The following is a 101,387-nucleotide window of genomic DNA, read 5'->3' as shown; positions in this document are numbered from 1 at the left end:
GGATTACACCAGAAGCTTGCAGTGGAGTAATGGTAAGGAAATCAAGCAACCTTAAGTATCGCGGCTGTATAGGAGCAAATTATTTTGTAGAAGATTCTTCGTGCGAAGATCATGGAATCAAATATGGGACACTTGGACTTTGATATGAATTTCTATTAAGTTTTCTCTGCAGTGCAAATTATAAATCTAAAGCTAATATTTTTCCCAATGTGTACAACAAATTCTTTATCTCTAGCATGGCCTCTTAAATAATGAAATCTTCTTAAAAATGAAAAACAAAACAAAAACATCTACTTAAAGTAGACCTTTCCCTGGTGTTTTTAAAATGGATTCCAAAAGTGGTATTCTCTTATCACACTGAGAAATCTAGTGCAGTGATAGGTGAATATCACAATTGGCATCCTTAACTTTTTATTTCTGCTCATGAAGGGTTAATCATGGTTGTCTATATAGTAATCACTTTGAAATGTGTTCAGATACAGCAGTTTCAGGTGTAATCATCAGAGCTGGTTAGTCAGGCATTCCAGATAGTGGTTCTTTTCAGAACCTTTTTTAAAGGGTTGGTTAACTACCTCAGTAGCAGAGGATTGAACTATACCCTATCTGTACTGTACATAGAAATTTTTTGTAGATAAAATCAAGGCTTGTTTAATTATGACATGAGGGTAAAATGTATACCAAATGTAACATTCTTAGTTGCCTTTAATTTCAGAGGCTTTGTAAAAGAATCCCTCCTGTTCATCATAACAGGCCTTGTTTTTGTCGTATTTTGTGGCTGAAAAAGCAGCCTTGCTTCTTCAGATATTGTAGTTATTTGGATGTATAATAGTTTAGCAAGATGTTACTTTTTGTAAGACATCAAATGTTAAAAAAGTGCATCAGCAACTTGTACTAAATACTGCAGTGTCCCTTTATAAAAGGTCAGACTAAAACTGACAACTGTACAGTGAAGCCTGACATTTGGATATTTTGAAGTTTTTCATAAATCATAGAAGATAGTATATGGCTGTAGTTTAGCTTTTTAGGTAAAGGTATGTTTTCTCATTAGTGCATTTCTTATTGCTGATTGCTGTAAAAACAAGCAGATCAGCTTTCCATTTTCTCTTTATGCAGATCATGATAACCTGTAGAGTAGAATACAATCATTTGTGCTATGTTTTAATTTTCTAAAGCACCTTGATGACAGTGAGTGTTAAGTGGTGAAACATCCTCTATTGAATCACCCTTCCAAAAAGTTCTGTCAAGTCTAAATATGCATAGGTAAGATAAATAAAACTATGATTTAATATGGGTTTGGCAGAAAGAGCTTCCCTTATACCCTTCCCAAAGGGATACTGCAGTTGTTACATACCCGTAGGCACCACAATAAGAACTGAGACACCGAATTAAGGTTTTATACACACCAGTTCCCCAGTAAATGAAAAAATTAACAAAAAATAGATGTCATATGTTAAATGCTCATTGCAAACAATCATTTTGCATTCCTGCAAATAAAATTGTTTTATACTGTAAGCTGGAGGCAAGTGTAACTTATTTTTGTAATAAAGTTTTTATTTTTTTTATGTGTCATTAATATAAATGTGTGTTAGTGCAGAAATCTTCTGGTTTAAAAACTCGTGCGCACACATTTCAGTATGTTTACTTGTATTTACATTTTTTAGAATAGTGGTTTCCAGTAGTCTGTCTCTCACATTAATTGAATTTTTGTTACCTTAATAAATCATTTTAGTATATTGTATGTCAATTACTGGGATAGCTGGGACATAAAGTGTAATTTAAAATTTGTCAAGTATTCATGGGAATATGTAAATGTGCCTTGCTAGATAAGAAGAAACTAAGTGGCTGGATGGTAAAAAGTCACTGCTTAATGAGACACCTGCTGCCACAGTTTCATATACTGCCCATGGTAAAGTTCTACTTTCCATATTTGAGTAAGAAACATGAGTGTTGCATCAGCTTCTGAAATCTTAAACTTGATAGGATGAGGCTCATGGAACGTAGGTTTGCTAAATGTAGCCTTAAATACAACTTTGATTATATTGTAATCCTTGGTGCTGGCAGTCCCAGTGCCAAGGAGGTTTAAATGCTCCCTTCAATGAGGCTGTTGTGCCAACTGGCATCTTTACTGTCATAGTCTTATGAAGAACACTGTCAAGGTGTTTATGCCAAATTTGATCTGATATCTAATGGAGGTGTAGGAAGAGGGAGAAACCTTCTGACTAAATCTTCCACATTTCTCCCATTGCTGGAAAACAAACTTCTTGTAGGCTTTCAAGCATCACTAATTTTGGCTTGGGGAAGAAGGGATATTAAAAACTTGGTGTTTTTCAGAATTGTGTACTCAGTCAATGCAAATGCAAAATGAAATTTGACAATATGCAAGATAAAATTGAGGTCAGATGGTCCTCAATTTCAGCTGTAAAAATTGTTGGGTTGTGGGGGTGCATGTTAAAATTGACTGGAAGTGGTCTGTATAGTTTGTAAAGCAATGGTGAGTAAGAAGTACCAGAATCTTGACAGTGTTCTTAAATAATGATGAATTCAAGCCATTATGACTTTTACAATTAAATATTATTTGCACTGTTCTGACATTGGTGCAGTTTTTTTAGCATTATAATGAAAAAGCGACAGTAAAATGCATGTGGAAACTTGTATTGTGAAAAACGATATTTTAAAAAGAAATGTTAACATTGAAAATTTTAAAACAATATGTGAAGGGAATAAGCTTTCACAATTAGAAACTAAAGGTGCTGAATCATGATTTTAGATTATCTTTGACTGGTCACTTTAGGTGTTGATGTTACAGACCACATCAAGCTTTAGTGAAGTTATTGGGACATGATGCTTATATGGATATCATACATTATATTGGCATGGTAACACAGATTTACTGTTACGTTGTAGCAGAAATTCTGGTGGTATTCAGTTCTGTGCCAGCTTATACTAATGAGTCTACATATGTTCCAGAACTGATGAAGATAGTTTATGCTAGTTATTACTACAACTTATTTCTTCTCTTTAAGATACAATTTCCCATGAACTTGTGTTGACATAATTATTCCCAGTTTTGCATAGAATGCCATTCAGCGTAAGTGAAGCTGATAGCGATATTTCTGGTGAGGACTGGAGAAAATAAATAAGCAGGGGTATGTACATTTGATAGACTTTTTTATAGAAAGTGACTTGAGCTGACAACTAGTTCAGTTGCTGAAAAGAGAAGAGAACAGAAGTGCCTTAAAGGCATTGTGAAATTCCCTTTTGTCTATAAACAAAGATAATTCCTTTGGAAAGCTTCAAAAAGCTTTTCTGTATATTTCACATTCCCTGTACATATGCTTCTCATATTCAGTTATGTTATATGAAGTAGATTGGAGAGGTAGTTGTAAACATTTCACATTACAGTACAAGCTAAACACACCCTGGCTTGAAAACAAAAATGTGAATCTTGTACAAATTGAATAGTAATATGTTCGTAATATGTTAAGTAACCTTTGATCGAGTAAAGAGATTGCATGGGCTGTTTGCAGAAATGTGAAGCTTCTCTAACTTTGCAATTCTGAAACTGACCCAACAGGGGTCTTCTACACTGGCTTTGTTCTGAGATTAGAGGATAAAAGCTGAAGGTGACTGGCTGGATGCTGCAGTCTTCCATCTTGCACAGAAAGTTGTGGCTGCTAAAACAGAGGTCTTTGCCAGTGAGTACAACTGCTGCCACTTAGTGTGCCAATAAAACTACTCATTTTTGTAGCCATTATATCACTGGATGAAAGCACCCTCCTAGCAAAACTTTAGGATAAAAGGAGGGTTCTGCTTTCTGAAAATAATACATGTTTGGAATTCTCTGAAAAGATGTAGTAAAGGAAGAACTGAACTAATAAGAATTGTTGGAACACAGCATTCCTTTTGGGATATTGCTCAACTTTAATGAAATGAAATAGCTTCATTATATATAAAGAGGCATGTTATCCTAATATTTAAATAAGAGAATTGCCTGAAGATGGTGGCACGATTCTCTGCTGTTCTGGATGCGTGGCTCAGGCAATGGATTACAGGTAAGCAAGTACACGAGGCTTGATTCAAAGCTGCTTATTCCTCCAGAACAGATGGGGTGGGCAGACTGCAGGGGGAGTTGGCAAAAATTGCCTCCTCTATTTATGGATGCCTCCCACTGGAGCAATACTTCTGGGAGGACCAATTGGATTCCTCCCTTTGTTTGGTGAAGCCTCCACTGGATTTGAGCCTCTTCTGCAAATGGAAGTATATGTGTGTACTGTTTCCTAGTTTCCCCTTACAGCCTTTCACAGTGCCTTGCACTATTCTTGAGAAGTCCCTCAATCCCAGAAACGATTTTTAAGGAAGAGGAAGCTCAGGCCAAAGAGTACAATGTTCTAGACGCAGAAGTCTGGATCTGATAATTTAAAAAGTATGTAAAATACACAAATCATAGAACATGATACATATTATAAGATTCATACAAAACTCAATCAGAACAATTTACATAAAGAAAATAAAAAACGTGCAAAAGAATCAACTTTATAAATTCCTCAAAAAAGTAATCTTAGACAAAGCAGTAGTATGCTGTTTTGGATAGCAATCTAAAGGGGGGAGGAATTACCGTATTTTTTGCACCATAACACTCACTTTTTCCCTCCTAGAAAGTAAGGGGAAATGTCTGTGCGTGTTATGGAGGGAATGCCTACGGGTGGCATGCCTACGGATTTTCCTCCTCTAAAAACTACGTGCGTGTTATGGTCGGGTGCGTGTTATAGAGCGAAAAATACGGTACTTTTCCCCAATTACTAATGGGGCAGGTCACCAACCCTAAATTGCATCCTGGTACAGTGGTGCCTCGCAAGACGAAAAGAATCCGTTCTGTGATTCTCTTCGTCTAGCGGTTTTTTCGTCTTGCGAAGCCCATTAGCGGATTAGCGCTATTAGCGGCTTATCTGCTAGATCGGATCAGCTGATTGGCGGCTTAGAAAAAGGGGGGGGAGGGGAAAAAAACCAGCAGGAACTCGCAAGACATTGTCGTCTTGCGAAGCAAGCCCATAGGAGATTCGTTTTGCGAAGCACCTCCAAAACGGAAAACTTTCGTCTAGCGAGTTTTCCGTCTTGCGAGGCATTCGTCTTGCGGGGCACCACTGTACTACATTCTTCAAATAACAATAGAACCACTCTAGTCTGCTGCTGCTTCCCCCTCAGCTGAGGGCGGCTGAGGGGGAAGCTGTGGGCAGATGCAAGTCCCATGCTGCCTTTTTGGGCAGCGTGGAGCCTACAGGTGCTAGAGCCACCACGTCACTCCCAGGAGAGATGTAGCTCGGGCACACTGCAGGTCAGGTCCCTCGGTAAGTGCTGCCCCCTGTGGTGTGGTGCCTATTTGCACCCCCCCATCTATGCCTCTGCCCTAGGATCTGCTGGTAGAGAATAGTCTGCAATTTCTTTATATTTCAGTTATCTTCAAAGATAATTGGAGACGTATAATTGGTTGGGAGATGGAGAAGTTTGGTGTCTCCAAACTTGTTAATAAAAATATTAATGTTTGTTATTTTCCATATTAAATAATAAACTGGGAAAGAAAGCAAGTGGATAAGAAGCTATTATAGCAGGAAGAAAAAAATGTAAAAGGAGGGATGAATATAACTTGCAGTTTGTGTTGCGATATGAGTTGAGTGAATGGAAAAAGTTATAGGTGAGTAAAAATAACATGTGGGTGAGAAGGGAGAAATATGAAAAGACTTCCAGAGCCTCTGGATCAGCAAACTGAGGGGAGGCTGTCACAATAGCCTGAAGTTAGGTCTGTACTTAACTTGCGGAAAGCTGAGCTGTGGAGCTTGTTGCCACAAGGAAAATGCCGTGGCAAAGAATTTCGATATTTACAAAGATGGATTTGATAACTTTGGAAAATTATGTCTGATTGCCATCTGATTATGTCAAGTGCTGCCAGCATTTTGTGATTAGCTCTGCTCACCACTATGCTGGGCCTTAGCAATTAGTCACTGCAAGTGGGGCCTGGGAGTATAACATTTGAGAACCTCTGTTCTAGAACATTTTCCACATCTACACCATTACTATTCTTGAAATGCTAGTTTTTTATAATTGCATTTTGTTGAAACAATTATTTTAAATTCAAATGGAGTCTTGGATTCTCACAGTCAGCTAAATAACATTTAAGGGCTACACTGTCTAATGCAAGGGTTCTAAATTTTGTAACAGCATAGTTTGGAGAACTGCAGCTATAACTGCCATATCACAAACTCAACACCAGCATTGCTGACGTTATTGGGATTATAGAGAAATTTTTATGTGCACAGAAACCATGTTTGTCATATTTAATGTCAAATGTAGATTAATTTGTTCAAGAATTTAACACTGATCTTGGGTAAAGTGCTTAAATGAAAACATCTGCATGAGATACCACAGGAATGAAGGAGACAAATAGGCAAGGTGAGCTTAGCTCTTGTACGTTTGACGGTGCTTTTTTACATCTGAATAAGTAGAAGATGGGTGTTTGCCTAATCTTTAATACCAGATCTTCAGAATGGGCTTGTAATGGTAGATAGACTAATGTATTGCTGTCTAGCAGGAACGACAAGTAAAAAGTGTTCCAGCTGTTGGAGTTGGTCTTCACTGAATAGCAACTATTTATGCTAGGCCTACTGCTCAAATGGTGTAAGCAGAGTGGTAATTTGGATATGCTGCTAAGCAGTAGTGCATACAGTTGCATTTTATATGTACCTCTGATTTCAGAAGGGATTGCTTTTGATTCATTCATAGATATCAACTAATTTGTAGTCAGTTATAGGACAGGACTTGTGTGATCATTAGAAATTAGAAAAATCTTGCCCCTTCCCTCCCACCGCTGGGGAAAATTGCCAATGAAGAAGAAACTACATAAAATCCCCATCAATTCTATGCCATCTAGCATTCGTAGTGCTGTTCCTTTTTTGGTCATACAACATAGTCGGGGGGGGGGGGCTTTTGTAAAAGTATTTGGATGGCTGTTTTAACTTATGCCAGTCGACCCTGTCCAATTGTCATTTCAAGCAACATGGACAAGGCTACTCTTAGCAAAAAGAAGGGGGTGGGCCAGGGAAAGGCGGCCGTATCATGCCAATTGCCGGGGAGGGGGAGTTGTCCCAAACCTGCTTTGCTCCAGATGGTAAGACCCCAGTTCCCATCAGTCGCAATAAGGGTGGCCGTGGTTAATAGTGATGGCAGTTGTAACCGGGAAGTGTGAGGGCGGCTCCTGGTTGGAGCAAGTTGCTCTAGCTGGTGCCATTATTAGAACCTGTTAATCCACCATTTTCTACAATGAGCTGGAGTACATGTGAATCCTTATCCTACTTAGGTTAGTCGGGGAGGCTAACAGCCTTTGCTGTAAAGGACAGGAACATGCATCTGACAACAGGCTAGGTCACAACAACCTTTTACGTTATATAGATGTCGGTACCTCCGTACCTGAAGGTACCGCAGCATCCTTGGTTGGTTTATTATTTGTGCTCAAAGGGTGCAGCAACTGGCTTTTCCTTTGTGGCTAAGGGTGAGCAGGTTCCGAGGGACGTACGTGTCGTAAAGACCACTGCTTGTTCGGACGCTGCGCCGGCTATTTAGTAGCATGCAAGACCTATGGAAATGTGGGCTGTATATCCTATTAAGAGTTGGCTTTCGTCGGGCCGCCATTTTGAGCGCTTTTACTTCTACAAATTGGAAGTCTGCAAGAATGGGCGGAAGTGCTTCAGCGGTTCCGCTTCTTCCCCCCGCCCTTTTCCGTTGCCGACGGAATAGGATGCCCAAGCGGGCGGAGGGAAGAGGCGCGCAGAGGGTTGCTGCGCTTTTCAGGGGAGCTCTTCCCAAGAGACCGAGGGGAACCAAAATGGGAAAAGCGCTTCGGGGAGCCGCTCGGCGCCAACTTCCTGCCTGGGACACGTGGCAGCATTGGTCCGCCTCTTTCGCGGCAGTGGGTGTGTGGGAAGTCACGTGAGAGAAAGCGGGGTGGGGCAATAGGTCACGTGAGAGAAACCGGAAGTCGGGAGCGCCGAGTCCCGGGTGTTTTCCTGACCGCGGGGTCCGCAGGTGCAGCCGGGGTCCCGTGCTCCGCCACGGCCCCCTCCACCATGAGGCGGGTGCGCGCGGCCGGGGAGAAGCTGTGCCGGCGCGTGCGCGGCGCGGAGGCGCTGCGCGAGACGTGCCGCCAGTACCCGCTCTTCTGCTGCCTCCTCCTGGGGCTCAGTGCGGCGACGCTCCTGCTCAGCCGGTAACGGGAATGGGGGGGGGGCGAAGCGGGGTCGGCGCTGGGGGTGCTCCCCGTCACGGAAGCGCACGAGCGGGGCAGAGCCCGCTCTCCTGCTCGCGGAAGCCGCTTCAGGTCGAAATGTATTTGCCACCAATCAAATAAAACACATCCCTTTGTAGGTGTAGCCGGAAGGACGGCTGTGGAAGGGGCGTGATAAACCCTTTTTAGTAAACTCGGGTTTTGTGTTTTAAGAGCAAAGGTAGGGCACAAAAGTCAATAAACGGAAAGGAGGGCTGTCTTCCCTCCTCCCCCCCCCCCGTTCCCCCCCCCCCCGCTGAAGTGAAATTACACGTGTGGGGATCGTTTCTACGAGCCACTACCCCCACCTGTTTTCACAAGAGCACTTTTCTTTGCTGCAGCCTCTCCTTTCTCCCTGTCAAGGAGAGGCCCAGTGTGAGTATCTGTCACCCTCCTGCAACACCATCAAAACGCTGCTTGTGAGCAAAGGACATTGTGTGTGAATTTGCACCAGTTGGGGGCTGAGTCTCACAATGCCTAGAATAATTTGAATCATAGAGCTGTAGAGTTGGAAGGGAGCACAAGGCTCATATGGTCTGACCCTCTGCGATGCAGAAATATTTTGCCCAACATAGGGCTCAACCCCACAAATGCCGAGTCTCATTCTTTACTGACTGAGCTATCCCAACTGTTAATCATGGTCTCTTTGCAGCAGTGACTGATATTTTGGAGGAGTACCCGTATCTCTTTTAACATTTATGACTTTAGATACTGCACAGTCACTTACTGCATTATGCTTATTGCCATTCAGGCGCCTAAGTCTTGGCACTTGTAGGTTAGGCACTGAAATAAGCAAACAGTTTCTTCACCATTTAGCACAAGTATGGAGAATTTGTAGTCTCCAGATGTTGCTCAGGAATGATGAGAGTTGTAGCCCGTTGGTCAAATTGGTTGGGATTGATGGAAATCTTAGTCCAACAACATCTGATATGATTGTCTTGAAAGCTGTGTAAATTTCTGTTATAGTATATGTAGTGTTGAATATGGTTTTCAAAGTTCGTAGTAGAAACATAACCCGATATACTTTTGTGTGCTTCTTTGTAGATTGTAATTTTTCTCTTTATTTTTGAGGTATCTTCACATTCTCATGACCTTCTGGTCATTTGTGGCGGGAGTTGTCACATTCTATTGTTCCTTAGGACCAGATTCCCTCTTACCCAATATTCTATTTACCATAAAACATAAAACCAAGGTAAAGTATAACTTCATTAGTATGCTTTTGATACCTCATATGGAAGAAACAACTGAATACTGCTTTCTTTTATCATTGTCAGAGCACTAGGTTTATGCAAATTTAACTGAAACATTAGTTAATGATCAAGAACTACTTTTAGTTGATGCTGCTGCAAGTTTACAGCATCTTTGTTTATTAAATACTGCATTTGGCACACTTCCTTCAATATCTCAAAAAGTACCTATGTTGAGACTTGGGTAATATACAAATTTAGATTAAATTAGTTAAAAGGCTGATGTTTAATGAAATTATTTGATAGCCATTTATTTTACTGAAAAATATAGAAATATTTGTAGATTGTATAGAACATATGCCTCATCAAAATGTATTTGCAAAAGGCATATATGCTTATTTTGAAGAGACGGAGGAACTGTGCATGTACAAATATTTCTAAATGATGCTGTGTACAGTTTCAAGGGGAAGGGGGTGTGCGCAGGTGGAACATGCTAAGCCCTTCTGCACCCCCCCCCAAAGCTGTGCTTACTTTTTCGGTGTCAAAACCCAGCTGGGGGTGAGGGGATAGATTTCATGGGTGTGGGGGGGAGGAAAGTACAAAATGAAGAAAAGGTTGGGATACTGTAGTGGGTGGCATGAAGTTCCACATGTGAGAGGATTCTTAGGCGCACTTTTCCTCCTCACCACCAGCCAAGGTTTGGCATCACTGATGCTTCTGCCATAAATGAAAAGAATGTCCTGGTATGAAGCTGCTGGTGAGAAGGGAAAAGAGCCTATAGAGCCGTCATCTCACTCCTTTCTCAACCCAGCTGAGGTTTGGCATTGCTGCCTTTCCCCCCTTTGCTTTAGACAGATTCATAGGTAGTGGAAGAAATCCATTGCTGCTGTCCACTTGTGGAATGGCATTTGATTTAGTGGAAGTGTCAGCTAATGTAACAGAAGGAGAGGCAATTTTTGTCATTTCCCCCTCCCTTTCCCTCTGCAGCCACCTATGTCCCTCTCAGATCAGTTCTGGAGGGTTGGAGGGTGGAAGGTATAGTGCTATGGTGGAAGGAGGAATTGGAAAAAACAACAACAGACCTTCTCTTCTATTTGGTAGATGCTTCAGCTGGATCAAGCATTGTTCCACAAGTGGGACAGCAGCAAGATAAGATTGTGGGAAGGAGCAGGAAGGTGAAAGCAGAATGAGTTTAGGAGAGTAGCCTAATTTCAAGACATTTGAGATGTGCTGTGGTGTGAATATTTGCTTGATGTTACAAGTCTTGTTTTTGGGGGGTGGGGGATGCAGATTGTTTCAGTATTTATTTCTGTGTTTTATTGTTCTATCAACATTTCGTCTTATGTGATTAGTTTCATTGCATAATCATTAAACATGGCCAATGCTGAATTATTTCCTTAGGATTATGAGTAATAGAACGCTTGTTTGTTTTCTTAGCAATTAGAACTGCAAGAACTATATCCTCAAGGTTACACCTGCACAGTATGTAGTAGCGTCAAATGTAATAGGCACAGGTAAGTGAAAAATAGCATTTTAATTATCTTTTTTGTACCTTGAGGAATGGACCACTGCTTAACAATCTTCTTTATTCTATAGGCCTACATTTCTGCTACAAAATTATCAGCCATGGCTGAACTTGAAAGTTCCTTCTAAAGTTGATGCATCTCTCTCAGAGGTAACTGTTTAGCATCACCAGGTGTAGAAATCTCATTTAAAAAAATCACTATCATCCTTGCTTTGAATACCAGAATTTTGCATTTGCCCTGTTTGTAAGAATTAGTAAATTATGGGTGGGTCCCACGTAACACCAAGTGAATGTTCAGCCAGCGCAAGGATTTTTGCAAAATCTGTTCCAGGAGGAGAGGAGGGGAAAGGTCCTGTTTTGCATAAATGAAAATCCTTCTGCTGACAGGATGGATTCATTCATTCATTCAATACCACCTGCAAAGATCTTGCCCCTAAAATGTGGGGCCCACCCTTGGTGGATCAGCTGGTGTCTAATATCCAGGGCTGCCAACACCCTTGCAAAGTACACTGCTGTCATGCCTTATCTAGTCTGGGCAAGGAGACTCCCATACCTTACTGGACACCCCTAAGATTCCAGAGAAGCAAAAGCTTAAAAAATAAAGAGCTAAATGCTCTCTGAGCCTCAGGCTAGCCAATTATTCAGTAGCAAGTAGTTAGGAACTGGATTCAGTACCAAGGCTTGTATCCAATCTGAAATAAGATAGCTCTATTAAAAAAGAACAAGAAGAAAATGGAATAAAAATAACTGCATGTAAGGGGGACCAAAGTACAGTTGATAGCTATATTTAGGAAATATAAATCAGACTAAAATAAAAAAGGTAATTCTGAATCCTATACATACCACAAAATAATGATTCAGAAACGAAAATCCTTAGCATAGCAAATATGATCTCCCAGATAAAAAAGTCAAGGAAGGCAAAAGGAGACTAAATGGAAAATAAATGGAGAAAAAAGGAGCAATGGCTAGCCTAACAGTAAAAATTATAACAACTGAGGCTGAGTCCCCCAAACCAATCAGAAGACTTAACACCTAGAACCTCCTAGCACTTTAGTGTACGTGCTTTTCATAGCTGAAACCAGTTCCTAATTACCAGGCCCCAGCTCTGACCTTGAAACCTAGGAGCAGCATAGATGCTTCAACTGTATAAGATCACTCCAATTACTTGAGAGTAGCTCCCAGCTTTTTACCTAGAGGCCTAAGCAAGTAAACCATTCTGTTCACACTGTCCTATGAATATTTATGAAAAAAGAGCACTTTTATCATTTTTCAAATTATAATTGATTGTAAAAATAAATAAATAAGGAGCACTGTGTAAGAGGGTGATTTTCTTTCTGTCACTGCATCAATGGGAAAGGGAATATTTTTGGCTTGTTCCCGCTCACATTGCTGGTAGTAAACAGACCAGTTGATTCTTGAAGAAATGCATGGCTGCAGTTCTGCCACCTCTCTACCAACATTTTTGGGCATACAAGAACCTGAACATTGAATCCCCAGACCTGCACCCCACATTGCTTTTTAAATGCTTTTGGGGCTGAAGATTCATGCAGTATACGCAGCTGCCTTTGTTGCTGAAATGCTTCTGCCAGTGGCATGCCATCCCTCTAAGTTGCCTCTTTTATCGGGAATATTTTAATGCATTATTTAATTTGTCACTGTGATTTTATTTGCAGGTGTTTGAGCTTGTGCTGGAAAACTTTGTTTATCCTTGGTACAGGTAAGATTCCTTCAATGAATCTTTATTCAGTAGTTTTTAAAATAGCCCTATATCCATCTACACATAGAAGTTACAAAGGATGGCATATAAGACAATTCATTTGGCAAATCCTGTTCTTGTGCTGCAAATTCTTAACCTGTGGATGGTAGAGGTTCCTTGGATCAATATTGTATTTTAAAGCTTTGCCTCATTAAGACAGCAGAGGGAGCTGAAATACCATCTTGTCTTAAAATAAGAGCGCTTTGAGGATTTGTTCACTGATAAGGCTTAAAGTATATGAAACACAAAGGGCTGGCCTTTTAGCCTCATTATGTATAATTATATATAATTATTTAAGCCACTAAATTTAGTTTTATTTATTTATACTTTATTGAAGTGATTTCAATTAAAAGAAATAAAGTGATACAGAAAAAGAAGAAGGAAAGGTGAGGGGGAATAAAAAAGAACAACAAATGGATTTCGTAATACTTAGAAATTAAAAGCTCACTTTGATTGTCTGGTGAGCATGAAAATTTGGGAGTATAGTTTGGGAATCTGTGAAATGTTGTTCAGTCTATCGTTTCCCGTAGATAGCGTCCGGAGCCATATTAACCTAATTATTTATTTCACTGCTTGATTGTTAAACAACAACACCACCACTCCAAGTGGTTTACAAAAAAAAAAAAAAAAAACACCTAGAAAAGATAGCAGGCATAATTTTAAAACATACAAAGGTTAAAATACTAAAATAGATTAAAATTACCTCAACTTTATAAGCATCCTATGAAATGACTAAACAGGAACAGAGATGAATGTATCTGCTTATCAATAATGATGCACAGTGCTTTCTTTTGAAATTTTGCAGGGAAATAACTGATGATGAATCATCTGTGGATGAATTAAGAGTAACACTGAGATTTTTTGCATCTGCAGTAATTCGTCGAATATACAAGGTAACAGCGCTATGGTGTTGAATCGAAAGTAAATCATTTTCGGTTGGGCTTTTTAGAAGATGGTAGTAAAGGATTACTTGGGAAACACTGGGTGCCCCCCCCCCCAGCCTCATATCTGTTTTATACCAGTCCAGTGCTTGCAGTATTTTTCAAATAATCTTGGGAATTGTATCTTAGGTTGAGTGGGGATTTATGTTCCCAGCCCCCCTCAGATGTACAGTACTTGAGAGTTTTCTGGAGGCAGTGACTTTTGAAATAGTTTGTGTACTTACAGTCCTTTATGCTGGGACACTTTGGCTGAATTAAGCTCTTGCATCTAATTTACAATTAAAACAAGAACCTTCAATACTTGTCTTGTTTTTTGACACTAAATTATGCAACTTGAATGTTGCTATATAAGCAAATGCACTTTGTTGTCATCTTTTTATTAATAATAAGGAAAATGATTTCCTCTTCTACTTCTCATCCAGGTGGATATTCCAACGGTTATTACAAGGAAAATGCTGAAGGCAGCTATGAAGCATATAGAAGTAATAGCCAAAGCCAGTCATAAAGGTAGCATTAACAGTGCCATGCATTTAAATGGTTGTTAGCCTGGCAAAACCCCATTGTTATCTTTATTAAATGGTTGTTATCTCTTCAGAGTGCTTTCCTGGATAAAAACCCATGACACTTTTTTTTTATACCCCATCTTTACATTGACTGAGACAAAAAAGTACCCTTGTGCAAAAATTAATAATCAGGTGTGCTAAATATCTTTTGTCTGAAGTGCTGTTTGTTTACAGAACAAAACCTGAATTGGCCAATGGATTGTTATGCTATTTTTGTTCAATTGGCTTACAACTGTTGTGTCTGTGTTATCATTGGCTGTTTTTTTGTTAATGGTGCCTGTTAGTAATGTAATTATTGCAATCTGTCATTTTCTACATTTCATTCCCTTCTGACCTCACTGTTTAAAATCATTTTTGCCACTACCCCCTCCAACATGTATATCTGTAAATCAGAATATTACTTCATGCTTTTGATAAAGTGGTCAGTAGTCCACGAAAGCTTTTCCCGTATTAAATATGTTAGTCTTTAAGGTGCCACAAAACTCTTTGGTTTTTATGTGCTGCCAGAGAATTATCATGGCTACCTTTCTGGAAATGGTAAGTGACTGAAATATTGGGAGACAATAGAGTATCTTGTGTCTGTAAATTCTGTAATGACATATGCACCTGGTGTGAATTTTACCCAAATTGATTGAATTCTTCTTTCATCAACAAACTAAAAAGCTTTACTGCAGTGTATCTTGGCATAAGTTAAATGTTCCATGCCCAAATCTGTATTTGTGGCATCAGAAGAAAGTGTGCATCATAGTACTGAAACTTCCAGAGCCAGATAACACAACTTTTTACATGAGATTAATATTTGTTTTGAGTAGATATTAGCCCTTCCCTTTTTGGTATATAGATTATCCAGCAACTGTCTCAAAAAAAAATAAAAATGAAAAACTGCTACGGTCAGGAATAAACTGAGTTGCTGGTAAAATGCTTGGGGAAACTTTGGCAGTTCCCCATGCTATTTCTGAATAATCCCCACCCCCATCGCAGCGGGATACAGGCATATGGAAATTGGAGCAAATTCTTTTGATGAGAAATCATGGGTGTTTCTTGCAGAAATATCTCCACCTTTAATGTGGATTGTTGTCCAACTGTGTCTTTTGTCTTGAGACTGCAAAGTTCTTTGTATTTATGGAATTTGTATGACATCACATAACATAAAGTTCTCTGAATCACTTAGAATAAGTAAACTAGGTAAAAATGTTGAGGTACAAAATGAAACAGAACTCTCTGACTCTCCCCAGTCAGATTTGAAAACAAGCCCAGATTACCCAAGTTTTTTAAAAGAGATGGGTTAACACAAGGTGCTTCACTTGGTGCTGAAAAGTTCACATACATGGCTCAGTTGGTTAGAGGGTGGTGCTGATAACACCAAGGTTGCAGGTTGGATCCCTGTATGGGACAGCTGCATATTCCTGCCTTGCAGGGGTTTGGACTAGTCACATGATGATCCTCAAGGCGCCTTCCAACTCTACAGTTCTTTGGCTCCATGTGATCCAAGTGATCCAAGATGCCAATCCTTTAAAGGTTAAAACTAGCACGTTCAATTGGGCCTGGAAAGGGCCTGGGAGCCACCGTAGCTTGAAGCCCTGTTAATGTCCACATTCCGTTTCCAGACTGTTTTTTAAAGGCAGCTGTACACAGAACACATTGCAATAGTCTGACTGAGCAGCTATATCAATATCTCTAGAACTACAGCCTGTCACTCTTCATAGCTGCTCTTCACAGCTGAACTGTGTTGTAAAGTAAAATATGAAGAATTGTTACGTAAAGCTATTCTATATACATTTTATATAAATCTTGCTGAATTTCCTTTTCCCCTGCAGTGAAAAATGTCGAATATTTACAGCAAGCTGCTTTAGAAGAATATGGACCAGAGCTCCATGTCGCTTTGAGAAGTAGAAGAGATGAACTTCATTATTTAAGGAAACTTACAGAACTTCTTTTCTCCTTTCTTCTACCTCCAAAGGCAACAGACTGCGGGTATGCTATGAATTTAGGATTCTGATTTATTTGCATTCCATACTTTTTCGTTGTGTGGTTACGCACAGTAGAGTTCAAAAACAAATCTTGTAATCTCAGAAAATCTTACTTTGCTTCCAGGACTCTTGTGCAACTACACACCTGGCTAGGGTCAACACTTGGCAGTGTTCATGAAAAACCAGTTGTGTGGGAGTAGGTTCAGTATAACCTGTGCTTGGTTGTGTTTCTTCTCAAAGGTTTCAGTCGCAATCTCCAATTAGTAGGTTTTCCTTCCACACAGATCTCGGTTGTACAGAACTGCTCCTCTTCCATCTGCCCACAAAGCTTAATGGCAACATCACCAAAGCGCCATATTCTTCAGTTATTTTGCACCCTTAGTAGTAGTGATCAGTACGCATTCCAAGTGCTTCAAATTGGCTCTGGTCTGCAAGACAGAAAGGCCAAATCAGTGCACTGCACTGTGAGCAGCAGTGTGAGGAATTCTTGCATATTTTACAAAATATGCAACCGCAAGTGATTTTTCCAACAGTTTAGAATGAGTGCTTTATGAAAGCTCCATTGCGATGAGAGAAAAAGCAGAAATGTATAAAAATTGGCTCTTTTATTCCTTTCAGATCATTCACCATACTTATAAGAGAAATCCTTTCAGGTTCTGTTTTCCTTCCCACCATGGACTTCTTAGCTGATCCGGTGAGTTTTGAGAAGTTCACTTAGCCCTGTTTTCATTTTTCAACGAAATGCTACAGTTAGGCTGCTATAAGAATGAATTGTTGTATTTGTTTTCTGTTTATTATTGCATTTGCCTCAGACCTTTTCTACAAGCTTAAGGTGCTGCTGTACATGGTCCTCCTGTTCCTCATTTTATCCCTCATCACAACCCTGAGAGGCAGGTCTGGCCGAGGGACTGGGACTTCCCCAAGGTCGCCCAGTGAGCTTCATGGCTGAGCTGGGATTTTGAAACCTTGTCTCCCAGGTCCTAGCCTGACACTCTGATCCTTGTTTGCAAGGTTTTATTCATTTTATGTTCTAAGTGGCTTTAGGGTTTTTTTATTAAAATTAAAGAAAATCAGGATATAAATTATTAAAATAAAGAAATGTTCTAGGGAAATCCTCTGCAACATTATCACTTGAGCTAGGCATTCACAGGGTTTCATTTGTAATAGCTACAGTTGTTGAATATATAAGATTTTTCATTGTTCCAGCAACCATTTGATTGTATTCCCACTAAATGCATTTTTAGATTTTTTTATTTTATTTTTTTGATGGCAGGTTTCAGTCTGCGAACGTGCTTATGCATTCATAAACAACTAGCTCATTACCATCTGAGCCAAAATCCTTTTACAGTTGCGGCTTGGCTTGTACATCATCTTGGCTCATTGTGAGCCGTCTCTGTTCCTTTCCCTTTTCTGGACACATACCTTCCAGCGGCAGTGAAGCGGGAAAGCAGGCTGCACAAACTGGAGGACTGCTCTCCAATCCTTGGTTAGGTCTTAAATCCTTTAACCGATACAAACTTCTCAGTGCATAATAATAAGTTCCCAGGGCCTGGCAATTCTAGCAAACTGTGGTTTTGTTGGCAGAGTCTGATAAGCTGATAGGTTGACAGAGATGAAGATTGAAACCACCAGTCACGTTGCTTTGGATGCGTTTCAGCTTGTGCAAACCAAGGATTTGGCTGAGGCTGCTTGGAACTCCGGGTGCCACCACCTGTGCATGAAATCATTGTCTTTCTGGCTACTACAGGTTGCTAGGACCAACCGTACTATCTGAAACATGTAGTGAGTCATCCTTCTCTGAGGGAAGGGATCGTGACTGCTGCCCTGCCCATGTCCTTTGTTTTAAAATATCAAATCTAAATCCAGTGGTCCTTGATAACTATCACCTGGTGCCCAGTGTTCCATTTTTAAGCAAGGTCTGGAGTGGGTGGTGCTATTGCAGTTCCAAGCAGCCTTGGGTGATATTGATTACGGAGCCATTCAAGTCTGGCTTTCAGCCTAGTTATGTGATGGAAGCAGCCTTGGCCACCTTGGTGGATGACTTACTCTGGGGAATGGATTGGGGATTGTAGCCTTGTCGGTTCTCCTGGGCCTCTCAGTGACCTTTGAGACCATTGACTATGGTGCATGTGACCCAACAACTAGTGGGAGCTGGTGAGCCAATCAGCTAGTCACAGAAGGATTGACTCATAGAAGTGTAGAGTTGGAAGGGACCCCGTGGGTCATCTAGTCTAACCCCCTGCAATGCAGGAATCTGAGCTGACGCATCCATGGCAGGTGGCCATCAAACCCCTGCATAAAAACTTCCAGTGAAAGTTGAGTCCACCACCTTCGACCATCAAGCAGCTTACTACCTGAAAGCTCTTCCTGATGTTTAGTCGGAATCTCCTTTCTTGTAACTTGAATTTGTTGGGTCGTGTCCTAGCCACTGGAGCAGGAGAAAACGAGCTCGCTTCCTCTTCCACTTGTATGTGTGTAAGAGAGTGGAATTTAAGTGAAGTACTGACAGCTGACGGTCAGATAGGGACTGTCTGAGAGATTTTCTGTGGGTTAGACAGGAGGCTGGGATTAGAGAGAGGGACTTTCAGGGGGGGGCAGAAGGGGTGTCTGACTTATCTGAGAGGACTCAGAGTTTATCTGTCAGTGGGGACAGATAGTGAATTGGCTCTCAGTTAAAGATAGGGATCGTCTGTGGACAGGCAAGGTTCTCTCTCTCTCTCTGTGTGGGATGTTAGAATTCTAGAAGGGGCTGGGAGTCTTTTACAGGTAGCGTAAGACAATAGCCACCCTAGAAAGAATTTATCTGTCCAGTGGCAGGTTTATAGTGTGAAGTTAAGGAAGCTCTTAAATATCTCTAAGCAATAACTTTATTGAGTATAAACAAATGAAGTTCTAGTTTTGGTTCTAAGAGTGTCTCATCCTTACTCAGTTCACCTGGGTGGGGGGTTGGACGGCCACAGTTTCGTGCTGCTGTAAAACCATTATTATTATACAGTGGCTCTGGTCTTTCTGGTAGGGCACACCCAATGGCTGGTGTTAGGGAACTTCTGTTCCACTCTTGGCCTTTGGCCTGGGAAACTGCTGGAGGAAGTGGAGGTTTGGGCTGCAGCGCCATTAACATGCAGATGCCACTTAGCCCTCATTTCCACCTCATAGTTCTGTGGAGGCAGTGGAACGTATGAGCTGGCAGTCTCACTCTGAGGTGGCTGCCTTATGTGGTCAATCATTAAATCAGAAACAGACCCTTAGTCAAAGGGAAAGAAATATAAATATGTTAGTCATAGTTTACATCTTGGGATCAAAGGGGTTGTTGTTGTTGTTTATTCAGCGCCATCTATGTGCTTGGTGCTTTCTGAAGAACAGGTATGGAAGTTCCCTAAAACAGATGCAGAGAAACTACATAGAAAGGCAGTGTCACGGAGCTTTCTTCACATGAACGCACACAAACACCCTCCGAGGGGGGAAAGCATGACCCACACAGCTCCAACTTTTCGGTAGTATTGCCACCACCCTTCCGAGAAGCCTCTTAATCCAGGAATTGGGAAACTACCTGCATATCTCCAGTCATCGCTGGAAGGCACTCATCCCATCCTCTCCTGATTGCCTGCCTGTCCAAACCTTGGAGCGTGTTTGGATCAGCTTAGCTCATAAGCTGTAATGATCTCAAGCAACCAGCCAACCTCCAGTATTACAAAACGATTATGTCTTTATTTAAAAGAAATAATGGAAAAGGAAGGTGGAGGAAGGAGAGCAGAGTGCAAGACAAATCAAAACGTAACATCTAGCTAGCTCGCTTGAGCAAGTTATTAGGTTTAACTGAAATACCTGGAATAAACATGGATCTGCAAGTGTTCTGATGAGGACCAAATCTAGTAAAAACAAGCCCTCGCCTATATCTTGGGTGGGCAAGGGGTTGGTGGGGGGAGCCCAACCAATGCAGAAGGGTTCATACGGCAGCAGGAGGCAGGACACCTTTAGAGATTGGTGCTTTGAAAAGAGTAGGAAGTATGAATTGGAAAGATCTCTAGGGCTCCCATCAACAGACTTGACTAAAGAGAAAAAACTAATGTATTGTGGCAGGTGTGCACATTCCTGAAACATGCCATTCCAGTCTTTGGTCTAAGGAAAATTGTGGATGGACAGACAGGTTTGTGCAGATCGCCGTGACGGGCTTTTGTGTGCTTGTGTGTGTAATGAGAACATGGTAGGAAGGGAAAGAAGATGTGGTTATTTCAGTTGCACATCTTTTGGATTGTGTGCAGTAAGGCTTCCTGGAAAAGAGGAGTTTTGAATACTGGCTTAAGGTGGTCAGATAGTGGCAGTTTAGGGCTTAAGTGGCAGCAAGGGAAGATGAGCAGAGTCTTTTCAGGGATTAGGAGACATTTGGATAGATGGCGGTGGTAGAGCTGGGTGAGCAAATGTCACAGGAAGGGGTGCGTCAGGAAAAGAGAACAGAGAGATAAGGGGTGGCAAGGTAATTGGGGTTATCGAAGGTGAGCACAAGAAAACTTTTACAGGATATCAATCTAGGACTGGGCTACTGCCAAATCTCTACAAGGAGGGTGGTGCTGCAGGAGCCTGATGTTTTTCTTAAAACTGTTTGTCTTCCAGTGAGTAGTAGTAGCCTCCACCAGCGGAAAAAAAACGTGTTTGAAACAGCAGTTTCAGGGAGCGGTTCGCCTCCTTCCTGTCCATTCTGTTCTTTAAATCCCTCCCGCAGGATTCAACAGACGCCAAGTTTCGTCAGGCTGTATCTCATCTTGTTTCAGCTTCAGATCTCTCTAGAGTTCTTAATGTTTTGATCTGAATTCAAGTTTCTTTGTCCAGAAGGATGAGCAGATGTGCTGCAGCTAGTATCTTACAAGCATGTGTCTGATACCTCTTCCCACTGGCAGTGCTTTGGTGCCTTGTAGAGTGCGACTAAAGACGGGGTGTTTTTTTGGAAATGGCAGGCAATATAGCCATTTTGGTTCCACATTAGGAGGGGTGCAGTGCTGCAAAGTCTTCATGCAGGTGTGGCCCTTTGGGCCCCAACTGTTGTGTGTAAAATATTTTTTCTTAATCTTCTCTTTAGGATACTGTGAACCACCTGCTACTTATCTTCATTGATGACAGTCCAGTGAGTACTGACAAAATGCGAATACAATTTTTCTGCTTCTGAAATCCCATGGTCTTGCTCAGTTGACTTGCTCTTCTTCTGCAGCCCGAAAAAGCAACAGAACCGGCTTCTGCTTTGGTTCCCTTCCTGCAAAAGTTTGCAGAGCCCAGAAGCAAGAAGCCCTCTGTAAGCATGAAACAAAAAGTTTAAATACTGTGCATGTTTACATTGTTGTTGTTTTCGTTATTGAAACCAAACAAGGAATTTGTTATTTATTTATTTTTACTTTTTATTCAGGTCTTACAATTAGAGCTGAAAGAAATTAAAAACCAGCAGGATCTTTTCTTTCTCTTTATGAACTTTTTGAAAAAAGAAGGAGCAGTGCATGTATTGCAGTTCTGCTTGGATGTAGGTACGATATCGCAATAAAGTCCTACTGCACCTTTTTAAATACAGTGGTGCCTCGCAAGACGAAATTAATCCGTTCCGCGAGTCTCTTCGTCTTGCGGTTTTTCCGTCTTGCGAAGCACGGCTATTAGCGGCTTAGCGGCTATTAGCGGTTTAGCAGCTTTAAGAAAAAGGAAACAAACTCGCAAGACGTTTCGTCTTGCAAAGCAAGCCCATAGGGAAATTCGTCTTGCGGAACGACTCAACAAACGGAAAACTCTTTCGTCTTGCGCGTTTTTCGTCTTGCGAGGCATTCGTCTTGCGAGGTACCACTGTAGCCATTATTGTGAGTGGTATGACTTAACTAGCTGAAAGTTCCTGGCGATGCTCAATAATTCTAATACACACACACAAAATACTGAGATTTATAAATGCCTAATGTAATTCACTCATTTCTGGGGCTCTGTACAGCCACCCCATCCCTAGGCTGACCCCAATAATATCCGACCAGAATCTTGCCCCGAATCAATTCAGGGTGGGGTTGTCATTTAATTGGGACATTTCAACTACATCTGCAGTTGGGAGGGGCATCTCCTGCAGAGAGCGGGGAGCTTCTGTTCTTCTGGGTGCTGTTTCACAATGGCAAAGCAAAGCAAACCCGTGCAGTCAGCAGGATTGTACCCTTGGCAGATGGCTCCTGCACTGCTGCATCACGTCCTGCCAGACCTGCTTTCCCTCCCCTCACTGCCACCCCACCCCCATGTAATTCCCACCCCAACGTGCCCCAGCTCACTGCAATTCAGACGACCCCATTTCTCACTGCCACCTTCTCCCACTCTGTGGCTGCCATCACCACAATTGCATTATGGGAAGTGGCTGACTGAGCTGGGCTCGTCTCACTTGCCACTGATCCCCAAACAACTCTTGCATCAGCACGACCGTGGTGATGATGAGTGATGGTGAGAGAACAGCCAGCATGGGGACAGTAGCTAGTTTTTTCTCTCCACACCCCCCCCCCTCGCCATGCCTCAGTCTCCTGCCTTGGGACGTTTGTGGTCTTGGCCATCCCCTTTTCATTCCTTCTGCGGTTTGCTTCCTCGGTGTGTTCCCTTCAGATAACATGCCAGCAAAGCAGACCCCTGCAGCTAGCAGGATTGCACCCTCTGCTCACTGGCTCAGATGGACTGTGATGCATACCCGCTCCCTGACAGCCGCAGGTCGCTCTAAGGTTTTGCTTTGAAGGGAGTATTTGCAGTATTCAGAAATAATGCCTTTTTTCCATTTTCTTCCACCAACAGAGGAACTTAATGACAAAATTTTGCAGCCAGAATTGTCAGATTCTGAAAAGATGTCCCTTCACGAAGAAGTACAGAAAATCTACAAAACCTACTGTTTGGATGGAAGCATTGACAAAATTAGATTTGATCCTTTCATTGTGGAAGAGATACAAAGTAGTAAGTGAGACTGGGTGGAAGAAGTGGTCCCTTTGGTAGTTGGCTCTGCACCTGCAATTACTTTCTTACCTTGCCAGTTTCCACAGGATAATAGAAATGTTGGGCCAGATTGTACAGTACCAGTGTAGTCAAAGCACATGCCTTGATCAAACTTGGTGGCCTTGACATTCCCACCCCCACATGTCTCTTCTTGACTACCAAAATAACTGCTTTTGTCAACCTCCCAATATCAAGAGGGCAGAATTTGATGATTTAGTCCCTCCTGAGAATATCTAATCCTCCTATTACTGTGCATTTTTATGCAGCTGATATTTTGCACACCAACATTCTCCGCATTTTCACCTGTAGTTGCTGAAGGTCCCTATGATGAAGTTGTGAAGCTGCAAAGGATGCGATGCCTTTTTGAAGCCTATGAACATGTTTTCTCCCTCTTAGAGAGCGTATTTACACCTAGGTTCTGTCACAGTGGTGAGGTAAGCCCGAAGATGAGAGAAAGCTCGTATTTATTTGGTCAGATGTATTTTAAAAGCAGAAAGGCAATACAGTGGCTTTAATACTTGCCCATTTGTTTTTAGTTAAGATGGTTTCCATTATTACAGAGTTTTGGTCTCTGAAATATGTTTAGCTCAAAGGTGTTAGTTATTCTCCATGGGCAGAATTCTAACGTGGAGTGATAATGCTCTATTTTTAAAAATAGACCTCTGAATATAGACCTTCCAGTTGCCTTAACTGTGTAGGTGGGAGAGGAGGAAGAGCAAAGGAAGAGAAAGGCTTGACCCAAGCCCTTTACCCTTGCAGAAAATTGCGTGGGGAGAGAGTGAGTGTACAGCCTGTACAAACCCCTTCTCCTGACTTGCAAAACTCTGTTGGAAAAAGACTAGCATCAATGCACTTCCTGCAGAGGGCAGCGCCGAGTTGTTAAGCCTTGCCTGCTGAGACAGGGACTTTTCTTGTTAAGGGGAGAGAAACTGTTCTTGTCAATGTGATTAACTGGGGAAACGCTCAATAGAACGCCATGGATATTGTTCCCCATTCATGATTCCCCCCCCCCCCGCCCCGCCCCAGATTATATTATCACCTTGAGACAAAATAAGGAATCTGCCTTGAAATGACACTTCTGCTGATTAAGAGCAGGTTACAGAAATCCTTTAGACCAGTAGTTCCCAGTTGGTGGTCCGTGGACCTCAGGGGTCTGCCTAACACATGGAGGGAGTCCATGGCACCATTCACATAACGAAAAACTAACATAGAGATATCAACATTTTCAAACTCAAGGGGTCCATGGCTTGGTTTATGAAAAACTGGGGGTCCGCAGTACTTAGCTAATTGGGAACCATTTTAGATCCTAGTAGTACAGTTAATTTCAAATTTAATAGTATCAAAATGTGTCTTTTTATTTTGAAGTATTTCTGACAAATGAATCATCTGCTTTATTATGGAAATAATATTTATGAAATGAAAAAGATGTGTAGTCCTTTTTAACTTTCTTTTCCTGGCTTAGTTTTTCAGACATCTCTTAAAAGTAGATGAATCTCCAACACGCAATTCTAAATCAAACAAGTAGGTGTATTATACTTGCATGTTTTGAAAGCTTTTTTTTTTTGAAGCAATAAGTTTGTCAGATGTATTTGGCTTTTATTAAACTTTGTTTCAATACAGACTCGAGAGAACAGAACATGTTATGTTAAATAATCATTGAAATGGGTTGTCGTACATTGACCACAATACCTTCCCTGTCTTTGACAAGCTCCAGTGAAGCACTACAGCTCCATGGTAGAGCATCATGGGTTTGCATGCAAAGGGTTCCCTAGTTCGATTCCTGGCACTCCCGGTAGGCCTGGGAGAGATCCCTTTCTGAAACCATGGAGAGCTGCTGCCAGGCATCCCCAAACTCAGCCCTCCAGCTGTTTTGGGACTACAACTCCCATCACCCCTGGCTAACAGGACCAGTGGTCAGGGATGATGGGAATTGTAGTCCCAAAACAGCTAAAGGGCCGAGTTTGGGGATGCCTGCTGTAGACAGTACCCAGCTAGTTGGACCCAGTTGTCAGACTCACATTTCCTATGTTTCTGTGCAACCGGACACTCTTGGCACCAGACCACTTTATGGGGTGGGGAAAGGAAAGATGATCTGTGGACACTATTGATTGCCCACTGTTTGAATATGGTCACAAATGGCAAAAAAATTAATAATCAAGCTTTTAAAATGAATGCCACACAGTGCCTATGGGTGTGGGCAGGGTATCAATGGCAAGTAAAAATAAATAAATGTAAGTCAGCAATTTAAGTAAACTCCATCTTCCTGGGTTTAGGTACATGATAGTATCCTGTCATCTTTGAGCAAGGAGAGGATTTGTATCCTGAGCATTGCAGGTGTCTGCTTGCTTCGGGAAAGATAAGAATTAATGAACAGATAAGTGCAACTTGATGGTAGCAAGCAGCACATCATTGCAGACCCTCCTTGCAGTTTGCAATGGTATGGTTAAAATGCTCGAGCCACTTTATTCTTGGAGGGGATCTCTATTTCTGCATGTGCACAGATACTGTCAACCCAGATTTATTGATGCACATGGCTGGGATCCAGAGTCATGGGTGTGCATTATGTCAGGCAGAGTTCTATGACTGTGAATGCACAGGTTTTCCAGTTGTTGTTTTGTGCTGAGAGTAGGGAAGCCCTATCTGCATACATGGGACTGGATTGTATGCAAAATGACCCTTACCTAATACAGTCCTCCTATGCTTAGTGGTAAGTAACGTTTGCTATACATTCTCCTAATTAGCTCCGTAGCTCCACATTTTGTTTGTAGATATTTCCTATCTAAAGAAGAATGGTGTGTGAAAAACAATTGCCTTTCTGGAGTATGTGCATGTTGTGTCTGTGTAATTCTCAGTATTCTAATATCTCTCATAAAATTCTTTATGATCTCATGTAATTGTTGGGCTTGGTTTCTGAGTTTAAAATAGTGCAAGTAGCTAGTTTTTAAAGTACGTAATGTGTTATTTTATTGAATCAATATTAAGCCCAATTTTCTTTTTTAAAAAGAAAACACAGTTGGCCAAATGGCCAACTAATTGTGTGTGTGCGTAAATTATATATTATACTCAAGGTTAAGAGCTTACAAGAAGGTGGAGAGAGCTTGCCTTCTATCCTTCTAGCCATGTTAGGATTTTAAGTGTGGAAAGAGGGCTTGCAGTTGTGACAGCTCTCAAGTCAAGCCAAGGGGAGTGGTAAGTCCACACCTTCTTCCAAGCCTAGTGTCATGTCTGGGGAATAACCAGTTCATTGGCAACCACAAATTTTATCTGGCTATAAAACAGTCAAAAACTGAAGACATCTGCTTGGTGCTTACATGCTGCCATTGGATTAGTGTCAGTTGGAGTGGAATGCAATGAAATGCAGCTAAAATAAGGGGCTAAAGAAAAGAAAACGGAAAAAAGAGAACTAGTATGGCTTTCATTAGTATGAAAATAATTCAGGAATGTCTTCCTTTCAGCCCTCAGTTATTCTTGCTACTTTTAAATAATTGCTGACATTTGTATTCTGGGAAGGATATTATTTCCTCTTAACTGCCCACCCCAAATCTATGCAAGTGATGCATTTCCTGGCATGCAGATAATAATAATAATAATAATAATAATAATAATAATAATAATAATAATAATAATTTTGTTTATATCCCGCCCTCCCTAGCTGAAGCCGGGCTCAGGGCGGCTAACAACAATAAAACAGTACAACAGTACAACAGATGCAATTACCATGGAAGTGTCGCCTGTTTCTGTTGTCCTTTCTGGGTAGCTGTAAAAGGCACAAAAGTCCTGCCCCCCCCCCCCCCGGGTGTGTGTGTGTGTGTGTGAAATGGGCCATCCTACTGCAGCATTGTTTCAGGGCTCGAAGGAAAAATCAGATATCTGCTGTGATCTCACCAGTTCAGCAGACCACTTTACATCTTCGGTGCGCAGCTTCGCCAAATGCATTAAATTTAAGTTCAGCTCCAAGCAAGCATAACTGTGGTGTCACAAACTTTATGAAACAGCGCCAGTACTTTTTATCATACTGTATATGTAAGCGAATGCAAGATCATGCTGTTGTGAAGAAAAGCAGATACGTCCATGTGCATTTGGAAATGACAGCCACTATAGTAGCTACTAACATTTTTAACTGCACTGTTTGAGTAGAATAGAAGTGTAATGGGATTCACCTTTTTCTTGGCTTGTGGAATGCAGTACTGTTAGTTGCCTAGTTGGAGAAGTAGTCTCTGTTTGGATTGTTTATAGTAAATTGAGCTGACATGCCATTGTTGCTTGTTTACACTGTATCTATTTGTGACTATATCATATTTCACTTGTAAACATTTTTAAAAAATAAATAAATACATGGAAACTATTTCCAGGCTCAAGTGATAGTGCTAGTAAGTGCACATTTCTGTCTTGTTTTGAAACAGCAAAAATGGCATTCGGTTTGGCTTTAAGGCATAGCTTTCCTTGGATATTTTCTAAGCTCTAGAAATCTGCCACTAAGCATTCCTAAATCACTAGCCACCTGCTGTACCCATCCTAGTTTAATGATGCTATTTTAATAACTGGGTCAAATAGTTGTGCTTATTCCTTTTTCTTTAAATGCACTTATTCCCCATTGAGGTTTTATATATGAACACAGATGCACACTGCAAACAGAATAGTAAGGGTTAACAAGCAGATATCTGAAGACCCTGTTCTGCTTAGCAGTGCTTTTGTTAGCGGAAAACACAGTCCAGTTATTCCATAGCTATTACCAAATAGTGCAGGACAACCCCCCCCCCCTGTTTTTTGATTTGCCATTACTACCACTTTTTGAATAAGACCCACATTTTGTGAGGGTTTTCCCCCACCCCCACTCGGATGCTTGGTGTGTTTCTAGAGTAGGAAATGAAGTTGGCTTTGTTTGGTGTAAGGGCATCAGTCCAGCGTGCTGTATATGTGAAGCATGGCTTTTTTTGTGTGAGGAATGCAGATTTGTTGGCTAATGTCTGTCTTTTCATTTGAATTTGCTGCCTTCTGGATGCTCTGTTATAAGTTGCTCTAGCTCTGAGCAAGATTATAAGCCATGCATCAAGCCACCTTCTTTAGGGCAAGCTGCTTTCGCCAGCCAGGAGGCTTCGTCTGCGTCTGTTTTCCCTCATTTTCAGTCACTCCTAACACTCCCATCTGGCTTTTTTCCATCTCTCCCTGCTGCTTTAAAGTAAGTTAGGGCCGTCTCATGTCACACATGCCTGTGCAAATGCTTGATTATTTATGTGCTCTTTTAACAATAGCTTAAGTGTACGTTATTCAGCATTTCCCCCCCATACCACTCACTGTGATTTTTGCAATATGAATAGCCAGTTTCCTTGATTGTTGTTACTACATCAGCTTCTGTTTTGTATTTGCCAGAAAGGGTGCTATAGTAAGAAAACAATTACCGTATTTTTCGCCCTATAGGACGCATTTCCCCCCCTCCAAAAATGAAGGGGAAATGTGTGTGTGTCCTATGGGTCGAATACAGGCTTTCGCTGAAGCCTGGAGAGCGAGAGGGGTTGGTGTGCACCGACCCCTCTCGCTCTCCAGGCTTCAGGAAGCTCCGTGCAACCCTCCGGAGCCCGGCGTGCAGCTTTGGCATCGCTCTGGGACCCGTTCTGGGGTTGGGGGAAGCTCGGCCTTCTCCCGCCCCAGCCCCGCGCCTGGGGGGGAAAAATAATTTCCCCCCCTTTATTCCCCCCCCCCCCCAAATCTAGGTGCGCCCTATGGGCCGGTGCATCCTATAGGGCGAAAAATACGGTAGTTCATTTTGGGGCTACAACTCCCATCATCCCTAGCTAACAGGACCAGTGGTCAGGGATGATGGGAATTGTAGTCCCAAAACAGCTGGAGGGCCACGTTTGGCCATGCCTGACTTGGAGGGATGCATTTCAGAAAGCTATGGGTTTTTGTAATCTGTGTATTTTGAGCTGTTTCTTTAACATTCCATCACACTTCTCTGGCCAGAAATAGAAGCCTTCTCCCAGACAGTATCGGGTGATGAAGAGGGAGCTGTGCAGACAGGAATAAGTTGGGTTATCAAGAGGTGGGATCATCAAGGCCAAGGAGCAGGTTTAGCAGCCCATCCCAGTGCTGTCCCCAAATGCTCCTGTTGCTTTCTCTAGTGTAAGAGACTGGTTGCCGAGCTTGGGCAGGAAGCAAAGCTGGCCTGCTGCACCTAACCCTGGATAGTCTGAGCCCTAGAGAAGTATTTTATGGGGCTAGAGTAGGGTGCAGTATGTTTACACTTTAACAATGTTACTGTGTCTGAATTCACACGCCCACACCCTGTCGAGGCCCTTGCAATATAAAAAGCATTCCTTCTGTGTATCCAGCATTTCACAGCTGATGATGTTTTGCTGCTGTTGCATTCGGATGTCAAGAGAAACCATGGTTTGATGTGACAGGGACAAGCCTAGCCTACCTCCAGATTCACATCCTCCCACTCTTCCTCCAGTGTAACTTCTTCTTCATCATATCAATTTATTATTTATACCCTGCCCATTTGGCTGGGTTTTCCCAGCCACTCTTAGGGAGTTCTCAGCTCCATTTCTGATCATTTGCAGTTTCTCAGATCAGTCAAACCCAATGAAGCGTGATTAAGCTTAACTTCAAATCATGGGTTATCAGTCTGACTTCTTTCACCAAACTACAGTTAAGATTAATCATAGTTTAGGATTTGGACAGCATGCTAAACTGTGGTTAGCTGAAATTGGCAGCGAAAGTTTCCTGTAATCCTCATGGCTCTGGAGGGGTATGCTTGTTCCCATAACGATAAACCATAGTTTATTGCAATTTCTGAATATAGTCATTGTGTGAAATTTACACTGTAAATCAGGGATGAGGAACCTGTGGCCCTCCAGATGTTGCTGGGCTCTAACTCCCATCAGTCCAGCCAGCATGGACCAGTCCTGCGTGCATGCATGAAGTGGTCAGGGATGATAGGAGAGGTAGTCAGGGGGCAGGCTTTAGTATTATGGTGCCCTGAACTAGGCCAGAATTTGGCGCCTCCTCCCCAGCCCTCATGCTATGCTGGGCTTTTGGAAGGAGGTGTGAGGACTCCTGCAGGGTCCTATCCCACCCCAAAGCAGGGCAAGTGCTAACTAGGCTTTAGAAAGGAGGAAAGAGGACCCTGTCAGGGCCCTCACACTTGCTTCCCATAACTGAACAAGTGCTAACTGAAAGGGATTTCAGCTTGGTGCCCATTGCGGGGGAACCAGTTGTGCTGCCCTAAAACCACCTCTGATATAGTTATTTTGAGGGCCAAAGGTTCCCCACCCCTGTTGTAAATGCTAAAGTGAAATAGATCATAGGCCCCAATCCAGAGGGCTTTGAATAGAGGACAGGGTATGCATGTGCCAGGACTGTGTCTCTCTTTTTACTCTACCAAGTGACCAGAAGTATCAGAACTGGCAACATGGAACATCTGTTTGTATGGGTCTGTTACTAGCAGAACCTTTTCCCTTTCATCTTCTTTGCTGGATTGGGGCAAAGAAATGTCCCCATGAATTGTTCGTGCAGTAGAGTCGCTTCAGTGTTCCCTTTGCGGTATTTCAGTTTTCTCTCCTTGGAATAGCTACGCAGTATGCATTTCCCTTTTTATTTCATGTAGGAGCATGCAGAGAAAAGGAGAATCGTCCGGAATCAGAAGTATTAGTAGCAAAATTAAAGGCGTGTTCAAGAGTACCACAATGGAAGGCGCAGTTCTGCCCAACTATGGCCTGGCTGAAGGAGAGGATGACTTTGTGAGTTGGTTCTTCTTTGTCCTAGCAGCTTTGACTGCACACTCGTCCTCTGTCCTGTTCCCCACATGCTGCCACCAATCCGTTTTATGGTTGCTCCCCGTCCCGACTTCAGTCCATTCTGTCTTGCTTCATTTTATGGTTACTGATTAGCAACACAAGTGCGTGAACACGATCACATGAGTTTCATCCTTGAAGAAGTTGATTGGCTCTCTTGAGAGCTTGTGCCACTTTGTTTATATTGTGTTCAAGGCAGATTCTTTCAGACATAGCTAAATAAGGAACTGTTGTGGCATTTTTCTCATTTTTCGCCACACCGGTCGGAGCCGATAGTAAATGGAGCCACAGGTTTCCCACCCCTTCTTGAAACTTTAGATATGGCCTTGGTTTTTATCAGTGCCTTTTTTCTGGGAGTAACGCATACCCCTAAACATTTCCTGAATCTTTGTACTTTTTTCCATTTACTGTATTTATTTCCCCCGATTTCAACTATAAAATGGTGATTTTCTTGAGTCAAAATGAGAGTAGCCCTAAACAGTTTTTTATAGAAAAAAAAAGCACTGGGTTTTTTTTCCATACAGTACAATTTAATACTTTGTTTTGTCAGTTTTGAATTGTAAGCTTTCCTGAGCTCTGTGATTATAGTCAAAAGGCAAGATACATTTGTTCACATTAGGAAACACATTTTAAGTTACCTTGAATAAAATAGGCTCAAAATGGTCTCTTGATGCATGAATCTTCCACTGTAGATTGAAGAAGGCATCGTGGTAATGGAAGATGATTCTCCCGTGGAGGCACTTAGCACGCCTAATACCCCTCGCAATCTTGCAGCTTGGAAAATTACCATCCCGTATGTGGACTTTTTTGAAGACCCCCCTCTTCAAAGGAAAGAGAGGATTCCCGTATTTTGCATTGATGTGGAAAGGAATGACAGAATGGCAGGTACTGGTACCTTTACAAGTGTATGCCTGTTTACTCTACCTGCCTTAATACTCTTGATTTGCCAGCTCTGGTGCACACTCATTTTATCTTAGTTGTTTTCAAGATCCTGTGAAGTCTTGAAAAATATTAAGAACCAGCAAATCCAAATGCATTGTCTGAAACCCTGATAAACTCTTATTGAACATTGCACCTGTTAGGATACTGGGGTATTTCCTTTTGTATTTATAGTTTGACTGCAGCAGGATATTATTGCTGCTGCTGCTGCTGCTAATAATAATAATAATAATAATAATAATAATAATAATACCACCTTCTGAGGACTTTTCCATATTGTCTTACACTTGTACATTTGCCTGTAGAACTTTTTTTTTAAACCCTTGGATGAACTAGAGGGAAAAGTAAAAAAAATATCTGTATGTATTTTCAGTTGGTCACAAACCTGAACACTGGTCGGTCTACAGAAAATACCTTGAATTTTATGTTCTTGAGTCAAAGCTAACAGAATTCCATGGTATGTTCATTTCCTACTCTCCTGTGGAGATTAAAATAGCATTTTACTTTGATAAAATTTACACTATCATTTTAGTGCAACTGAAAATAAATCTTCACTTTAACTATATTGTGTATATTGTGCTATGATCAGGTACATTCCCTGATGCACAGCTTCCTTCAAAGAGGATCATTGGACCAAAGAACTATGAATTCTTGATGTCAAAGAGAGAGGAGTTTCAGGAATATCTGCAGGTATGAAGAAGCTTCACTTATTTCTTTGGATAGCTTGGGTTGCTCCTCATCAATTTCCCATTCTCTCAGTGTGTGTACATTTGCCATCTGATATTCACACAACACATTTTGAATGACCATGATCTCAAATGGCATTTTAATTCAAATTGTATCTCATGATTTTTACTTTGCAACACTTAACAGTTAATTTCCATTCCTAGAGAGAAGCTAATTTGAGTGTAATTGCTTGTTTTTCTTTTTGTCTCCCTCAAAGAAACTTTCACAACATCCAGAACTAAGCAACAGCCAACTTTTGGCTGACTTCTTATCCCCTAATGGTGGAGAGACTCAGTTTCTTGATAAAATGTTGCCTGATGTCAATCTAGGTATGTAAACAACAACAACAACCCTATAGCTGAGGGCAAAATTGCAAATGTTGGATTCTAATCAATTAAAACATTCCTTCACCTCCTGCCACACACCCACAGCTGCTTTCTGCCACCCGTCTAAACCAGCTATGATTCATATGATTGGAGAGTAGAAAATTAGAAGTTCCCATGTGCGTATAGAAATCTTTCTCTTGGGTAGCTAATACTAAATAGTATACAATTGTACCTTGGATCCTGAACGCCTTGGTACTCGGACATTTTGGCTCCCAAATGCTGCAAAACCGGAAGTGAGTGTTCCGGTTTGCGAACATTCTTTGGAACCTGAATGTCCAACGGGGCTTCCGGTTGGCCGCAGGAATCTCCAATCAGAAGCCGTGCTTTGGATTCCGAACGTTTTGGAAGTCAAATAGACTTCCGGAACAGATTCTGTTCGACTTCCAAGGTACAACTGTGGTTTAAAACTCAGTTACGGTCCCACTGGCAGAACGTGGGTGATTTTTTTGCCAGCTTTCCCAGAAAAGCAAGATCTGGAGCAGCATGGGAGGCGATGTGGAGGCTGAAAGAGGAAGGAGGCATTGTACCAAAGTGCCGATTTTAACAGCGTGAGCCTCTGCTCTGTCAAAGTCCCTTCCACAGACTGAGGGACCCCTTCATTCTTGGAAAAGCAAGTCTGGAGCCAAACATTTGTCACGTAGATAATAACGTGCGTGTTCTCATCTCACCTTCAAAGAAGGGCTGCTTTCAGATGTCTTCTAAAAGTCTGGTAGTTGTTGTTCTCTTTGACATCTGCTGGGAGGGCGTTCCACAGGGCAGGCGCCACTTCTGAGAAGGCCCTCTGCCTGGTTTCCTGTAACTTGGCTTCTTGCAGTGAGGGAACCACCAGAAGGCCCTTGGCGCTGGACCTAAGTGTCCAGGCAGAACGATGGGGGTGGAGACGCTCCATCAGACTAAGTATCTATTTTATCTGTTTCATTCCATGCATAAAATACTTAAGTATACACAACAGCAACGATGGCTTTGAGTGATAGGAGGTGCAGTCAAGATTAAAAAGAGAATTGAGCTTTTAAAAAGAGCAGGGGACAAACTTTGCAGATTGCATCCAGCCAGCTAAATTCTACTTTGAGTAGACATTGAAATTAATATACTCATTAATTGCAGGGATTTTACTTTACGTATGATGTAGCTGGATATAACCCAATTCTAAAAAATAAGTGGAGGAACATAGTTAATGCTATGTTATTGCTAATGCGAAGCATTGCTTATTTTTCCCTTCTGTTTTTCATTTGCAGGTAAAATTATAAAATCTGTCCCAGGGAAGCTAATGAAAGAGGTGGGTATAACTTAATTAATTGTGTTTGTAATTACTATGTCTCCTCCCACCCAAAAACTAGTAGTAGATTTGTCCCAGAGAGCTTTTCTTTTGAAAATGTTCCATTACAACTATTGTTTGGTTAATTTCAGAAAGGCCAGCACTTGGAGCCATTCATTATAAATTTTATTAACTCCTGTGAATCTCCCAAGCCTAAGCCAAGTAAACCCGAGCTTACTATTCTCAGTCCTACTTCTGAAAACAACAAAAAGGTATGTGGTATGTCTGCTGGGGTGAGAAACAAAATCAGATATTGTAAAGACAACCTTTTATCAATACCTATTTATACCATAACTTTTGTCTGATTGAATAAGCTGTAAAGTCTGTAGACTGGGAGCCAAAGAGCTATACTTAGGCACACTCCAAATCTAGTAAGAGTATGATTCCCCCCTTAAACAGCAGATCCCCCTCATTCCATCTCACAAACCGCCTTTGAAACTTTCCCTCCTTTTCAAAAGACATGCCCTCGTACATAGCAGGGCAGTTGCTTCATTTTGAAAGGGAGAGGTCTGTACACCATTTCCATGTACAGGAACAGGCTACATGGTTCATTCAATCCTGTCTTTTCCTCCCTCCCTCTCCATTCAGATTCCTTCAAAGTCAGAATGTCACAGGTGCGAAGACTTCATTTTGGCATAGCTGAAGTGCAAGACTAGGGTTAATGGTTGACATGGCTAAAAACTGAGTAAAGCTGATGTTTCAAACTCTCAGATAATTTCATTCAAAATAATAGAACATCCTTTTTATGGTAATATTGGATAGCATTTCAGAACTTCTGACCGCTTCAGCTATTCTGTTGTTGCCAGAGAAAAGTGATGCGGCTTCCATTAAACCTGCAAATTACTGAAGAACGGGGTGTTTTTTGTGTGATGTTGCTGTTTGAAAACTTGATACTCTCCTGTTTCAGCTTTTTAATGACCTGTATAAGAATAACGCAAACCGCTCAGAGAACTTAGAGAGAAGACAAATTCAGAACTACTTTATGGAAATGATGACCGTCGAAGGAGTCTATGACTACTTAATGTACATTGGTGAGAAATCATGTCTTGGTTTTTCTTTTTCAGCAGAGGGCCTGTTAATACAAGAGGCTTATCTACAACATATTATGTGTGTGGGGAGTTTGTGCCAGGATCAGATAAATCTCATTTCAAAGATATGGGTGTGGAAAGTTTTGTTATTGGCACAATTCCGATGCTGACTCGATGTTTTTTCTCTCTCTCCTTCTGCAATGTGGGACTTTGATCACAACTATGCTGATGGAATTACAGCAGAAGCAAAGAGAGAACACTTTTTGCCACCCACAGAATTTTTGTTTCCAAAAATCACCACAATGTATATAAGGCCCTGGGATCTCTGAAGTTTGGGGAGAAATAAGATTGATGAGCATATTCAGTAACAGTGGACAGTTTTTTCAGCCCTGCTGAGTAGGAGGCGGTGGCTGGAAGAAGAATGGGATTTAACTTACCATGTGTAGATGGTTCATCACAAATAGGAGCCACTCACTAAAGATGGAACTCAGAGACCAGGCAAACCACCAGAATCCCCCTTCCCACAAAAAGTATTTGTCAGCAGCCAGGAAAGCTCCAGCAACTGCAGGTTTTTGCATTCCCATGTTGTCTTCTGCACTCTCCCATTACTTTCCTTATTAAATCAAGAGGGAGGTAAATGACAAGTATTTTGAAAAAGTTCTGTGCACACCAGTCATCACAGAAGGTGTGGCATAACACAATAATGGCTGCCAGGGTGGGGTGGGGCATGGTTATCTGGGTTGTGAAGATCACACAATATTGAGATCTCTCTCTCTCTCTCTCTCTCTCTCTCACTCACACACTCACACACACACACACACTATTGCTGTGAACATTTCTCATAATAAATGATAAGAAGGTTTTGCCTCGTATTACAGGTTCTAAAATTTTTAGAAACCTGACTGAAAAAAATAAAAGCTTGGAGTCTGAGGGTTGTGGTTCATCCTGGGAGCTCCAAAAAGGCTTTCATGGGCACTCTGGTCCACAGCATGCCTGCAGTAGGTGAAGGCAGTAGCCTTGCCCCCCTGTTAGCCTCCACTTCTGGATCTTAGAGTGGCTGGGGAAACCCAGCCAGATGGGCGGGGTATAAATAATAAATTATTATTATTATTATTATTATTATTATTATTATTATTATTATTATTATCTCAGAGTGTTCTGACTTGTAGTGTGGAAGTTAATGCTTAGCTACCATGGCTAACAGCAATACGTGTGTCTTGTTGGCATTTTACAAATATCTGCAAGATGAGCTTTTTAAATGTAGTTTGTTTACAGTATATACATAACCATTTCCCCCCAACCATTGTTTAGAACATGGAGGCTTAATCAGAGCCTCTGTAGCTGCTTTGAAATGTAAATGTGTTCCAAAAATAAAAAAGCATGCCCATAGACTAAATATATGTAATGATAATGACTTTGCAGGTAGGGTTGTTTTCCATATTCCTGATTGGCTTCACCATATCTTGATGGGAGGGCGAATTCTCTTCAAGCGCACCTTAGAGGAGTACACAGACTACTACCTGCAGCACAAGCTAGAGCAACTCTTTCAGGAGCATCGCCTGGTGTCACTTATAACACTTCTGAGAGGTTAGTGGAAAGTTATCCCTTTATAAAAAGACTTGCTCTGTTTTGTACTTGCAACTTATTTTGGTACTTGCACAGTTGCCTTTTTTGTTGTTGTGTGTCTTTGCGTAAAGTAAAAACTAGCGCATACTTCAGCAAGAGCTGTTAACTAAAGGGCTTTTTTTTTAAGGTTAGTACCTTTTGCATTTAACTAACTGACATTCACCAAGTAAGATAATTAAAGCAACAGTCAACCTGTGCTGATAGCACCACAGCAAAAAATGGGTTTCTTTTGTTTCAGATGCTGTATTTCGTGAGAATTCTGAACCTCGATCTCCTCAGGATAAGCACAAGAGGGCAAAACAGACCTTTGAAGAAATGATGAAATACATTCCAGGTTCAGTATTTTTGCAGCATGATCTGTCAAGAGAGAGGCGTGCTAAATGACCAAAAGTTGAATGGCACATGTTAATACAAATATCCAGGGGTGCACATTTTTGAATGGCATTCCAGCTTGAAAGACTTGGGAGATGGTTTGAGATGCATTACATTTCTAAAACCTATGTGGACCGTAGAAATTCTCATGTGACAAATTTGGTGTGGTGTGTGTGTGTGTGTGTGTGTGTGTGTGTGTGTGTGTGTTACTGTTTTATACTTTCTCTCTTCGTATAAACTCTTTAGCAATATTGGCAGTGGCATAAGCATTGTTGGATTCTTGCAATTTATCGGCTGAAGCCTCCTGCATTTCTGATACAGTGTCATATCTTTGATAATTCGTAGTTTAATGCTTCGAAAAGAGCATTGTAGGAGGATGGGATTCACAGAACGCAAAGGGCATATTTGCTGAAGGTGTGCTTGCTGCTTTCCAGTAAAAGATGTCCCTATGCAGTCTCATTAGACAATCAGGAGGATTCCTTCATATCTGCTGCTAAGTGTATCTTTTCCTATGGTGCTTTCCCCAGCCCCAAAGTTTCTTGCTTGAGGCTCCTCTGTCTGGGCCTTTCTTGGGCTCCAGGTGTGATGCAACCATCTTGCCACTTTATGTAGAATGCTAAGAGAACATCCATTCTTCATACTATGCTGAGAAGGTGTGTGCCACATTCATTGGGACACTTTCCCAGTAGCATGGGCGTCCACAACTCCACAGTGTCACGGGCACACAGAAACATATTTGCTGCTAGCTGCTTGCCATTTTATCTACCGTTTGCCCCTGCCTTGTAGTTTGAATCTAATGCCAAGGGTGCAAGGGACCCTAGATATACCTCTGAGTGCAAAGGATTTTCTCTCTTAACTGTGCATGATATAAAGAACTTGTATTTGAACAAATTGTGATGACTACAACAAGCTGACTTGTAAAGGACTTAACTCTTCTGTGTATGGAACGCTCCACCTAAATGTAGTTAAACTTCTCTGACTTGACCTAAGTCATACTGCATTGTGCATCCAGCAGAGGATTATCAATGCAGTTAACGTAACTTAAGACTGGATAGGCACAGCTGGTTAATCATTACATTTGAGCAGAACGTGATAATGCCTCTGTGCCCCCAAACGGGACACTTGTTGGTTCATGAACTTCAAGGCATGAAGTCACTCCCTTGTCAAACAATAGATGCGGTAGGAAATGTGCTGCTTGCCCCGACACAAACAATATGTCGGGGTGCTGATCTTGCCCAAATGTTTCAGGGAAACTGGGTGTCACCAGCTGATCTCTTTTGTAGAATAATCATTGTTGATAACTTAAAGCTCCGGGGATGATCTGGGCATTGAGTTCCTACTCCTCCTTGTTTGAGTTGCCATAACTGGTTTTGTTTTGGCATTTTGTCCAGATTTGATAGGCAAGTGCATTGGAGAGGAGGCCAAATACGAAGGCATCAGACTTCTGTTTGATGGACTGCAGCAGCCAGTGCTCAACAAACAGGTAGGTGCTCTTACTCACAGCCATTATTTATAATGTTTTGAAATGACCTCCTTTTCTCTTCTGCTGGAGAGAAACCAGGGCCAAGGGCTGGTCTAGTCCACTTTCCTGTTCTTACAGTGGTCAACTACAGAAAGCTTGCAAGCCAAACATGAGCCCAGAAGCACTCTCCCCATTTGTGTTCCCCAGCAGTTGCTATTCAAAGGTATGCTGCCTTGGGCAGTGGCAATGGAACATAGCCATCATGGCTAGTGATAGCATTATCCATTAATTTCTCTAATCCAAGTTGGGGGCCACTATTACCTGCTGTGAGAGCAACCTCCAATGTTTTAACCTGGTGCTGCATGAAGAAGCCTTTTCTTTTGTCTGTCCTGAATCGTCCGACATTCAGCTTCATTGGATTCCTCCATGTCCTAGTATTACAGTGGAGTGAAAAAGGCTTTTCTGTATTCACACCATGCACAGTTTAAACACCTCTATCATGTCCCCCCCCCCCTTACCTTTTTTTCTAAACTGCCAGGCTGCTGCACAACTTTAGTTCCATTACAGCTCAGTTTCTGTCCTGGTTTTGGGGACCAAGACAGCTCTAGTCACCCTAACAGATGATCTCTGTAGACAACTGGATCAAGGCTGGTTGGGACTGCTGATTCTTTTAGATTTGTCAGCAGCCTTCGACGTGGTTGATCACGATCTTCTGGACCACCACCTTGCCACCATGGGGATTCAGGGCACAGCCAGACAATGGCTGCGCTCCTTTAAGAAGGTGGCGCCAAGGAGGGAGATTTCACCGCACCACTCCTTCGTGTATGGAGTGCCACAGGGCGCAATCCTTTCCCCGATTCGTTTCAACATCTTTATGCGCCCCCTCACCCAGATTGTCCGGAGCTTTGGGCTGGGTTGTCACCAATATGCTGATAACACTCAGCTCTATCTGCTGATGGACGGCCACCCTGACTCGGCCCCGAACACACTGACCAGATGCTTGAAAGCTGTGGCTGGATGGCTTTGTGGGAGCCGACTGAAATTAAATCCTTCGAAGATAGAGGTCCTCTGGCTGGGTCGGGATGGCATGGGGTTGGGGGACCAACTCCCTTCTCTTGCGGGGGCTCAATTAGTGCCAGTGCCTTCCATTAAGAGTTTGGGTGTAATCCTTGATGCCTCCCTTTCCATGGAGGCGCAGGTTGCAGCAATAGCCAAGGCGACATTTTTCCATCTTCGCCGTATCAAGCAGTTGGTCCCTTACCTTTCCCGCCCCGACCTGGCCACAGTGATCCATGCAATGGTCACCTCCAGGCTTGACTACTGTAACCCGCTCTACGCGGGGCTGCCCTTGAAACTTTCCCAAAAACTCCAGCGGGTGCAGAATGCTGCAGCAAGGCTTCTCACAGGGTCTTTGCCATGGGAGCATATTCACCCAGTGCTCTACCAGCTGCACTGGCTTCCAGTGTATAGGGTCAGGTTTAAGGTGCTGATTTTGACCTTTAAAGCCCTATGCGGCCTAGGACCCTCGTACTTACAGGACCGCCTCTCCTGGTATGTCCCGCAGAGGACCCTAAGGTCCATGAATAATAATATTTTAAAGGTCCCGGGCCCTAAGGAAGCCAGACTATCCTCCACCACAAGCAGCGCTTTTTCAGTGACTGCTCCGACCTGGTGGAATGCTCTGTCCCACAAGACTAGGGCCCTGCAGGACTTGATCTCCTTCCGCAGGGCCTGTAAGACAGAGCTATTCCACCTGGCCTTCAATTTGAATTAGCCTGATCCTCTATTCCCTTTTCCCTTTCCTTTTCTATGAAGAAACCCTTTCTGGGACCCCACATTTAAATTCTTCCCTGGTCTCCTTGCTGGCCCTAGTAAGACCAACTTGGCCAGTTAGCCCTGGTGATCATTCGATGTCTACTGACTGGGTTTTTTTCCTTCCAAAAATGACCCCTGAATTTATGAATTTTATTGATGCTGCATTTTATTCTGTATTCTATGCTGTTTTAAAGTCGCATTTTAATCAATGTTTTATACTTGCTCTTAGCCGACCTGAGCCCAGTTTTTAAACCAGGAAGGGTGGGGTTTAAATTATTTATATATATATATATATATATATATATATATATATATCTGTGATACTGGTGCCAAAATAAATTCAAATAGATAGCAGTAAGGTAGCTCATGGGATGTCAGTAGGTAGCTCATGGGAGCATAGGCAGGGAGGGTGTGGGTTATACAGAGTTTGGTAAGATCACTTGGGATTTGTGATGCCAGTGCCACCCCAGCTGTGGCATGACAAAATTCTTCGCTGTGACACCTCGGTGCAAGGTTAATAAAATTTGCCACTTGAGATCTGGCAGAATGAAGACACTAGATTACTGCCAGCTTATCTTGTCATGACTAGGTATTCAAAGTGGCATGTGTCAACAAAGCTACAGTTAACAATAATAGAGCCTATTAAACTACCGTAGTTTGTTTTAAAATGGTCCCATCTCCTAGTATATAAGCCCTTAAAGGTTCATTTGCATCTGGGTGGGGTTGTACTTTTCTGTCAAGTGTACCGTGGGAGTCCTTTTAGGTTATTGTTCGGGATTTGTTACCATGTAGGTGGAGATTCTTCTAAGCGGGGGCTTACTAATCACCTACGGTCGCTGTAGTCTGTATTGCTAATTCCAGAATGTAATTTATCTCTACGCTTTATTTTAGTTAACGTATGTTCTACTGGATATTGGGATTCAGGAACTATTTCCAGAACTGAATGAGGTATGTTGTGACACAAAGTCATATTTATCAGTTTTAGTTGCCCTTCATGAAGGAATTGTGCTCATAATTTTAGTTGCTCTTTATGGTTCCCAGCTCTGCTATGCAGTCTGTGCACCATATGAATTTTAATAGTGATATGTATGCCATTCCTTTTCTTTAAAAAAAAAAGTGTTCACTGCCGTTGAATCCAGAGGTGAGTTATTCTCAGGGATTTCAACTAAGTTATGGCACTCTTTCCAGCCAACTCCCGTTCTCATCCATAAGCCCCAGCTGATATTAATGGAAATCGTGCAAGGGGCTCAGAGCTACTTCCACTCACTGCAGTGCAATTTTCACAGAATATGCTGGTACACTGTGCCCCTTTACTCATCAATGCATAACTGAAGATTGTGTTTGTTGCTACATCAGCCAGTTTGAAGCTATCATTTCAGAACTTTGCCCAGGGGACTTTAGATTTCACCATCCTGAATGGTTTTTGTGACGAACTGTGCTTATCTCAGTATTCCCCTGTAATACCAGAGCCCTTACACATTACACAACTTCTTAATGCATTGCTTTGAGCTTCTACTGTAATTATATTGCCATTCCATAGCTGGATAAATTTAAATCACAGGTATTTTCCTCTTTCTCTCTTCCCCAATACTGCTGTTAACAGGTTTAAAAGTATGCTTCCTCCGGATCACAGTGGATGAAAACAACAAAATACTGGATTAACTCCATTTTATAGATAGTTGCTAAGTGCTAATTTATTGAATAGGTCATGTGTTTAGTCTTGTACATTTCCTTGTAAATAGAATGAACTTTGACTTCAAAAAAAAATATATTCACTGAAGAAAGATTAAAGTTTATTACTGGCTGAATTTCAGTAATACCTCACTGTCTTTCTTCCCAATAAATAGTACTGGCAACCCCACCCCCCAAAAATATTTTTTTATGCAGGGTAAACGTTCCGAGGCACTGCACAGGTAACTGAAAACACCCACTTCCACCCCACCCATTTTTGTGATTTTTTTTTTTAAAAAATATATTTATTAAGGTTTTTCAATACAAAAAGGCATATTTAGTAAAACAACGTTGATTATTTAGCATCTTTTCATCATAACTTTGGACTTACCTGGCAGGGGAGACACCTTGATCATTTTTGTGACGTTTTTAGGTCACTTCTGGGTTTGGCACAATGTGCATATGCGCGGTTGCGCACCTATTGGACTCGTGTGAATGGTGAGTTGCCTGTATGAGGATACTAGCGTTTGCCATTTATTGAAGATCCTATGAAGGACCAAAGTGAAAGAAGGTCCACACTGACTTACACAGAAATCTTTAAAACAAAAACAAAAAATCCCACCCTGGGTGGAAACAGCTTTTACTCTCAATAGGCCAGATCTACATTTATGCCAACCATGACAACATAGCTAGAAGTTACAGCAGCATTGAACAAAGACTCTTGCGAGCTCTTTGGCTTGGGTAACATTTTGCAATATGCCCAGCACTCAGGGTGAAGAAAAACAACTTGCTTCTTTTTGTTTTTAATTTTCTAAAAAGTGATGGTATGAAGAACAAATATACATATCAGTTATATACATAAACATAACTCAGTTCAAACACAGTATACATACAAAATACATTAAACCTTATTGTTGAATTTTATGTTCTTTAATGGCCATGCCCATAATAATTTACATTCTGCCCTCTGGGAAGAGTGGAAGCAGCTGAGATTGTCTTTTAAGTATTAAGAAATTTATAGAATGCAGAAAAAGTCAAGTTCCCCTGCAGCAAGTGAAAAACTAAAAAATGAAGCACAGAAGTAAAACACATAATCCGGAAATCAAAGAAAGATGTCCTTGGAAAACAATTCCAGCAGAAAACCTCACACGACCTTCAAGCGCTGGAAATACCCTTCCCATTCTAGTTATGTAGTTGGAAACAACGTCGACATCAAGATCACCTATTTAAGAAAAGGAAAAAGAAACACTAAAGTTCATGCCAGTCAAATCATTGTAGCATCACACCCAGTTGGTCAACATTCTGTAACTACGGTGAGTAAATAGTTTGTGGAGCTGTGTTTTCTAGGCAAAGCCACTGTACCAGAAAAGAGATTTTGCATCTTTTTGCCACCTCCTATGATGACCTCCTCCTGGAAGAGTCCCCACAGCCTCTTGTTCCCTAGTATGCATTCCCTGTTGTTAAATATGCAGTGCTCTCTATATACGATTAAAGCAGTGACATGCTACAGTAGATGCCCGAATCCAAATTGTAACATGCTTAGGGTTTCTGCACAGGATATTAATTGGCTGCTCTTTTGAAATGAAACTCTTCAGATTTGGTATTCTGTTTTAAAGGCTCGATCTGGAAGGCCCTACCCTCTTTAAATGCTTTTCCTTGCATTGTCACCAATGTCCACGCAGTTGCTCCTACACCAGGCCAGATGATGTGTGAAGGCTTCTATCTATTGTCTTCCTTCTCCCTGCTGACTTAAACAAACCACACAAGCAACACTAGAACTCTAGGGAGGTCTGCATGTGTGATTGGCATGTAAAAAGACTGGCACAGGAGCAACTGTGGTGACAGCAGTAACCATGCTAGGAAAAGCCTGCGTAAAACTGATCTGACTTCAGAAAATTCTTTTGTATGTCCAACACATAAATTCAAGATCAGCTTGAAGGCAAGCAGTAACACACTGAACTTTTGCTTTTAATTATTAGGTGCAATTGTTTTGGAAGTGATTGTGATTGTACTTTTACACCTGTGAAAATTTCCTCATTTTTGTTTCAAACTTAAAAAAAAATATTCTCTTGCTTTTCCCATTCTCTACTTTTGGATGAACTCCAAAACCAACCTGAGTTAAATATTTCCTGTTGCAGCTAGAATAAATAAAGGTTTGCCTAATAGCAGCATTTTCCACACTCATGGGAGAGTGGTCTCCTACAGGGACATTAATTCCAATATACATTCTATGTGCCATATTACCAATCGCCAGGAATAACTTATACATACCGCTACTGTGGTTATTTGAGCTTCCCTTTAGCATATGGTATCCATCTCCTCCTCCAGCAAGGAAAGAAGGTAGAAGCACTTTGTATGTTTTTTCCAGCTGCAGTGGTTCATAGACTGGTACTCTACACTCTGTGCAAAGAACCTTTAGGCTGACCACTCTGCTTCCCGGACTTTCAGAAAGATCATACACCACCTGTATACCTATCAATGAAGCACAAGTTTGAACAGCATTTTTAGACATCAGCTCTTGCATTCTTTGGGTCTATAAAAACTTGCTTGAAAAAATAATGACGCTGGCTCTTCGGAAGTTCAGAACCAGAATAAACTGATGTGAGCACAACATTTAACCACAGGACAGGACCACACTGCAGTGGCAGACCAAGGGTAGAGCACATGTACTGCATGCAAAAGATCCTGGGTTCGGCCACTGCGAAACCTTTTGCTATTCCTTAATCTAAAACCTTGGGAGCCATTGGCAAATACTCAGTGCAGATAATACTGTGTTGGGTGAAGCAATGGTCTGTCTGGGTGTTATTCTACTTCCCATGACACACTGGATTCCAAAGCTGAATGAGTCTTTCCTCCAATGATTCCTCCAGTGATCCCATATCAAGCACACACTATAGCAAAGTAGTACCGGAGGATATTTTGCTTTAAATGCATTTAGTTTCTCCACAAATGAGTGTCTATGGTGTATAAAATTGAAAACTAATCAACAGATCCAGAAAACGGCATTGACATACATAACCACAAAGCATCATTTTTTGTTCACGTCCAATGGACTTTATTCTTCTATATAGGTTTTTTCAAGGTCTCATAAAGTAAAGCTGGTGGCTCACACAAAGGCAGCCAAACACGTATAAAAATATTCTTGTCCTAAATGGTGTGTGTGTATAGGGTTGTGTCCAATGTTAGTCATACTCAGAGTAGGCCCATTAAAATTCATGGACTTAGGTTAGTCATATTCGTTTCAATGCATCTCCTTCAAGTAAGACTAACATTGGATACAATTCATAAAGTCACAATAATTCCACTGAATTTGTTTATGTGGTCTGTGACCTAAAATCCCTACACATGAAGTAGATTTTAGTTATAAGAATTTTATTTTCATTTATTTCATTTATTAAATTTCTTCATTGCCCTTCATCCAAAGATCACAGGACAGTTTACCATCTAAAAACACAAAAATATAAATACGCCACAAACAGTTTAAAATGCCACAGGTAATTTAATTAGCCAGTATTAATTTTATATATATATATATATATATATATTAATTATATTTATTTATATTTATATTAAATGTAAATATAAATTTATATTTGTATTTATTGTGGGCCTTTGTGGTGAGTTCTCCCACCTTTTTTCCAGAAAAAAATAATCCATGGGGGCAGAAACTAATTGTCAGCCAGTGTAGTTGGGACAGAATAAGCCTTATGTGCTCAACTTGTCTTGCCCTGGTGAGCAACCTGGCCTCTGAACTCTGCACCTGCTGAAGTTTCAAAACCATCTTAAGAGGCAGCTGCATGTATAATGGGTTGTAATAATCTAACCTTGAGGTTACCAGAGCATAGGCTATCGCTGTCCTAATAGGGACACAACTGGGCCACCAGCCAAAGCCGATGCAAGGCACTCTGTGCCACCGAGCCCACCTGAGCCTCAAGCAAGAGCAATTGATCCATAACTACTGCCAAGCTACATACCTGCTGCTTCAGAGGGAGTGGAACCCTACCAAGAGCAAGCCACCTCCCATCCATCTGGTCTAGGGGACCGCCCACTAACAGTGCCCCAGACTGGATTGAGCTTCAGCTTATTGGATCTCATCCAGTCCATTATTGAGGCAAGAAGTCCTGCTTAGTTTATCTGAATAGTGTCATAAGTACAATGGGGTTTTGTTCTTGTCTTAATATGAGCAGTATAGTAATTGTGGCTCGTGCTTGTTTTTCTGCTGGTGAGAGGGCATCCATGCTAGAAGCATTTGTGTACTGCTTGCTTGATGAATTGCACCACCCTTGTAAGATAAACCTAACCCTGGGATGATCTCCTGCCTGGTTCCACCACACCTAACCTTGAGAATGGGGCAACGTTCCAGATACTTCATTGTTTTAAAAGCAGAAGCAGGTAATCCTCTTACAATACTCCTTTGTGAGTATGTGTGGGTTTAGGACCTTGAACAGGCAAAGTAACTTACCTGAGACCTGCAGGAGTTCCCCTGTCCCTTCCCCATGTCTGTAAACGCTATGTTCAAATGCTTCCTTCAGAGTAGAGCCTTTGATCTGCAGCAAATCGAAAGTTCCTCCAAAAGGCAATACGGACAGCAACTCTTCCAAAGTAATAGTTCCTAAATGGGACAGGACGTTTCATAAAACAATCGGTTTTGTGTTCTATTTCTCACTTTAGGAGACTATGATATTGTAGATATAAGCGGTAGACAAGAGAAGGGCTGAGTTCAAATCCCTGGTCAGCAGTGGAGCTCACTGACTGCCTTCCAACAAGTCACAATCTTGACTTGTTGCAGGGACTGTAACATGAGAACCTTGCTTATGCCACCCTAAATTCACAGGATAAAGAGTAAGAATATTATAATAAATAAATATGTTTCTGATAGTTCTACCCCCACATTTATCAGAGTCTCCAGGCAGCTTGTAGTATAAAATTTAAAACAAAAAGGAACCATTAAGCCATAAAAGCAGCAGAATCCCTTGTAACATGTGGAGAGTCCCCAGGGCAGGGCTACCATGTACAAGCTTATGGCATGGGGATTTTCCAAATGGGAAGGACCCATTTGGTACGGATCATGGTATTCTCCAAGTGTTTCACAAGCCTTCGTATGAAAACAATAATCATTAAATTGGTCCCCAGCGTTTCAGCATCCAGAAATGTATATTATATATCTGAATAGGTGTAAGATTGGTTTTAAAAGCATACGCTAGAATGGTATGTATGTATGTTCAAAGGGGAGGCGAAAGTAAAATCTTTGTCCAAGAAAAGCGTTGTGAGATATAGTAGATAAGCTCTAAAATAAGAATCCCTAAAACTAATTATCTTATTGAGAGAAATGTGGGGTATGAAGAGGAAATTTTAGCAGCATTCCCGTGGAGAAGAAAAAGCCCGAAACCTAGATTTACCATTCATGCTTTGTTCATCAATGGGCCCCCGTATTCCACCACCATTTATGATGCACATCGAAACATGATTCCATTGCTTATCATCTGGATGTCTCAGGTTATTGTAAACCTAAAACATTTACACACACACAAAATTCTATCAGTTTCAGTCTGCGCTTTATCTCAGCTTCAAGAACTTCAGGAAGCCAGCAAAGGAAAACATCTTATAAAGTGATGGGGGAAGGGGGAAACTGGGATATTATCTAGCAACAAATCATTTACTTACGCAAATAAAACAACTGTAATTAAAGACTAAAGAACATTCATAGTATACTAAAATTCATTTATATCAATGGACTTGGTATGGAATCAACATAGGATAGAATTTATTATTTATTTATTTGTTTCATTTCCACCTATCCCTTACTCTTTATCTAAGGAGTTCAGGCAATGTACAGGTTCTTCCCTCTCCCTCTCCCTCTCTCTCTTTTACCTGCCCAACAACCCAGTAAAGTAGGCAAGGCTGAGAGATAGTAGCTAGCCCAAAACACCAAGTGAACTTCATTATTGGGGGGGGGGGGTCTGAACCTGGAGCTTCCCGGTCCCAGCCCAACACAGGCTTGTGGAGATCTAATAAGAAAAAATTCAGGTTTTTTTTCACATGTGCTGTTATTCTGGGAAATGCAAGCATGGCATCCCCCCCCCCCCGTTGAAAAGTCTGCAGCACTCTTTTTCTGCTGTTGTATTTCTGTTTCACAATTGGGGATAATTTGGTGGGTACGTGCGTCTATAACAGCAAGTAATCTTTGGGGATTTCTCCCTGCTTACAAACTGAATACTAAAGCTGACGTCGTAGTTCTTATAAGGTGCACACAGGCAAATGTATTGTTACACACCACCTCCAATCTCCACAGAAGTGTGAGATTTCAAGGGGGTTCCACGATGAAGTATGTTGTGGGGAAAGGCTACATATACTGTCTTTAGCTCCCCAGAGGAAATTTAATAACTAAATCATAACAAACTCACATTTGAGCATGACCAGTGGTCAGAGATGATGGGAGCTGTAGTCCAATGGCATATGGAGACTGCAGGTTTCTTATTCCTGGCTGTCCACAGTTTATTGTATTGACTTTTTACACTTCAGTTTTTATAGTGCTTATTTTTTATGATGTGTTTTTACAGTTTACTGATTTTGTATACCTTTTTGGATATTTCTTCAATACAAAGCAGTATATAATGATTTTTAATAAATCAAGAGTGGTGGTTTTAAAAATAATAATTCTGAGGCTGAAGTCCTAAACATAACTTACGTACAGCATTAAAGAAAATGGGATTTACTTCTAAGGATCACTCTGTAAACCTCACAGAATCACTTTTAGTTTTCCAACTAGCCTCTGTAAGAATACAACTGGCAGCATTGGCAGAAATTAAATTGCAATCTGACACAGGAACGTTAAGTCATTAATGCACTGCATATCAACTGAATGATGCCCTAAACTAATCAGTGGTCAATGTTTAACTAAGTCTACTAATAATTAGCTGTAGAAGGGATATCATTCTCGTCCAAACAGATTAGTGCAATCAATTAAATATGACACCTCTCCTAGTCAATGATTGTTCATGAATCTAAGCAAAGTAGCCTGTACAAACAACTCAAGTAGTTTTCTATGGAGAGCCCTTTAGACACTTCCGTGACAGGACGGTAATGCCTGGTCAACCTAATTAATTGTGCAAACCTTATATTCAGTTATTTACAAGGCAACTATGGAAGCCCAGAATGAATCCCCTTTCCCTGGCTGCTTTAGAGGGTCGCAGGTGGCGCTGTGGGTTAAACCACAGAGCCTAGGACTTGCCGATCAGAAGGTCAGCGGTTTGAATCCCTGCGACAGGGTGAGCTCCCATTGCTCGGTCCCTGCTCCTGCCAACCTAGCAGTTCGAAAGCACCTCAGAGTGCAAGTAGATAAATAGGTACCGGTGGCAAGGTAAATGGCATTTCTGTGCGCTGCTCTGGTTCGCCAGAAGCGGCTTAGTCATGCTGGGCACATGACCCGGAAGCTGTACTCTGGCTCCCTCGGCCAATAAAGCAAGATGAGCGCCGCAACCCCAGAGTCGGTCACGACTGGACCTAATGGTCAGGGGTCCCTTTACCCTTTACCTATGGAAGCCCAAAATGAATCCCCTTTCCCTGGTTGCTTTAGAGGTTACTCAACCAATACAGTAAGGAAGTTTGCACACTTAAAAGGATATCCTGAAGGCCAGTCCACCTACTACTCCAAGATTTAGCTGTTCATGTGTGAGTGACTCACAACTGACAGTTCTCCCAGTCCCTTGCCACCACAATCTCTCTCATTCTTTGTAATTTGGTATATTCTGGAGTAAATAGCTCAGTCCAAGAGCTGCTGCATACAAATACCTCTTTACATGGTGACAGTCTCCATCTGTTGTGATTTAAAGCTCTAAAAAAACGTGATGTGATGCCAGTACTCACATATTGATGAATGTGCCATGGGTGTCAGCCCCAAGCAGCAAAATGAACTGCCAATACTTTATAATGGTGAGCAGTGTCACCCAAAAATACCTGTATAGATCCTAAGAAAAATTTCCCAGAGGCAAGTCTTGAAGGAAAAAGAAAGACATGCAGAAGTGAAAGTCCAACACCTCTATAAAAGCTTGGGACTTACAGCTTTCAAGCTGTTTCAGGCTTTTGTCACTAGTGAACAATTAGCTAATTCTACAGTTGTGCCAGCAGTTTCTGTTCGATAGTTTCAATGTCTGCAGGAAGGACTAACAAGACCAAAAGCATAATAATTTCATAGCCAGCTGAACCCCAAGTGAAGATAAGCAACCCTGGCCACAAAACTACATCTTTCATATAAAAGATAAAGGTAAAGAGCCCCTGGATGGTTAAGTCCAGTCAAAGGCGACTATGGGGTTGTAGTGCTCATCTCACTTCAGGCCAAGGGAGCCAGTGTTTGTCCACAGACAGCTTTCTGGGTCATGTGGCCAGCATAACTAAACCGCTTCTGGTGCAACGGAACACCGTGATGGAAACCAAAGTGCATGGAAACGCCATTTACCTTCCTGCCCCAGCGGTACCTATTTATCTTCTTGCACTGGCATGCTTTTGAACTGCTAGGTTGGCAGGAGCTGGGACAGAGCAACGGGAGCTCACCCCGTCACGGGGATTCGAACCACCAACCTTCTGATCAGCAAGTCCAAGAGGCTCAGACTTTATATGAAACACTTTAGACTTTAAATATCAAATAATGAACCACTTAAAGTAACCTGGATTATTATCTTACCACAGCATCGCAAATTAAATTTCCCATGTTGCACTCTTGAAAGCGACATGCTTGACTTGTACCATTTAGATAAACAATCGTTTTTCCTATTTCCCGGGAAGAATAATTTTGTAGTTGAAGATGCATCTTGTCAACTTCTGCTTTCACATCCTCAGCTAAAAAAGAAGTAGGGCATGGTTATTGAAGGTTATTACTGGCCAGGCGACTGATGAGGATGGCATATTTGTTTATCTACAGCACAACATTAGTTCAGGGGTTTTTTCAGACTTGCACTCCAGAATACTCCCAACAAAGTTCCAGCTTGCAATAGTTTGGATCCAAAGGAGTCACACAGCCACTAACTTGGTTTTCTTAAAAGCAGCCCTCCCCTATTCTGTGCCGTACAGTATGGCTAACTTCTTTTAGAACCAAGCGGACTTTCAGAAGCAGATGCGATATATCAGAACCAGGTAAAAAAAAAAGTCAAAAGTCAAATTCCCACTAGTTGTGTCCAAACCTTTGGATGTGCCTAGAGTAACTCTTACGTTTGGGGGAATATGCTTCTGGTTTTTTGTTTTTTAAAAAAACAGTGTGTGTGAAATTATATATTTTAAAACAAGATAGTTTATATATAAATATATATTTAATTTATAGTGGGCATAATGTGAGTTCATAGCCATCCCATCCCGCATAATTTATTTTAGAAAAGGAAAGAAGGCAAGATCCTGAGTTCTCATAACTGGAGCAACGGTTACTACATACTCCCTGCAGGAGGGAGATGATTTTTCACTCATTTTGCCCGCATGCCCTGGAAAAGCTGCTCTGGAGTATCGAGAGACCCTATGGAACAGTATTCAACATGGCACCAGGGGTGGGGAATACAGGAGGAAGGGAGAATCTGCAAAAATCATTCCAACTACAACAGGAGACTCCACCATATTTCAGCCCTTTCTACAAAAGGGAGGGAGCTGTTCCGTTTGTGGAAAGACAACTTTGGATCCAACCCAGAGTAAAAGGAGGAGGAGCAATAACACGACACATGACATCATGCATTTATCTAGTACTTAAATTAGGTAATCATCAATGTTATAAATAGGAGGCCTACAGGAAATAAAATTCTCCTTCCCATACATACCTTCAGGAATACTGCTGTTTAGTAAGATAGGGTTTCCAGACGCTCTAATTACATTTCCTTTGTCGTCAAACACAACGTTCAAATAGCCAAGGTATTTTCCAAAAGCATAAGCTTGAACAACAGGAACGTCACGCCCATCATCTGACTTCACCATAAATGGATATTTACCAGCTGGTATATCATTTGAAGGTGGGGTGCCTGTAAAAGTGGCCAGAGAATGAATGACCTTTTCTCCCTTCCTAGCTTTCAAAGGAAGTCCTGAATACTGATGAGGCAAGCACACCAACAAATAGAGGTATTTAGGGTGCAGAAAGAAACTGCTTGTGTGTGAAAGCAAGAAACATAACATGTTATACAGCATCTAGGCAAGTTGTCAGATCATTCCCTTCTCCCTTCTTTCCCATTTCAACAGTTCATTTGGAGCTTCACTCTGAGACATTCAACAATGTCTGTCTCCTCCTGGGAAGGACAAGAGTGGGTCATCAGGCAGTTCCCCTTTCCTCAGCTCCTACTCAATTCAGCAGCTGATCAAGGGAATCAGAGGCTTCCACTCTGCTCTCCAGCACTAATGGTGTTTTGAGAATTTTATATATATATATATCACTTCTATATACAATACACTTCTATTTGGGTGTAATCCCCAGCATTAGTGATTTAGGATCCAAATACACCTAACCTTAATAACACAATTAGCAATCAGGTTGTGCATTTTCAAAATTGCAGCTTTAGCTGTTTTGCAGTTGTTTTATTCTTAGCTAATGTTAGTCACCCTGAAAAGGTAGGGAAGGGAATACATAAATCTTCCTGCACCATGTCACACTTCACACCTTCAGGGGCAAAGAGAAATGAGGATCAGGAAAAGCCTTGATATGCACACATGCACTGGACATCCACATGATTCATCCCTTTGACTCTTGGCTTTGGAATATGAGAGCTCAGAGAAAAACATGTTATTCTTTCCTAACAGAAAAATAATAAATGGTGAGATAGAAGTCCCCAAATGGGAAGGTGAGTTTTTTTCTTTTCAATTACCTCATGTGCACTGTTTGACCGAGATGCTATGTCACTAAACACACACTTCAGCAGAAGTGGGTTTTTTAAAAAAGAAGTTTCATTTTATTTTGCTCCCACATTCCTTTTGCTAAAGGCAGTATGTTTCACTGCAGAACATTATCAGTGATTAAGGCAATAAATATATTTCTGACTGAAAGTGTTACTAGGACATGGATGGATGCACTGAAAACACTGCCACTAGATTTTATATTCTACACCCAGCATCTCGTTGCCATGAATGATTCTTTCTGAATGCAGGCACTGATCTCTCTACTTGTCTCAGAACTAGACTCCTGGACAGCTCCCAAATTCACTCATTAATAGTGCCAGAAAACGCAACATGTAGCTGCTGCTGGTTTCTCAACTTTCAACAGCAACAACAAAATCCATTTCAACAGCAACAACACAATTTGGAACATTTCAATAGGCTAAAGAGCGTCTCCACCCCCATCATTCTATCTGGACACTGAGGTCCAGTACCTAGGGCCTTCTGGCGGTTCCCTCACTGCGAGAAGCCAAGTTACAGGGAACCAGGCAGAGGGCCTTTTCGGTAGTGGCGCCTTCCCTGTGGAACGCCCTCCCACCAGATGTCAAAGAGAACAACTACTACCAGGCTTTTAGAAGACATCTGAAGGCAGCCCTGTTTCGGGAAGCTTTTAATGTTTGATGTATTATAGTATTTTAATATTCTTTTGGAAGCCGCCCAGAGTGGCTGGGGAAGCCCAGCCAGATGGGCAGGGTATAAATAATATATTATTATTATTATTATTATTATTATTATTATTATTATTATTATGAGCCTGTAGAGTCTAAATAGCTCCACCTCCAATTGTGACAAGAGATAAAACTTAATAATGTTCAGGCTTCCTTTTATCTCAGGTTTCATATGCTGTTCAATATTCAAAGTATATATCCTGAGGGATAGCTCAGTCAGCAGAGCTGTGGGTTCAGTCAGGGATGTGGGTTCAAGCCCCACGTTGGGCTAAAGATTCCTGCATTGCAGGGGGTTGGACTAGATGACCCTTGTGGTCCCTTCCAACTCTATGATTCTAATATTCAGAGGTTTGTCAGCAAAGTATAACAGTATCAGTCACAAGCACAATGCTGCATGTTCCAAATTGGGAAATTAATGTGAAGGCTAGGCTTGGTGCACTTATCAAAATGTTAGGTATGCTTTTTGGATGTGTCTACTCAGGTATGTTCTTTCTATGTCAAGTAATGTATTAGTGAACTCATCTTCTTCCTTTAAAAAAAGGCATCAATGCTTCTACCCAAGCTTCTAAGAATAAGCTCTCTACCTTTTCTTTATAAAGTGCCTTTATAATTCTACAGAAGTTATCAATCCCTACAATGCATTATGAACGATCTGTAAATGGTGTGTGAGAGAATGAATGTTTAGCTTAGTAAAGAGTGCTCAGACCAGGAAGGAGGCAACACGCAATGTTAATTTCATCAGAAAGTCTGGTATGTAAAACTAAAAAAAAGACACACTTCAGAGTTTGAGGTATCTCATTTCCTGTTGATAAACAACAGCACAGCACCCGGCTACACCCTTATAACTAAAGTAAGTGTGACTTCTGCCTGGAAAAAGACCCCCAAATCAGCACTGGTGTTACTAGACTAATGTCAGTCTGTGGTCAGAGTAACAAAAGTGTATGATACAGAGTGGCTTGAGGAACATAGAGCTGAGAAACCCTCATAGCTGGGGGAAAGTATATGAGATCCTGGGTGAAAGACATAACTTTTGCCAGCTATATGTGTGTGAAGTCTATCTACATCCACCTGGAGCAGCATGACTCATCTGATCACAACACCCTGCCTGACCTCAATGCTTCCTCTTCAGCATTCTGAACTCCTAGACTGCCAACCTAGCACTAAGAATACCCACCTCTGTAACTACACCTCTTGCAGTGCAGGGGTGGGGCGAGAGAGACAGAGAGACTGTACCTGCAAGCTATTTTGTTTTCTGAACTGTTTTCACTAAATGCGGTTTTACTAGTTTTTGAGGTTGGGCTCTGCACACACCAGTTTATATAGTGAAGAATGCAAAGGAGTGGGAATGTATGCACCCATAGTTATTGAATACGCATGTACACTAAAACATTAAAGTAGCAGGACAAAGGCATTAGCATTGCCCATGCTAAGGACAACAAGGAAATCAAAATGTTTTCAATTTGGCCCAGCTAAAGGCAAACAGAACATCCAGGGAATCAAAGACTATCCCTGCTAGAGATAGAAAGAGGACCAAGGAAGGAAATAGATTTCTATGCTCACGTTTAGGCAAAAGGGAAGCCACTGGGATGAGATTCTTGCACATTTCAGCAAAATAAAAATAAATCAAAAGATTGGGAAGAAATTCTAAATAGGAATCAGAGCAAACTATGTTCAAAAGAAAACCCAAAGCTTCACTCAGCTCCATCAACTTTGCCTTTTATAGTCAAATCCTCCCTATAAGATTGTGGAAGTTCAGGGGGGGGGGGAGTATTATAAAAAGCTGAAGACTCTCATTAGCGAATAAATTCCATAGCGTGGCTATTGTGGGGAAAACTATAGATTAAAAGTTTCACTCCCAATCAGATATACAACAATAATCTGTGAACGCTTGGCAAGAATTCAGCAGACCAGGTTCTGAAAGCCAGAAGCTTTACAGGTATATCTGAAAAAAGCAAAGTGTTTGTGCCATCTGTACATGACCAATGTTATAATTAGAATAGAGCGAATAGTGGGAAACGGAATGTTGTTTTTTTCTGAACACATCCTGGAAAAGTTTCCAATTTCTGAGCCAATTTTGAATATTGCTGAGGTGAGTTATCCCACCACTATTTCTGAAAGGTTTTAAAAACAAACCACCATTTCAGAGGAACATTTCACACACAGGAAAGTTTACCCTGATCTAGTATGAGGGAGGCTGGAGAAATCACTGAACAATCCTGGAGGAAGGTGTAAGACGGGAGAGAGAGAGAGAGTGAGACAAAGTTCATATTTATTCTGGACCAAGGGCAGGAAAGACACATAGACACAAGCAGAAACAGGAGAGGACAGAGACATGATTCATTTGTGTACAGCTATGCAAGCCACTGGAAAAAGGCCCAGCATCCTTAGTGCTTAGCAGCAAACCAAAAGCCAACCACTTCCTGAGGAGAAAATGAAACTCTGATGAATGAATAAAAGACTGAAAGCTATGACCAAGGTAAATTCAAGATGTTGAAAAAAGAAACTGAACAAGAAGTGTCACTGAACTTACAAGACGTGTTGCTGATATTCCATTGATCTTTTATGCTTCTCAAATAACAGCACAATTCTATTCATGTCTGCTTAGAAGACCTAGTCAGTTCATTCGGCATCTTACCCCCATTGTGTACATGATGCCTTCTAGATGCTGATAGACTACAAGCTCCATCATTCATGGCCATTGGACATGCTAACTGAGGCTACAGAGAGTTAGATCCCTATAGCAGGGGTCCTCAAACTACAGGCTGCAGGCCAGATCTGGCCAGCCAGGGTCCTGAACCCGCCCCACCCGGCAATTGCAGAACCCACAGCACTCCTTCCCATTGCCCGGATGGCCACAACCAACGCAAGCTTCCTTCCCTCTGTACCACTACTACTGCAAGCAGCTGGGTCCAATCCTTTCCGGCTTCTCCTCAGACCACTCTCTCCAGCCCCAGCCCACTCAGCTGCCCATCAGTCCCATCACATTCCCAGGTGTGCGTGTGCATGGGCACACCAGGGAGGGGGTGTGTGCGTGAGAGAGAGAGACTGCTGAGAAAGGACCACCAGTTCGGTGGCGCCTTTGTGGCAGCGACTGCAATCCCCCCCCCCCCACTGGCTTCTCCTTCTCCACACATGCACCTCCTCCTCCTCCTCCTCCTCCTCGGTTGTCAGGTAAAGCGGGTCCGAAGGGGGAGGGATTGGCCCATGGACCAGCCAGGCCTGGAATGGAGCCCAGAGGAGCTGCCGCCAAGGAAGGCTTGTGGAAATGCGGGCATAGCGCGAAGGCACAGCGGCCGTCACCAGCGCTGCAGCTGGGTCCGGGGCTCCAGGTCTCTCGCTGGAGGGCACTGAGGGAGGAGCAGCTGGATGCTGCTGCCACTGCCTCTGCCCAGAGCCTGGGCTGCGCCTCTTTCCTTTCCTCCCTCTTATTTGGTCACCCTCCTCCCTCCCTCCCTCCCTCCCTCCCTCCCTCCCTCTCTCTCTCTCTCTCTCTCTCATATCCCCCCCACTGAAATACTTATAAGTTTATGTTGATTAAAATTGTTCTACATTTTAAATATTGTATTGTTTTTCCTGTTTTTTGTTAAATATTCAGCACCCTGTTATAACTGCTGAGACATAGCTGCAATAATTAAAGTACTAACCAATCAGAATCCCCTCTTTTTGCCAAGGAAATGACATACCTGTATAAAGAAAGGTGTTTGTATGTCCCCCAACTACAACGTCCACACCTCTCACTTTTTGAGCAATGTTTTTGTCCACAGTAAAACCAGAGTGACCGAGTGCAATGATTTTGTTGACTCCTAAAGTTATAAGTTTGTCCACTTGTGGCTGTAATGCTGTAACTTCATCTTCAAATGTTAAATCCGGCCCTAAAAATCCAGAAAAAAAATGCATTAATGTTTTGTATTTTATTTTATTCTCACAAAATGATTTGCCAAAGCACATGAACAAATATATTATACATATATAACGTATATACTATACATAACATTCTCTCTTGGTTTAACAAGTTCCTTTCAAGTACAGTGGTACCTCGGGTTACATACGCTTCAGGTTACATACGCTTCAGGTTACACACTCCGCTAACCCAGAAACAGTGCTTCAAGTTAAGAACTTTGCTTCAGGATAAGAACAGAAATTGTGCTCCGGTGGCGCGGCAGCAGCAGGAGGCCCCATTAGCTAAAGTAGTGCTTCAGGTTAAGAACGGACCTCCAGAACGAATTAAGTACTTAACCTGAGGTACTACTGTAATGGAAGTTACACTGATACATTGCTAATTTGCTAGCTCCGTAGTTCTGTGGATCCCTCATATGACAGGAAATCATTTGGTTGCTTCAGCAGAAAGTGGATGGTATTCAAATAAAATCATTGTGCAAGCAGAATAACTTCCACTTGTGCAAGGGGACATCTCCCCAAGGTCCTGACAAGAGAAGATTGGAAACAGAAGTTAATGGACTACACAGAAATGGCGAAACTTACCAGGAGAATAAGAGATCAAGGAAACAATTCTTTTTAGACAGGAATGGAAATGGTTTTTTGAGTGTTTACAAACAAACTGTAAACAGATTAAGACATTGGCAGGATTACTGTAAATACCTGAGATATATATATATATATATATATATATATGCAGGTTTTGGTGTCCTCGGGTGTCTTCCCGTGTAAAAGTTGGGGTGTCTAGGCGACGTTTCGACGAGGTCTCACTCGTCATCTTCAGGCTGGTGCTTTCGGCTTCTTGTTACTGGAACAGAGCTCTGTTCCAGTAACAAGAAGCCGAAAGCACCAGCCTGAAGATGACGAGTGAGACCTCGTCGAAACGTCGCCTAGACACCCCAACTTTTACACGGGAAGACACCCGAGGACACCAAAACCTGCATTCCTGTACCCGTGAAAATCTACGAAAACAAAGCTCTGTTCCAGTAACAAGAAGCCGAAAGCACCAGCCTGAAGATGACGAGTGAGACCTCGTCGAAACGTCGCCTAGACACCCCAACTTTTACACGGGAAGACACCCGAGGACACCAAAACCTGCATTCCTGTACCCGTGAAAATCTACGAAAACATATATATATATATATATATATGCTTTCGTAGATTTTCACGGGTACAGGAATGCAGGTTTTGGTGTCTTCGGGTGTCTTCCCGTGTAAGAGTTGGGGTGTCTAGGCGACGTTTCGACGAGGTCTCACTCGTCATCTTCAGGCTGGTGCTTTCGGCTTCTTGTTCCAGTAACAAGAAGCCGAAAGCACCAGCCTGAAGATGACGAGTGAGACCTCGTCGAAACGTCGCCTAGACACCCCAACTCTTACACGGGAAGACACCCGAAGACACCAAAACCTGCATATATATATATATATATATATATATATATATATATATATATGGGAATAGATACATAAAAGAATATGTTGAGATAATTTGGAGTATGCAGGAAGATGAAAAGAAAGGTAAAGAACCACAGAAAGAGGGGGAAGGGAGCCGGAGTTTAAAATGTTAAAATTATGATTGGATAATTGTTGTCATATATATAAATGAAACTTATAATTTAAAACTTTTTTTTAAAAGGGGGGGACATCTCCTCGCCCCCAGCACACACTGTACACTCTCCCCAAACCAGCTCTGGAGGGTAGGGGTAATATCAATTAAAACATTATGCAGCAAGCTATCCCCACAAAAATAATGCTAATAAGGAGATTCAATCCACCCTAGCCTCCAGTGTTCCAGACACCTTCAGAAACAAGAAGACCATAATAAGGTGCCAATGCCAGAGTGGAATCAGGAAACCATGTTCCCATTATTTATTTTGGAACTATTAGCAGGCTCTTTATGTTTCCATTATTAGTCAGTACTAGAACAGCTACAGAACGTATTCATTCACCAAAGCATTTATGTAGCAGTTTGCTAACATACAGTCAATCAGCAGTTCCTTACTCCTGGATATGAAATAGCAGTGGATATTGGCTATTGGACATGAATGAAGAACACATGTCTAAACAAAAATGGCTGCCCTCATTTTGGCCCCGGGTTTGTATGACACTGAGCAATAGCTTAGGCTTTGTTCCATGTTCTCACAATAATAATGGAAATCATACATGAAAGGATTCCCAGAAAAGCAAAAGGCTGAGCTGCATGGAACACCATCTGGTAGCTAGTAAAGCCAACAGCCTTTTGCTCTGGGCTCTGGAGTAAAGAGTCGCATTTCCTTTTAGCTCAGAGCAAATGCAGCTTTCTTGGCCTGATGATTTTGCATTTGTACAGCCTATATATCTATATCCTTTTGAAATTCATGCAAATGTCTTAAGTTGCTTGGACAAGGTGATTTCACAATTCTTCCCCAAGGAGGAAAGGGAGAGGTTACACAAAGCACCAGAGGATAGATGTGTTTTTTTGAAATATATGTGAGCATCCAAGCTAATGACTCCTGGTATAAATTTTGGTCTAACTAATTAACCATTAAATAACCATTGGGCAGGTTTCAAATAACAAGTCCTGTTCTCTTTTGCAATGGGTCTTCCTTCCCCTCCCCTCTCCTCCCCACCCACCTACTATAACTGGCTGGGGTGTGTCTAGAGAACCCCTGGAACAGCATACATCTGGCAAGCCAAAATACCGTAGAATCCAGCATATTAGGCGACAGGGCATATAAGACGACCCCCAACTTTTGCTGTTCAATTTTAGAGTTGTAGGGTTTGAGCGTCGTCAGGAGCAGAGTGTGCACCCCTCCACTGCCTCTGCCGTCGCAGCAGCAGCAGCCCGAGGCGAGGTGTTTGGCAGGCGGGCAGGTGAGCGCCGCGCTCGGAAGGACTTTCCGCGGCCCCTTCTGTGGAGATGGAGGAGGAGTGACGGCAGAAGGGGCGCCTCTGCTCACTGGCTTCCTCTTCTCCTTCCCAAAGCATATACCCGGTGATTTTCCAGGGATAAAAAGTCGTCTTGTATGCCAGAACATACGGTACTTGTCTTGATGACTGCCTTAGCACAATGTTGAATTCCTCTCATAATCTTTGAGACCTGTCCAGATGCCTGTGACTGAATGACATATTAAGCTGATAATTAAACAAAGATCTAAATAGATGAAAACCGTGTATGTGTGTATATATTGGGGGGGGGGGAGAGGTTCTATCATCTGATTCCACTATAGTCACACATATCTGGTGCTCACTTTTTATCTTACTTTGAGACCATTTAATATAATTGCTACAGGAAGAAGAAATAAAATAGGATGGGAGTCACATGATTCAAAATAAATATATTTATTTGCATAATTTTTACATAAGCATTAAAAGAAAGAATACCTGGATTTGAAAGGACAGGTGTCTCCTTCGAGGTATAGCCAACAATTCCCACTTTTTCCGAACCAACTTCCAGAATTTTGTAAGGAAGGAAATATCCTGTGATGTTGCTTGCTAGTTTCTTGTTTGCTTTAATGTTTGCACTTACAACAGGAAACTTAACATTTTTCAGCAGTGGATCCAATAATCCATTCACACCATTGTCAAATTCATGGTTCCCGATTGTCTGCACAACATAAAAGAAAAGAAAAATAGAATCTCCTATTGACAAGAAGTTCCCGCAATCATGAAAAGCAAAGTACAGCATAAGGACATATTTTAAAATCTACACTGTGATCCATCCAGTTCTAACACGTGAACAGTATGCTATATCCAAATAGTATCTTTTCAAACTCTCTTACATCTATTTCAGTTCAGCTACTAATATTTGGAGGTGCATCAACACAGTTCTTCAGTCTCTGAAACGCTAAGATTTAAAAACCTGTGGCCCTCTAAATATTGTTGTACTTCCACTCCCAAAACCCCCAGCTGGTGTGACCAGTGGTCAAGCCTGATGGAAGTTGGAGTCCAGCAATATCTGGAGGTGAATAAGTCCCTCAGCCCCATTTTCAAACAAGAACAGTGTCAGCATCCTCTCCAATTGTCACAATGGACTAGATTTGGAATTTTGAGCCAATGAGTAATTGTATTTAAGAATTAAAAATATTTGGAATTTCAGTGGCCCTCAATAATTTCCTTAGAATGCTTAAATTTCTTTATCTTTTTGCAAGGTTGAAATCAAGGCTCTCCCATAACCATCTTTAACCAGACTGCTCACCAAAGGAACATATTTGAGTGTAGCAGTTGCCTGACTTCAGTTTCAACTATAGGGTGAGTCTTTTAAAAGACGCCCATGGAACATGTGTACTCTGTATCCACGGGGCCTCTTTTAAAGGACTCATCCTGTATAACTGTAAAAAACACTTCAAGATGACAGTGCTTGCTGAAGGAAAAGAAAGGGACTTTTATCCTGCTGTCTTTATCCTTCTACCCTCTTCTTGGTTTAATTTTGAAGGCCAGTAAGCAACTGAATGATCTTGCACCCATTTTTTTCCTGAGCCAAAGATCAATCTGACCAATCAACACTGCACAGCATGACAAAATATGTACTTACTCACCATGCCTTCAGCAGAAAAGATTTGGAAATGTATGCATTACACTGCAAATATATCCCTGTAATTTATTGCTCTCTTTTTTAAGCCATGGTGTAACAAGCTACTCTGAAGAGCCAATATTTCCAAGCAGCTTCCTTCTACACTTTCCAGGGCAAATCGTTTCTCCGATTTCCACCCTTTTAGGCAATGACAGGGATTCTTGAAATATGAAACACACCGTTCAGGCAATGCCTGGTCTTGCATCCCTGCCCCTTCTGTGCTTAGGGCAGGATACAATGTTATAAACATGATACTGTATTCTACATGTAGTTTTATTAAGTTGGACTGACATGGTAGGCAGATAAGCATATTTACACACCTAACCGCAATATGGCTCAATAATACTTTCAGAGATGTTTGTGTCTGTTTACAGTAGGCACATTCATCTATTGTGGTCTGTATGGAAGGCACCAGATAACGCATTGTACTATGTTGCAGTGTGCTGAAGTCATGTTTACCTTCTTTTGTCCACAACAAGTGCAGTGCAGACCAAACAGAGCTGCCCACACTGTGATTTGGATGTGGAAACAAACAACTTGAAGCTACTTAAAATGCCAAGAACAAGACCTAGAATGGATTTAAAATATATGATACTTCACATGCTTAAAATAGAATGAAAGCTTGAGCAAAACAACTCAGCACTGATTACAAGCCTGATTTGACGTATTTGTCCAGACGTATTTGATCACCCGTTATGTGTTCCCAATAAAAGCAGATAAAATCTGTATATTATAAAAGTAGCATCTAAGCAAATAGTGAAATTTTCAGCAATGAAGTATTTAGAATCTGGCTTGTGCACATTCCAGAATTTTCTGTATGCTTTGAGACTGAAACAAACATCTGCTTTTACTTTGCACATATAATTGAGAGCAGGACTCTTTCAATCTTGTACATTTCATTTCTTTTTACAGATTATTTCAAAATAGTTCCCACTATGCTTAAACAGATTTCACCAAAGAAAATTTGGGGATCCAAAACCACACCCCGTGTATCTTTATGCAATAGGTTTTTTGTAATTTATCCAGAAACCAAAAACAGCAGTGCCAAGCAAAGATGGGACTGGCTTTAACTTGGCCCCCAAAATCTTAACCCTGTGCTGCTTAGGAGAGGGAATGAGGTATGGCATAATAATCTCAAATCCGATGGCTCTGCTGTGGCATGCCAGCCAACGCTTGGATAAAAGGAGGACAAGATGTTCCCCTGCCCAGACACTGCAAGTTATATATCTACGTCTCCTGTTGTTCTCTCATCTCACAAAAACAGATTAAAAGACCTTCTCTTCCAAGAGATTTTCATATTGATCGGAATGAAAGGATGTACTGCAATTCACACCACAGAATGAGAAGAAGAGATGAGTCCAGTATCCATCCCAGCCTTCTCTCTCACATTTTCTTTCTTTTCTTTCTTATATTCCCATTCACTTAAGTTTAGTGCCAAGTGCTTAACTCCTTGTTGCCACACTGCCTGCAGAGGTTTGATGAGTGGAACAGATGTGAGTAGGCTGTTGTCACAAAGCAAAATAGCCACCTTTCTAGATTCAGTGACACATTTAAGAGTGTGTGTTTTTCTAGAGGCCAGAATAACGGCAAATGCTTTTCCTATGCACAACCGGCAGAAGTATTTTCTGGAAGTATATATCCCGAGGATACAAGGGGCAACAATCATTTAATATAATCACATTAAGATAGGATACCATGACAATTACACTGGACAAAGCTTGCAAGTTATGGAAGAAGCAGGCAGTACAGTTGTTAACAGCACTGGATTTTGGGATAGTATTAGGTGTTGGTTCACTATCTATTTCTTCATCATCCCAACAGTCTTCCCATGTGGGATTATGTTTTCTACGTCCATCTTTGGTCTTGCACTGCTTTGTCTTATTAATAGCTGCTGCTAGGAATAATTCAATGTGAGTAATGTGATGCACACTGGGGCAAAAGAATTCTAATTTCACATATATGCTCATGGGACCTGTACTGGTGGTAACTGATCTGGAACTAGACCTTATATACCTTGACAGAGGTATATGAAATTATGCACGGTATGGGGAAAGTGAAGTGGGAGAGGGGTTCTCTCTCTCTCTCTCTCTCTCTCTCTCTCTCTCTCTCTCTCATACTGCTAGAGCTTATAGCCATCAATTGAAACTGAATTGCTGGAAGAATCAGGGCAGTCAAAACAAAGCTCTTCTTCTGTCAATGCATAGTGCCTTCTGTGGGACTATCAGATTTTACTCTCATGAGATGTAGTGATGGCCTTCAGCTTGGATAGCTGTGAAAGCGGATTAGACAAATTCATGGAGGACAAGGCTATCTGTGGCTGCTAACCGTGATAGCCATGTTCTACAACCACATTTGGAGGCAGTATGCCTCTGAATACCAGTTGCTGCTTCAACAAAGAATTAAAACAGCATATCTAAATCACATTGGTATCTTCTAATCTAAGACAACTAAGCAGCAGTCTAAAAAACATTTTAAAAACAACAACACAACACTGGAAATATAAAAGCATTTAATTTTGTGGCTAAAAGTTATTAAATTTGTAATCAGGTGAATTCATAAAGAGAAAGGACACTTCACTCCTGGAGTACCCTGATCAAAATAATCCTATATCTGGCTGCTACCAACTTAAGTTCACAGGTCAGGCCTCAAATAATGGTTTTAATATTAGAGCAGGGCATATAGCAGTATAGTAGATGGTATTCCAAATGCCATGGTTCCAGACTTACAGCTTTAAAGGTTAAAAATATGCAGCACTTGGAATCAGCGGTGCAGCTAGGTATTTTAGACTCTGAACTTAATGTCCAAAGTCTAAAACGGCATTTCAGGGGCTCCTGCTGTTTAGATGGGGATGTGTATTACTTCACTTACTTCAGTGTGTGGTAAGCCAGCCCTGCTGCATTTGAAGGCCCTCCTGCTCATTCTTCTGAGTAGGGGACACTTGATGTCTGCCCCAAAGTCCTGATCTGATGGCACTATCACTTTTATTTCTGCTCAGCAGCAGTCTGGAAGCCAGTGGAGTTTGCTAAGCAGTGCCGAGATAGGTTCATTTTTGGATATACAAATTAACAGCTTCACATATGTATTCTGGGCTTGTTATTAACACATCCAAGTCTTCAGAGGCAGTTCCATGTATCGGACAGCAGTAGCTGGATCTGATCAAAGGTGCAACTACTCCAGCACTTTCTTTCCAACCGCAGGCCTGCAGCTCCTCTGCACCCAGAGATTAGACTAAATGATGGGAGTGCTCCATTTTTTTCTTACATGGAGGTAAGAGAATAGGCACCAGGTTGTGCTTCTCTGGAGCATCTCCTCCAAAATCCCAACCTCTTCTAGAGGAGCTTCTCAGTGCTGAGTCTCACATCTTCTGGTTGTGGCTGGCTGCTGGCCTTCTCCACTACTTAAGAAGAAAGGATTCCTCCCGTCAAGGTGTCCAGCTGATCTCTTATGGTCCACAGCTTAATTTTATTATCATTTACATGGTGCAGGTAGTGTTTACAGGATTTGAAGCGCTCAGTGTTTGGAAAAGCTGCCTCAAAGTAAAGCTGACCAAATAGAATCAAGGCGGAAAGTGGAAAAGGGAGATCACTGTTGTTGTTGGTTAGTATCCAACCCCTGGAACCTTGAAAAAATGGTTCAGACTCTTGCTTTTTGCTACCCTACATAGAAGAGCGTCATTACCTCAGCCCTGAACCTGTGGCCTGCCAATCAACCACCTGAGGGGAGCCCGAGTCCCTTCAGCTATGAAGGGAAAGAAAGAAAACCGGCCTTTTCTCATGCCTGCTCAGAACTTTCTTATGGCCTCCCTTCATACTGGAGCACGTCCAGTTGGGAGGACTCAATGGCGCCACAGAAAGTTTTTTTTGGAGGGGGGGGGGAGCGTGCCAGACCCTCGCGCCCCACCTGACGGGTTTGCCCCCCTCTCCCGCCCCCCCCCCCGCTTACCATTGCGTCATAGCCGAGGAGGTTCATGAAGCGCACCACCTCCTGCCCTTTGAAGAAGCTGAACCACACGGTCCCCTGGTACTGGTCGCCGGCGTCGAGGAGCAGCACGTTGCGCTGCGCGGCGCGGAGCCGGCGGATCTCGGTGGCGCGCCGCGCGACGCCTCCGTAGCAGTCCTGCCCGACGCATTTGCCCGAGTCGCGGCTGGTCTGCTCCACGCGGGCGTGGACGTCGTTGGTGTGCAGGATGGTGAGCTCGAAGGCGCCGGCCGAGCAGGCGCAAAGCGCGCCCAGCAGCAGCGCGCCCAGGCTCCGCGCGCAACTCTGCCCCGCACGCCGCCGCCGCTGCCTGAGGCTCTCCATGAGGGAAGGCAGCGCGCGCTCCTTGCCCCTCGGCGCACTGACTGGCACTGGGGAGCGCAGCTGCCGACAGAGGCGCTTGAGGCGCAGCCCGGCGGGGCGGGGAGGAGCTGGAGGGCCGCCTCCCGCGCGCCGGCGTCCCTACTCCCCCTCCAATCAGGACTAACCCCCCGCCGCGAGTTCCGCGGGTGCTGCCTGCCTGGGAAGGTCTGGCGGGCTCCTTTGGAGACTCCCTTCCCGCCTTCGCCTTCTCGGCTTAGTCAACTTTTCCTGAGAGGAGTCTTGGCATCCTTGGGCACTTTTCTGGGCAGATCTGGGGAGGCTTCCTCATATTGTCATTTATGTATGTGAACTCCGGGCACCATCCACTTTTTCCCGCAGAAATAAACACTCCTTAAACCAGGACTACTACTACTACTACTAAATGCAACATTACACAATACATAATTACATATGGTAATGTTTCGCTTGACATGATGTCTCCAGTCCTTGATCTGAACCCAGCTGCCAACTGACTAACCTGTTCATATTTCCATATCAACCAAAATGTTACAAAACTGAGTGTGCACCTTCCACTTTGGGCACATTCCGTTGGGCTTAGTTCCCCTAAAATACCGGTAAATTAGGGTTTTGTTTTGTTTCTTGTGGGGCAATGGAGCTACCTTTAATTTTCCGATTTATAACTCGGAGCTGCAGTCTAAAAGGCAACAGGCTCCCATGCGCAGTCACTTGCATTGGGGGACCCTTCCTTCGCATAACTCTGTGAGGCAGTGGCGTAGTGTGGGTTCTCAGCACCCGGGGCAAGGAAAGTAATTTGCGCCCAACCCGTGGATTTGCGCCCCCTAACCCCCAGATGTTGCGCCCGGTGCGGCCGGCCCCCCCTGCACCCCCCCGCTACGCCACTGCTGTGAGGTAGCTTAAACAGAGACACTAACTTAGAATCATAGAATTAGAAGGGACCCAAGGGTCATCTAGTCCAACCCCCTGCAATGCAGGAATCTCAGCTAAAGCATCCATGACAGGTGGCCATCCAACCTCTGCTTAGAAACCTCCAAGGAAGGACAGTCCTTCCTTGCTTCAGGCCAGCCAATGGCCAATTCACATTGACGCTGCATGGCAAATGTTGCAGTGCCAGATATCATACAGAGTGAAGGGGAGCCAACTGCTTCCAGGCAGCGAGGGGCACTCAGTAGCTCACTGCTCCCACAGTCCATTGCCAGAGAGCCTTGGGTCAAGTGTGGCTTACTTGACTGACAAAGGGCTTGTGCATTCATGGCAGATTTCCTTCCCACTGCCACAAACCAGAAAGGACACACATATGAAACACAGTATTATTCTTTCATGTTCATTGTCCTTCCATGTAACACTGGTGAAAGTAAAGTGCTGACTTGTGATTGTAGGGAACCTGCCAATGACACCTCAAACTGCACTATTCTATCTATGTACACAATAGATATAATATCAATCAATCAATCAATCAATCAATCAGTTTATTACAGTCATAGACCAGCAGTCAGCAAATAGAAAATTAAGTGAAACATTTAGTATAGGTTAGGTATAGGAGGAATCAGCCCTGATTTTTAAGGAAATCAGCCCTGAGTGCTCACTGGAAGGACAGATCGTGAAGCTGAGGCTCCAATACTTTGGCCACCTCACGAGAAGAGAAGACTACCTGGAAAAGACCCTGATGTTGGGAAAGATGGAGGGCACAAGGAGAAGGGGACAGAGGACGAGATGGTTGGATAATGTTCACGAAGCTACTAGCATGAGTTTGACCAAACTGTGGGAGGTAGTGGAAGACAGAAGTGCCTTGCGTGCTCTGGTCCATGGGGTCACGAAGAGTCGGACACGACCAAACAACAAGAAGTATAGGAGGACAGTTAAACTTTTTCTTTTTAGTCAGACTTCTGAACCTTCTCAACTGCTTGGGCTTCTGTGCTACAGTACAGTGGTACCTCGGGTTACATGCACTTCAGGTTACAGACTCCGCTAACCCAGAAATAGTACTGTGGCGTTCGTACGGAGCCCCGGGTCGTCTCATGGACTATTGACCCGTACACCACTAATCCGCTGCCACCAACCAGGTCCTCCCTGGTAAAATCACTTCAGTCTCAGTCAGCTTTTCAATTAATAAAGAAGAGTGTATTTTATTTCAGACACAAACAAAACTTTTACAGCATTCCAAACGTTGTTGCTCTTTACTTTCTTAGTCTTATTTTCCTCTCTCTATCTCTTCTACCTCCCCACACTCAAGAACCCACTGCCCTAGCTGTCTCTCTATTCCCAACTGCTTCTCCAACTGCCTTTCCCAACCAGCCTACCCACTAAAACCAACCAACTGCCCACCAACAACTCCCAATGAACTCCTCCCAGAACTCCTCCCAGAACTAGTTTTATAGACCCACTGACTCCAACCCCCTGGGTCCTGTCTGTGCAACCTATTTAACTATTTCCCCTCCAGCACTCTCTCATATATGTTAACGTCACAAGTACCTCGGGTTAAGAACTTTGCTTCAGGATGAGAACAGAAATCGTGCTCCAGCGGTGCAGTGGCAGCAGGAGGCCCCATTAGCTAAAGTGGTGCTTCAGGTTAAGAACAGTTTCAGGTTAACAACGGACCTCCGGAATGAATTAAGTACTTAACCCGAGGTACCACTGTACTTGCTTTTGTTTTCCATTGCTTGCTTTTTTATTGGAGAGGACATTTAAAGCTCTGTTTACATTATTCCACACCTCTCTTCTTAGGAATAAGAGCAGGAAATATATTATTTCAAGTGAATAAATACAGCCAAAGTTTGTGTCACCACTCCTTCAAATTCTCCAGTTACAATGAATTGACGAAGTAATCACAGTTGTTTCCTAGAACAATATGGAGAAAATGGATTTCAGAGAAGCCTGAAAAATCTATCCTTTAGTTAAGGTGGTATGGTGGATGTTCTTCCAGTGGTTTAGGGATAGTACTAATTTTAATGATAATAGCTTTGGTCCCATCTTCTTTCTCAAAGTTGAATGCAAGCTTATCATGCAGACAGTCTCCAAAATTTATCTAACACAAGGTTACTTTTTAAGGGGCAACCATTGTTCTCAAACCTAGGATCTTCACGTCACAATCCTTATATAGCTTAGGATCAAAAGGATCACAGACAATATTGCTGCTTCTCTTCCTTTCCTTGATACCACAGCTTGTCCTTTTTGTTGCCTCTACAATTCTTCACCACTCTTTTAATGCCCCCCCCCCCAATGCAATCAGAAGGGTTGGGTCTGGGGACAGAGAAGTAAGCTTAAATTGATAAGGAATGCCATTGAACTTATCTTTGAAGTTGATGTACTCTGCTAAAGTGCTCATTACTTGAATAGGATGTGCAACAGAAACCTCTGCATTTTTACTCAGAAGTTCATCCCATGCTGTCCATTGGAGATTTCTTCCTACTGTGTTTCAGTTTTCGCTACTGTAACCCTAAACACATGTAGTAGGTGGTAGGTACCTTGTACTGAAACAAAGTAAAATAAAATAAAATACAACACCTACTTGGTCAGGGGTAGAAAGAATGGGGATCTGGACCTCAAGACTTGGGGATTCTCCATATAAATTGCAATGTTTCAAATGATGTGACCACTATTTATCCTCACTAGAGAGAGGGGAGCAGCTGTGAATTGCATCACAGAGGTGTGAAATCTGTTGCAAGGGGAACTGTTGCAACTAATTCTATTCTCTGGAAAAATCAGTTATTGTTGGACTTTATCAGCAATACCCCACCCCAGAATGGTCTCCACACGCATCATTATTCTGCATTCCAAGCCAAGAGATTATGAAACACAATGGAGAAGAACGGCATCTTAAAAACAAAGTTGATTGGGGAGTGACTTGCATAGCATGCCAATTGTAAACATATGGAAGTACAGAAATGAGCAACAAAAAGAAGTTTCACCCGCACAAACATCGACAACAACACAAAATTAGCCAGAGCATTTCGTGTATTTGTCAAGCAGGCTCGAGACTACAAAACATTATACTATAATTAATTTGGTATTCTCACAAGGTGCTATGGGACTCTCTGTAATTCATTATTTGGCCTCCCTAACTTTTTACATGTTGTCTCAATTATAACATTAGCATCTGCCCATTAAACCAGAATGTCCTGTCTTCAGAGGGGGCTTGGGAGCATTCATGCCACATTTAAATAGCTCACTGTACAGGAATTCAAAAGAGCTGCTGCTGATATTTTAAACACAGATTTGCCAAAGAGGTTGCTGGTGGTGGTGGTGGTGGGGGGGGCTGTGTATGGAAGAGAAGAGAATAGCAGCAACCACAGAACCCCGGGGATTATGCCAGGGTTGCCTTCAAGCTGCATGTGGCAATAGGAAGAGGGAGGAAATGGTGCTTTCGTAGCTATGCCTCACACACCCAGTGATTACTTGCTAAAATGAAAGGCATTTTGGATTCCTGAAATTGCCTCTGCCCAAAGTTACAAACTCTGACTTGGAAAACTTGTTCTTAAATGCAAAGGCTGGCGGTAGTAACTACACTGTGAGAAGGAAAGGACTCGGCATGTTCACGGTAGTTACAACCAGTACATTTTGAGCTTCGTGGTGAGACTGAGTCTGTGGGATTTCTGCCTGCCTGAGATAAAGGAACAAAAATCATTCATTTATATGCCGCTTTCCCACAAAAAAAAAAAAAAAAAATCCCACTACAAAAACAATTTCATAATAACGTTGCAAACCAATAACACAGTGACAATTTCAACATAGCAAAACAATAGCAAATATAACAACATACAGAAACCTGCATTTCATTACTATAAATATAACAAGATTCCTTAAACAACATGCAGCATCAAATATATTTAAAATAGCAAGGGAGTTTCACAGTTTTACCATAGTTCTAGAGATACCCTCTCCCATGATGTTGCTCGCAGTTTATCTCCTAGAGCAGCTTTTTGCAAGACTCCCAGGAAATACCCCTCCCATGACGTTGCTCTTGCTAAGAAACTAGATAGCAACCCTAAAGAAAGAGTTGCATTTTAACAGGAAAACATGGGGTGATTTTTCAGTTCATTTTTGCTGGGTTTTTTCCCCCTTTGCATAACGCATAAAAAACTATTACTCATTTTTTAAGCGCTTGAGTTTGCTGTGTGTTTTGTGTGCGCTGAGCATGCATACAGTTATCCCCCTATTTTTTAAAGTGCAGAATCCAAATCCCATCCCTTAAAATGCACCCCTTGTGTGGTCACCATACCTTCCTTGTGGTCAATCTTGAAAATATTGCTACCAGGAGGGGAAAAAAATGTGGCTCTTCCCTAAGCTATAGTGTATCTCTTTGGTGGTATCGTTATTGTGTGGAATGCTGTAATTTTAGTCGGTATACAGTGTGAGTCTGTAACAGACAGCTACTAAAATAAAATTGCATCCTTCATACATATTATGACAGGCAGGTATAACCTCACCATTAATCACGTTTGTTCGTTGGTTCTGTTATGATGTAAGGGTGGCGATAGCTCTTCTGTGTATAATTAAGTATAATTAACTTAGACTAAGCTGTTACTTAGGAACGTAAGAAGAGCCTGCTGGACCAGACCAAGGGCCTATCGACTCCAGAATCCAGTTCTTACAGTGGCTACACAGATGCCTGCTGAAAGTGTTCAAGTAGGACCAGAGCGCAAGAGCACGCTCATCTCCTCCCGTTTCCAGCAGCTAGTATTCAGATGCATTGTTTCCTCCAACTATTCAGTCCTCTTTTGAAGGCTGGTTGGTGGCCATCACTCCCTCCTCTGGAAGCAAGGGTCATAGTTTAGCTCTGCACTGTGTGAATGAAGTTCTTTCTTTTATCTGTCCCAAATCTTTTATCAATTCAGCTTCAGTGGAGGTCCATAAATTATGAATTATTGGGGGGGGGGGTGTCTCTATCCACTTTCACCATGCCATGCATAATTTTGTAAACTTCTGTCTTGGCACATCTTTCTTACCTTTTCTCTAAACTGAAAAGTCCCAAATGCTGCAATATTTCCTCTTGGCAAGTTGCTACATCCCTTTGATAATGATGGTTGCCCTTTTCCAGCTCTACAACTACCTGATTGAAGTGAGGTGAGGCAACCGGTCTACTCCATTGATTTGTCAATGATCCCTAACATGGAGTTTGCATTTTTGACAACTGAGCTATCCATGACAGCCACAAGGTCTTCTTCCTGGCCAATCACTGCCAGTACAGATCCCATAACGTGTATACATGAAAATTAAGATTTGTATCATTACATTACTTTAATATTTCTAATACTTCCAACATCTTTAAATTACTAGTTATGCTTACATTAAGTTCTAGTCATTCATATAATTCCCTTCATACTTTTTTGTTATTAATATCTTGTTTGTGTATTCATTGTATCCTGTAATGCAATGCTATACATTAGCTCTCTTGTGCTTTTGGATCCCTCCCCCAAAATAATAATAATAATAATCACAAATATTGTGTGAAGTGGCTTTTAAAGGAGAGAGCTAAACCTTGACTGCTCTTAATTTCCTAACCAGAGGGTTCCCTGCAAAGGAATGAAAGAGATAGATAATTTATTACGGTCAAAGACCAGCTCACATAACATAACACAATAAAAACAGCATTCATAAAGATAAAATATGCAACCGGAGCAGATTGCAGCAACAGCTCATGAGTTAAAATTGAGATATATCCATACACCCATACAACTGAGATTTGGGCTACCATAGAAAATTGACCCTGATGCGCCCCAAAGGGCAACTTCAGCATTTCCCTAGTAAGCTATTTTATTCTAGAGGATGATCTGTGCCTACAAATCTGGGCGCAGAATCTGGCTACCAGCCAGGTTGTCTTATAATATTTGCCTAAGAGGATGCAGAGGAGTGTATATCATCATGCTGAGAATTCACAGGTTGCACATGAATTTTGCAGCTACAGCACATCAGCTTTTGCAAACAAAGCACTTTACAATAAAGAACTTCCAATTTCTTATTATATGGGCCATCTGACTTTTTTGTGTACAGAAGAACAACATTGGGTTTTATGTTCATATTCACATGTGTGTCTTGGAGGCAGGTTTTAAAGGATTAAAGGAGCTTCAGAGAAGGGAAACAGAATTACCGTATTTTTTGCACCATAACACTCACTTTTTTCCTCCTAGAAAGTAAGGGGAAATGTCTGTGCGTGTTATGGAGCGAATGCCTGCGGCTGGCAGGGGGGGGGGATCTGCTGCAGTCGTGAGCAGAGAATCCATGGTTCCCCTTCCTTCCCTCCTCCGTGGTTACAAAGCATGGATCCGCATGGATCCTCAGGATTTTTGCATTGGGCTACTCCAAACTCACTGTCAGATCACATGTCTGTGGCCACAGCATGAACCACAAAAATCATATATCCACTATTTCGTTTAGAATATTTTTTTCCTTGTTTTCCTCCTCTAAAAACTACGTGCGTGTTATGGTCTGGTGCGTGTTATAGAGCAAAAAATATGGTAATTACCACCTCCACAGAAGTCTAATAGGCCCACGCACCCCAACCCTTTCTCTCAATGATAGCGAAAGGTATTTTATCTACAGAAGCAATCTGCTCCTACTGTTCCTCCTGGACTTGTTTCATCAACTCCTCCATCAGCGTAATTTCTCCTGATAAACAAATGCCATAAATTGCTTGATTAAAGGTCATTGGGATACCAGATCAAGAGTTAGTCAAAGATAAGGACAACTGTGACTTTAAAGAAGAATGGGAACTTTTTACAAATTATTTAAAAAGACAACAAAATGAACTGGACTCCTTGGCAGGTTTTGAATAAACATACACAAATTTATTGAGGGTTAATATAGTAGATAGATAATAAAAGGATATATACAATTTTACAGTATGCAGAGAATAACGTGAGTTGAGAAATCAGAGAGAGGAGCTGAGGGAAGTCTTGGGGGGGAGGGAGGGAAGGTTCTTGGGGGAGGGGGGAAAGGGGGGAAATAATGAAGATTTGTTTTGATAATGTGTATGTTGAAATTGTTAATAAAAATTAATTAAAAAAGAGAGTTAGTCAAAAACTGAATTTTTAAAAAAGAACCCTCAAGAGCAGGCAACATTCAAGAAAGACAGTAAGTAGCAATCGGGGGGGGGGGGGGAGATTTTCTCAGAAATGGTTTGTGGACGATTCAGGACTTAAAATGGCAACCTTTGAGCTGCCATGCCTTTTATATTTTCTGGCATATGCAAAGCATACAATACAACTGAGCGACAAACTGCGCAGCAAAAAAGAAAAGAAAGATTTGACTTGTGTAGGCAGAGAAGCCAAAGCACCCAATATAAAGACTGGGTACTGTGGGATTATACTAAAGCCAGAATATGTCTGGAGCGAACCTTTAATGAACCAAGGAGACGGCAGAACTGTATCTGCATCAAAGATAAGAATAGGGGAACCTTTCTCCCTAAGGGTTGCATTCCCTTGGGGAAAAGTTATCAGAGGGACACATATGGGTGGTGGGCGTAGCCAAGGGGGGCAGCTGCCACCCCCAAATCAATAAAAATACATAGCAAACTGATGTTCTGTCCCCCCAGTAAAAGGCCTGCCCCCTAACAAAAATCCTGGCTACATCCATGGCACCTTGCCCAGACACATTCTTTTACACACACACACACACTCTGCCATGCTGCACATTGACTCACCACCCCCAGTCCTATTCAGTTCCCTCCCTGATTGCAAAGAGAGGGAAATCTCTTCCTCAGTTATTTTAGGCTGAAAGACAGAGTGCGCACTATTCCTGCTTTGCTTCCAGAGAGTGAGAGGCTGAATAAATCCCTGCCCGTAAGAAGCTGATCAGGCTAACGAAACAGGCACAGAGTGCTCTGCTTTGCCATCCGCACTGGTGCCAGAGAAAGTGTTTCCACCGTCTCCGGAGTCAACGCAACGTGGATGTTGATCTGGCAGGTGAAGCAGGACACTGCGTCATCAGACTCCTCCTCCATAGGTTCACTCCTCATTGCAAAACATATTAGAGGGGCAATGAGTTAAGTGGAGGGGAAAAGGCAGGACATGAGAGAGGGCCAGGTCCCAGATGTGGCCTGCAGGCTGGGGATTCCATATTCCTGACCCAAGGGGAAGCAGGAGGAAAGCTTCAACTCTTCTCAGGCACCTGGTTGGCCACTGTAAGAACAGGATCCTGGACTAGATGAGCCATGGACCTGATCCAGCAAGACGCTACTTATGTGCACAACCATCTAAGTAAAATGAAAGGTTACCCATAACACAAAGTTATATGATTGTATATTGTGTTATGCCTGTTGTCTTTGTCCATGGAGTTTTCTTGGCAGGGATACTAGAGAGAAGATCAAACGCACCCATTCTTAAGGAAATCAGCCCTGAGTGCTCACTGGAAGGACAGATCCTGAAGCTGAGGCTCCAATACTTTGGCCACCTCATGAGAAGAGAAGACTCCCTGGAAAAGACCCTGATGTTGGGAAAGATGGAGGGCACAAGGAGAAGGAGACGACAGAGGACGAGATGGTGGGACAGTGTTCTTGAAGCTACCAGCATGAGTTTGACCAAACTGCGGGAGGCGGTGGAAGACAGGAGTGCCTGGCGTGCTCTAGTCCAGGGGGTCACGAAGAGTTGGACATGACTAAACAACTAAACAACTACAACAATGTTGTGTTATGCCTGGGCTCCTCTGCGAGGAAAGGCAGAACAGAATGATTATTACTATTCTTAGCATTATTAATATAGACATGTCGTAAGTCCTGCTGAGCTCTGTGTGGCTTTCTTCCAGGTAAGTGTGAACAGGATTAAAACCAAAGATTAGTAAAGGACTTGCAAATTCTTAATAGGCAGTCGCTTGCAGGCCAGCAACTCGCTAAAAGAAAAGGGTTACCAAGCACACATTAATACTGTACATTATTGGCAGGTTTCTGTTTGTATGGTTTAATGCTGCACTCTGCAGGAACAGAGCTGTAATTACAGTTTTAATTTATGACACTCGTTCTCAGCAGGCTTATTTTACATGCTTGTAGACCACTTAATACGAAAAGTCTCCACATGGTTTACAAAAATATTAAATACTAATGTGTTAAAAAGGAAACTGGAAAATGACAATACTAAACTGCAACACAACAACACAATACAAAATGATAAAATCCCCCTGAAGAAATATAATATGAAAAAAATAAAATTTCCCCCAAGAAAAACAAAAATAAACAACACACGTTCAGCCTGGACACTGAGGTTCAGCTCTGAGGGCCTTCTGGTGGTTCATTCATTGAGAGAAGTAAGGTGACAGGGAACCAGGCAGAGGGCCTTCTTGGTAGTGGCGCCCACCCTGTGGAACGCCCTCCCATCAGATACCAAGGAGAGAAGGAACTGTACAACTTTTAGAAGACATCTGAAGGTAGCCCTGTATTTAGTTTTGAATGTTTGATGTTTTAATGTGTTTGATGTTTTAATTTGTTGGAAGCTGCCCAGGGTGACTGGGGCAACCCAGTCAGATGGGCAGCATATAAATAATATATTATTATTATTATTTGCTATTACTACTATTACTACACACACACACACACCAAAACAAACAAACACTGAAAGTACATTCAGAGCACCCATCTTCTTGCCAAGACACAACCTTTGGTAACTTAAAAAAATAACAACAATGAAAAATAAGAAGAAAAAATATTGGAAAAGGCAGGACCGGAAACTACTGACCAACTGATATAGTGCAAAAATGGGTGAAAAATAGGCATCTATTGAATGCAAAGGGCACAAATTACTCACGCAGCAGGTGCATGCCTATGTAGGATTTATTGCTTTGTTACCCCTGGGTGAGCTCAGCCCCTGTGTTGCTAGTGATACAGAATCCTATGAGCTGCTCTCTCAGCTCTTCCAACTACCAGGCAATCCAGCAGAGGAACGTTCTCTTTATCCCTACAGCCACCAGTGTTTTCAGATGCTGAAGCTGAAACAGAATTAGTTATCCTACAAAGAAAAGATCGCAGTTTCCTGCAGAATCATATGCTATGTAACAACACCAAAAACAACAACCCTTTAACACTACCATCTGCATGTAAAGCATTTGGCTTCTAGTCTGACTGCACATGTGTAGAATCTCCTTTTTACATCCTGAACTCAATTTGCATTACAGCTGAGCATTACAAGCTGGACAAATTCACGTTCCAAATGAGGTAATTATGAACTTCAGTGACATCAACAGCCTGGATGTCAAAATTGGCTAAGCAAGTATACTTCTGAGGATACCTGCCAATGAGATTTGCCAGCCCAGATTTTGAAATTTGCCAGGCGGCAGCAGTGGACAACTTTTTTCCTGCCAAGGACTGCACTCCCTCAGGGCTAATCTATCATTGGCTGTATATCAGTAGTGGGTGGAGCCAGAGTAAAAGGTCGGAGGGCCTTCCCCTTTCTCTCTCTTTCTGCTATCACTTCCCCACCCCCGTTCATGCCGCCCAAAAGAAGTTAGACCAAGGGCCATGTAAAATGTAGATTTGAGGGCCACAGGTTGCCCACGTTGTCTGCCATTCTTGCAATTTGTCTATTTCTGGAGAGGAAAGAAAAGCTGCCATGCCATGCCTAGGAGTTTCCCACATGGATGTGGGCATTTTTCCTTGGTGGTACTCTGGTTTAGGAATGCCCTCACCCACTCTGGAAAATCAGTCAGCACCCACACAGCTGGCATTCAAATGACCAGTAAAAATCTGGTAGTTTATTTAGCAGTGCTGTTATTTGATATTCTGGATATGTTGTTTTTGTTCTAATTTTTTGGAATATCCATTTTAAACTGAGACATACTTGTTCTGTTTATTTTATTGTGACCTGCCTAGAGATCATAAGACAGTGGTCTACGATTTAAACATCATCATCATCACCACTAACCCAACCTTCACCCACAGGTCTCCGAGCAAGCTACAACATTAAAGCACAACATCAAAACAATTTAAAACAGCTTAGAATCATAAAAATAAAGGGGGGTCCTTTACACCTTGAGTGTCAAAAGCCAGGGTGAAGAGGGGTATCTTCAGCATCCTCCGAAATCTGTATAATGAATGTGCTGGACACACCTTGGTGGGGAGTTCGTTCCACGGCTTAGGGGCCAACACAGAAAATGCTCTTTCCAGGCCACTAGCCCCTAAGCATCTGAGGGCAGAGGAACTGCCAAGAGAGTCCCCTCTGCCAATTGCAGCAGCAGAGAAGATATGTAAGGAAGGATATAGCCTTTCAGATATTTGTGGGCTGCTTTGTTTAGGGCTTTAAACACTAATATGATTACCTTGAATTCGGCCCAGAAACAAACCGGCAACCAATGCATCTGTTTTAAAACAGGAGTTACATGAGATCTAAATGGAACCCCAGTCAGATGTGCCAATACAGAACTAGCTGCAAAAAACCGCATAGATGTCAAGCACCTGAGTGTCCATAAGATGGTGCTATTTTTCCTCTTACTGAACAAATGTTAGTTTCTTGGACTGGACTCAGCCGTCATATAGTCCCTCCATTATTTCTCATTGCCGCCAGTGAAAGTCCCAGTCAAAGTTTATTAATTTTCCTTTGTTTGGGTTGTGGCTTCCAATGATGACGGGGAGAAAACCTGAAAAGTCAGTGGAAGTTAATTAATCTTCATTCAGTTATAATAAAACGAATAAGCTGTGAGGACATAGGAGGTTTCGCAGTTTTCACATGACCAATAAGGCCCCTGTTTGAGAAAGCTGGTGAGCTTTTGACTCTGCAATCGGTTCAGACAAGTGTTGCGGAACCTTATGATTTGCAGGCTGCTTAGATGGGCATGCACATAGCTTAACAATAAAATAACAAGGAGCAAAATTTCTGGACTTTATAACTTTTCCTTGGTTGCAAGCAAATGCCATTATTGCGTGAATACAAACAATAATTCACAAAGTGGGTTACTGAACCCAGCACACACACACACACAAGCACATGGTGTGGTTGTTGTCTGTCTGTGTGGTTGTCCACCAGTCTGTCTGGTAAGAACAGGCTCTCTTTTAGGGAGCTCACATACAGAAGGGGTGAGTACATCACTAGAAACAATACACCCTCATTCAGGCCTTTCAGGGCACATCTACATTATACCTCTAAAACACTTTCATACTACTTTAACAGTCATGGTTTCTCCCAGAGAATTCTGGGAACTTTAGTTGGTTAAGGGTGCTGATAATTGTTAGGAGACCCCTTCATAAAACTGCAATTCTCAGCACCCTTAACAAACTACAATTCCCAGAATTCTTTGGGGGAAGCCATGACTATTAGGCCACATGTACACATTACGCAGGTGGCACTGTGGGACGCGGGTGGCACTGTGGGTTAAACCACAGAGCCTAGGACTTGCCGATCAGAAGGTCAGCGGTTCGAATCCCTGCGACGGGGTGAGCTCCCATTGCTCAGTCCCTGCTCCTGCCAACCTAGCAGTTCGAAAGCACGTCAAAGTGCAAGTAGATAAATAGGTACCACTCTGGCAGAAAGGTAAACGGCATTTCCGTGTGCTGCTCTGGTTCACCAGAAGTGGCTTAGTCATGCTGGCCACATGACCCGGAAGCTGTACTCTGGCTTCCTCGGCCAATAAAGCGAGATGAGCATCGCAACCCCAGAGTTGGTCACGACTGGACCTAATGGTCAGGGGTTCCTTTACCCTTTACCTTTACACATTACCATTTACTCTGACTCCAGTGTACTCCCACCCACTTGTGTTTGAAGGTATGTATGGATGACATTAGCCATATGTAGCCAGAAGTTTCTAAGGAAACACTGTTTGATGTGCTTTCCTTCAAAACAGCTTCCACCCCATCTGAGAACATAAGCCACGATTAAGCTGAGGTGTACATTCGAAACAGCCATCGCCAGTGCTATTTTTCTAGAAATAGAAAATTCTATTCACCATGAACACCTCCCTTGTTCTCTTATAATGGCAATGGCAGCCACCCAGGCTGAGAGGTGACAGAACAGAGTTCTAGTGCACAGATGATCGTTTCATTGAGTAGGAGTTTGGGAAGGTTGTAGGAGAAGGGCAACAAATCAGGTACTGCAAATTGCATGAAGACATCCCTGTTCCCTCTCTCATGTACAGCAACATACAAATGCAGCCTCAACTGCAGCAGGGCTGGGCTGACCTGGCTGTATTTTAAGCAGCTAATGTATACATGGTCCTAAAGTTGTGTAAGTGTGCTTTAAATGTATGGTGTGGCTACAAGACTTTAAAAATATCTGACGACAACATTATATAATACATCTGTTGCATTTTTATTCTGCGGTTCCTCTAAAGAAATTATATTCCTGCAACACACCTGTGAGCTAGGCGTAGGCTAAGAAATAATGTAACACCCCAAACGCTTTGAAGGGAGGATGGAATACAAAGTAAAAAAGAAATCTCAGACAGCCTTAGATCACCTAATGGTGGCCGAGCAGTCACTGGAATCTGTGTCTCCTCAGCCCTAGTTTGACAACCTAAGCAGAGCTGGGAAACTTGTGGCTCTTCAGATGTTGATTACAGCATGGTACAGTGGTACCTCAGGTTAAGTACTTAATTTGTTCCGGAGGTCCGTTCTTAACCTGAAACTGTTCTTAACCTGAAGCACCACTTTAGCTAATGGGGCCTACCGCTGCCACTGCGACACCGGAGCACAATTTCTGTTCTCATCCTGAAGCAAAGTTCTTAACCTGAAGCACTTTTTCTGGCTTAGTGGAGTGTGTAACCTGAAGTGTATGTAACCCGAGGTACCACTGTACTGATAACACAGGTTTGATGCCCCTCTGGGCCAGCTGCATATTCCTGCACTGGAGGGAGTTGGATGAGATGACCCACCTTCCAATTCTACAATTCTATGGTTCTATGAATTCCCATCAACCTCAGCAGGGATGTCATAATCCAACAATACCTGGAGAGCCACAGGTTCCCATCCCTGCTCTAAGCACCACAACAAATGCTCTCTTCGACATATTAAGTCATTTATATCCTCTGTTCAGTGTGGTTAACATATCAGCATACAATCAGAAATCCAGAGAAGTATGGCAGTGGTGCAATTATCCTCAGAACACTGACTTACCAGTAGTAAGCTGAGCTACCATTCAAAATTCATTCTCCTCAGGTAGAATAGATTGAGGAACTAGGCAAAATGCATATTTATGGCCGTTTCACGCCCCCCCCCCCAGTTTATGCTGCTGTAGTATTTACAGATAAAACAATACTGTTTACATGATATTATCAGTTGTGTTTTGTTTCAGTAGAGAGAGATTCTAACCTTTCGAGGCAGCTACACTCTAACCTGTTAAAGTAATAAGGCAAATACAAGTGTAAATGGAAAGACATGTAATTGTCAAGGATTTAAAATCCAAACGCTTCCTTTTGAGTGGAGTTCTCTTCATTATTCATGGTGGTACTCTTACCAGCAGGGGGCACTCCTGATCCTACAGAAGAATGATGAGTTTCCTGATGCAACCTGGCCTGCTTAATCTGGAAACATACGACACATGATTTATATCTGGCTGGCATCTGTATTATGAGTCAGCAGATGATAAAGTCAGATATTTATGACACCTCCATTTACCACCTTTGACAGAACAGTGCTAAATATCATATAACTTGATCTAAAAGTCACTTGCAGTAAATTAGTTTGAGGCACTTACTTCTCAGTGCAATAGTTAGGCTGCGAGCTTAGCTTGCTAAAAGGAAACATTGGCAATAAAACCAGTGTTTCTTCTGCAGTGTCTTCAGAGTCACGAGGCTTCTTCACATGACTTGTTGAGCCCATGGCAGCCATTCGAAAGCTACTTAGTGGATGTCACGTTGAGCAACAGTGGCTTTAAGCAATCACTATGACTGCAACTTTCTGAGAGGTTGCAAGAGTGTGAAAAGGGCTCAGCTCAGTGTACCAGAAGAGGCAATGGATAGTTAAGTCAAGTAGCAAAAACAAGGGCTAAAAAAAAGGCACACATTGGGCTAAATTTGAAATACACGATCTACTTGACAAAGCCAACAAACACACCAAATTTCAAACCAATGTGATAAAAGGACCACAGGTAAAGCTGAAAATTGCCCCCTAGACTCCCAGGTTTTAAGAAAGTGTATCACACATGTCTTTTCAATTCTAGTGAAAACTATTGAGACGCTTCCCCCAGGCTTCTTGGGGAGCACATACTTCCATCGGTTTGGTGAAGTTCTGATCCGTGGTTTAAAACCCGTGCAGGTTTTCCTGACCCACTAAAGTCTATAGAAAACAAGTTCCGGCAAAATCGTGTCATGCAGGACTGAATGCAAAAAAAGCAAAGCTAAAACGTTACTAAAAGATCACAATGTTTTCTAAAGGAGCCACCTAGTGAATGCTATGTGCACTGCCTCTTCCTTTAGTTCTGAAGTACACATGGGCTCATTTAGAAACCTGAGAAACTGTAGTGGAAGGCCTCATACCATACCTGTGCATGCAAACACCCCACTGCAGCGCCAACCCCACATGGCCATGTAGTTCAGTGATTAGATGAGGGGTTACCAACCTTTTCAGAAACATGAGAAACTGTCCTAGGAAGCAAAACACCTCACAGTCCTACATGTGCCCACCTCCCTGCAATCCCATATATATCCCTGAGCACCAACGCACTGTCCAACTTTGATTCTTCCCCCAAAAGCACACTCCCTCCACACCTACACTGAACACAAGAGGACAGAGGTGATTCTGTTCCAGCCTTTGATCTCATAACCACCCTGTGAGGTAGGACACGTGGCGCAAGAGCCACGGCAGCAATGCAATCCCACAAGATGTGTTTAATCAGCCAAATAACCAAATAGAGACCACACTCCATAACAGTGCATGTAAATCACACTGCAAACCTACTATTCCATTCATGATGCAAGCCCCTTGCATCCACAGTGAAGCACCCACACGTACCCTGCCCCACACTAAGAGCTCTTCAACACACTCCACCCCATACTTAACACCACCACCCCTCTCACACGCTATCCCATTAGAGCATTTTTTCAATTTTCGGAGAAAGCAGTTTATAGACCCTCCAAGCGCCCCTCTTTTGCAGGGACATCCCTGATTTAGAGAAGTTGTCTCGGTTTTGATCCTGGAATCCCACTTTTCCATATTTTCATTGGAGAAATGTTGGAGGGTATTGAGTTATCCAACCCCCGAAGGCACTCCCGAGTAGGGAAGGTTTTTTTTGTGTGTTTTTTTTTTTTAAAAAATGTTTATTATGTTTTTATATATGTTGGAAGCCACCTAGGGTGGCTGGGGCAGCCCAGTAAGATGTGTGGGGTCTAAATAGTAAAATTATCATTATGGAATGGGACATTCCTATTTTCATGAGAGAAATATTGGACAGTATGCAGTTTATATTTGGAGCACTTCCTCCAGCATTTTGCATACGACTTTCTCAGAAAAACACATAGTCACTCCATTTTAAGTGAAGCATTCCCCTCCTCTTTCCTTAAAATGTGACTGGAATTTAAATACTTTGAATCCAAATTGCTTCTTCCAGAACCTTTGTGAGAGCCAGTGTGGTGTAGTGGTTGAGAGCGGTAGTCTTGTAATCTGGGGAACCGGGTTCTCGTCTCCGCTCCTCCACATGCAGCTGCTGGGTGACCTTGGGCCAGTCACACTTCTTTGAAGTCTCTCAGCCCCACTCACCTCACAGAGTGTTTGTTGTGGGGGAGGAAGGGAAAGGAGAATGTTAGCTGCTTTGAGACTCCTTAAACGGAGTGATAGGCGGGATATCAAATCCAAACTCTTCTTCTTCCCCAAGCCAAGCCAAGCCGATTGTTGGGGCTTCAGCTATGCAGGGCTCTTTTCAAGCACCAACTATCAACAGATCATGGAAGCTTGGAAGCACCAGAAATCAGCTGAGTTGGGGATTCAAAACACTTTGCCAAGGACCCCCCCCTCCATGTATGTGTTGAAACCATTTGCAAAGAGGAATAAAGGTTTTAGGACACTTCTAGACTGTCACTATTTTGGTGTGGGGGGTGATTCAGCCACACAGCAGCACATTAAGTTTGCTCATATACGGTTGACTGGGGTGTTTTGCACAAGAAACCCGCTCCCCCAAACGTTCAGACGTCTTGTGATTAAATGTGCTGGAAACAACTGCTTTGAAAGCAACGTTTAGTTTTGAAGCCTGTCATTTAACCTCTCCACAAACAAATCAGGATGAATGCTCACAGAGCTACCATTTCCAGAGATCCCCATGAAGAACGACGGACTGTTAAACCACTCTGACAACTGTAGCTCTGGCAAGGGGGATAAGTGTCTCTTAGCAGCTCTCAGCACCCATAACAAACTACAGTTCCCAGAATGCTTTGGGGGGGAAGCCATGATTGTTTAAAGTGGTATCACAGTGGTTTAAATGCTGGGTGTGAATGTGACTTAAGCTGCTTTAGTGGCCACCAATTAAATAGAATTATATTAGAAACTGCAGATCAATTTCTTGCGAAATACCTGGGGTTCATTTCAGAATTTGTAATCAATGGGGTATTTATGATTGAGGTATAAACTATAAACCATTATGTACATATAAACTTGCCACTGCCACCATGGAAAGAGCACGATAGTTGATTAGATATATCCTACTATACCGAATACCTCTAGAAAGGATAAAGGTATCCCCCCACCCTTCTCACCAGCCTGCTAGATTTCAGCTCTCACCTCATAACTATAAATAATAGCTCTGGGGTTAGTTTTATTTCAGACAGAGACAGAGAAAGACAGGAATTAGGAAAAACAAAGTATTTCTTCTCCCCACCCCCCTTGTGTCACTGGCAAACTACAGCTCTGTTGTGGTCAGTGGTAGGATGTGCAAAGTAGTGTTTTGAGATTCCATAAGGGCCTGTTTTGTATTTCAAGCAGACTAGTATCATGTGTGGTTCAACTGGCTACGGTAGAGTAATGACTGCTACAAGGTGGGTGGAACAAGGGGGAAGAAATGGTGTGTGTGTGTGTGTGTGTGTGTGTGTGTGTGTCTCCATAATTAAGAATAAGACAGAAACTATGAACAGACCCCACCCTGTTGGTTTAAAAAATGTATGCACACATAAAGAGGACATCTGTAGGGGCAAAAGGTCAGCTGGGTTTGTCTTTCTCCAGACTTTCTGAAGCAGTCATTGAGTACATTTTTCAACCACAGTCTGAACTTTAGCCGCTTTAGGAGACTTTTAAATGGCAACTTTTGTGGGAGGAATTCAATACTGCTGTGGCTTTTTCTCCATGTATTTGCAGGAAAATCTGAACAATAAAAAAGTTCCTATTGTAAAAGAAGACGTTGCCTTGGGGCATTGTTCGTTTTAACCTACCATTTTTTCCTCCTTTCCTCCTTGATATATTTTAGAAGGGTGGAGGAATAGTGCCCTTTGCGGATTTCAAAGGTCTTTTTGTCTTGTTTAATTTATGGAACTTGATAAGGGGTTTGATGAAATCACTGGGGTATCACTCATCTATCTCAGTTGCCCAAGGTCTGGTCTTCTAAGAAGTGTAATGAAAACTTCCCAAAGCACATGATTTTTATTCTAAATTTTTATTTATATTCTACAGGACTTTTCTCCTACATGATATTGACAAGCTGGAACATGTGCAGAGGAGAGCAACCAAGATGATCAAGGGTCTGGAAACCAAGCTTCATGAGGAATGGTTGAGGGAGCTGGGTATGGTTTGCCTGAGTATGGAGACTGAGAGGAGATATGATAGCTATCTCAAGGGCTGTCGCATGGAAGATGGAGCATTTAATTTTTATTTTTTTAGTATAACTAATATGAGGTTAATTTTGATGCATGTCATTGTTAGATTTTCGACTGAATGATTTTTTTGTAAGTTATTCAACATTCCTGGATGAAAGTGTGAGTATAAAGAATGGGGGGGGGGGGAATAAAAATTAAATAAAATAGATAAAAATATTGGTGGAAAAACATGGAAGATGGAGCATGCTTGTGTTCTCCTGCGCTGATGATAAAATGCATTCAACCTAAACATCAGGAATAGCAAATGTTCTAGGAGGCTAGAATACAGGCTATGCAATACAATGCTTCAAGATTATGTTGGTTTGCAAATATTAACAGTGCTTCACCTTCAAAAGAGTTAAATGGCTTTCCTAAGCAGAGAAACTTTAAAAAAATATAATGGGAGGAAAGCAAGACTTTGAATAAAAATGAATCTCCAGGAATCTCTTCAGCTTACTCCAAGCTACACTAAAATCAAATCTAGCCATATCATAGTTTTTTTGTTATATTGTTCCATTCATAATGTTTTTTCATATGGGATTTCAGCCTTAACTTTTAAAATAATTCTAGTTCAGGCTGAAAAACGGAATCTCCAGAATGAAAAGCCAACAAATTGAACTCCCCTGGGTTGAAAATTTCTCTCTTAATTATTTTTGTTTTAATCTAAGGTTGTTAACTGATGACAACTTCTCTTTGTTCATTTCTCTTCCCCCCCCCCCCCCCGAGAAAGTAGAAGGGTTTTTGTGAGTGGAAAAATATAGCAAATATTTCCCGCCCAGCTGTTGTCAAGATGAATTTCAGATGAGAAGAAATGTCTATTCTGCTTTTACACAGTAAGTGATTCCTAACAAGTTTATATTAATGACAAGAAAATGGTTTTCAAGTACTTTGGAATAGGATGGTTATAATTATGTGTCTATGAAATAATGGGTTCCAAATTTTTGGGTAACTTTTTTTGTATGCTGTTGTTTGAATAAATAATATACTTGGTAGAAGGGACATCAGCATATCCTGTTCCTCAAGGTCTTATCCCCTCACCTGACCAGCCTGTGTAGCAACCATGTGGTGATTTGGCCACAGGATGGTGTTTCTGAGGAAGATTTTCCTCAGGTCAAATCTTAGGTGGCTCAGATACATTCCATAGATTTTTATATCAGCTATTTATGATTTGGCATGCATTTTTTCCCCTTTCTTGATGACTTTTGTTCTGTTAGGGTGGTCACTCACACATTACCAAAAAAGAAGATGTGTGTCACCAAAAAGAGAAGACCAGTTTATATAAAAGATGTGTATGACAATCTGTATGTATATGAAGGGTCGACTTAACTGTTGGTGCTAGGGGTGCACGGCATGGTGCCGGGCTTTCAGGGGCGCCAGGCCAAGAGTCCGGGGCCGAGTGTTGGAGTCCGGGGAAGAGCTGCCGACAGCCGAGTGGAGCTGAGCCCGTCAGAGTGCTGCAGGTGGCTCTTCCCTGGACTCCAACACTGACCCCCCGAACTCATGCCGAGCCACTGCTCTGCTCTGCCCCACTTGGCTGTTGGCTCTTGCCTGTCGGCACTCCTATTCATCAGGTTTTGTTGCTGCCGTTGGTGTGTGGCAGATCCTGACAGAGATGTTTCCTCTGCTGCCGCTTGCATTCCCCGTCGTTATGTGCTGGCACCCCACATTGGGCAGTGCTAAGAGCATGCGCCAACAGCGCAAAAGCCAGCAAAGGAACCCGCAGCTCGGCACACGCAACAGGATGTGTCGCACAGCCCCCACAATGTTACACGACGCTCCAGGTGCAGCATGCGCAGCCGACACAGTTAGCTGCCATGCAGCTGGGGGGGCAGCGGGTGGACAGTGTGGCCACTGTGCTGCTTGACATTTTGCCCCCCCCCCAGCATGGAACCTGCAAACACCTTTGTATGCCCCTGTGCGTGGGGCACTGGCACCCCCGTTGGTTGGAACTGTGAGTCCCTGCATCCTGTAACCGTTCTAAAGGTAAACAACCATTTCCTTTAAAAAAGGTCAACAATTTTGGGGGTTCTCTCCCTAAAAATAAGTCAACAACTTTGGGGTTCCCCCTAAAAAAGGTTGACAACTCTAGGCAATCTGGGGTGCTAGGTGGATCTTTGCACCCCAGCACTGCATTTGCTTAAGATGGCCCTGTGTATATGTATAAACTTAAAAGTAGTTTAATTTAAATAGAAATATAATGTATCTTATAATCTTATAGGGTGAAGTGTAAGGAAGAAAACAACGCAACAACAACAATGGCCAAGAGGCCTATGCACTAGCTCAGTCTGCTATCCAGATGCTACCTATTGATGGACAATTACAATGCCCCTGCTCTCCCTTCATATTTGTAAGTAATTTCCTCCCGAAAGAGACCAGGGCAGTTCTTTGTCTTCAGATAGAAGACTCCTTCAAATACAAGGCTGTCCTATGTGAAGTAGGGTATGTGTCCATACTATCTATCCATGCATCCATCCACCCATGTTGACATATCCCTATTCTGCTTTAGATTAATACATTTCCCTTTTCACAGACTGATCTCTAGAGAAATATCACATGTAAATTTCTTTTGACTATTGACTAGGCCTCAGGAGTCCAAGTCAAAATATTGGTTTTGACCTATAAAGCCTAATATAGGTCCATGCTGTATAATAGCCCTAAAATTCAGTGCTGTGGAGGGAACACCTTTCTCCAGGTAGGCATGGGCTTCCCATCTAATAAATGCAAGTAGTGTGATATAAAATACTTGGGTTCTGGAGATACTGTGCAGCAGGGCCTGATATATTCAGCAATATAATAAACTTGAAGCAAATAAAGACCAGAAAAACTTATAGAAGACCCATCCTCACCAAAAAGAAAAGAAATAAAAACCCTGAAAGCTACTTAGGAACAAGGGTGTGTCATTGCCAAATACAAAAACCTGACATTGTGAGAGGCTAGCAATGAACTAGAAAGATGTGGCTTGCTTTCCCCTGTAATATTGTTCTCCCAAAATGTTTGGATTTTGATCTTTCTACTGGGTTACGGCGTCTTTCCCCTGTTAACCACATTTGCCCTGGTTTGCTGGGCGCAGTAAGTGAGATTAGCTTAGTTCCCATGCATCTAAACCACAACAAACTCCCTAAAAATAGCAAGAGTAGGGTTTGGAGGGGGAATTTTTTTTGTTCTATGAACCCCACCGTTTGTTCAAATGCTTACTTCTTCTTCCCCATGCCTTGCACTCCTGCTTATCCACAACAACAAATAACTATCTAGTTTGCACCCTCTGTTTGGGTTCTCATTCTCCTTGCCATCCCTTGCTATTTCCTCCTGCAATCCTTGCCAGATCTACAGTATGATCCCTATTGTCATCCACACATGGTCCTTGTTAGCACTTCATTGCTCCACTTCACAAGGCCCACTATCTGGCAGGTTAGTTTAATGCTGTCAGTGAAAAGTGTCTCTTGTTTTATGCAACTATGGAGTCCGCTTACAGGGAAGATGCCATACAGAATAGCAAAGTCTCTGACAGAAAGTCTGTTGGAGCAGCACCTTCTTGGCAATGTGTTTACCACATTTTTCTATACCTGCTTTCAATTTATTGCAAGCCATCATTTTTTACAATGTTATTCAATGTACCTTTCCCAGTATACTGCCAGTGATTAGATCTTCACTATTTATGCCTTTCCAGATGACTTTTTCCCATCCTACAAATGCACAGTTGTGATGTGGTTGTTTTGTGGGATCCAGATAGACTTTCCCCATAGAGGGATGGCAGACAAATCAAGTCCAGTCCACATTTAAAGGGGAACCTACCTAATCCGCACTTTCCAAAACAATATGCAAACCAAAACATAGACATCCTTTTGAAATTTGCACCTCTCTGAATTTTGCAATGCAGTTCTCCAGCCAAGTAATACGTTAAAAAAAAAAAAGCCTACTACTAGGGCAAAAGCATACACATAAATGCACATACTGGTGAAAATAACATACAAAACTGCATATTGGGGGAATTACTTTGCAGAACCATGTATTTTAGGAGAAATCTGACCTAAAATGTTGGTGAATTTCCATTTTAGAAAACTTTTTGCAAACTGATGTGGAGAACCAGATTTAAGATGGGGGAAATAAGAAATTGAGAGCAACCAAAATTGACACATTTGCCCGTCCTTATCTCAATATAATGCTGCTTCTCTTATAGGCACCTTGCATTTTCCTGGTACTTGTTACAATAATGCCCATTACAATGATGGATGGAACATAGAATGCCAGTGCACTTGCATTTGGAGTGCCTGCAATGTTCCTCTTCCCCACTCACCAATGCCTGTGGCATTTACAAAATCAAAAATATCACAATCATTTTTTAAAAGTTTCTTTTTTTAATAAAAAAGAACACTTTTTAGAAGCTGAGTTTTCTCCTTGTGTAGCTCTTTACATTTTTATTTTAAAATGATAACACAGAAAACATTCCCCCTCCCACCACAGAAAAGCTGTATACTTTCATGAACTATCCTTACTTCTTTTCCTTTCTTCACAACCCATCAACACACACAGAGAGAGACACTGTCATGAAGTGGCAATGCGACGGGGATAAGGAAGAGGATCCTGGTGTAGCTGGAACGGGGGCACACTGGGGCAAGCTGGGTTTGGGGAAGGAGAGGTTGGCATAAGAAGTACTTACTGGATGACGGAGAACCACGAGGGGATGGGAGTCAGTGCACAGGAACTAGAGAAGCAGGACCCATCACCAGAGCCAGAGGGGTCCATATCTCCACAAACATGATGGGCTCTGAGGTGTAGAGAGCAGTGGGAGGGGTGCTCTAGGAAGCTGAGGCAGGCAAGGGCCCACAGCTCTGCTCCCAAGCTGGCCAGGTGGGGCTTGCTAGCTGTGGGAGGAAGTGTGTGATTCCTCAGCTGGAGTAGGCTTGGAACAGGTGAGGGTCACCTGCCTCGTCAAGCCCAGATGCTGCAATCAGCAGGCAAAGTTTAAAGCAAAAGCAGAGCTGAGGTGCTATGCTGGCTCAGCTTCTTATGTTGGTTGGACCACAGTTTGGATGTTCCAGGGAGCTCTTCAGGACAGTGATTGTGTGAGACTGACCTCCAGGCGCCCTGGCCCTGGATCACCTGCAGAGGTGGGAACGCCTGGACTGGATTTGCTGGCCTGCTGGACTGTGTGCTAGCATCTACTGTGGGATAGTACACTCCAGTGGGGCTTGCCACCAGTTAAGAACTTTGGAGTCTCGTTGATTTCAATGGGAGAACTGAGCATGAAAGTTAAGTACACTATGTGTTTTTTTTGTCCATCACACATGCCCTCCCTATTTTTAAAAAGTGGAAACGCTTCACATTCTACCACACTGCAAAGTGCTTTGCTGCCTTCTATGCACGTTCGTACCTCACTTGTGACTCCCTAGACTGCAACTGTTTTCTCCTTTTGCTTTAACTTCCATACATGAAACCGTCTCCTTCCTGAAACATGCTATATTGCACACATTCAAAGCACAGGTGTTTAAACTTATACATGAAACCTGAGCAGAATTGCACTGTCACACCATTCCCACTTTTAAGTTCTCTTTCATCAAAGCAAAAAGCCAGTTCTTTAGAGTGTCTAGATCAAGGGTTCAGTATTCACTGAATCGTGTGTGAATAAAGAGATGAAAAACAGCCTTTATGGCAGCAGGTGGCTCAGGAAGCCAAAAATGGTGTACACTATCATCTTCAGAAATAACCAGACTTTCCCTATTGTGTGTGTGCATTATCTCTTGTCATTAAGGTGTGAATATCTCACAATGTCAGATGATTCTGAGCAGAAGATTGGTCCAGTTTTTCTTTATATGGCGCAAGAATCACTTGGAGATTAAACACTTGTAAATCCACAAACATGTGGTAAACAAAGCACTGGAGAGCTGTCAGTTACCTTTCAAACACTCTGCAGGGCTCCCCTTCTTTTCATTTCAACACACTCACATCAAAAGACACCTTGCCAGAGCTTACAGCAAGCCCTTTCTTAAATCAAACCTTCCCCTCGGTCAGGAATGAGGAACCTTTTGCAGGTTGAAGTTCACATCCTCACATAGCTAATCTTCTGGGGACTGCACACTAGTGGTGGGCAGGAGACGGAGTGCATGGGGACCTGATTAACTATTCCTGGTCCCTTTTGTGGATCTCTGGTATGGGCCTGATAACAACATCTGCGCTTCACATCCTTAGTGCCACACATCTGGTTTTCAGGCTTTCAGCTTAGGCAGAAACATAATAGTTGCTACTTCTTAATCCAACCCACAACACACCTCCTTTCTTGTTGGATTTACATTGGCTTAACAATCGTGTCTTCCTTCAAAGAACTCTGGGATAAGGTTGCTTAGAACTTTCTGCTCTGAACAGATTAGCAGTCCCCAACATTCCCTGCTGGGCAAGGTTGCCCAAACCAATTTTAAGTCACCATAAGGACTAACTCAAGTGAAGGGCTACACTTGAAGGGCTAAACTTGGCTACACATTCCTTCCCCCATTCACATATAAAATGGGGGAAAGTGAAAATTTCAACTCCGTCAAATGGAGGAAGGGAAGGACAATCTTTCATTGTGGGTACCTCCAGACGGTCAGTATTTCACAGGAAGAATTCAAGTAAATACCAATAAATTGAGGTTTGCACAATTGAAGTGCTCTGCTGCCCTAGCACAACAAATCTACTTCAAAAAGAAGTGGAATTTTGCATTTATGAAAGCGATGGGGAACTGCATTGAAAAGTGTAGTATGAACAAATGATTAATGGAAAGATGTCGAAATCTCATACAAGCAAATCAAAATGAAGACTCACTTTCATATAATCTCCCTAAAAACAAACAAATAAACACTGGCTATAATCTAACCTTGATGAAAGCTTTGTGCAAGCAAATTGGGATGGATGTTTGATAAATAGGTCACCTACAAGAGCCCTCTACATAATCCATTGCCTCAGAATTTCTCCCAAGCTTAGGATAGATTGTGATAGATTGTGGGGGGAGATCATGTGGGAGGGCTCAGCTCCCTTTATGCACCCATACCTTTTAATATTAAAATTAGACCCTCACCTTGCCCACCATACCTTATATATGAATTAAACAAACATAACTAGCTCCATCATATTTAGTTGGCTTCATAGATATGCATAAGGACTGCAGGACTCAAAAGCAGGAGAAAGCAAGGTTGCTCTGTCTTCCATGTGACAGCCCTTGAGATATTCGAAGATGGCTATCATATCTCTTCTCAGTCTCTTCTTTTCCAGGCTATGTTCCTCAGAAGGTTTGGTTTCCAGACCCTTGATCATCTTGGTTGCCCTCCTCTGCACATGTTCCAGCTTGTCAACATCCTTCTTAAATTGTGGCGCCTTCCATTAATCCCACTGCAATGCAGATGTGCTGTAAATCTGGCAAAAAAAGATAGCTTCTGCTAGTATGAGCCCTTATTCTATTTCCACAGCTCTTCAAATAGCTTTATACAAAGAAACATAAAAAAGAACATGGTGCCACTATCTATGCCTTGAGAGTAAAACTTGGCTACAAGTACTCAACCCCTCCTTTCTTACAGTGACTTTCTCCCCTCTAGTGGGGTCAAAGGGAAAATGGGGGTGTGTGGACGACAACAACAGAGCAGAAGCTTAGTAGGCATGTGGCATTTCCTCAAGTCATAGTATGGGTTCGCCATCTGAAATCAATAAATAGCAGTTTGGGAGGAATTCTTCAGAAAAATCAGCCGTGAAGTTGACAGTCCTGATGTACTCAAACAATTCTTACAGCTGTGGAGTCCTTAAAGTCAATGAGCTCCAGGCAAAATGACAGTGGGTTCTGGAATCTCTCCCGTAGCAGTGTCTGGGCATCAGAATAGAATGTTTACTTGACAATGTTAATTCATTAATCATTGTAGATACTTTTGTTGCACCCGCTTTGAAGCTCGCCACAACTTTTCTTTTCCTTTTCAGATGAAATGTGGTCAATTACAGCAATACATAGTCAGAAAGATCTGTCCCACGTTATGTCTATTTCTTAAGTTCATCAGCCCCCAAGCTCTCAGTTATTTCTCAGTTCCATAGGACTTAAAGAAATGATGCATGTCTTTGAGGGGCTATAGATCTTGATGAACCAGCAGCAATCTGTAGTTGCTAGTATATATGATCTCCCAATGCCCACAAGTGGGTACTACTGAAGCACCAGTGGTATGTTAAGATGAGTGTGCTATTTTAAGCATGTTACTGGAACAAGGCGCTTGGAAAAAGCAATAAACATGTGCCTAAAGTAGGGCTGGACGAATCTGTCACAATTTTGACTTCTTTCAGTTTTTCCTTTTTCTAGTCTTACTTCCAGTCCTCCATACTTCCAATTCTTGTGAACATTCAACAGCACTTTGCTGTGAATTTCTCCCAATGGACAATTTTGGTATGCAACCTTGCCTAAAATACACATTTTTGTAAAGCAATTTCCCATTTGATATGTTATTTTCACACACATATGCACATCTTAATGCACATTTTGCCCTTTTGTATGCATTTTATATAAATTACTTGACTGGAGAACTGCATAGCAAAATTCAGAAAAGTGCAACTTTTGAAGGTTGACTGTATTACGGGCCGTGAATTGTTTTGCAAAGTGTGACTTAGGTAGGTTTTCCTTTAAATATGAACTGGACTTGATTTGTCTGCCATCCCTATATGAAGAAAGTATATCTGGATCCCCCACAACAACCACATCACAACCGTGCATTTGTAGGATGGGAAAAAGTCACTACAGGCGTATCAGAAAATTGGGGGTAGCACTGATCAGATGTTTTGGAGGCACAACTGGATTGTCCTCTCTCACTTGGCCTTCCTACTAATCAACTCATCAGCACAAATGGTGGCTTTCTGAAAGGGCTACGTGCATTAAACTATGCATTCAACCTTGGTTTGGGTATTGCTAGTTCATATGTGTGGTACGATTGCTTGTATGCAACCCATTCAGTCAAGAAAATTATGTTTGCCAAGAAGCAATATGCTGTTTGTGGGGGGAAACCTCACCTTTCCCTCCCCCTCTTATCTGGCTGCTTGGTTAAACCTCCAACTTCTGCTTAAAAATCTCCAAGGAAGAAGAGTCCACCACCTCTTGTGGGATTCTGTTCCAGTAAAAATACAGTAATAACAACTGGTTGTCATTCATGGCTCCTAAAATCGCTGACTGAGGTGGCCATCTCACTCTGCTAATGGTAGGGCAGGCCTGGCCCTGATTTCTATATCCAGCAGACCTTCCAAGTGTCCCTTATTTAGAGAAGCCTTCCCGGTTTCTGATTTGAACCCAGAATGTCCCACTTTTCCTTAGGATGTCCCTATTTTCATTGGATAAATGTTGGAAAGTTTGGAGTTTTCCAGCCGACGAGCCATCTGAAGGCAATCCTGTATAGGGAACTTTTTAAATGTTTTTTTTTTTTTAAAAAAAAAAAATATATATATATATGTTGCAAGCTGCCCAGAGTGGCTGGGATAACTCAGTAAGATGTGTGGGGTATAAACAGTAAAATTATCATTATGGAATGGGACATTCCTATTTTCATCAGAGAAAAGTTGGAGGGTATGTATTCATACGGTTTTATTTAGTGATACAACTACAGCCATTAATTTAAAACAGCACTGAAGTTCTCCTGCAACCTAAATGTAGCTTTTGGATTTATACATGCTGAATGATTGAAATCTCTTGATAATGTCCTAAATTTCCTTTTTGAATGTTCAAACCATTTGATTTTATAGGAGAGTTCTATATACTGCGCTCGCTGTCCTGTGTGCCTTCTTTTGCAATTCTTGGAGTCCAAGGAGGCTGCTTTCCATCAATTTTAAAGTTCTTTTTATCTCTATTTGCTGACATTTTAACTCGCTATGTAATGCTTGATATAGCTGTGTTTGCAAAAGACTGGCAGCCACAGGCGGAAGTTCAGTCTGCGGCATCTGCCCACCATCTTGCTGCGCAGCTGCTAATTACCTTGACGTGCAAATTTGCCAGAAAGACGTTATTAAAGTATTTCCAAGGGCCAGATCTGTTTCCTTCCCTAGGAGAGAGAGAATGCTGAAATTATCTTGACAAAACCTCTAGCTTTGAGTGCATCTGGCTTCTCTTGAACAGTCTTCAACCAGAGCGATGTCAACCAAGCTATGTTCCAAGTTATGAACCAAGCTTTGTTCGTTGGGCTTTGAAGAGTCTGCAACTTTCTTACAACTGCTTAGCACATGATTAGGTTTGCACACTGATATCACTCTCGAGTATAAAATCAAATGACCTTAGATGCTTGCCATCATGTTGGATGAATGCTCATGCCACAGGAACTAGCCAGTGACTGGGGCGTCTTGCTGCAATGATGCCACAGGCACTCAACACATTCGGTAAAGTTTCTTACACTGAATGAAAGGCCCGTGTACAAATTTTGTCATGTGTGAACTCTTTCACTATGTGTGTGAACTGGCCATGAGTGTAACTAGTTCGGTAGTCATTCGTGACTGTATATGTGTCACATAGCAGCCAATTAGTAATATCCTTATCCTTTGAGCTTCCATGGAATACACAGCCACATAACACACACACAAAACTTCACATTAGGCTGCAAGGTGGCTGAAAACTCACCACACACCAATACCATAGATTCTGGCGTATAAGATGACTTTTTAACACCGGAAAATCCTCTAAAAATTGGGGGTCCTCTTATACTCTGGGTATGGGTTCGCTGGGCAGCAGCAGTGGGCGGCGGGCTCCGCGCTGGGAGGAAGCCGCCCAGCGAAGCCGGTTTAGCATCGCTGGGCAGCTTCCTCCTGGCGCGGAGCCCGCAGCCCACTGCTGCTGCCCAGTGAAGCTGCTCCGTATAAGACTGGGTGTATAAGTCAACCCCCCCAAATTGGCACCTGCCAATTTGGGGGGTTGTCTTATACGCCCAGTCGCCTAATACACTGGAATCTATGGTACATTGACCAAGCAATTCTAGCTTTCGATACAGTCTGATTTCCACCTGTATTTTCTGAGATACTTATTTTTCAGGATCGTTGGAGAAATAAGTATCCTGGAATACAGTAGGGTTTATTCTAAGTAAGTGTGCATGTGATAGTAGCCCTACAATGCAATGCTATGGTTGTGTACTCAGAGTAAGTCCCATTTAGTTCAATGAGGCATACTTCTGAGTAGGTGTGCATAAGATTGCAGCCTTAAGCAGCTAATGAAGAGCTCTGGGACAAGAACAGAGGAAGCCTTTCATCTCTATTAAATAATGCACTTCAGAAATATTAACCTATAAATATTACTTAATATACTTTAGAAATATTCTGTTGTTTTGGGCTTAAAAAGAAATTCTCTCTCTCTCTCTCCTCTCTCTCTCTCTCTCTCTCTCTCTCTGTGTGTGTGTGTGTGTGTGTATGTTTGATAGTGTAGAGAATTCTGTCTCCCTTTCTGTCTTAGGTTCAATGGCGTGAGTATGGCTTTTATGCCAAGAATAATCTAGAATTTGAAATCAGATTGAGCGTTTTCTTGCTATTGAATCAACAACACAAGCAGCCTGGAATTTTACCTTTTGGGCCATTGTTACCTATTCTGACAGTTTATAGTTGCTCACTTATAAAAGGGAGAAGTATTTTGCATTTATATCTCTAGACTATATTTGTACCAGTCCTTTGTCACGCTGGCAATGGACTCTGCATGCTCCAGGGCTAGGGAAACATAGGCAGGAAGCAGGCTGAGCCAAGTGGGCTTGTAGTGATGGATTGAAGTGAGCTGAGTTTGCAGCAGTGGGTGGGATGAGCAAGAGGGGTGATACTGCGGTATGGGCAAGGGAGCAGAAGGTGGAGGAGGTGAGGGAGCTGGGCTGGTGGCAGCAGCAGCCCAGGTCAAGCAATAACAGGGGCTCAGGGAAGTTATGGAGGTTTGACGAGGAGTAAGGGGAGGGGGGACTTTGGTGAAGAGTAGTGGGGGAGGGGCTTGGGGGGTAACAAAGTGAGAAGGTGCATCAGCCCCTGGTCAACTGATATCAGAAGTGAAGCTGAAATGTTCTCAGTTGATTGTGGCAAAAAAGTCTGACCTCGCTCTGCAAGGCATCTTGAACTGTGATAGCCAACCAACCAGTCATATGAGGCGCTCACTCTCATGCACACATGCACACATATTCTATTAGATGACATTCCCCTTCTTGCTATGGATTAACTGGCACGAACATAAAGTCTACATCTGTATTAAAGATGTTACTGATTACTAAATGAATAATGCAGACAACTGTCATAGCCTGGAGAGTTAGTGCTTTATGTGCATATACATCAATATTTTCTTCACATCAAGGACTGGCTGAGCATCCTAGATTAACCCTTGAAACAGAGAACCATTTTACCATAGCAAATTTGGGTCGAGAATACCCTTCAGTGAATCTTCACCAGTTACTATTCTCTTATTAATGGTAATTTACCAGCACAGGCTGTGCGGTGCTTATTGTCAAGCAATTTACTCGTATTTAAGGAGGCTACTCTTGAACGTAATGGCAAATAAATTAATCCTTTGTCCACACAAACCACTGTGCATACAGTCAATTTTCTCTTGAGCGCTTTAGCACTGCTGTTATTTAAATATATATAAAAGCACCAGTGATTATTGTCAAGTGGGTGAGAAAGAGAGGAAGGTGCCAGCTGCAAACATGTCACATGGTATTCTAACACCCCAAAGGTTCTAAGAGAAACAGGCATTTGGCGCAACCCTGCATGGAATTTTCTTGAAAGCAAGCGCCTGGATGTGGGTGTTGTCTTGGCAGGTTTGCCAGCCTTTGAATGTCTTGTTAGCTGTGGTGATGCAGGCCAACAGATGTACAGTTTTGGGGCTGCCAATTATACAGCTGGAAAGAGAGTTTTGCAATTATTTGCGTTTGGCAAATATCCAAGCAGATCCTACCAATTTTATAGGAACTTGCACATACACATATGGCCAGAATCCAAAGCACTGTGATACCAGTTGTGTGCGTCATCCAGTTTTGTACAGCAAACTCCTTTTGAAATGTAAGGTTTTTAAAGGTTTTTTTAAAAGTACTTTGTGGTAACTTGCCATGGGGGTCAGCTGCTTTAAAAAAGCAAAATAATAATAATAATAATAATAATAATAATAATAATAATAATAATAATAATACCACTGGGATAAGAGTTTATCCATACCTTTTGCTTTGCTTTTTCCAGGTATGGGTCCACACTTTAAAGCTCTGTGTCTGAGTGCCTTTTCCCCCTGTGAAAACTCATTCTTTAAAGCTGAATTGGAGCAAATGGAAATTTAGGTTTCCTGCAGATCCTCATTTGCTGCGATTGAGCCTTCAAGAGAGGGTTTTCACAGAGAAACTTAAGTGCAAAATAGGAGGGTGCACTCAGACACAGAGCTTTAAAGTGCAGACTATGCCTGGATAAGTCCTAACACAGGCCCCTTTAATGCACATAAACAGATTTTTGGAGTCCAAGATGATGAGGAAGACCAGTCTTGAACATAGTGTAGAGCTTCCCTTAATAGTGTAGTGGCCTTATTAATTGCAATGTAGTGATTTCAGGTGAACGAATGTAGATACCAATTCTTCTTTACATATGCTGGAAGCTTCCTTAGATTGCATAGGTTTACAGTTTGGTAAGGTTTTTGTGCTTTGGTCAATCTAAAGAGCACATAATATTTTAAAAATGTATTTGCTGTTCTCAATTCTAAAGAATTATTCTTTCATTGGATCAGGGTGGGGAACATTCCATCATGGGGAACCTTGGGGGGTTGTGTGCAAGTGGCGGGTGGGGCCACAGGCAAAAGTGGGCAAAAAAAAAGTAGATCACATTCACCCAGTGCTATACCAGCTGCACTGGCTCCCGGTGGAGTACAGGATCAGGTTTAAGGTGCTGGTTTTAACCTTTAAAGCCTTATACTGCCTAAGACCCTCGTACCTATGGGACTGCCTCTCCTGGTATGTCCCACGGAGGACCTTACGGTCTTCAAACAAAAACACCTTGGAGGTCCCGGGCCACAGAGAGGTTGGGCTGGCCTAAACCAGAGCCAGGGCTTTTTCGGCTGTGGCTCCGATATGGTGGAACGCTCTGTCACAAGAGACTAGGGCCCTGCGGGACTTGACATCTTTCCACAGGGCTTGCAAGACAGAGCTGTTCCACCAGGCCTTTGGCCAAGGCACAGCCTGACCCCCTCCTTTGGTAATTCTTCATGGAACTCTAGCCCAATGGTTGCCATCAATTTGATTTGAACTGATTTTATAATAAATTGATTTTAGAATGCTGTATTATTTTACTGTTGTTAGCCGCTCGGAGCCCGGCTTTGGCTGGGGAGGGCGGGATATAAATAAAATTTTATTATTATTATTATTTATTAGTTGAAGCAATTGATGTGACTCTTACCTTCATACAGTAGGTTATTCCAGTCATGCAAAAGTCAGTAGTTTATACGTGTCCCTGCCCACATCTCTCCATCATTCAGCCAGGCATTGCTATAGTTTCTCATCCCTTTTCAGCCAGGCTTAGCGAAGGGTGTGGCCTGGGAAAAAGGTGTATCCTAAAGAGAGCGCTGAGAACCAAATATAAAGACCTAGAGGGCTGCGTTTGAACCCTGGGCCTGAGGTTCCTCACCTTTGCATTGGATCTTCCTGCATCTGACAAAATGCACACAGGAACCATAGATCAGATCTACCTCTCTGAGGGCAGAGAGAGAGAGCTTCAGTGTTTAGAAAAGGAGGTCCAATCTTGGATTCCTCGCTCCTTTCTACTACCAGCGTCTCTTAATCCCAGCACTGGAGCTCCAGCATCAGAAGGTCCATAAAGGCAGCATTCTGGGGCTGTTTCAGGAAGCAGGCTGGATCCAAAGGATCCTAAGGCATTACAACCCCATGGCATGCCCCAAACTAGAGAGATAGCTAGTTAGCCTTTTTCTAATGGGAGGGAAACAAAAAAGGACATAGGAATGTGAAGTGTTTCTCTGTAATCACTTCTGCCCTGCTAGCTTGAGCTCATCAGGGTGT

At 42.3% G+C, this 101,387-nt stretch overlaps 3 protein-coding genes across 13 annotated transcripts in view; 2 read left to right on the top strand and 1 right to left on the bottom strand.

Moving 5' to 3' along the window:
* Positions 1 to 2,589, top strand: part of SYNCRIP (synaptotagmin binding cytoplasmic RNA interacting protein) — a 20,002-nt gene extending 17,413 nt beyond the window's left edge. For all 10 annotated transcript variants that reach the window (XM_083497537.1, XM_083497541.1, XM_083497538.1 and 7 more), the window contains one exon: positions 1 to 2,589. This exon is cut by the window's left edge. The gene's annotated coding sequence lies outside the window, so the exon portion shown is untranslated.
* Positions 2,590 to 7,815: 5,226 nt separating this feature from the next.
* On the top strand, positions 7,816 to 42,501 carry SNX14 (sorting nexin 14). Of its 2 annotated transcripts, XM_083497510.1 has the most exons (28): positions 7,816 to 8,254; positions 9,383 to 9,503; positions 10,936 to 11,012; positions 11,095 to 11,173; positions 12,697 to 12,740; positions 13,585 to 13,672; positions 14,143 to 14,227; positions 16,101 to 16,257; positions 16,872 to 16,947; positions 21,328 to 21,372; positions 21,457 to 21,537; positions 21,649 to 21,763; positions 23,037 to 23,192; positions 23,541 to 23,665; positions 24,694 to 24,752; positions 30,838 to 30,970; positions 31,717 to 31,909; positions 32,337 to 32,420; positions 32,553 to 32,653; positions 32,907 to 33,018; positions 34,311 to 34,351; positions 34,483 to 34,602; positions 35,298 to 35,421; positions 36,841 to 37,005; positions 37,283 to 37,378; positions 38,808 to 38,899; positions 41,585 to 41,641; positions 42,297 to 42,501. In XM_083497510.1, exons 1-28 carry the CDS (start codon positions 8,115 to 8,117, stop codon positions 42,300 to 42,302), a joined length of 2,772 nt encoding a protein of 923 aa, XP_083353636.1. In that variant the 5' UTR covers positions 7,816 to 8,114; the 3' UTR covers positions 42,303 to 42,501. The 2 variants fall into 2 exon arrangements, with proteins under 2 accessions (XP_083353636.1, XP_083353637.1); XM_083497511.1 differs by lacking the exon at positions 7,816 to 8,254 and having other exon boundaries at positions 21,649 to 21,806; positions 22,077 to 23,192.
* A 473-nt stretch (positions 42,502 to 42,974) lies between these two features.
* Positions 42,975 to 66,817, bottom strand: NT5E (5'-nucleotidase ecto). The gene is made up of 9 exons (XM_083497555.1): positions 66,352 to 66,817; positions 61,221 to 61,443; positions 57,609 to 57,797; positions 52,159 to 52,356; positions 51,045 to 51,199; positions 47,764 to 47,872; positions 46,827 to 46,976; positions 44,636 to 44,836; positions 42,975 to 43,586 (listed from the first exon to the last, which is right to left on the bottom strand). The coding sequence occupies exons 1-9, from the start codon at positions 66,709 to 66,711 to the stop codon at positions 43,426 to 43,428; spliced, it is 1,746 nt and encodes a 581-aa protein (XP_083353681.1). The 5' UTR covers positions 66,712 to 66,817; the 3' UTR covers positions 42,975 to 43,425.
* Between the last annotated feature and the right edge of the window lie 34,570 nt (positions 66,818 to 101,387).

Source organism: Podarcis liolepis (genome assembly GCF_965112155.1).
Source record: "Podarcis liolepis genome assembly, chromosome: 3".
In the NCBI taxonomy this organism is placed as follows: domain Eukaryota; kingdom Metazoa; phylum Chordata; class Lepidosauria; order Squamata; family Lacertidae; genus Podarcis; species Podarcis liolepis.
The sequence above is the reverse complement of the archived record's forward strand: the minus strand, read 5'-3'. Positions and strand labels throughout refer to the sequence as shown.

Coding starts and splice junctions, on each gene's coding strand:
- SNX14 (XM_083497510.1), top strand. CDS start 8,115: ATGAGGCGGGTGCGCGCGGCCGGGGAGAAGCTGTGCCGGCGCGTGCGC. Junction 30,971..31,716: donor CTGAAGGAGAGGATGACTTT/GTGAGTTGGTTC, acceptor CTTCCACTGTAG/ATTGAAGAAGGCATCGTGGT. Junction 31,910..32,336: donor AAGGAATGACAGAATGGCAG/GTACTGGTACCT, acceptor ATGTATTTTCAG/TTGGTCACAAACCTGAACAC.
- NT5E (XM_083497555.1), bottom strand. CDS start 66,711: ATGGAGAGCCTCAGGCAGCGGCGGCGGCGTGCGGGGCAGAGTTGCGCG. Junction 52,357..57,608: donor AAACACCTTTCTTTATACAG/GTATGTCATTTC, acceptor CCACTTTTACAG/GCACCCCACCTTCAAATGAT. Junction 47,873..51,044: donor ATTTAATTTGCGATGCTGTG/GTAAGATAATAA, acceptor TAAATGTTTTAG/GTTTACAATAACCTGAGACA.